At 43.4% G+C, this 144,179-nt stretch overlaps 2 protein-coding genes across 2 annotated transcripts; one reads left to right on the forward strand and one right to left on the reverse strand.

Moving 5' to 3' along the window:
• Window positions 1–1,422: 1,422 nt before the first annotated feature.
• LOC309565652 (5-hydroxytryptamine receptor 3A-like) lies at window positions 1,423–85,123 on the reverse strand (the record flags this gene model as incomplete). The annotated part of the gene is made up of 9 exons (XM_082270605.1): window positions 85,057–85,123; window positions 57,934–58,085; window positions 49,806–49,850; window positions 44,126–44,238; window positions 36,549–36,718; window positions 18,196–18,356; window positions 11,292–11,496; window positions 8,306–8,512; window positions 1,423–1,682 (listed from the first exon to the last, which is right to left on the reverse strand). Exons 1-9 carry the CDS (start codon window positions 85,091–85,093, stop codon window positions 1,423–1,425), a joined length of 1,350 nt encoding a protein of 449 aa, XP_082126731.1. The 5' UTR covers window positions 85,094–85,123.
• A 17,254-nt stretch (window positions 85,124–102,377) lies between these two features.
• HSDL1 (hydroxysteroid dehydrogenase like 1) lies at window positions 102,378–133,539 on the forward strand. Its single transcript, XM_082270606.1, has 5 exons — window positions 102,378–102,506; window positions 116,034–116,267; window positions 122,865–123,307; window positions 131,112–131,339; window positions 133,375–133,539. The coding sequence occupies exons 2-5, from the start codon at window positions 116,048–116,050 to the stop codon at window positions 133,438–133,440; spliced, it is 957 nt and encodes a 318-aa protein (XP_082126732.1). The 5' UTR covers window positions 102,378–102,506; window positions 116,034–116,047; the 3' UTR covers window positions 133,441–133,539.
• The last annotated feature ends 10,640 nt before the right edge of the window (window positions 133,540–144,179 follow it).

Here is a 144,179-nt window from a genome sequence, read left to right on the forward strand (position 1 = left end):
GTGACCACATAGAGGGGTTAATAGTAGCCAAATAGTAATCCAGTGCACAAACTCCAGAGAACTCAGATAGTCAAGGGTAAGTGCATAAAGATATACATTTAAAGTGCAGAGTGCAGCACATGAGGCAATCTCACCTGTTGATGTAATACACTTCTCGCAAGATAGATGAAGTTTCCCTGTCCATGGTCCGGCCTGCAGAGGAAGCCATGTATGGCTTCCTGCCCTGCCGCGGACCTATATGTAGGCCAGTCCCACCAGAAGTGACACAGCCAAAAGCCAGCGGGGGGCTATATTGCGGCCGACAACCAGCTCGGACCGCAAAAAAAGCGGGCATGCGCTGAAAAGATGGCTGCTTGTAAGTCCGCATAGCGGACACTGGGAAAACAAAGGGGAAAGAAAGGTTGGAAAAAACTCACCCTGCCCTGGCTTGGCACCCGAATGTCCACCAGGGAAGGGAAAAGCAGGGGATCCAGTCAAAAGCCGCCATGGGACAAAATTTGCCTTCTGTGTTTTTTTGTGATTTGTCATATTGATGTGGTTAGAAACTCTTTGTAAAACATTGTGCTGAGAGTTTTTGTCCCATGGTGGCTTTTGACTGGATGGCACCGGCACCGGAAGTGACATTCAGAGGCCCTAACCATTCTCTCCAATTTTCTAGTCTATAGGGATGTGGCTGGTATATGGTCAGTAAAGTGAGCCAACAACCTTCACTTTTTTATTTTTACACTCTAACTTTCATTGACACAGTAGACACTGTTCTACAGTGTCAATTTACAAAGAAAGATTTTCTCCATTCAACAACTGTGGGATAGGTGAAGAAGTGGGGCAAAGATGAAGACTTTTTATGGTGTGTGTAGAAGATCTAATGTTTAGAACTAGGAAGTGTAGTTACAAAGGGTCTTTATTTGCATATCTCACCGTTGGGGCTTAAAGATGAACTAAAGGCAAAACTCTTTTTTTTTTTTATTTTGCATAGAGTAAGGGAGCCTATTACCCCTGTTTGATTTGTTTTTTTGCAATCTGTGTCCCTTTGGGGAGATTTACCTTTGCCTCCTGTCCCAAAGTCAAAACAGGAAGTAAGAGGAAATCCCTACAAATTTAGGAAATCCCTTGAGGACTCCCAGGTCACTGGTACTAGTGTACTCATTGAAAGATTTCCCCTCTATTACTTTTCTGGGGACAACCCACAATTTGGGGGTTTTTGTTACTTTCACTTTCAATGTTAATGGTAAACAGGACAAATAAAGAGCGTGAATTTCCCTAATGGGGGCACTGACAGTAACAAAAACTGACAGGGGTTCTGATCCCTCTCCACTCAAAGATTAGTTATACTTTAAATACAGTATTATATAGGGAACTATGTAACCCAAAAGGTTCCAATGTTTTTTTAAACTGGATCCCCTCGATACGCATTCATGTAATTCACTGTGCCCATGCATAGATGAGAACGATAAATACCGCAGTCACCGTAAGGAGATACAAAATGAGAACCAGCCTATCGATGATTTTTGCAACTTGGAACCATTCTAACTTGGCATCTTCTTCAGTCTTAGAGAGGATTAACCTCTTGTGGATATTAAGGATTTCTAACAGCAGTTTCTTCAACAGCTTTACTTCTAGGTTGTCTTTTTCCTGTAAATCCTTCATCCTTTGTACTTCACCAATGGCCTTTGTTTTTAGGTCTGAACCAAAGAACATGGAACATTATTAAACAGTTGCTCAGAATATTAGTAACAAAAATATACTATATACTTTACATTGTACACAGGCGTTATATACGCCACATGCCTGGTTCCAACTACCTTTTGGCCAATAGGGTATATGCGCTCGGGGTGGTAGGTGCATAGCTGGGGCCATGTGTGTTGCCTTATGTCTATACTCTCGGAATGTTCATGTATTTTGATCCTAACTATGTGTATTAATATTTTCTATAGACAATAACGATACATCTATTGAATTCTTTCGCCCCTGAGGAAGCTCTATGTAGCGAAACATGTCGGGCAAAGATTAAGAATGGAGGCACCAATAGCCCCAGAACTATGTAATAGAATTTATCAAACCATTCCTTGAAGTGTCACCAATACTATGTTGGTTATATATATGTTGTCTTTTTTTTTTTTTGTGTATTGTAACGCTCCTGCGTTTTTGTAGTAGGCTGGATTTGCAGCTGCAGAATCTCCACTCAGTAGTCATGTAGAGATGTGTTGAATAACCAGATCCAACTCTCCAGACTCATCACTGTGGGCCTGTCAGCTTCAGCATACAGATATACACACTCAATAAGATGTTCCTGGAGTGATAGGATGTATATGATAGTATGAAGATGATGTGCTGAAGGGACAGGTGTGAACAGTGACAGAGATGGTAAGCACTTGATAGAAATGTTCAGGAGAGTATTAGTTGGTATTAGGTAGAATGCAGATAGGTTAGTAATCGAGTATGGTAACAGGTGGTAAGGACAGCAGATGACAAATACAGGATAGGCTAACCCAGTGCAAGGATAGATGGTAGTAGACTCAAGAGCTAGCAATCTATGTAACAGTGCAGATGATAGAATTAGTATGCATAGATAGTAACAGTCCTTAATGTGCAGAGGTAGATAGTGTAAGTAAGGTTATGGAGGATTGCCCTGTGGGGTACTTATCACTAGTAAGGTTAGTAGTAGAAGGGTCCAGTAGTGAGGGAGTGATCCAGTAGCGAGATACAGGGATCAGTAGCGAGGTTCTGGTCTGTTTCCAAGTAAAAGAGAATAGCTGGAGGTTCCGGTAGCAAGACAAGCTTGTAAGCATGTGGACACACAGGCAGGTTGAACGAACAACGTGAGAGAGAACGCCGGCGGTTGAAATAGCCGCTCTGCGGCGCTCGGCGATGACGTCATCCGTCTTAAAGGTGTATGCGTACCACCTAATTAGAAAGGTGGGACGCATATTTGAAAAGAAAATGGAAAATAAGGGTACCAGAGGTACCAGAATCTTTCAGTACCCCCCCCCTTAAGGCCGGCTCCGGAAGGCCTATAGCACTGGTTTCTCTGGGTATTTTGAGTGAAACCTTCGTATAAGCCTAGGTGCGTGAACATCAGTGGTATCCAACCAGGTGTCGTCTTGGGGTCCATAGTTCTTCCATCTTATGAGATACTGGAGTCTTCCTCTGTGGATACGAGAATCCAAAATCTCCTTAATCTCATATTCTTCTCCGCCTTCAACTTGTACTGGAGGTGGAGGCAAGATGGTAGGCCTTATTTCTTGATTAGGAACATGGGGTTTCAGTAGCGACACATGGAAGATGGGATGGATCTTGAGATCTGCTGGTAAGGTGAGCTGTACTGCAGCTTTTCCAATAAGTTTCTTAATTGGGAAGGGTCCCAGAAATAAAGGTCCAAGCTTTTTGCTAGGGATCTTTAATCTTAAATTTCTTGTCGATAGCCAAACGAGGTCCCCAATAGCATACTGAGGAGAAGGTCTTCTACGTAGGTCGTAGTACCTTTTTTGTTGGCTGTGGGCGTGTGAGATAGTGGTGTTAAGTAAACCCAGAGAGTCCTTTATTTGGGTAAGATAGTCTGAGGCTACTGGGTTACTTGATGGTAGGATGCGTGGTGGAAGAAGTGTGGGATGAAACCCATAGTTCAAGTAGAACGGACTTTGCTTAGTAGTACTGTGGGTTGCATTGTTATAAGCAAATTCCGCCAGAGGGAAAAGGTCCACCCAATCATCCTGTAGGTATGATGTGTAGCAACGCAGATATTGTTCTATACACTGGTTGACTCTTTCAGTCTGTCCGTTGGTCTGAGGGTGGTAGGGAGAAGTGAGCTTTCGCTCAATCCGTAATATTTGACAAAGAGCTTGCCAAAATTTGGAGATGAACTGTGAACCACGGTCGGATAAAAGAGTCTTTGGAATTCCGTGTAACTTGAACACATGTTTCATCAGTAGTTCCGCTGTTTGTTTGGATTAAGGTAGTCTACGGATAGCGATGAAATGTGCCATCTTTGTCAGGTGGTCCACTGACACTAGAATGGTATTAAATCCTTTAGAAGGTGGTAGTTCTACTATAAAGTCTAAGGACACAACTTCCCATGGAACCTGGGGTATTGGTAGACTGCAGAGTAGACCAGATGGTTTTGTAGTGTCAATTTTGGACCTTGCACAGATGTCACATGAAGATACAAATTTTTGTACAGACGTCTTCATATCAGGCCACCAAAACTGCCTAGTAAGCAAATTAAGGGTTTTCGTCATACCCATATGTCCTGCCATGGGCACATCATGTGATAACTCCAAGATCTTGGTGCGCATAGTAGGGGGTATGTAGAGTTTGTCGTTGTAGTAGAGGAAGCCTTCTGCATCAGTACTTAGTTGTGGTGGAGGTGAATCCAATCCTATACTGTGCAAAATCTCTTCCTTCAGGGAACGAACAACCCCAATAATACGTTCATAGGGTATTATAGGAATAGAAGGGATTTCAGCGCAGTTATTTTCGGTTAATCGTGATAGCGCATCCGCTTTTTTATTTTTGTCTGCAGGCGTGTAGGTCACTAAGAAGTTGAATCTTAGGAAGAATAATGACCATCGTACCTGCCGGTGGGAGAGAGTTTTGTTAGTCTGGAGGTATTGAAGGTTTTTATGGTCTGTATATATGAGTATTGGTAACCGGGTACCCTCAAGTAGATGTCGCCAATTCTCCAGTGCCAGTTTTATGGCAAGCAACTCCTTTTCACCCACTGGGTAATTCACCTCTGGGCTGCTTAATGATTTTGAAAAGAAAGCAACTGGGTGGAGTGGTGAAGTATTTGTTGGTCGTTGGGAGAGAACTGCTCCTACTGCCATATTTGACGCATCTACCTCCAGAATATATTGGAGGGATGGGTCTGGATGGCGTAGTATGGGAGCAGAAGTAAAGCTTGATTTTAACAAGCAGAAAGCTCGATTTGCTTCTTCTGACCATTTGAATGGCTTCTTTATACTTGTCAGTTGTGTGAGAGGTCTCACAATGGCAGAAAAGTTCTTGATGAACTTCCTATAGAAGTTTGAAAATCCAAGGAATCGCTGTAATGCCTTACGAGTTGTTGGTATAGGCCAGTCCAGAATACAGGATATCTTGCTCATATCCATCTTAATTCCGGTTTTGGATATGATGTATCCTAGGAATAATATTTCTTCTTTATGAAATAGGCATTTTTTTAATTTCACGTATAGATTGTGTGCGAGTAATCTGGATAACACAAGTCTTAAATGTTTTATATGTTCAGAGAGAGATTGAGAATAGATAAGTATATCGTCCAGATATACTACAACACAGACAACAAGTAAGTCTCTAAAGATGTCGTTTATGAACCTTTGGAAAGCTGCGGGAGCATTACACAACCCGAATGGCATCACAAGATATTCGAATAATCCGTATCTGGTTCTGAATGCTGTTTTCCACTCATCTCCGTCACGGATTCGGATTAAGTTGTATGCCCCTTTCAGGTCTAATTTAGAGAAGTAAGTAGCCCCACGCACTTGTTCAATGAGTTCAGGGATGAGCGGTAAAGGATAGCGATCCTTTATTGTAATCGTATTTAATTGCCTATAATCGATAATAGGCCTAAGACTTGAATCCTTATTGCGGACAAAGAAAAGTCCTGCAGCTGTGGAAGAAGTAGAGGGTCTGATGAACCCCTTTGTCAAATTCTCATCCAAGTATTCCTTGAGATGAGAAAGTTCATCCTGTGAAAGAGGATAAACATGACCGAAATGCAATTTGCTGTTAGGGAGTAGATCGATAGTGCAATCATAATCCCTATGGGGAGGCAACATTTGAGCATTTTTTTCAAGGAATACTTCGGACAGATCCTGATAGCATAGTGGTGCAATCTCATCTGACACCACAGACAGGATCTTTCCATAAGATGGGAGGTTACACGTAATCTCACAATAGTGAGAAGGGAAAGACAAGGTCCGTCTTTTCCAATCTATGATTGGTTGATGTGTGTGTAACCAGGGGAGTCCCAAAATAATAGAAAAATAGGGTGAAGATAGTATATCAAAAGTGGTGGTCTCCATATGAGACTCGTTAGTAGTGACGAGGAGTGCTTGTGTCTGGTTGGTGATTGGACCAGAAGATAGTGGAATACCGTTAATGAAACTAACAGAAACAGGTTTAGGTTTTGAAATAATAGGTATTTTATTTAAGGTAACAAAACGTGTATCGATATAGTTCCCACAAGATCCTGTGTCGATCATAGCCTTGGTAGTAATCCTAGTCTGGTCCCACTGTAATGTTAAATGAACAAAGAGATAAGGGTTAGAAAAGGAAGTCGTTAATCCTCCTAGCAAGACATGTGAACACTCACCCTCTTTTTTGCGGACAAGGGGACAGACGCTTATCAAATGATCCGGGGATGCGCAGTACATGCAGAGGTTTCTGGATCTTCTTCTGGCTCGTTCAGTAGTTGATAAAGGTGGGCGTATGGTTCCTACCTCCATGGGAGTAGGGTTAACGGCCGAAATCCGAGAAGGACTAGACAATGGCATTCCCATTTTCACAGCCTTTCTTTCACGCAGTCGCCTGTCAATGTTGATACTGAGTTGTATTAAGGCATCCAAGGTGCCAGGTAAATCCGCTCGGGCGAGCTCGTCTTTAACAGCTTCTGACAACCCGAGTCTGAATTGAGTTCGCAGAGATGTATCATTCCACCCTGAATCAAGGGTCATTCTTTTGAACTCTTCTACAGGTCTCCTTCCTTGTTTTAAAGCCCTCAATTGAATATCAGCAGTACTCTGCCTGTTGGGGTCATCATATAAACTAGCGAGTTCCGCTAGGAATAAAGAATAGGAGTTGAGAAGCTGATCATTTTTCTCAAAGAGAGAGTCTGCCCAGGCCCGTGGATCACCCGTTAAGTATGAAATAACGGTACAGACTTTAATTTGATCAGTAGGGTATGTACGAGGTTTTAACAAAAAAAAACAATTGACATGCGTTTTTGAATTCACGAAATTTTTTCCGATCACCTGTAAACACTAGAGGAGGGTTTATTTTAGGTTCAGGGGGTTGAGCAGCAGTGAGCCGTGAAAGACGGGTTACCTGCTGTATCAGAGTCTGATTTTCTTCTTTTACTTCAGTAAGAGCAAGCATTAATGCATTTACTTGTTGTGTTAATTGTATCACTTGAGTGGGTAATTCTGCTGAATCCATTTTTTAGGTTCGTTCAATCTGTAACGCTCCTGCGTTTTTGTAGTAGGCTGGATTTGCAGCTGCAGAATCTCCACTCAGTAGTCATGTAGAGATGTGTTGAATAACCAGATCCAACTCTCCAGACTCATCACTGTGGGCCTGTCAGCTTCAGCATACAGATATACACACTCAATAAGATGTTCTTGGAGTGATAGGATGTATATGATAGTATGAAGATGATGTGCTGAAGGGACAGGTGTGAACAGTGACAGAGATGGTAAGCACTTGATATAAATGTTCAGGAGAGTATTAGATGGTATTAGGTAGAATGCACATAGGTTAGTAATCGAGTATGGTAACAGGTGGTAAGGACAGCAGATGACAAATACAGGATAGGCTAACCCAGTGCAAGGATAGATGGTAGTAGACTCAAGAGCTAGCAATCTATGTAACAGTGCAGATGATAGAATTAGTATGCATAGATAGTAACAGTCCTTAATGTGCAGAGGTAGATAGTGTAAGTAAGGTTATGGACTATTCCCCTGTGGGGTACTTATCACTAGTAAGGTTAGTAGTAGAAGGGTCCAGTAGTGAGGGAGTGATCCAGTAGCGAGATACAGGGATCAGTAGCGAGGTTCCGGTCTGTTTCCAAGTAAAAGAGAATAGCTGGAGGCTCCGGGAGCAAGACAAGCTTGTAAGCATGTGGACACACAGGCAGGTTGAACGAACAACGTGAGAGAGAACGCCGGCGGTTGAAATAGCCGCTCTGCGGCGCTCGGCGATGACGTCATCCGTCTTAAAGATGTATGCGTACCACCTAATTAGAAAGGTGGGACGCATATTTGAAAAGAAAATGGAAAATAAGGGTACCAGAGGTACCAGAATCTTACATGTATATGTTATGTAATGTCAATTTTGAGAACTATGCATGTTCTAATTTTAGAATTTAATAAAATTTGTTAATTTTTTATATACATGTGTTCATACATCTTTGAGTACAATACCAGTAAAAGTCCCCTTTAGCCCAACTCTGTTTCCGACATCCTAATTGGAAGTTGTTATTTTTCTAAATAACTTGGGATGTAGGTATCAAGTAACTTTAATTAATACATTAGAGCACAATCAATTATAAATAATTACATTGTACACAAACCTTTGGTAAGAGTTCCATTTTTGGTCATCTTTTTTGGAGAGGGTACTTTCCTAAAGCACAGTGCTCGTGCCATGTACTTAAGAACAAGAGTTTTCAGCCATGGAGAAACATGTTGGGGGCTGACAGAATGGTACAACACATACGAAGAAAAAATAGTTCCAATAATACTAAGAACCATCATTGCCATACATACACAGCAGAAAATACCTATACAAAACAGAAGAGCAAACTGTTAGGTTAAAGCTATATGTTTTAATAGGAAAATCTGCATGGACTACAATGAATACAGTATATTAATAATTACTTCCAACAAATGCAACAGACAAGTGATATATATCAATTTAGCAGGTTTAGCAAATGTTTCTGCTCATAATCAGTTTATTAGGCTTCATACCATTAGTGGTGTACTTATCAAGAACTGAATGTGACATTCGCCAAACATTCAATGCAGATGAATTCTCCTTGTGCATGTGTTTTAGGTTACAATGATTGATTTGCCTTGAGGCTCAGCTCACATATATGTGAATCAGGTGCGTTTTGAACCGCATCTGATTCACATGACATGTGAACCGGACCGGCTTGCAATTGGGGCCGGTTCACATATGTCCACAGCAGCCACAGTATGTTTTTAAAGAGTCCTGTGAGATTTTAGGTCTGGTTCAGGTGGGAATTCAAGTAAAATGTCGCACCTGAATCACACCTAAACCGGTGAACAAAACTGCACCAGATTCCTTTTAAAGGAGTTGCAAAGTCAAATGTTTTTTTATCTTAATGCATATGCATTTAGATAAAAAGCCTTCTGTGTGCAGCAGTCTTCCCAGCACCCCCTAATACTTACCTGGGCCCCATCTCTATCCAGCCATGTCCACGAGTCCCTCGGTTGTCCGGGACTTTCCTTCTTGATTGGCTGAGACACAGCCTCAGCTCCATTGGCTCCTGCAGGTGTCAATCAAAGTTAGTTAGCCAATCAGGAGGGGCAGGGCCGAATGGCAGCTCCGTGTCTAAATGGACACACTGAGCTGCAGCTTGGATCGGGTGCCCCATAGCAAGCTGCTTGATGTGGGGGCACTCAACAGGAAGGAAGGGCCAGGAGAGCCGAAGAGGGACCCGAGAAGAGGAGGATCCAGGCTGCTCTGTGCAAAACCAACTGCACAGAGCAGGTAAATATAACATGTTTGTGTAGCAGGTTTTCCAGGCATTGAGCCTGAGGTGGGTCTACCATTGTTACCAGTTACCTCTCCAGCCCATGTGAGCTGTGGCCCCAGGTGTAAGAACTGAGTCAATGACAATTCCGGCATCTTTGGTTTGTTGTTTTTATTGTATTTAAGGGATGGGAGAAGGGAATGAGTGGGATACTCCTTTGGCTCAACTAGGTACAAATTTGGGACTCTTCTAACAAAAATGCTTGTTAGCGCTGTCTTAACGCCAGCCGATGCTAGCCAACGCTTCCTGGCGCTTGAATAGACTTTAATGCTGAAAACTGTGCTGGAACCTCAACTTTAGTCGAGAAGATCCAGGACTGAAGAATACTTGATTTCTGACACTGCTTTGCTTAAAAGTCACTAAACAGCTCCCTCAGCCTTACCCTAGCTTGAGGTAGCTCCACGTAAATTACTGTGCTGCTGCAACTCTCAACTGATGCACTCTCACTATGCACTGACTCTTCAGGGCCCAAACTGCAGGCGCCCCCTTTATCACTTCAGGGTCCTCTGACTAGGTACCCCCTCTAACTTCAGGGTCCTCAACCTAGGTACCCCCTTTACAGCTAGCTGACACTTGGATCCTGGAACCTTCTCCGGAGTGGTCTCCCACTGACACTAGGCAGACCCCCAGGGACAATCCTCAGTACACATGACCTGTGTAGGCTTTCCTAGCACTGGACCCCTCTTTCTCTTTGCTGGTTCTCAGCACACCGGATCCCCTTCAGCTCAACTCAGCACCCTCTGGATTCTCAGGCAGCACCCAGAGACATCCGCTTTCTCTAACAGGAGGAGAGACAGCCGTTCTCTCCCTCCTGGGACTCTGCTCCCGCCAAAGACGCTGAGTCATGCACTCCCCTTAAACTTATACCCACTCCCAGAATCCTCTGCGGTAGAATCTGTCTTCTGGTGTAGTTACAAGCCTGAATGTGTCCCTGATTGGGTTTCCTTCACTGCCCTATGAGAAGCCTCTCACAGAGCCAGTGGGGAGACTCCCCTCTCAGCAGACACACCTGGAAGCCATGACACCCTGACCAAAAATAAATCATGGCCCTGCTGTTAGGCAGACAAGGCCCACTATGCATTTACCTAGCACCTACCTGTAGGGTGCTACATTTGTTATTTTAAAAAAAAAATACTTTACAATCACTTTAAGCTCTTAGGCTGGGTTCACACATATTCGCCCATGGGTTCATGCCTGAGGTCTGGTGCTTCCCTGTTCACCGGTTCAGGTGCTAATCAGGTCAGAATTTTTGCCTGAAATCGCACCTGAATCGGACCAGAAGACACACAGGACCTGAACACGTGTGAACCGGCTCCATTGTAAGACAGTCATACTCGCATGTAAAGCGAATTAGGATGCGGGGATACCCACATCCAATTTCGCATATGTGTGAACCCAGCCTTAGAACTGGTGCCTGCTGGCCCTTTAAGGCTTTAGAATGCCAGGAGGCGGGGTTTATGGGCACGTGACCATCAATCACAGCAGTCACATGACCGGAAAGCTCCTGATCATAAGCAGTGAACAGGAGCTTTCAGTTAGCTGCCGGTAACTGTGTCTGAAGTGCGCTCTAGGCACAGATCTATCAGCTCTATTGCACGGAAATATGTCCCAGCTAGGCGCCAAGGCTCAGCCACCGACAGGCCGCATGTTTGCGTGTGCTCGGCGCAAAGGGGTTAACAACTGAATGCAAACCACAGACAGACATGTGTGAACTTAGCCTAAGTGTTTGATGAGTGAAAAAGACCCCTTGGTGTAATATGAAGATCGATAAATGTCTACATACCTAACATAGGTTGGCTACCAGAAGCGGGTAACATATTGTTAAGGATCAGCAGGAGCACGGAGAACCCCAGAACAACATTGATTTTGAACACAAGTCTTTCCTCATACTCCTGAATGAACATACTGCAGATGTCTAAGATAACTAGGAAGCAGGCTGGGATGATGAGATTGATTATGTAGATGACAGGGGCTCTTTTTATTGTAACCTTGAAAAAAAAGTAAAGATATGAGAGTCTCAAGCAGACACCCTTACAATTATATATCCAGCTAGCATTATATTGTACAGTATATCTAAAGGCTAATGTAAAATAACAAAGGTCTTATCAAGGGATAAATCATATTGAACACTTACTGTATTTTCTCCAAACATTTGTAGTTCCATTTATTCCCATTTTGTAAATGTAATTTAAGTTTTAATATCTTGTTTTAATTCAAATAAAATATACAAATACTTAAGTATATATAATTGGTAAAAAGGCGCTGGTGATCTTTTATAGTGCTAAATATAAGTAATTAAAGTGTAAAATTATTTTTATAAAATTCCAATACAAAACATCAATAGTGCATATATAACCAATGTATATAATTGGTAAAGTGCAAGTGCTATCCTTTACTTGTGCAAAAAAAATATATATATTGCAAAATAGATTATCAAAGTGCTTGCTAGTGCATCCACATAATAAATTATATACCATATAATGTATATCATTAAATTATGTCAACAATAAATTATTTGTGCCCACTATTACAGTGCTCAAAAAAGTGGTTAAAGTGCTTATAGTATTTTAATAGTCCAAGACAATTCATGCAGAAAAGATGCTGCATAAATTTAATTGCTTGGATCTATGGTGCTCCAGGTGGTGGGGTGTATCACTCGTTGCCTCTTACCAGATTGAAGTAGGTCGCAAGGACCCCCAACGCCTGTGATCCCTTTGTTTAGGTTTGATCCACCTAAACCGGCGAACATTGCGAACCGGCGAACATTGCGAACCGCCATAGACTTCAATAGGCAGGCGAATTTTAAAACCCACAGGGACTCTTTCTGGCCACAATAGTGATGGAAAAGTTGTTTCAAGGGGACTAACACCTGGACTGTGGCATGCCGGAGGGGGATCCATGGCAAAACTCCCATGGAAAATTACGTAGTTGACGCAGAGTCGGGTTTTAATCCATAAAGGGCATAAATCACCTAACATTCCTAAATTGTTTGGAATAACGTGCTTTAAAACATCCAGTGTGTGTATACGATCAGGTATGATGTTGTATCGATCAGGTAGTGTAAGGGTTACGCCCTCTTCACAGTGACAGACCAAACTCCCCGTTTAACGCACCGCAAACATCCGCAAACAGACCACAACCGACCAAAATGGGACATGAACTGGGCTTTAAGGGTTAGGGTTAGGTTTAGTGTTAGGGGATAGGGTTAGGGTTATGGTGAGATACTTAGGGTTAGAGTTAGTAACCCTACCCCTATGCCTCTAACCCTCTAACCCTAAGCACTAAAAATAACCCTAACCCTAGCCCTAACCCTAACCCTAGCCCTAACCCTAATGCTATTTTTTTTTCTGGTTCTGGACATGCTACAGAGCTGAAACTTCACAGGTACATTTTTTAGACCCCTCCAGACACCGAATCACACAAAAAAAGTTCTTAAAAATTGTCATTTTTGATAGAGAGCCAATTATTGGAAAAATTAGAAAAAAAATAAAAATAAAAAAAATCATTGGATTTAGTGTCTGGGGGGTCTAAAAAGTGTACCTGTGAAGTTTCAGCTCTGTAGCATGTCCAGAACCAGAAAAAAAGTACGAATTAGGGTTAGGGCTAGGGTTAAGTTTAAGGTTAGAGGGTTAGGATTAGGGTTAGGGTTAGGTTTAGGGTTAGGGCTATTTTATGGCTAGGCTTAGAGGGTTAGGGTTAAGGTTAGAGGGTTAGGGTTATGGTTAGAGGGTTAGGGTTAGGTTTAGTGTTAGGGGATAGGGTTAGGGTTACGGTGAGATACTTGGGGTTAGAGTTAGTAACCCTACCCCTCTAACCCTAAGCACTAAAAATAACCCTAACCTTAGCCCTGACCCTAACCCTAGCCCTAACCCTAACCCTAACCCTAACCCTAATTCTATTTTCTTTTTCTGGTTCTGGACATGCTACAGAGCTGAAACTTCACAGGTACACTTTTTAGACCCACCAGACACAAAATCACACAAAAAAAAGTTCTTAAAAATTGTCATTTTTGATAGAGAGCCAATTATTGGAAAAATTAGAAAAAAAAAATAAAAATAAAAAAAAATAAAAAAAATCTTTGGATTTAGTGTCTGGGGGGCCTAAAAAGTGTACCTGTGAAGTTTCAGCTCTGTAGCATGCCCAGAACCAGAAAAAAATTATGAATTAGGGTTAGTGCTAGGGTTACGTTTAAGGTTAGAGGGTTAGGGTTAGGTTTAGGGTTAGGGCTATTTTTATGGCTAGGCTTAGAGGGTTAGGGTTAAGGTTAGAGGGTTAGGGTTATGGTTAGAGGGTTAGGGTTAGGTTTAGTGTTAGGGGATAGGGTTAGGGTTACGGTGAGATACTTGGGGTTAGAGTTAGTAACCCTACCCCTACCCCTCTAACCCTAACCCTCTAACCCTAAGCACTAAAAATTACCCTAACCTTAGCCCTGACCCTAACCCTAACCCTAGCCCTAACCCTAATTCTATTTTTTTTCTGGTTCTGGACATGCTACAGAGCTTAAACTTCACAGGTACACTTTTTAGACCCCCCAGACACCAAATCACACAAAAGTGTACCTGTGAAGTTTCAGCTCTGTAGCATGTCCAGAACCAGAAAAAAAGATAATTTTTCAGTAGAGCAGGGATGGTGGGAACCCCTTTTACACCTATATGATCTTTTTTTTCTGGTTTTGGGCATGCTACAGAGCTGAAACTTCACAGGTACACTTTTTAGACCCCCCCCCCCCCGACACTAATCCCAAAAAAAGTCATGCCTGCCTCCAAAAATGCCTGATAAATATATAGAAAAAAGTTCGGGACATTCTCTATTTATATTTGCCAAAATGATTGCATTACCATGTTCTGTGTACTGTAGGAGACTGGATATATGGAATGCAGGGTCCTGGGTTTAGTAACACAATTCTAAGATGTGATGGCTGCATTCGTTTTCCTTTTGGGCTCACTTTCCTTTACTTTCATCTGATGATCCAACCAGTAAGTCTGTTGTTTTTCAACAAGTGAGCTCTTCTGCAAATGTAGCGGTTAGAGTGTTGAGACAAACCATTTACCACTGACAGGGGTGCTTACAATGATCAGCTTTTATTTACCCCAAAAGAAAAAAAATGTTGCTGTAACTGCTTGTGTAACTTCAGTGTGAGCTGGAGTTTGGCTTCAGTTTGTTAGTGAATCTGGCCCTGGCTGGTGGAAAAGAGTTAATGTGTGTGTGCTGCTGTTCCCAGCCTACCTACTGATGATATAAATACAGGGGAGGGCTCGGTTCGGCATGGTCTGTCAACTTATGGGACAGGACATACTGTGATCTGTGTGGAGGAGGAATGCTGTGCCTTGCAGTCCGTCGGATGCATCGGAGATCCGGAGATCAACCAGCATCTGGAGAACGACGATATGGACGATTACCTTTCTGAGGTATTCCTGGGCAGCCAGCTAGGAATAGATAGGGTTCTTCTTATCCAATGTTCATAATGGACTGCACTGATTAAAGACTCTTAAAGCGGAGTTCCACCCTGAAAAAAACATTTTTAGATAAAAATACCCCTGGGACAGTCAGGGCTAGTGCATTTAAGCAACGATAGCCTCTGAACTGTCCCCTGTTTCACTTACCTTTTAGAAGAAATATTTACCTTGAAAATGTCTTGTCCAGCGCTGCCATCTCAGGTGTGGGCAGCTGAAGCTGGAGCATCCTCTTCGGTGTCCTCTTTGGTGACGTCAGAATGCCCTGCACCGGCACTGTTTGTTACTTCCGGTGCAGGTACGTCATCCCTGGACACCTTCTGGGCATGCCCAGAAGCTGTTTAGCAGGGAATGACACGCCTGCCCCGGAAGTGACAAGCAGGGCCGGTGCAGGCGCATTGACTCCTGGGAGCAATGACGCTCATCTCCCAGGAGTTAATGCAAGCAGGAAGTGACGGCGCGGGCCGCGGCCGCAGAGGGAGGAAGAGGAAGGAAGGTAAGTATATTTTCTTTAAAAACAAGGTAAGTAAATTCAAAAAAATATAAATTATCCAATTCTTTTTCAGGTACATTAAAGCAAGCGGATGGTGAAAAGTTGATTTAAGGCCGGAACTCCGCTTTAAGTAAAGTAGTGCCAACTGTCCAGAGCCAGGTCTGAAGTTTTTCAAGGGGTGCATGTTGGTCCTGGCGTATTAAAAGAATTCTGGTCAGTAAGGCACATGTGGGGTATAAAGTTCAACTGTTACCAAAGGTCTACTTGGCAAATCAAGGAAGAGGAGCAATAAAGTTGCTATGAGTAACCAAGTGTTAGAACAAGTTACAGTGCAGCCAGTTGTGAGGCGTAGTACCTGAATGAGGTGATGAGTTCTCTGGTAGCAAGGGGGTCAGTGATCCAGCTCCCTCCCCAGCGGGCAGTCTCCCGTAGCAACAGGAGCCAAACCCACATTATGTAAAAACGGTGCCTGGCCACAAGGTATGGGAGAGCAAAGGAGTTAAGTGGGAGCATGCATCAGGTGTTCAGTGGGAATCCATTTTGTTGCTGGGAGTGAGGTGACAGAGGTACACTGGACTGGTGGAGAGGGCACAGGCTCAGCGGTGTCCATCCTAAATTCAACATACAACAGTGTCAGGGTGCCAGGAAACCAGACCACACGGGGATGCAGGTAAAATAAAGCAGTTTATTGGAGCAAACAACAATAAACAGACAGCAAGAGTTAGGAAGTGGGAGCAGAAACAAGCCGGGGTCAAGTCCAGAAGCGGGTAGTCACCCAAGCCGGGGTTGAGTCCAGAAGCAGTTAGTCTGCCGATGCCGGGTTGTCTGCCGATGCCGGGTCGAGAGCCAGGACAGTTGTCACCCAAGCCAGGTCACACGGATAAACACGGAGAACAGAAGACAGCTAGCAGAGATGCACCTTGGAGCACAAACACAAGGGCAAGGACTGCAACCCATTAGGTGATAGATATAGTCAGGTGTGCAGCATCATCATTGTGCGACGCCCAGGCAGAAGGCAAGTGATGATGCAATCAGAGTTTATAAGAGGCAGGAGTCTGCACATGTCCAAGATGGCTGCCAACAGGAGGGCAAGGTAAGACCTTGACAGTACCGTCCCCTCAACGGCCCCTCCTCCACCGAGCAAAAACCGGTTTCTGAAGAAAGCAAGCAAGGGCGGGAGCATAAACATCAGCGGAGGGAACCCAGGAGCGATCTTCAGGACCATAACCCTTCCAGTGCACCAGGTATTGAACCTGACCTCAGAACAGATGAGAATCCAAGATTCTGCTAACCTCATACTCATCATGATTTCCCACAGGGATGGGATGAGGGCAAGGAAGTGAAGAAGTATAGCGATTGCAAACCAGTGGTTTCAAAAGTGACACGTGAAAGACATTGGAGATACGCATGCCAGGAGGAAGACCAAGGGCGTAGGCCAACGGGTTCACCTTATGGAGGATGCGAAAAGGTCCAACAAAATGGAGTGCCAGTTTTGGAGTAGGCACCCTGAGGTTGAGAATACAAGTCGACAACCACACCCTCTCCCTGACCTGGTATGAAGGAGCAGATAAATGTCTCCGGTCTGCCTGGAGCTTCTGGCACTGTGCAGAGACCCGTAAAGACTCTTGAATCTGCACCCAAGAGGAACGGAGGGCATGAAGATGATCATCCACAGCTGGGATGTCCTGTGGCGAAAAAGACTCAGGGAACACACCAGGTTGGAACCAATAATTGGCCATGAATGGAGATATTCCGGAAGATGAGTTTATGGCAAACTCCGCCTAGGGTAGCAGATCAACCCAATTGTCCTGATGGTCAGAGATATAGCAGCGGAGAAATTGCTCCAGAGCTTGGTTGCAACACTCAGCGGCATCATTGAACTGCGAATGGTAGGCCGAGGAGAAAGAGAGTCGAATACTCAACTGGGAGCAGGCATCAATGAGTGTGTTCGTGGTGAAAGGTACCCCCACATGCAGGGTGAGTGGCCCCGCCCACAACTCCCGGCCTCCCTCATGTGAATGAGTATGGGGTACATAATAGTCCTACTCATTCTCCAAAAAAAAAAAAAAAAAGAAAGAGTAGGGTTAATAAATACAGGAGTCAGTTTATAACAAGTCCTTTATACAAAAAATAAAAAAAAGTTGTCTTGCAGTTTAGTCCAACGTCACCCACCATGAACGCCAGCCACCACCCCGAAAAAAAGAAAAAAAAAAGGTCTGCACTCAACACTGGTAACCGTCGAATGGGAGCTCTGCTGCCTCCTACGGCTAAATAAATGAAGGGGCGGGGCCACCCAATGATGTCACGTGACCCCACCACCTTGTGACGTCATTGACCAGGGCATGCCAGGGGTTTGCCCACACCTCCTGAAGGCGGCAATATAAAAACAGGTCCAATACTTACTAATAGTCCTGTGTCTCTTAATAAACAATAAAGAAATGTACTTTAATGTCCATAGCCTGGGAATAGGTGCATTTCAAATCTATATTTTTGGATCAAACATAGACAACAGTAGTTTAGGGGACAGCGACTATCCTATCTGTAAACCCCTCTGTATATACAGCATTCCAGTTGGATATATGGATGATGGAAACACATGATGCAAAAAGATGAAGAATAGGAAAGCTCAAGTTGCATGAAATGAGCCTAGACCAGTCAGGTCTCAGATGCTCTGTCTGCGCTTTGCACACACAATACGAGCTTATCATTTTATACTGTACAACTTTTGCTCTATTATTTACCTTATAAATGACTACAGTGTACTTGTTTTTCAGGAAGCCATAGGTGTCATTCTGTACTGTGATATTCAAAAGGTTCCAGTCTCCTTTACTAGCAAACACTTCCTGCGAATTTTTTAACACTCTGTATGAATCCGACAAAGCCACCATAACAAGTTCATCAACTGGAGGAAAAGAAAGTGAATATGAGAAAAAGAATAACCCAAGGTGTTTAAAATAAGAAAGAAAAAACATATATACATTGGGTAAAATAAGTATTGGACACGTCACCATTTTTCTAGGTAAATATAATTCTAAAGGTGTTATTGACATTAAATTTTCACCACACCCTGGTAACAACCCATGCAACCCATACATGAAAAAAAAAAAAAAGTTCAGAAATGTAGTTATGTGTAATAAAATGGAATGACACAGGGAAGAAGTATTGAACACATGAAGAAAGGAAGGTGCAAAAAGGCATGGAAAGCCAAGACACCAGCTGAAATCTATCAGTAATTAGAAAGCAATTCTGCCCCTTGTCACAGTGCAAATTAATATCAGCTGGTCTCAACAGTTGGCCTATAAAATGGTGTCTCATTACCACGGTGTCACACAAGAAACATCTCATGATGGGTAAAAGCAAAGACTTCTCTCAAGACCTTTGCAACCCTATTGTTGCAAACCATACTGATGGCATTGGTTACAAAAGGATTTCTAAACTTAGGAATGTTCCAGTGAGCACGACCAGAGGCTCCTCATGAGATTTCTGACAGAGGAGTGAAAAGAATTATCAGAAGAGTTGTCCAAGAGCCGAGGAGCACTTGTGGAGAGATTCAGAAATACAGTAAAACCTTGGATTGCGAGCATAATTCGTTCCGGAAGCATGCTTGTAATCCAAAGCACTCTTATATCAAAGCAAATTTCCCCATAAGAAATAATGGAAACTCAGATGATTCGTTCCACAACCATTTATTCATAAGTCCTTCAGTTTATAGTCCATATAAAAAGATTATAGCATTGCGATAGGTTATATAACCATAAAATGTCCATCCACAAATAGCCCCTTCCACAAGGGGATTAGAAGCAAAATCCAGTAGGAGCTACAGAGTATCAAAGAGAAGAGAGGCGCCTCTAAGTGTAGCAATATGGTTCCATTTAATGAAGGTACAACATTTAGCAACTCACATGGTTAATGAATAAAACAGGCACATCTAAGTATGCAGGCATCCGGGGTAAAGCTGTCCACATGGACTATCTTCTGCACCCCACGGCTGCCAGTCTATAAACCTGACCGGGAAGACCACCCTGCAGTAAAGGGATATGAAAGCGAGGGGCAGCATGGAAGGGATGACGTAGATGGCGGTGCGGAGGATGGTCTATGTGGACAGCTTTAGCCTGGATGCCTGCATACTTAGATGTGCCTGTTCCAATCATCAACCATGTGAGTTGCTAAATGTTGTACCTTCATTAAACTTAACCATATTGCTACACTTAGAGGCGCCTCTCTTCTCTTTTATACTCAGCTGTGACTTGAGGCTACTTGTATATCAAGACATCGCTTGTAAACCAAGTCAAAATTTATTTGAAAATTTTGCTTGTCTTGCAAAGCGCTCTTAAACCAAGTTACTCTCAAACCAAGGTTTTACTGTACCTGGAATTATCCGGTACAATTGTTTCAAAGAAAACAATAAATAATGCACTCTACGCCAGGGCCTGTATGCACGCTCACCACGCAAGACTACATTGCTGAAGAAAAAGCATGTTGAAGCTCGTTTAAAGTTTGCTGCACAACATTTAGACAAGCCTGTGAAATACTGGGAGAAAATAGTCTGGTCAGATGAGACCAAAATTAAACTCTTAAAGCCCCGTACACACGCACCAATTGTTGGCCGTAAATTTTCGGCCAACGTCCGATCAGCCGATTGTCGGCTTGTTAGTATGATGCTTCTGAAAACCGACTGCGACTTTTCGGCCGAACAAAATCTGGTGTGCATGCTATAAAATTTTTGTTGGCCGTCAACAGAACGACTGATTGTTCCTCAGTCAGTACAGATTTCGGCCGACAAAAATCAGATGAGCAAGACTGGGCATGCTCAGAGAAGAAAAAACACACGGAAAGTCAACCAACACATGACATCACTTCTGAAGTTGGTTGTTGTTGGCCGAAAAAATTTGTGTGCAGTCTAGAGCACATTTCAACCAACACAACAACACTGGACAAGGCTTAAGATGCCATAAACCACACCATGTATGGAGGTTAAGTGGAACTGCACATCACTACAAAAACACCATACCAACAGTAAAGTTTGGAGGTGGGAACATCATGGTGTGGGGCTGTTTTTCAGCATACTGTACTGGCAAACTTCATATCATTGAAGGAAGAATGAGTAGAAAAATGTACATTCTTGATAAAAATCCATCTACCAGGATGATGAAGATGCAACATGGATGGACATTTCAGCAAGACAATGAATCCAAACACAAAGCCAAGGAAACTCCTAGGCCCCTTTCACACTCGTGCGACTTGTCCTGTGACTTGGGACTGCAAAGTCGCATAAGTCATACTCCATTGTTTCCAATGAATACCGTTCATATCTGTGGGACTTCAAGTCGCAACGACTTTAACCACTTACTGCCCGCCCACCTTCAAATGATGGCGGAGCGGTGCAGCTATTTTTCTGGGATGCCGTCATATGACGGCGCACCAGAATGGCCTCTCTCACGCGCCCGTTCTATGACATGGCTCTTTACCCATGTGATCGGCTGTGTCCAATCACAGCTGGTCACATGTAAATGAGGAAGTGCCGTTTATTGGCTCTCCTTGCCTCACACTCTCAGAGTGTGTGGAGGAGAGCCGATCAGCGGCTCTTCCTCAAAGGTGAGACTAGGACAGGTAATCAGGGCACTGATCATCAGTGCCCTGATTACAGAAAAGTGAAAAACAGTGCCAATCAGTGCCCACAATCAGTGCCCACAGTGCCCACCATCAGCGCCCACAAACAGTGCCCATAGTGCTGCCAGTCAGTGCCCATCACTGCCTGCTCATCTGCTCATCTGTGCTGCCTAGCAGTGTCCATCATGACCGTCCGTCAGTGCCCATCAGTGCCGCCCGTCAGTGCCACCTCTCAGTGCCCATCAGTGCCGCCTATCAGTGCTCATCAGTGCCGCCTATCAGTGCAGCATATTGGTACCTCCTCATCAGTGCCCATAAGTGCCACCTCATCAGTGCACATAAGTGCCACCTCATCAGTGCCTATCAGTGCCCATCAGTGCCGCATCATCAGCGCACATCAGTGAAGGAGAAAAATTGTTTATTTTCAAAATTTACTGACAGAAAATAAGAGAAAATCTATGGAGAAAGAACTAAAGATCAGAGTTCATAGAAGAGGTCCACGGAACCTTCAAGATTTCAAGACTGCTTGTGTGGAAGTATGGTCCAATATCACATCTGAGCAATGCATACGACTAGTTTCTTCATACAGGAGGCATCTTGAAGTCATTACCAACAAAGGATTTTGTAGGAAGTATTAAATAAATTTCAGTTAGCGTGCTCAAAACTTTTTTCCTGTGTTATTCCATTTTATTACACATACATTTCTGAACTTGTTTGTTTTGGTTTCTTTGTATGTTTGGATTACATAGGTTGTTGCTGACATATGGTAAAATTTTCATTTCAATGGCACCTTTAGAAATGTATTTACCTAGAAAAATAGTGATGTTTTCAATACTTATTTTACCCACTGTATATATACTCACACACTGTATATTTCTACTATACTTTACTATGAGCAGAAAAAGATTAACTTCGGTGGGATTCCTTAAGTCCCATAAAGTTTTATTCTCTGCGGCCCTGACAAAGAGCTTTTTATTAGCTATAAATAATTATGACAAACACATTTTCTTAACCACTAGACCCCTCCACTACACTTCCATGTATGCGGTGGGACGGGAGCCCCGAGCAAAGTCACGGAAGGCGGCGGGAGGGGGGGGGAGCGTCCCCTCCTGCTCACCCGGGTAATGATCGAGCGGCTCCCGAGTCGCATCGGTCGTTACCGACGGAAAGCCGACGGTTGACACTAAACCATGGTACCGGGATGGTGTCTCTAGCTAGAGGCATCATCCCGGTATACTACCGCAAAGTCTGCCGACGTAAATATACGTTAGTATGCGGTAAGTGGTTAAATCCAAAAGGTAATTTCTCTCCACTTTCTTTATCATTTAGCTACTTCTCAAACCCTTTGGAGTCCACTAAGGGTGGACTGACCCATCGTGTACTTGTCTACTGCCCGAGGGCCCGGGGCCAGTAAGGGGCCCCATGAGAAGCTCTTCAACACATGCAGGAAGCCGCTGTAATAAGACCTCTCACATCACCCTGCTCCCCGCCATCCCCTCCTTCTCTCCCATCCTTCCCAGGTGCTTGTAAATGACAATACCTGGGACGGACGAGAAGAGAGGAGGGGTCGGCGGGAGCAGCGCGCCGTGAGAGGTCTTGGTATTACAGGCAAATCGAGTGAGAGTGAGACTGTGTACTTTGTTTACAGAAGTCTAGAGATGCAGTGCTTGGGATCCTCCAGAGTCTAGCGGATCCCAGTGCTTGGACACAATATACCAGGAAACTGATGCAAACATATACTCTGCTTTGTGCCCCGTAATATGCCCTGCCATGTGCCCTACTGTGTGCCCCATGTCCTCTACTATGTGCCTCATGCCCTGCTGTGTACCCTCTGATGTGCCCTGAGCCCCATGATGTGCCCTACTGTGTGCCCGGTGCCCCATGATGTACTCTACTACAGTATCTCACAAAAGTGAGTACACCCCTCACATTTTTGTAAATATTTTATTATATCTTTTCATGTGACAACACTGAAAAATGACACTTTGCTACAATGTAAAGTAGTGAGTGTACAGCTTGTATAACTATGTAAATTTGCTGTCCCCTCAAAATAACTCAGCACACAGCCATTAATGTCTAAACCGCTGGCAACAAAAGTGAGTACACCCCTAAGTGAACATGTCCAAATGGAGCCCAATTAGGCATTTTCCCTCCCCGGTGTCATGTGACTCGTTATTATTACAAGGTCTCAGGTGTGAATGGAGAGCAGGTGTGTTAAATTTGGTGTTATCGCTCTCACTCTCCCATACTGGTCACTGGAAGTTCAACATGGCACCTCATGGCAAACAAACTCTCTGAGGATCTGAAAAAAAGAATTGTTGCTCTACATAAAGATGGCCTAGGCTATAAGAAAAGTGCCAAGACCCTGAAACTGAGCTGCAGCAGAGTGGCCAAGACCATACAGCGGTTTAACAGGACAGGTTCTACTCAGAACAGGCCTAGCCATGGTCGACCAAAGAGGTTGAGTGCATATGCTCATATCCAGAGGTTGTCTTTGGGAAATAGACGTATGAGTGCTGCCAGCATTTCTACAGAGGTTGAAGGGGTGGGGGGTCATTCTGTCAGTGCGCAGACCATACGCCGCATACTGCATCAAATTGGTCTGCATGGCTGTCGTCCCCGAAGGAAGCCTCCTCCCCCCAGAAGGAAGCCTCCTCTAAAGATGATGCACAAGAAAGCCCGCAAACAGTTTGCTGAAGACAAGCAGACGAAGGACATGGATTACGGGAACCATGTCCTGTGGTCTGATGAGACCAAGATAAACTTATTTGGTTCAAATGGTGTCAAGCATGTGTGGCAGGAGCCAGGTGAGGAGTACAAAGACAAGTGTGTCTTGCCTACAGTCAAGTATGGAGGTGGGAGTGTCATGGTCTGGTGCTGCAACCGGCACTGGGGAGCTACAATTTATGGAGTGAACCATGAAGGCCAACATGTACTGTGACATACTGGAGCAGAGCATGATCTCCTCCCTTTGAAGATTGGGCCGCAGGGCAGTATTCCAAGCATGATAACAACCCCAAACACACCTCCAAGACGACCACTGCCTTGCTAAATAATCTGAGGGTAAAGATGATGGACTTGCCAAGCATGTTTCTAGACCTAAACTCTATTGAGCATCTGTGGGGCATCCTCAAAAGGAAGGTGGAGGAGCGCATCATGGAGGGTGGAAGAGGACTCCAGTGACAACCTGTGAAGCTCTGGTGAACTCCATGCCCAAGAGGGTTAAGGCAGTGGTGGAAAATAATGGTGGCCACATAAAATGTTGACACTTTGGGTCCAATTTGGACATTTCCACTTAGGGGTGTACTCACTTTTGTTGCCAGCGGTTTAGAAATGAATGGCTTTGTGTTGGGTTATTTTGAAGGGACAGCAAATTTACACTGTTATACAAGCTGTACACTCACTACTTTACATTGTAGCAAAGTGTAATTTCTTCAGTGTTGTCACATGAAAAGATATAATAAAATATTTACAAAAATGTTAGGGGTTTACTCACTTTTGTGAGATATTGTATATGCCCTGTGACGTGCCCTACTGTGTGCAACCTAAAGTGCCCTACTGTGAGCCCCATGCCCTGCTGTGTACCCTCTGATGTGCCCTGTGCCCCATGATGTGCCCTACTGTGTGCCCTGTGCCCCATGATGTGCCCTACTGTGGGCCCCATGAAGTGCTCTACTGTGAGCCCCATGACCTGCTGTTTACTTGATGTGCCCTGTGCCCAATAAAGTGCCCTACTCTTTGCCTTGCTGTGTGCCCCATGCCCTGTGATGTGCCCCATGTCCTGCTGTGTATCCCCTGATATGTCCTATGCCCCCTGATGTGCCCTACTGTGTTCACTGGGATGTGCCCTACTGTGTGCCCCATGAAGTGCCCTACTGTGAGCCCCATGCCCTCCTATGTACTTTTTGATGTGCCCTGTGCCCCATGATGTGCCCTACTCTTTGCCTTGCTGTGTGCCCCATGATGTGCCCTACTGTGTGCCCCATACCCTGTGATGTGCCCCATGCTCTGCTGTGTACCCCTGATATGTCCTGTGCCCCATGATGTGTCCTATGTGCCCTGTGCCCTGTTACCTGCTGCGTGCCATGAGATGTGCCCTACTGTGTGCCCTATGTCACATGACGTGCCCGATGATGTGCCCTACTCTGTGCCCCATGCCCTGTGATGTGCCCTACTGTGTGCCCTGCTGTGTACCCTGCACATCCCTGTGATGTGCCTTACTGTATGCCCCATGAATTACCCTGTGCCCCGCTGTGTACCCTGTGATCCTAGTGCTTGGACACAATATGCCAGGAAACTGCTGCAGCAATGTACTCTGTTTTGTGCCCTGTGATATGCTCTGCTATTTGCCCTACTGTGTGCCCCATGCCCCTTGATGTGCCGTACTGTGTGCCCCATGATGTGCCCTACTGTGTGCCCCATGATGTGCCCTACTGTGTGCTACATGCCCTGTGATGTGCCCTGTGCCCTGCTGTGTACACTTTGATGTGCCCTGTGCCCTATGATGTGCCCTACTGTGTGCCCCATGCCCTGTAAAGTGCCCCGGGCACTGCTGTGTTCCCCCTGATGTGCCCTGTGCCCCATGATGTGCCATACTGTGTGGCCCTGCTGTGTGCCCCATGATGTGCCCCATGATGTGCCCTGTGCCCTACTGTGTGCCCCATGATGTGCCCTACTGTGTGTCATGTGATGTGACCTGTGACCTGCTATGTGCCCTGTGATGTGCCCTGCTGTGTGCCCCGTGATGTGCCCTACTGTGTGCCCCATGCCCTGTGATGTGCCCCATGCCCTGCTGTGTACCCTCTGATGTGCTCTGTGCCCCATGATGAGCCTTACTCTGTGCCCTGCTGTGTGCCCTGTGATGTTCCCTACAGTGTGCCCTGTGCCCTGGGATGTGCCCCGTGCCCTACTGTGTATCCCTAATATGCCCTGTGCCCCACGATGTGCCCTGTGATGTGCCCTACCTGGTGCCCTGCAATGTACCATGTGCCCTACTGTGGGCCCCATGATGTGCCCTGCTGTTTTCCCTACTGTGTGCCCCATGCCCTGTGATGTGTCCCGTACCCTGCTGTGTACCCCCTGATGTGCCCTGCTGTGTGCCCTGTAATGTGTCCTACTGTGTGCCATGTAATGTTCCCTACTGTGTGCCCTGTGATGTGCCTCATGATGTGCCCTGCTGTGTGCCCCATGTCCTGTGATGTGCCCTGCTGTGTGCCCCATGCCTTGTGAGGTGCCCTGCTGTGTACCCCCTGATGTGCCTTACTGTATGACCTATGATGTGCCGTGCCCCACTGCCAAGTGATGCACCGTACTGTGTGCCCTGTGCCCTGCTGTGAGCCCTGTGATGCACCATTCTGTGCTCAATAATGTGTTCTGCTGTGTACACAATAATAAGCTCTGCTGTGTGCCCTGAAATATGCCCTGCTGTGTCCCATAATGTGCACTACTGCCCCCATGTAATATGCCCTGGCCTGCTGTTTCCTTCGATGTGCCCTCCTGTGTGCCCCATAATGTGCCCTACTCTGTGGCCCATAATGTGTCCTGCTCCCCCCCATGTAATATGCCCTGCTGCGTGCCATAATGTGCCATTTTTCCCCATGTAATATGCACTGATGTGCCCCATAATGTGCCCTGTTCCCCCTCACCTGTAATGTGTTCTCCTGTGCCCTATTATGTGCCCTCATGCTCTCTTGTAATATGCCCTGCTATGTCCCATAATGTGCCTTCCTGCCCCATGTAATGTTCCCTGCTGTGCCCCATAATGTGCCCTGCTGCCCCCTATATAATGTGTCCTACTGTGGGCCATAAAGGGCCCTGCTTCCCCCTCCATGTAATGTGTCCTACTGTGCCCCATAATGTGCCCTGCTTCCCCCCATGTAATGTTCACTGCTGTGCTACCCCTCTGTAATGTGTCCTGGTTTCCCCCATAAAGTGCCCTTCTGCTCCCCATGTAGTGTGCCCTCCAAACCCCCTGTTCTCTGACCTGCTGACTCCTACACTTTGTTATGCTTTCCCCTGTGCTCCACCCTGCTGTCCCTGTACTGTGCCCGCCTGACCCCTCTTTCCCCCGCTCTGCCCTGCTATCCCCTGTGCACTGCTTATCTCAAGTTTGATCAAGGGGAGACCGGGGGGCTGAAATAATGAGAGGGATGGGGTGAGGAGATAATGGGGGAACACCAGGGGGAGGGAAGATAATGGGGGACACTGGGGGGATATCTCCTATACCTGGCTGCACTGAGAGGAAATTTCTGACATTCAGTGAATTGTGTACTGATAATGAGAATTGTTACTTTTCTTGTAAAGTTTCTTCTCTGTGTCTCCTCCTCACATAGAGCTCTCAGAAAATGTATTCTCCTGCTTTGTGTGGGATAAATATTATAGGTAGAGAACCAAAACCGATAACTGAGTGAAAATAACTCTATGTCCAGTGTTCACTGTCTTTCATTTCATTAGGATAATTTGGTTTATCATTTTGCTATTGGTTTGGAAATTTGAATATAGTTTTTCAGATTGAAGAGACTCAGATATGTTTTATTTTGTGCTCTTTTAAAATCTGCAATTTAAATTAAAATTTTCCCAAATATTTATTTTTGTTCCTAATTTTCTCTAAATTGTGTTCAGATTTTTAATACTGTATCCTTTGGATCACTCTGGAGATTTCTTTTGGTACATTTTTAAAATGTACCATGGTTGCAATATAATGTACGTTTATTTTTCTTTATTTTCTTAAGGTATTAAACATTTATGTTGAACATAGAGTAGGGAAATTTTGTGACAAAAGCATGTAATATGGGCAGTGGAACATGTAGGTGAGTGGGGACACAGGGGGCCCCATAAGTTGTCAGTACGCCCCTGGAGTCCACCATCTGGAATTCATCCATCTTCCCTCTAAAATGGCATCCACTTCCCTTATACAGTATGTACTGGAGGTGTACAACCGAGTGGATCTTCTGTGTGGCCTCGATAAATGGCATACTTTCAAGCAGCAGGGGTTAAAGAGGTAGAATTCTGTATGGGACATTTACTTGTACATGTACAATCTAATTTTTAGTCTCTTCTAGCTCTACCAACTATGTAGTGCAAGGGCATTCCTCACTGGATATGAACTAACGCAATTGTTAGGTAGGCCCTCACATTTGTGCTATTAAATATAAAGAAAATTGTTTTTTTTTCCTGTTTTATTTCAAAGCCATTTTTTTGTTTTTTCTGGAAAACTAAAAAAAAAAAAGAAGTGTGGAATTTGTTTGTTTACAATGATAAACAATATATACTGCTCAAACAAATTAAAGGAACACTTGAACACACAGATCTCAAAGTGGAAAAATATCATGCTGAATATCTATACTGATATGGACTGGGTAAATTGTTAGGAACGAAAGGATGCCACATCGTTTAATGGAAATGATAATTATCAACCTACAGAGGGCTGAATTCAATGACACCTCGAAAATCAAAGTGAAAAAAAAAATGATGTAGCAGGCTAGTCCATTTTGCTGAAATTTCATTGCATCGATGCAAAATGGTACTAAGTAGTTTGTATTAGGAATCGACCGATATCGGTTTTTCGTTGCCGATATGGATACCAATATTTTGCTCATCGCATATCGGTATCGGCCGATATGGGCCGATATTTTGTACATTTAAAGTTTTGAAAAATAAAGACAATTTTTGACACAAATCTGGTACTGAACATGTTAATTTTTGTTTAATGCTTAATGGCTGGCGCTTGCTGGCACCCTGTGGTGGTTGGCTGGCTGGCACCCTGTGGTGGGTGGCTGGCTGTCTGGCACCCTGTGGTGGGTGGCTAGCTTGCTGGCACCCTGTGGTGGATGGCTGGTTGTCTGGTACCCTTTGGTGGGTGGCTGGCTGTCTGGCATGCTGTAGTGGCTGTCTGGCTGTCTGTCTGGCACCCTGTGGTGGCTGGCTGGCTGTCTTGCACCCTGTGGTGGCTGGCTGGCTGGCACCCTGTGGTGGGTGGCTGGCTTGCTGGCACCCTGTGGTGGGTGGCTGGCTGTCCGGCACCCTGTGGTGGTGGGTGGCTGGCTGGCACCCTTTGGTGGTGGGTGGCTGGCTGGCAGGCACCCTGTGGTGGTGGGTGGCTGGCTGGCTGGCACCCTGTGGTGGGTGGGTGGCTGGCACAGGGGATATGGGTGGCTGGCTGGTACAGGGCCTGTGAATCGCTGGCTGGTACAGTGCCTGTGGCTGGCTAGTACAGGGCCTGTGGTGGCTGGCTGTCTGGCACTCTGTGGTGGGTGGCTGGCTGTCTGGCACCCTGTGGTGGGTGGCTGGCTGGCACCCTGTGGTGGGTGGCTGGTTGGCACAGGGGATCTGGGTGGCTGGCTGGTACAGGGCCTGTGGGTGGCTGGCTGGCTTGTACAGTGCCTCTGGCTGGCTGGTACAGGACCTGTGGGTGGCTGGTTGGCTCGCTGGTACAGTGCCTGTGGGAGTGCGTGGCTGGCTGGCACCGGGCTGCTGTGGATGGGTGTATGGCTGTAATACACTCCTGCGAGACTAGTCCCGACTCCAGACGAGGCTGTCCAAGGTGAGGGAGGCGGCCTAAGAAGGCAGAATGACGTCACGAAAATATCAGCAATATCGGTAACTTCCGGGCCCGTGACCGATATATTGGGGAAAGTGCATATCGGCCCTCAATATATCGGCCTTGCCAATAATCAGTCGAATCCTAGTTTGTATGGTCTTGACATAGTTGTATGCATGCCTGACAATGTCGGGGAATGCTCATTTTGAGGCGACGGATGGTGTCCTGGGGTATTTTTTCCCAGATTTGGACCAGGGCATCACTGAGCTCCTGAACAGACTGTGGTGCAACCTGGTGGCATCAGATGGAACAAAACATAATGTCCCAGAGGTGTTCTGTTGGATTTAGGTCAGGCGAATGTGGGGGTTATTCCTTCATCCTCCAGGAACTGGTTGCATACTCTTGCCACATGATGATGGGCATTGTCGTGGAACAGGAGGAACCCAGGACCTAGTGCACCAGCGTAGGGTCCGACAATGGGTCCAAAGATTTCATCCCAATACCTAATGGCAGTCAGGGTGCCATTGTCTAGCCTGTAGAGGTCTGTGCGTCCCTCCATGGATATGCCTCCCCAGACCATCACTGACCCGCCACCAAACCAGTCATGCTGAACAATGTTACAGGCAGCATAACATTCTCCACAGCTTCTCCAGACCTTTTCACGTCTGTCACATGTGCTCAGGGTGAACCTGCATTCATCTGTGAAAAGCACAGGGCGCCAGTGGCGGACCTGCCAATTCTGGTGTTCAATGGCAAATACCAATCAAGGTTCACGTGCCAGGCAGTGAGCACAGGGCCCACTAGAGGATGTTGGGCACTCAAGCCACCCTCATGAAGTCTGTTTCTGATTGTTTGGTCAGAGACATTCACACCAGTGGCCTGCTGGAGGTCATTTTGTAGGGCTCCGGCAGTGCTCATCCTGTTCCTCCTTGCACAAAGGAGCAGATACCGGTCCTGCTGATAGGTTAAGGACCTTCTATGGCACTGTCCAGCTCTCCTAGAGTAACTGCCTGTCTCCAGGAATCTCCTTCATGCTCTTGAGACTGTGCTGGGAGACATAGCAAACCTTCTGGCAATGGCACGTATTGATGTGCCATCCTAGAGGAGATGGAATGCCTGTGCTACCTCTATAGGGTCCAGGTATGGCCTCATGCTACCAGTAATGACACTGACCCTAGCCAAATGCAAAACTAGTGAAAAATATTCAGAAAAGATGAGTAGGGGAAAATCTTTCAGTGGCCTCCACCTGTAAAACCATTCTGTTTTGAAGGTAGTCTCATTGTTGCCCATCTAGGGCCCCTGTTGTTAATTTCATTAACATCAAAGCAGCTGAAACTGATTAACAACCCCCTCTGCTATTTACCTGGCCAGATCAATATCACAGGAGTTTAATTGACTTGATGCTCTACTCTGATTAAAAAGTGTTTCTTTATTTTTTTGAGCAGTGTATCTGTGAAGGATGCCCTTCTATGTCTGTTCGCATGTTTCCTCTCCCTGCTTAAAAGACTATATTGAGTATTCGTTCATATGTCTGTGACAAATTCCCCTCTTTTGAGTTTGCCACGAGTACTTGGAGAGGACTACTTGCCAGCCTCTTACCATGTGATTATGGTCAGATGTTGAAACACTTGTTTTTCCCCTGCTGTTGAATCTGTACATATGTGATCTGAGCGCCATTCAGTAATAATGTGCGCTCAGATCTAAGCTATCTGAGGATATGTTCAATGTACCTGTTTTATGCAATAGCTGCATAGTTATATCGTTTCATGTATTTTGCTGTCTTTTGCTACCATGTGGCTAATGGAGTCTTGCCTCTGTCCTTGGGAGAAAGTGGATCTCAGTGGTCTCCAGGACAAAAGACTGTGTAGAACCGGTTTTGGGCAGACAAGCCATGAGTACAGCCAGGCCAAAGAGACTTTTACTAACTTTTGAACCCCTGGTCTGATTCATGCCATTTTTTTAATATGTTGTTCATCTGAATGGATTGATTGTGAATATGTATTTGTATAAAGATTGGATGTATATTTTTAAAGTTACAGCATGTGGGTAAACTGCATTTTTCCTGCCTGTGATAATTATGTTAACCATTGTTATACCATAATTATATCACAGACAGAGGGGAGGATTTTATGTGGATTGTAACCTTTGTGTTATTGGTTAATGTGTATTTGTTGTGGGTGTCTCCCTTGCATGGGAGCAGGGCATAAAATAAATTGTATTTTTTAATGCCTGTTGTTGCTTCCAGTAAAGTCTTGTTCCAGCATTCAGCTTTGGCTCATGTGTGGAATTATTCAGCGATACCAGCGATTTCTTTTTTGCCGAATTGGGGATTCTTAAACTATTGGGGATTTAGGAATTACAAGGCGGTGAGATACAGTCATACCGTCACAGTATCTATGACATAGTATTCAGACTATATAACACGAAGACCTTAATGAAAGATTTCTGAGACTTAATGTAAAGTCTTAAATTATTGCTAGTTCCCTCAGCTAAAGACAAGAAAATCCTGGAATACAGTTCAAATAACACTGAACTGCTCAGCGCAGTTCTCAAACAAGAGAAATATGCATTTCTGCCACTAGTGGGCACTGCAGGGAAAGGCTCCAGTTTAGTTTGCTTATGGGCTCCTACAGTTGGGTTATTGGTATTACACAGTAGGTGATAGTTTCTGTCCTCTCAGGCCTTATTTGACAGGTAAGAGGGTAAATTTGTCTGTCAAATTAGTTCATTCTTTTTAATCTTTAAATGATTCCTATTAATGTTCTCTACCATCACAGCAACATGTTTACCTATAGTTTGATCAGTAAATTATTTTTTCTTTTTCTCCTTTTAGTACTTTTTTACTTTGTCAGTAAAATGTTGAGACCAACATCTTGAGTTTGTAAACATTTCCACGGTGCAATGCTGAAATTTGCAAATGTTGTGAGAAGAAATATTATTTTCCACATATACTTGCTACAAGTATGAGAAAACACATCATTCATGACAGAGGTGCCCTAAAGACATAATAAATTAGACATGTGCATGACATAAAAATTTGTTTTGTTTATATTCGTAAATCTAGTTATTTTGTTTAGTTAAATTTGGTTGATTCATTCAATTCGTATTCCAGATTCGTATTCAGAATTTGTATTCGGATTTTGTTTTATGTCTTTTTGGAATTTTCTTCAAATTTACAGATTTTCTTTCAATTCGAAACATTCGAATCGATACATTTTGAAACGGTCCATTTGAAAACTTTTTTTAGAGAGATTTGAATGTGGCAAAGTGAACAAACGAAAGCAAAATCTTCATTAAATGATTACAAAGACACTTTAAATCATCTTTGGCTTAACAAAAACAGCATTATTTTGAAATGGTACTCTAATAACACACAGAGTCTTTGATTTCAGAAATATGTTTACAGTTCGAATCCAACTGGAATTTTATGTAAAATTAGATTCGAATTTCAATTCAAATGATATCCGGACGAATTTCCTTTTTATTATTCGGAGCATTCGGTAAACTTTGTTTATACTGCAGTTTGGGTATTCGGATATATCCGAATAACAAAAAAATAAATAAATAAAAATAAAGAATAAAAAAAAAAAGCATTGTCAATAACTGAAAATGCATATTGGCAGGAAGCTTTTACATTAATATAGGGGAAGGGGAGGGGGTTACCTGTTCTCATGTATAGGTCAGATGTTCTTAACATATACAGTCCTTGTTATTCCATTTGTAATAAAAAATACAATTTTAAATAGCAAATTTAGTTTATTTACTGAATAAGCTTAAATTTTATTTCAATCATAATACTTTTATATACCCTGCATTTCACATTCCCAATGTAACAAAATTACTTTCAATTCGTAAAACTACTCCACACTGAATCTTTTTCAGTTTTTCCAAAAATTTCCATTTTTTTCCAGGAGAAAACAGGGGGAAAAAAAACGTTTTTGCGCCAGGACTTCAAAATTTCCTGATATTTTACATCTCTGACCGAGACTATAAAATAGCATTCTGATATGTATGGCCAGCTACAAAGATTCCCTTCCTTCCAAAACTAAAATGTAAATCTTTCTTCCATACTTGTTCTTCAGTAATGGGATTTATTAAAAATAAATTATTCAACTAATTAATATGACATTATTTACAAAAGCCTTCCTGACATAGCTTCAGTATGTATTAATAACACAGTTTTACCTTTAATACCATAAATAATAATAATACATTGCATAGCCCTTAGGCAATTACCACCATAGAAAAGTATTTTGCTGAATATACAGTCAGATCCATAAATATTGGGACATTGACACAATTCTAATTTTTTTGGCTCTATATACCACCACAATGGATTTGAAATAAAACAAACAAGATGTGCTTTATCTGCAGACTTTCAGCTTTAATTTGAGGGTATTTACATCCAAATGAGGTGAAAGGTGTAGGAATTACAACAGTTTGTATATGTGCCTCCCACTTTTTAAGGGACCAAATGTAATGGGACGATTGGCTGCTCAGCTGTTCTATGGCCAGGTGTGTGTTATTCCCTCATTATCCCATTTGCAAGGAGCAGAAAAAAGGTCCAGAGTTAATTTCAAGTGTCCTATTTGCATTTGGAATCTGTTGCTGTCAAATCTCAATATGAGATCCAAAGAGCTGTCACTATCAGTGAAGAAAGTCATCATTAGGCTGAAAAAACAAAAGAAACCCATCAGAGAGATAGCAAAAAACATTAGGTGTGGCCAAATTAACTGTTTGGAACATCCTTAAAAAGAAAGAATGCACCGATGAGCTCAGCAACACCAAAAGACCCGAAAGACCGCGGAAAACAACTGTGGTGGGTGACGAAGAATTATTTCCCTGGTGAAGAAAACACCCTTCACAACAGTTGGCCACATCAAGAACACTCTCCAGGAGGTAGACGTATGTGTGTCAAAGTCAACAATCAAGAGAAGACTTCACCAGAGTGAATACAAAGGGTTCACCACAAGATGTAAACCATTGGTGAGCCTCAAAAACAGGAAGGCCAGATTAGAGTTTGCCAAACAACATCTAAAAAAGCCTTCACAGTTCTGGAACAACATCCTATGGACAGATGAGAACAAAGATCAACTTGTACCAGAGTGATGGGAAGAGAAGAGTATGGAGAAGGAAAGGAAGTGCTCATGATCCAAAGCATAGCACCTCATCAGTGAAGCATGGTGGTGGTAGTGTTGTAGCGGTCAGAGGAGTAGGGGACCGCAATGCAGAATTCAGGTACGGTACAGCAGACAGAGAGGCTGAAGCAGATACCGGCTTTATTAACCAACAGAGTATAATGGCCGGAGAAAGATGTTAACAGTAATAACAGATTACATTGGTTTACAGCAAAGTTAACTGCAACGTGATACTTAAAATGGCGTTCCCGCCAACGCACACACAGAGATACAGGCTACTCTGCTATATGATCCTATCTGATTCCCGCTAACCGGGACACGTTGCTGCAACGCTCTGTCTACAGAAACCTGCTCTATGCCCTACCACAGGTTAGCACCGGTGCACACTCACAGTTCTGTAGGTACAGCTGCTTTATCTCAGTCTCTGTGATGGTGGATGCAGTCAGGTCTCTGGATCTGTCCCTTGCTGTCTGTAGCTGCAGTCTCTTATGCACTGGTCTGGGTTTCTTTGCAGGTAGTTTATCTTGTTCTGTCACTTGGTGGTCACTGCAGTCTGGCCCCTTGCTCTGTAATTTGCTTCAGGTGCTCTGAGATGTTCTCTCCTCTCTTTCTCTGGTTCTCAGCTACTGTCCGTTGTATCACAGTTCAGTTCTGTCTCCTCTGGCAAGATCCTGTTGTTCTGTCCCAGGATTATACAGTCTATATCACTCTCAAGGCCACAGCATCCAGTACCTTTCCTCAGCTCAGCACAGCCATAGAGACCGAACACCACACACTTCCTGGAACTTCCTGCTTCCTCCCTTCACCTAAAGCAACAACAGTGACCTCTTGTGGCTGGAAGATGCATGACAGTCTGTGGGAATTTCTCAATAGAACTACAGTGTAGTGAAGTTAGTCATTCAAGGGGCTGACCCCCTACAGTGTCATGGCGTGGGCATGTATGGCTGCCAATGTAACTGGTTCTCTTGTATTTATTGATGATGTGACTGCTGACAAAAGCAGCAGGATGAATTCTGAAGTGTTCTGGGCAATATTATCTGCTCATATTCAGCCAAATGCTTCAGAACTAATTGGAAGGCGCTTCACAGTGCAGATGGACAATGACCTGAAGCATACTGCGAAAGCAACCAAAGAGTTTTTTTAAGGGAAAGAAGTTGAATGTTATGCAATGACCAAGTCAATCACCTGACCTGAATCCGATTGAGCATGCATTTCACTTGCTGAAGACAAAACTGAAAGAAAAATGCCCCAAAAACAAGCAGGAACTGAAGACAGTTGCAGAAGAGGCCAGGCAGAGCATCACCAGGGATGAAACCCAAGGCCTGGTGATGTCTATGCGTTCCAGACTTCAGGCTGTAACTGAATGCAAAGGATTTGCAACCACATATTAAAAAGTGAAAGTTTGATTTATGATTGTTAATCTGTCCCATTACTTTTGGTCCCTTAAAAAGTGGGAGGCACATATACAAACTGTTGTGATTCCTACACCGTTCACCTGATTTGGATGTAAATACCCTCAAATTAAAGCTGAAAGTCTGCAGTTAAAGCACATATTGTTTGTTTCATTTCAAATCCATTGCGGTGGTGTATAGAGCCAAAAAGATTAGAATTGTGTCAATGTCCCAATATTTATGGACCTGACTGTAGTTTTTTCTGACTAAAAAATACCTGAGCAGAGATTAAATTTTGTGAGAAATGCATTCAAATCAATCATTAGTTCCAGATAAAGTGATGTAGATCTCCACTGATAACATAACTACAATAAAGCACACAGCATGGCACTGTTCTTGAAATGTTTCCTACATACCTGAGTAGAGATATGATCTAAAGGTCAGCGTACAGGTCTGAATGTCAAAAGGGAACTTAAACAAATCCATATTGCAGGTACTGATGACTCTTAAAGGGAAAAAACTGCTTATGGTTCCATTATTGTCCAGGTTGAAATATGAAATTATTGGAGTCTTCTCACTTTTAGTCCTATATGATACAACATAGGATCAGTTAGTTGGGTTATCACTGGTTTTTTTATTCCATGAATTTTGCCACAAAGTCAACCATTCTAAAGCAGAGCTGTGTCTGTACATGTACCCATACTCAATAAGATGATCACCTCCTAATCATTATTAAATGGTTGGAATGGGCAACTATGCTCAGGTCTATAGGTAGTTAGTTACTGATGGTAGCAGACATCCTCATGTATCTGATCTTGGGGAAAACTGGTCATACAGATAACATCTTGTGGATATTTGCCGATTGACATTGTTAGGAATGCCCTTATTTTTAGGTCTCATGGACATGGCAATTTAGGGAGCAGGCATGATCTTTATGTTCACTGGGTCGTCTTTAGGCTGGCAGATCTATAGACATGCATGCTCGACTGATCTAATTTGTTTATGCTTTTTAGATGACACGTATGAGCTGTCTGGTTAACCAAGTTAGAAACTATAACTGATTTTTGCAAAAGGAATAATCCTTAGTTCCCTCAAGATCTGCTGGTTTGGGTTTCTGGAAATTCCCATAAACAAGATCATTACCTGATCTAGCTGAAAGCAACCACACTGGAAGACTGTCACTTTGTCTAGCAGTGTACTTGGCATTGACACTCCCAGGTGATTTTTCAAAGTACATGTATGTAAACATATCGCACATTAATGATTAATAACCATTTTGGCATTAGAATATGAAGCAAGAAAAAAATAATTTACATTTCGACCATAAGGATTTTCCTCAGTTCAAACCATTGAAGCTTAAAATGCAATGTTTAGTTTAGGTGCTTTGACTTTGGAAAATTCCCTTTTATTGCCAGTATTGATGGCCTCTAAAGAGATCCCGTTGCCAACTCAAAAAATTGCCTATAAAAGCAAGAATCAAGTACTTTCCTTTCTACAAACTATTTTTGTTAACTTGCTACCATGTTTGATTGATCAGTTCCTTAGCACATCTCCCTCTCTTCTGCAATGTCATACTCTTCTCTTCTGGGAGTGTTTAACCGCTTCATACCCAGCCACTGTATATATAAATATATTTTTATATATATATATATATATATATATATATATATATATATATATATATATATATATATAGCCGGGCATTGTATTGGGAGGATGTAATAAAAGGTTCTCCCAGAAGCACGGCCGTGGGGGCGCACATCGGCATGATCTATGACTGCAGTGTCTAACAGACACAGCAGATCATAGATCAGGCTACCAAGCTGCTGTGATTTTCCCTGGTACCATGTGACTGCTGTGATCAATCATAGCGATCACAAGAACAGTAAAAAAACAATGGCTGTCATTCATGACAATGCATTTTAGAAAAACTTGTGGTAAAACTGGCATTTTCAAAAGGCTTACTACACCTTTGAGAAAATACCTTGGAGTGTTTGCTTTCCAAAACGGGGTCATATTATGGGTGTATCCACTGTCCTGGTGCTCCAAGGCCTCCATAAATGTGATAGGTAGTCATGAAATTAGATGTGTATTTTGTGTCCCTGGAATGCTTGAAGGTGATACTTGGACTTTGGGACCCTCTCTGCATTTATTTAGCCTGTAAGAAAAAGTCTCCCAAATGTTGTATCCCTATACTTGGGAGGGTAAGCAAAATGTGTTTTGGGGTATAATTCTAAGTATGTCCATGCTGTGTGTAAAAAATAACTTGTTAAAATGGCAGCTCTGTGAAAAAAACACATTTTATTTAATTTCTTCCTTTTTCAAACAATTGTGACAACAAAATTACAACTTCGAAAAAAACTCAACATGACTGTTATTAAATACCTTGGACTGTCTACTTTCCAAAAAGGATTCATTTAGGGGGTATTTTTACTGTCCTGGCATTTTAGATTTTAGAGCCTCAAGAAATGAAAGGCAGTCAGTACATGAGTTTTTAGACTGTATAATTTTCACACAGTCTTAATAATTTACACTGATTTGGGTTATTTTTACCAAAGAAATGTAGCAGAATACATTCTGGCCTAAATTTATGAAGAAAGGTTATATTCTTTTCAAAAATGTATAACAAAAACTAAGAAAAATGTTTGTTTTTTCCAAAATTTTCAGTATTTTATCTTTTATATAGCAAAAAATAAAAAAAGACTAGTGGTGATTAAATACCACCAATAGAAAGCTCTATCTGTTTAAAAAAAATATATAATTTGGGTACAATGCTGCATGCCTGAGTAATTGCCATTCAAATTGCTGAAAACTGAAAAATGGCCTGGGCAGGAAGGGGGTGAAAATGTCGGGTCTTGAAGTAATTGAGGTTAATTACCGTTTGTGCTGACCTAACTCCTCTGCCCTTCACCACCTTACATACCCTTTTATGTAGCAGCCAGGGAGGAAAAAAGGTAAAAAATATTATAAGTGATAGTTCTAAAGGGCCATACACACTAAGATTTTCTGAAGACTTTTTCCTTCAGATTTACCTTTTCTATGTAGTGCAAGGGCCTGCCAGATTGCATACAAATTGAAAGTCTTTAGGTTTGACCTCATGTTATATGGTTTTGGTAAATCTAAAGGAAAAAGTCTTCAGAAAATCTTATGTATGTGTATGGCCCATAAGTCTGCTTGGGCAGCTGCTTTCACATGCAAGATGATGGTGCCCTGCAGCAGTCTCAGGGCTTTTGAATGTCTACACAAGGGAGGCTTTTGCAGTTAAAAAACATACCTATATTATGTTAAATGCAAATATAATCTTATGTTGAATGGTCTGGCAACAGGGTGTGTAAGTAATATGGGGCTGCCACAGTACACTCGTCTATGGCAAGGAATCAGGAGAATCCAATAACTGGTTCTATGTAATTGGAAGTTTTAGATGACCCTTGAATACAGCACAGGAAAACATGCAGAGCCATTTGCCTCAAAATATGTTGGCTGAGTGAATTAACCACTTTACCTCCGCCCACAGTAATATTACTGCGGCAGAGTGGCTCGTTATCGTCTGACGACGTAGTACTACTTCGTCAGACACTCCCCCTTCTGGGCTGCGCTTGCGCGCCGCCGGAGGCTCGCTCCCGCTGTTTTCGGTCACAGCGGGAGTCGGGCCAGGGGAAGAGCAGCGGCGATCGCCACCGCTCATCCCCGATCGTCGGGGATGTAGTGTGGAGATCCGCCCTCCCAAGTGACAGGGAGTGACAGATCGGAGTGTTCAGCATAGCTGGACATCCGATCTGTCCCTGGCTCACTCAGTCACCTCCCCCTCCACACGTCAGTAAGCACCAGGCATACATTAACCCCTCCCTCTCCAATAAAATTAACCCCTTCCCTGCCAGTGTCATTTTTACAGTAACAGTGCATATTTATAGCACTGATTACTGCAGTAATGTCACTGGTACCCCCAAAAGTGTCAAAAATGTCAGTCAAGGGTCCGATCTGTCCGCCGCAATGTCGCAGTACCGCAAAAAAAATCGCAGATCGCCGCCATTACGTGTTAAAAAAAAACACACCAAAAATGACAGAAATCTTTCCCTTTGTTAGTAAACGCAATAACTTTTGCGCAAACCAATCAAAATACGCTTATTTGGGTACGGTGTCGCAGTACCGCAAAAAAAATCGCAGATCGCCGCCATTACGTGTTAAAAAAAAACACACCAAAAATGACAGAAATCTTTCCCTTTGTTAGTAAACGCAATAACTTTTGCGCAAACCAATCAAAATACGCTTATTTGGGTACGGTGTCGCAATTGTCAGTTAAAGTCGCACAGCGCCGAATCGCAAAAAGTGGCCTGGACGTAAGACAGCAAAATCCTCCGGTGGTAAAGTGGTTAAAGTCCAACTATTCAGATAAAACAGCAACCAAAGAAACTCGTTATACACTCACCAGCCACTTTATTATGTACACCTGTTCAAGTGCTTGGTAACACAAATTGCTAATCAGCCAAGCACATGGCAGCAACTCAATGCATTTAGGCATCCAGACATCGTAAAGATGACTTTCTAAAGTTCAAGCCGAGCTTTAGAATGGGGAAGAAAGGGGTTTTTATTGACTTTGAATGTGACACGGTTGTTGGTGCCAGATGGGTTGGTCTGAGTGTTTAAAAAACAGCTGATCTCCTAGGATTTTCACACACACCCATCTCTTGGGTTTACAGAGAATGGTCTGGAAAAGATAAAATATCCAGTGAGCAGAAGTTGTGTGGATGAAAATGGCTTATGGATGTCAAAGGTCAGAGGAGAATGGGCAGACTGATTTGAGATGATAGAAAGGCAACAGTAACTCAAATAACCACACCTTACAACCAAGGTATTAAAAACACCATCTCTAAATGCACAACACATTGAACCTTGAAGCAGATGGGCTTCAGCAGCAGAAGCCCACACCGGGTGCCACTCCTGTCAGCTATGAACAGGAAACTAAAGCTATAATTCGCACAGGCTCACCAAAATTGGACAATAGAAGATTGGAAAAACATTGCATGGTCTGATGAGTCTAGATTTCAGCTGCGACATTCAGATGGTAGGGTCAGGTTGGTGTAAACAACATGAAAGCTTGGATGCATTCTGCCTTGTATCAATGGTTTAAGTTGGTGGTGTAATGGTGTCGGGGATATTTTCTTGGCACACTTTGGGCCTCTTAGTACCAATTGAGCATCGTTTAAAAGCCACGGCCTACCTGAGTATTGTTGCTGACCATGTGCATCCCTTTATGACTACAGTGTACCCAACTTCTGATGGCTCTTTCCAGCAGGATGATGCACCATGTCACAAAGCTCAAATCATCTCACCACTGGTTTCTTGAACATGGCAATCCGTTCACTGTACTCTAATGGCCTCCACAGTCACCAGATCTCAATCCAATAGAGCACCTTTGGGATGTGGTGGAATGGGAAATTCGCATTATGGATGTGCAGCTGACAAAACTGCAGCACCTGTATGATGCTATCATGTCAATATGGACCAAAATATCTGTTTCCAACACCTTGCTGAATCTATGCCATGAAGAATTAAGGCAGTTCTGAAGACAAAAGAGGGTCCAACCTGGTACTAGCAAGGTGTACCTAATAAAGTTGCCGGTGAGTGTATGTAAATGGTTCCATTTTGTGCAGCTGGTACTACATGTCTGAAATACCACTCAATCCTATGGATTATTGGGATGGTATGTAGTTTTCTGCAATATAACTAATTCCTTCACTACAAGAAAATTGGAGGAAAAATTGAAAAGAGATTTCGTTAACAGTGCTACGTGAAAAATGATTTGCTTGTTCAAGGGCCTTTTCCCTTCACAGAAAGGAATGGCATGTGCTATGTGGTTCTGTGTGTTTTTAATGCACGCCACTTTTACATTGCCAGGGCTCCATCACGTTCTCTCTCTATTATGTAAAAGAAGCAAACGCAAGCACAAAAATACTCATTAAAATATGATAATAATGCGAATTAACCTGGGAATATTCACCTACAATAAATGTTTAGCACACAACAAAAATAAATGTATGCACAGAAGTTACAAAACAGCTAAGGAAGGTTTAATTCAGATGTACATTGTTTGATTTATTTAGAAATAAAAGCTGCCTGGTCATTGGTATATCTACTGTTATGTCTCGTACACACGCAACGATTGTTGGCTGTGAATTTTCGGCCAACGTCTGATCGGCCGATTTTCGGCTTGTTAGTATGATGCTTCCGTCAACCGACTGCGACTTTTCGGCCGAATAAAATCTGGTGTGCATGCTATAAAATTTTTGTTGGCCGTCACCACAACGGCCGATTGTTCGTCAGTCAGTACAGATTTCGGCAGACAAAAATCTGATGAGCAAGACTGGGCATGCTCAGAGAAGAAAAAACACACGGAAAGTAAACCATCACATGACATCACTTCTGAAGTTGGTTTTTGTTGGCCAACAAAAGTCCAGTGCAAGTCTAGAGCACATTTCAACCAACACAACAACACTGGACAAAAGACGGCCGATCGGTCGGCCGATAATCGTTGCGTGTGTACGAGGCATTAGTCTAGAGCCAAACCCAGTATAAGCGAAATGCATTAAGGCTCCACAGATTGATTAATTGACTGATTTATTGATTGATTGATTGATTTTAACATGCAACTTCTGCCTAAGCATTTTTTTTAGTTTTGGACAGAATGGGAAGGGTTAGATCCTCAATAAGGTTTTGTATAGTTAAGGCGATTTACCCTCACTTCCAGTACCAATGACAGCGTAGACTGGTAGAGAAAATCTCCAATGGGGCTGGAGACAGAAATAAAACACTAAGCAGGGTTCTAGCTTTCTCCTTATCTAATACAAAGAGAGTTTTTATTACTGCCTGTGTCCATGTTGGAGTAGAGAAAATCAGGGGAAGTCCTCTTAATGGGTTCACAAAGATACACTACATTACCAAAAGTTTTGGGATGCCTGCCTTTACACGAACATGAACTTAATGACATCCAAGTCTTAGTCCGTAGGGTTCAATATTCAGATGGCTCACCCTTTGTAGCTATAACAGCTTCAACTCTTCTGGGAAGGCTGTCAACAAATATTAGGAGTGTGTCTATGGAATGTTTGACTATTCTTCAAGAAGCGCATTTGTGAGGGCAGACACTGATGTGGACGAGAAGGCCTGGCTCGCAGTCTCCGCTCTAATTCAACCCAAAGGTGGTCTATCAGGTTGTGGTCAGGACTCTGCGCAGGCCAGCCAAGTTCCTTCACCCAAAATTAGCTCATCCATGTCGTTATGGATCTTCTTTGTGCACTGGTCCAAATAACTTGGCAGAGGGGGGATTAGGGTGTGGGGTTGTTTTTCAGGGGTTGGGCTTGGCCCTTTAGTTCCAGTGAAGGGAACTCTGAAAACATCAGCCTACCAAGACATTTTGGACAATTTCATGCTCCCAACTTTGTGGGAACAGTTTGGGGATGTCCCCTTCCAGTTCCAACATGACTGCGCACCAGTGCGCAACAAGGTCCATAAAGACATGGATGAGCGAGTTTGGGGTGGAGGAACTTGACAGGCCTGCACAGAGTCCTGACCTCAACCCGATAGAACACCTTTGGGATGAATTAGTGTGGAGACTGCAAGCCAGGCCTTCTTATCCACATCAGTGCCTGACCTCACAAATGCGCTTCTGGAAGAATGGTAACATATTCCCATAGACACACTCCTAAACCTTGTGGACAGCCTTCCCAGAAGAGTTGAAGCTGTTATAGCTGCAAAGGGTGGGCCAACTCAACATTCAACCCTACGGACTAAGACTGGGATGCCATTAAAGTTAATTGGCATGTAAAGGCAGGCATCCTAATCCTTTAGTTAATATAGGGTAAGTAAAACCTGACAAACATTCTACCCCTTCCCCACTCCTTCTGAAGCTAAACCTTGGATAAAGATATGCTTTAATTGGCACACACTGGGTCAATGTCAGTTTATTTCAAAAGATTTTTTATAAAGCTGTTTTACTTACATTTCATAAACATAAAGATCTGGCTTCCAAAAAAAACTGCTGCTGGGAAGAAAAATATTCGTAATTCCACAAAAATTATCAGAGTCCCAGGAGATAAGCTCATTGCTCCAAGACTGCAGTAAAAACACAGAGAAGGTTAAAGCGTTCACTTGAAAAAAAAAAAAAAAAAGATACAAGGAAACGGACAACTGTTAAAATAGCTGTACATCTATAATAACCAAACAATCAATTCAGCCAAGCGCTCACTCCGAAGGGGAAGACCGGTGTGCTGCTCTCCTCAGGCGGTGAACTCCAACTGGGATACATAAGGAAAGAGAAGGAGGCGCAACACCTAGTGCATTACCCGTGGTCACCGTATAAAATGTTTTATTAAAATGCCAAATGCATACTCACAGCCAGGAAAAAAGTAAAATCGCATTAAAAGATTCCACCACACATGGAATGGAACACGTCCTGTAATGAGACCGCTAACGCGTTTCGGGAGTCAAGCTCCCTTCATCAGAGCTGGTCATATCAACAGCAAACCCAAATATATACTGATATCAGTATAACTGTTTAAACTGATATCAGTATATATTTGGGTTTGCTGTTGATATATCGAGTTTACTAACAAAGGGAAAGATTTTTGTCATTTTTGGTGGGATTTTGGAACGCGTAATGGCGGCGATCTGCGAAATTTTTTTGCGGTACTGCGACATTGCGGCGGACAGATCGGACCCTTGACTGACATTTTTTACACTTTTGGGGTTACCAGTGAGATTACTGCAGTAATCAGTGTTATACATATGCACTGTTACTGCAAAAATGACACTGGCAGGGAAAGGGTTAACTGTATTGGAGAGGGAGGGGTTAAGTGTGTCCTAGGGGCGTGATTCTAACTGTAAAGGGACATGGCTATTGGTGTAAAAACAGAGATCAACGGTCCTACATAGTAGAACCGTCTGATCATCATTTTTACACCAGGGAGAATGACAGGCGGCTTGTTTACATTAGCCGCCTGACTTTCTCCCTTCACCGGAGCGATCGTGAGTGAGTGCAAGTCAGTGCGTGTGACCGGCGGACCCGATCATCCGCCGGTCACACGCACTGACTTGTCAGTGAACGAGCCGGGGCGGGCACGCGCCCGCCCGCAATTGGCTCACAAGTCAGTGACAGGCGAGTGACGTACCCTTACGTCACTCTGCCTGGCCGGGGCTGACCGCCGCAGTATATAGTCGTGCGGCGGTCGGCAACTGGTTAACAAGTAAGGGTAATGGCCTTCATGGAGTGAAATAACAGCAGCACCAAGAGTGTGTGTTCGGCCACTGTGGGGGAAACATTTTCGTCAAGCCCAGTAGGCAGACACGTAAGGAGGGAGGAAATGCGCTTCCCAAGACCAGAAGAATAAGATGGACAACCGCCTCCCAATATTGAGTGATCATTTTGAGTGATAGTAGGACAAGTCCAAAATATGTGGGGGAAGTCCCCCAACTGGTGAGAGCATTTCCAACAACTTTGAAGGGTATTCAGATGAATTTTGTAAGCTCTGGATGGGGTGAAATTGGCTCTGTGCACTCTGTTAAGTTGTTATTTTGTCTGTGTCCCCTCCGGAGGGCTTCACCTCTCTATTTGCACTGGTGACCATTATCACCAAATCAGAAAACAAGTGGAAAACCATCATTTTAAGGTTGTTTCTGAACAAGAGGTAAGGAGCAACCTTCCAATGGGGACACATTTTCTGGTGACAAATGTCTGCAAAGGGAATTACCAATGGTACACAGAAAACAAAAAATTACCTGACAGGGTTTCTAAAACATCCTTACTCCATCCAAAAAAAAAAAAAAGGTTTTGACTATATAAAACTTTAACAGTTTTCATATGAAGCATATTAGCTTAAAGCTGAACCCCAGAGAAAAAGAGAAAAAAAAAAAAACACCAATGTGGGTGAGTGTCCATTAAAAATTAATTAGATGTACTTTTGCATATTTTTAAAACTTTGCATTTGGCACATCCCTAAAAAATCCACTAAATTAGGAGGGGTGTTTTCTTCAGTTTACATAACTCCAAAAAAAAGAACCATTAACTCCTCTCATACCCAGTGATTGGAATGACCTGCATACATGTATCAATCCCTATTATATAAATAGCTGAGAGTAGCAATGTGCTTAGCAAACCGCTACGGGAAATCAATTATTCTTATGTAGCACTCTCCTAGCTAGGTGCTAGGATGTTATAGGTAATTTTAGTTATTTTGGAGCTTTGCTATAGTCAGTGGAGCTGGGTTTGATTGATTTGGTCTGTTCTGGGCTCTACAGCTGCAGGTTTGCCTGTCTCTACCTGTCTTTCCAGAAAGTGCTGAAACATAGTGGGTGGAGGAGGTAGAGCCTGAGATGATCATGTATACAGCCTTAGCCAATTGCTGGTTGAGAGAGTGACCAGCAGGGGGCTGAGAGGTGTACATAAAGTCTGGAGCATGGACTAGTAGGGTCCTTTGCCTGCTGGAGAGTGACCCAGCCTGGAAGTGCTGTTAAACCTTCCAAGGCCTTTGAGGGTCTCCCAGGCGCTCTGAGTGGTTCTGGCTCAGGAGAGTGCTAAAGGATCATCCACAAGTCACAGGAAAAGCTGAGGCATCATCCAGGGAGGATCTGGTCGGGAAGCTCAGGGTGCAGTGTCAGCTGACACTGGAAGGAGGCATCCAAGTGGCCAGTAACACAGTAAGTAGGCCTGAGAGAAATCCTGAAAAAGACACTTGCCATTGTGCCCCTTTTTATTGGAGGGACTGTTCCAGACCTGCTGCCAGGGTTGTTTCCACTGTGGGATTCCCCCTGTGCTGAATTGTTCCCATTTTTCTACATAGAAGACTATTCTATAAAAGTTAACTGTTTGCTTAGATAGTATCCTCGACCAAGTTTGTTAGGTCTGGGTATTCTAAGGCCCACCCTAATCCCTATCTGTCAGGTAACCACCAACAGTTTGGCCAATCAGCGCATTCGCGCATTGGCGCGAATGCGCATGCGCTGCCAACTCTGGGCAAACTCAGTAAGGAATATGTGTGCGCCAATGCGCACGCGCGCGCGCCATGCGTAATGGCGCTTGGCGCCAAACGGCCTATTTAAGGTCAGCAGCTACAGTCACTAGCTGCTGGATGATCTTCAGCTTCCCGTGTTCCCCTGTGCCTTGTTTGCTTACTGATCTTTGACTTCCTGTTGCCGACCCGGATTGCTTGACCTTGACTCCTCTTGAAACCTCTGGCTCCTGACCTTTTGGCGTGTTCCTGGACTTTCTCCTGCCTTCTCCAGTGCCTGACCCGGCTTGGCTCCTGACTTCGCTGTATCAGTATTCTGTGGGCTACCCAGCTTACCTCTGCTCCTGGAGCACGCCTGCCTGGCTTGCCAATTGCTCCAGATCCGTCTTGGACCTTATTACTCTTTGGCTCCAGCTTCTATCTGGCCATCCCAGCCGGCAACCCGTGCTAATTCGGGCACAGCACTCCCTGTCCCACTTCCAGGGGTGCTCTGCACCTAGCCGCAAGGGGAGCCCTCTCTACACTCCACCTTCAGATCAGGTACGTGACACTATCCCAGTTCTACAAACAATAGAAAACACAAAAAAAACGCTTTCTGCCTGCTCACTATGTGAAAGACTATACTTAGTAAGAAGCCGCATGTTGGATCTCCAAATTTACATCACATTCCATTGTGTAGATCCCGTAAACGACACTCATTCAAGCAGAAAACAACTCTTCCACCTTTGTGTTTTTGTACTTTTAAAAGCAACTAGAGTAATCACCTAATTATGCTAAATGTTGAACCTTCATTAAATGTAACCATATTGCTACACTTAGATGCGCCTCTCATCTCTCTTATATTCTGTAGCTCTGCTAGATTTTGCTTCTAATCCCCTTGGGAAGGCTGCATATTGTGGATGGACATTTTATGGTTACACAACCTATCACATTGCTATAATCTTTGTATATAGACTATAAACTGAAGGACTTGTGGAACGAATCATCTGAGTTTCCATTATTTCTTATGGGGAAATTTGCTTTGATATAAGAGTGCTTTGGATTACAAGCATGTTTCCAGAACAAATTATGCTCGCAATCCAAGGTTTTACTGTATATCCAAAAAACCTTCAAAATTTGGTCACCTTGGATAGACCATCACCTAGCATGGATTCCCAATTCCTACTCTTATAAGCACTTCCCTGTAGGATTCATGTCCCCAGGGCCGCTGATAGGGGGGGACCTCTTGTAGGGGGCCCGAGCACACGGGGGGCCCACACAGAGAGGGGGATTAGTGATGGACAACAAATACAGAAATCTTCCTCCAGCACCTGAATCTGATCTGTCCCTCTCCCTGCTATTATCTGTTGAGAAAGAGTTTTCCCTCACCAATCCCCCTCCCAGCACTTATCTCTGCTCAGGAGTTTATTTGTAAATTGTAACTTTGTTTCTCTCTCTGTGTTTCTCTGATCACTGAGCTCCAACTGCCCAGCCTGTATATTTTTCTCATCTCATCTTCTTTTTTATTTAACATAGTTTTTTTTTTTTTTAGATTTAGCAGGAATTATGCGAGTTATGTTATATTTGTGTCTGCTAATAGTGATTTTGTTGTAATTTTAGCTAAATATATCTTTAATATTTTCTTGGGGGGCGCCCTGCCAGGTAGTCTGTACGGGGCCCCACGATTTCTAACAGCAGCCTTGCATGTCCCACCTACCCTATTCCATCCCTTCTGCCCATCCTTATTGCTCTACTTGCTCCCTACCCCCTTCTACTTCTTCTCTCTTCTTCCAACCCATTCCTCCCTTCCTTACCTGTCTTCTCCCCTCTTACTCTCCCTACTTTGTCTCACCACTTGAATTTCTTCCCTCCGAAGACCCACAGTGCTTCTTGCTCCTTCTCCCAACACCACCGATCAATGGCAGTTTTCATTTCTCCTCAAATACATTCAACAATCATCGGGTCACTCATTCCTCCACAACCAATATCCACAACGTATAACAACAAATGCATGCCATCATCTGCACCTCTAATACTCCCCTAAAATCTCTTTCAACCCCCCCACACACACCAAATAACAGTTATTGAGAAAGAAAACAAACAGACATTTCAAAATGAAGTGTCTTTTGTTGAATAATCAACAAATTAGACTAAATTGAAGCAATGTATTTGCTTTCATTTATGAATGTTCTGAATTTTATACATGTTGATAAGTTTTACTTTAAGCAATTATTCTCATCTCACTCCAAAAATGTTATAAATGTATACACTATGCTTATCTTTTCATTACAGTCAGAGTTGGGAAACGTGTTAAATGATTTGAACCAGTGCTTTAAGTGGCCAAAAGAGGTGCCGGTACTCTAGCCTATAAATGTTGTCGTCGTCCCCCACCCCACATCAGGGTCCCCACAGAGCACCCCCCCTGGCCTGGGACTCCGGAGCAGGGGGACTCACTGGTGGTGACTGCTCTGGCTCTGGAGTGGGAAATATTCTTGGGGGGGGGGCAATTGAGGACGCAGATGTCAAAAATGAGCATACTGGTACACTAAGGCGCACGGAGAGGTGGCGGTATGCTCAAGAGCCATATTTGGAAGTGGCGGTACTGAGTACCGATGCATACCGGCCCACTTAAAGCACTGATTTGAACCATTTTACAGTTGAAGGTTTGATAGAAAACAAAAAGGATTAGTGGCTTACCATACTGAACCATATGTATGTGATGATAGTCTGTTGATTCATATTCTGTAGAAAATCAGTGAAGATCATTAGAATGATGCAAAAATAATAGCATAAACAATATTTTACCTGAATTTAGGCATTCACATTACAATACATCTGGTATTTCTATATTTAAAACCCCCAGCTGTCCTGATCAGATTATTGTGTTAACACCTGTCTATTTATAATTACTCCAGATGCAGTAATTGAAGCACCTTATGTGCTTTTCACAAACCCATTTGATATATTTTGTGTGATTTGCTCTATTTGTCATTAATTAAGTAATATAATATGGACTGTGATTATATGTACTAGTTCTGCATTATTTTGCCTAACCATGTTATACCTTGTGATTGCAAAAAATTGTATTTACTTTTATCTTTCTGTAACTCTTGATTCGTTTTAAAAATAAAAAAAGAATAGATCTGTCTGTATAGACTCGTACCCAACCCATAACCCGAATCCCATAGACTCATACCATACTTATATGTCATAGACTCATACAATACTTTTAATTTATAGACTCATACCTAACCCAGCTGGGTAATGAGCCCTCTCTATCGGCAAATAGGCTATTCACTTTGAAAGGAAAGTTTCCCCAGAGCTTAGTGAAATGTGGTAAAATTACATTTTATTTTACTAAGACTTGATGGTTTTAGTCTTCTCAGTATAGTTTGTGAGTGCATTTCTGCTCCTTTTATTTAAAGTTGTTGTAAACACCCCTGTACTGTTTGTACCTATTGGTAAGCCTATAATAAGACTTTATATACATACACTGGTGGAGCCTTTCCCCTTGAACCCAAGGACCCTGGACCATATGACCGTGTGACTATACAAGCATGTGAGACTGCTGCAAACCCCAGCAGTCACTTGGATTTGGTAAGAGTCAGTGTGTGTCATTTTCCTGGCGGTGGATCCATCTTCCCTTTTTCACAGTATATGTTTTGCTTCACTGGAGATTTTTGGACTTTGATCTGAGCGCTGCCATTTTTGTTTGATTTGTATAATAAGGCATACCTATAGGGGCTGTAAAGATCTCCTAAACTTACCTCGTTTAGGAGATATTTATGTAGCACCCTCCTAGGTAGGTGCTAGTGAGAGAGTATAGTTTTTGGCTCTGTCTGCCGATCAGAGGAGCAGCAGGCAAATCTATATTGCTTTCTGCCTACCAGAGAACAGGATCTGTGAGTTAGGTCTGCTCTCAGTGTGCTCAGTGTGTGATTCATTGGGTCCAGATAGTGTTTCACACTGGTCCAATAGGGAGGCATGTTGCACAGTGGGGGGAAACCTGACCGATGGGTACACAGGCTTTGAGAACAGTCCCAGTGATTGGCAGAAATTGATTGATTGGCTCGGTGCATTATTGGATTTTGTATAAAAGCCAGAAGCACATGTGCTGCAGGGTCTTTGGCTGGTGAGCAGAGTCATGGAGGGAGGGTGGCGGCTGCCTCCTCCTCTGTAGTGGTGGCACGTGGTCACAGGCAGTTGGCCTGGGGACCAGAGGAAGGAACTGAGCCCAAAGGTCCAGGAGAACTGACTGGAGGAGTAGAGACACTGGAGACCCTTGAAAAACAGTATCGTGAGTACATGGGATCGTGTCTAGGGGCCTGACCTGAGGGGGATAACCCCGGTGTAGGATAGTCAGAAGGCGGGTGTCAGTCTGTGGAGTGAAAGGGGATACTAGGAGGGTATCCTGAAGATAATCTATCCTATCAAGTTATCTGAACAGAGACCTAATCTAAAATCCACCTAGTGGCAGGGTGAATCAGCAGCCTGGCTGCATCGCAAGAAGTCCTAAACCATTGTGAATAGTTTGATCTGGAGTATTCCACTCTTCCCTTCTCCCAATTAAATAAAACAGCAAAAAAAACAACTACATCTCCTAGACTGTTCATTGACTGAGCCAAGGAGTAAAGTGTTAAATTGTACATGCTGCAGTAGCTAATGGTAACCCAGGGGGACCTGAAGGTGAAGAATTCAGCAGTCCTCAAGGGGGCAGTGCTACATAGACATTGCATGCAGCCAATGATGTCAGTGGCGCATGCACTCTAAAGGAACGGCCACCCATTCTGTTTCTTCAGAGCCATGTGCCGTAACCGGCGGCTCCCACACGCATGCACGGGAATGACATTACGCGACTTTGGCCAGTAGCACAGACCCCCAAAGGAAGACGGGCAAAGATGGATGCGGCCTTTAGCAGGGTGTCGCGGGCTTCGTTTGCAAGTAAGTGTCAGCTAGTTGCATACTAGCACATTATGCATTTACTTAGCAGGTAAGCAAAAAGAAAAACATTTTCTAGACTTTACTTCCTCTTTAACAACTCTCATCACCTACTACACTACGCTAATTTGTGTGGCTCTCCCCATTTTACCCTAAATCATGTGTCTGACAAGGACACAAGGCAAGGGGCCAAACTCTGGTGCCTCTGAGACTGTACAGTAATATGTAGACTTCCTGCACAACTGCGGTAACAGGAAAGTAGAGGGAAACTTTGAAAAATTTAGGTTTTTAGAACAATGTCCATTTGGTTGCATACAATAAAAATTTAGTCCTTTTTAACCACTTAAGCCCCGGAAGATTTTACCCCCATTCCGACCAGGGGGTATTTTGCGATTCGGCACTGCGTGACTTTAACGGAGAATTGCGCGGTCGTGCGACGCTGTACCTAAACGAATTTGGCGTCCTTTTTTTCCCACAAACAGAGCTTTCTTTTGGCGGTATTTGATCACCTGTGCGATTTTTTGATCACGCGCTATAAACAAAAAAAGAGCGTCCATTTTGCAAAAATAGCAATATTTTTCCCTTTTTTTTATATGAAATTCCCCCAAAAAAAAATGTAAAAATGAAAATTTTTTAAAATTTTCGGCCAATTTGTTTTATGCTAATTATGTTTGGTAAAAAAAATCGCAAAAAGCGTATTTTGATTGGTTTGCGCAAAAGTTATTGCGTTTACTAACTAAGGGAAAGATTTTTGTCATTTTTGTTGTTTTTTTTTTTAACGCGTAATGGCGGCGATCTGCGATTTTTTTTGCGGTACTGCGACATTGCGGCGGACAGATCGGACCCTTGACTGACATTTTTGACACTTTTGGGGTTACCAGTGACATTTCTACAGTAATCAGTGCTATACATATGCACTGTTACTGTAAAAATACACTGGTAGTGAAGGGGTTAACTTTATTTGAGAGGGAGGGGCTGTGTGTGTCCCTAGGGGCATGATTCTAACTGTGATTGGCTGGGGCTTCAGCTGTATGCAGAGTGATCAACGGATCTACATAGTAGATCCATGTGATCAGCTCTCATACAGCGAGGAGAATGACAGGCAGCTTGTTTACACAAGCTGCCTGACTTTCTCCCTCTCCCCCGCCGATCGCAGAGTGGCCGGCGGACATCGGGTCCGCCGGTCACACGCGCGGGGGGGTCCATGACCACTCGGGAGCGGGAGCGCGCCTCCGGGGGCGCGCGCTCGCTCCCTAGACCCTCACAAGCTAGTGACGTAGCCCTACGTCACTTTGCCTGTGAGGGGCTGACCGCCGACGTAGATAGTCGTGCGGCGGTCGGCAAGTGGTTAAAACAGATCAAGTTTCAACACTAAATTTTTATAAAGGTTTCCTTTCGTTCTTGATATTGATTTTCACCCCATTACACTCACGTTGATTCTGTCCAGTGACCTCCTTGAAAACGAAAACTACCTTATCACGGCATGTACCTAATATTTTCACTGCATATTACTGTACCATGTTTCTTTTGCCTTTAATAAAAACCATTTAAAAAGAAAAGAAAACTAAAACTACCACCATAGAGCTGTAATAAAAAAACAAACACTCACAATATAGTTGGAACCCACATGAATACACAGGTCAATAAGTGCTTGGTGTGTGTACTCCAGCTTCCTTCCTTTATAGCTTCCTGGTGACCCAAAAGAGGGTGCCCTGGTTCTAGTAAATTCTGTTGAGTTTTCTTCAAGGGCCCAAAATTTGCTGGCCAATATTTTATTACTTTTCCATCATTCACTGGCCAGTGTGACAAAACATGGACTGTTATAGCAAGTTTGGACTGTCTTTATAAACTGTTGCTAGGTAAATGCAGTTCAGTTCTGTTAATCACTGTTATTCAGCATACTGCAGGTGTTTAACAGAGACGGTCCAATTGATTTTTTGTATAGTTACACTTGCTAATCCTTTCACAAAACAATTCAATGGCTCCTCTGGGGGATAGCGCTACAAGGATATCACTGAGCATAAGCAACATGAGTGTACCAGGGTGAAAAAGCAATATCAAGATTATATGGAAACCAGTAATAAGATTTGAATATGTTAGTGGGTGGATGTTCCAAACAAGCCTGATATTGCACCACACCCTCGCTAACCAGTTCCTTACCGGGCCATAGTAAAATGACGATGGCAGGAACATTTAATCGGGGGTAAATCGATCCTCATCCCCGATCGCTGCGCTGTGCGCCCCCCGCACATCTTCCAAAGTGAGCAGCCGAGCCTCACTTTGGAAGATGTTATATGGGAGACACCGTAGAGTGGATTGAAATCTGCTGCAATTGTTTGATATCTAAAAGGCTCCTGTGTGCTAGTTGCACATTGAGATCTGCTGCAATTGTTTGATATTTAGAACGCCCCTGTGTGCTATGTGCACAGTATCTATCTATGCCGATTCTGCTCAAATGATCCTTTGACCAGCTTAAGATGAACAGACCCTGGACTTAGCTGTCTCTTGTGATACACCAGATGCCTTTTTTTCTGACATTTACATCTCTATTGGAGTGTCTCCCATATGGTCTTCCTTATTTAGAAATCGACATGCTGTAAGACAATGGGTTATATATATAATAACCATTTGTATATCCGTTCTGCCGAGAGGATATATTCCTTCTAGTAAATTTGATGCATGAAAGCATTTCCCATAATCTCCAGAAGAAGCTGTCTTTATACAATGAAACATGTTGAGACAAATATGGAAAATTGCTTATTGTATGTTGAAGTTTACAGTACAGTATATATTATTATGTATGCTTTTTAAATTAATACTAATAAAGTATATATTTTTTATTAAATTGTGTTAATTTGCACCTTAAAAACCCAATACTGCTCAATGCTGCTCTCCGTTCAGTATTAAGATTTATTATTGGACCTTGTTGAACAAGATTCATTGCTGGAATTAAATGTTTTTAGACTGGTATGTTTTATAACGTGCTACAGTTTTATTGTATGTTGTAATCGAAATGAATTACTATATCTGAAAGTAAGCAGCTATACATGATTGTTTTCTGAGATAGTATGACCTTTCTGTTTATTGTATTGTACCATCTGATTCCATATATATTTTTGTGACTTCATTTGGTCTTTGCCACCAGAGACTGCTGAATAATACAAGAGAGTGTAAAGTAAGAGAGGGTTGTGCAGTCAAACCTTCCAGTAGCCTGATTCATCTAACTTGTTTAGCCTGATTTCAGCTACATAATGTACCTTTACTGCTGCTGAACTCTAAATCTTTTATCTTATTACCATTCAGTAGCAAATTGCCCGAGAACAAATTGTTGTGGCTTTAAATTCAGCACTCAGCGGGGCTTTTTTTCAGCTGGAACTTGGTGGAACTCAGTTCCACCACCTCTGGCTCAGACTCTATCCTTCCTGCTCATCACTATCACTTGGCTTCTGGGTTTACAAGGGACAGCTTGTCTTCTAATCCCACAGATCTGATCTCCTGAGCAGCTCCCACTGAGTGCAGGATGGGGACAAGGGAGATGCAGGTGCCATGCGGATGCTGTAACCCCCACTGGATGATCTCCCTGCAACCGAGTGAGTCTGAGCCCAGTGGTGTGTTTAGGTTTTGTGCTGCCCTAGGCCTGACTAAACTTGTGCACCCCCTAATTTAAATATGACCCACTCCTTCCTGTAAAGGCCACACCCCTTTCTGTTTCTGTCACTGTAAACCACAGACCACAACCACAGTGTATCAGTGCCCATCAGCGTAGCCTCATCAGTTCACATAAGTTCAGCCTTATCAGTGCCGCCTCATTACTGCCTACTGCCATCAGGCTAGTTGTATTAAGTGTGGTTGGCGGCCTGCGGTCTGTGTGAATGTCCTCACCCAAAGGCAGGTAGCAGTGCGAGTGCTTTATGTGGGTGCCAGGCTTATTTGCCTCCGGAACCCTGCCCTCTGGCCCAATTCGTCCCATAAGACTGGCACTATACTAAAAGTGTAGCGCAAGCCGGCGGGGATGCTTTTCGTGTGGGAGCAGGGAGGAGGCTGTTTTTTGTGCGGGGTGCAGTTTTTTTGCTGCCCCCCTGCAAAGTGCCGCCCTAGGTCTGGGCCTTGTTGGCCTAGGCCAAGATACAGCACTGTCTGAGCCATCTACAGTGTGCTGGGAGGTACTAGAGCTGGCTTGTGGCTTCAGTTTATTACAGCAATAAAAGTAAGACATGTGGAAGATGATGCAGCATTAAAGGAGTGGGAAGAAGATGGGGGCAGTGGTGAAAGAGAGATGTAGATGGAGGATGCAGAGGTAAGCAGCTGTGGAACTCTGCACTCTGTATGCAGCACACTCCTAGACTCTGCACTATGTACGTAGCGCACCCCCAAATTCTGCAATTTGTGTGTAATCCCCCCACAAACCCTTGCACTGTTAGTGAAATTTGACCACACCCACTATTTGATAAGTTTTGGAGGCTGTGTGTGAGGGGAGGGGTTTTTTTTTTGGGGGGGGGGGTCGTGGTTGAGTTCCTGCACCTATTGAGGTGAGTTCCTGCGCCTATTTTCTGAGAAATAAGCCCTGGCACTCAGTATACACTAATAAAACTAACAATAAGTTTAATGATAACGTATATTCTTAAAGATATGTGAACAATACATCAAATTAATATTAAAACACATTGCATGTTGTCATTTTACATGACGCCCATTATATTATACTGCACTTATTTGTAACCAGCATCAATGTTCACAAATGTTATGTTAAAGAGGTTTGACTTGCATGCTGACACTTTAATGTCAATGCGTTTTGTGGACAGTGTCCAGTGCTTCAGGATGGAAAATCAAGTCTCCATTTTTATTATTATTATTCAAACAACCATCTCACATTGAAGGTTTCACCCACGCTACCATTCTCTGGGCTCAATTGCTTCATGGCAGATTGCACAGCATTTATTTTACAGAATTAATAACATAAATAAGCAGGTCTGGATTTCATCTACAGCTCCTACACTGCTCCATTATACACCATTCCACAAAAAAATAGTGGGGTTTATTTTACAGACCTATTCTCTATAGAAAGAGGATGGGCAGATTTTAGCCCAAGCTGTATGCTAATAGTTCAAAGTCAGTTTAAGGCCATAGAACATATTAGCAGCCTATCATTAGCAGCTAGTAAGATTTTTTGACAGCTAAGGATAGGATGCAGTATAGCGTCAGGGACCTGTATCAGTAGTAGTCATCTTTCTGGCCTCTAATATTATATGGGTGGTGGAACATACAGTACCAATCGCTAACATTGAGCATAGCAGTCATTAGTGCTGCAGGACCAGGCCAGATCCATTGTGGTATGCCCACAGATCCAGGTATGTAAATGAGTAATATATCAAAAATCATATGTGACAGTTTGTTTCACCTTAATTCACAGGTTACCCATATCGCAATCCTATGGCACTGAAGCATTCTAGGCCTTAAAATGTAACAAAAGGCAAAACCTTTTTTTTTTGAGGGAGGGTTATAACCCCTCTCAGTATTTTGCTATCTGTGTCCCACTGGGGAGATTCACAACAAAACAAGACATTCAGAGAAAATCCCTCCAAAGTGAGGGAATCTCAATGTCATGGCCAGAACTAGTGATCCCATTGAAAGATTTCCCCTCTATCCCTTTTATGGTGTCAACCCAAAATGTGGGATTATCTTTTACTTTCATTTTTAATGACAATGGTATACAGGTCAGATAAAGAGGGTAAATCTCACTAATGGGGGCACAGGCAGCAATAATAAAACTGACAGGTGTTCTCCACTTTGTCCAACACTAAGAAAAAAAAAAAAAAGTTGTGCCTTTAGTTATACTTTAAATTTACTTATAATAAGATACTCCTAAAAATTACAAAAGTGATCTTACCAGATCGACGACAGTATACAAGAGAAAGTCCAGATACACTGTACATACATTTTTCCAGTTGCTAACTGGACGTTCATCGTGCGGTAAACTTGACAGGTTTAGAGACCTTTCCAGGTTAAAAAAACTGCAGTCAGTGTCACAATTGATGTTACCTGAATAAAAAATAAGAGCAAAGGCCTATTCAATTCACAGCCTATGAACTTAGCACTGGTAGAATATATGATGATTAATTTGGTTAATTTCCTTATTCCACATTGAATTCCAGGGGTATTGAATTACATTTCAATTAGATCTGGTCAATAACATTTTCATAGCATTACAATAATATGTATTATATATTATAATATTGTATTATAAATATGTAAGAGACACACAGGAGCGAGCTGCGGATAGACCTCCAGTGGCGGACACATAATATACAACTAACAAGGACAATGGCATTGCTGTGCATATACCAGAAGCAGGAAATGGCATATCAACCCCTACATTTGCTAGCCCAGTGAAACCCAAACTGAGGAGGGATTCCTCTTCATCATGCCTGTAGGAGATGCCAGACGAGGTAGGCAGTCTAGATAGCACTATACACTCTGCCCCATCCTAGAAGCCAGACCCTTATTTCCCTACTTCTGGCCAACCCATCCCAGATACAGTTCTTAAAGAGATGCTGATTTCCCTCAGGAGCTCTTTACATTCTGATCTACTGGCTTGCCCTAACCAACATAAAGCAGAAATACTAGACCTAGGAGAGAGAGAGTTGACCATGTTGAAACAGCATTATCTGATTTCACAGAAAACTACAATACCCTAGTTGACGCCCATACTGCCCAAGAAGAAGAAATCACCTGGATTAAAGCCAAACTGGTGGACCTTAAGGACAGATCTCGCCGAAACAAGTTGAAAATCAGAGGCATACCTGAATCGGTCCAGCCCCCACATCTCCCCCGATATGTCAGGGATCTTATCAGTCTTACTAACTCTTACACCAGCAGACCTGACGATCAATTGAATTCATTGATTGGCCAAACCGACATTCCTCCCAGCAAAAATCCCAAGAGACGTCATTCTACGGATATACTTCTTTCAAGTCAAGGAACATCTGCTGGAAGCTTTTAGACATCCCTCCCAACTTCCAGAACAAGCAACACACCTGCATTTTCTTCCAGAGCTCTCAGGAACCACAACGTTCCTTACAAGTGGAGATACCCCGGCAAACTAGAAATAACCCACCAGGGATCAGTCTCCCGGGTCAACTCTTTAGAAGAAGGCCTCAATTTGCTGCACAGATAGGAAATCATCCCAGCCACACCTTCGGCACAGCAATGACCACCGGTCCCCTCTAAGCAAACTCCAGAATGGCACACTGTCAGAAACAAATGGAACACCTGAGAATCAACTAGATGGCATCCAACCACTTTTTTCATTAGCTCCCGGTGAACAAGGCGTGTTGAGGTTGCACTCCTTACCCTGCATTGTTCAACAGCATTAGCTGTAGTTCTCCCTCCTTATATCCAAGGAGGAATTGTTTTTTACGTTTCACTGTTCTTGTATTCTTTTGTATTTTTTGTTTTCACAATGATACATTCTGTGTTACCTCCTGACCTACATGGGATATTAGGTACGCCTTCATCTCTTCATTCAAGTGCTCATCCACTCTTATTGCTTATTACATGGAATGGATACCCAACCCCACACTGTCTTCCAACATAAGGATCCATCTCCTACCTATCACTTTACTACATGTCCAGGTACAATTCCAGGATCTGGTACTCAGCTTATCTTGTTTTAACTCCCAGTCCTGGGATTAAAAATTCTATCACTGAATGTTAATGGGTTAAATCATCCTGCCAAGAGAAACTCCATGTGGAAAGAAGCCCTACAACATGGAGCAGACCTTCTGTTCATCCAAGAAACTCACTTTGCCTCCAACACCATGCCCAAATGCTTCCACAAATCATTTCCACATATCTATTTTGCTTCAACTACAGCGAAAAAAAGAGGAGTGCTACTGGCTGTTAAGAACTCACTTTCCTTCAACCTTAAAGAAATCCCTTCTGCACCCTCAGGGCCCATACATCATTCTTCACTGCTATATTAATTCCCACCCATACACCTTGGGGAATGTGTATGCCCCTAATGCTCACCAACTCCGATTCCTCAAGAGACTATTCAAGAAAGTTGGAACTATCCAACACGGCAGCCTCACCTTTGGGGGCGACTTCAACGCGGTTCCTAACTCTTTGTTGGACACTTCTACTTCAGGTAAAAGATTACGCCCTGAATTAAGCAACCCCTCCATATAATCAATGTACACGACGTATGGAGATGACGAAAGGGGCTACTCCTTCTTTTCTTCGAGACATATGTCATACTCCAGAATTGACTTTTTCCTAGTAGATAAATGGACTTTGCAGCAGACATCCTTCTCCTCAATATCTGATATCACCTGGTCTGACCACGCTGCCATATCCATAACTATTGAGGAAAAGGATTCCTGCCCTAGAGTTTCTGTATGGCAATGTAATAATAGGATTATACAAAACCCAGCTAGCCGACAACACCTCTCCAGACATATAGAAGAATTCTTTCAACTCAACACTCCCTCTGTCACAAACGCTTTCTCACTCTGGAATGCCCATAAGGGTTATATAAGGGGGCTCATTATTCAACTATCAGCCCAAGCTGAAAAGAAATGTAATAAGGACTAGGGATGATCGAACGGTTCGGGTCCACCATCGGTTCGGCCCGAACATTGGGTGTTCGAGGTTCGGCCGAATTTAGAACTTTTTGCCCAAAAAGTTCGGAATTCGGCAACCAGAACCGCCCAAAATGCAATGCTTCAGGAAATGGGCTTTAAAAGCCCGTGATTGGACCAGAACCATTAGCAAAAGCCAATTGAGGGGGCAGAAGAATGCTAGGAATGTGATTGGAGTGACTAGGGGGTCCCTAGACCAATCATTAGTGAATACGCCCCCCAGTATATAAGATCGCCCCCGCCATATTCCCAGCATTGTTATAATGGACATGGAAGAGAGTGGAAGCAGTTCTGTTAATTTTACTTTAAAAGTGTCATTTAGCTATTTTTAGTGTGAGGAAAGGGATATCTAGTGTAGTTAGAGTGCTCCTTTACACTTAAGTTAGCTTCAAAAATTTAGTTTCTGTAGGGAAAGTGTTAAGTGTCAGGGGACCGTAGTGTAGTGTAGGGTTAACTGACAGTGACTGCTATGGCAGGGTGACAAAACCCTTCCATAGCAGGGTGACCGCTATAGAGAAATGATCATTTCTCTGCTTCGGGACAGGAATGTGGCTTCTCACCAGCAAGCATTTTTTAATGCTGCAGGGGCTGCCACTGCCAGTGCTTTTTTGAGGACATGTTTGATGTCAGACATGACATCTGAATATGTGTATAGGGGGTATATATAGACATATATGTCTGAATATATACCCCTAGACATATATAGGTGTGATAGTAGCAGAAATAAATGCTTGCGCTAATGAAATCATTTACAGTAATATATTTCTGCTACTATCACACCTATATATGTCTAGGGGTATATATTCAGACATATATGCCTATATATACCCCCTATACACATGTTCAGATGTTTTGCCTGCCTCAAAAGAACCCCAAAAAATGCCAAAAAAACGCTAGTGTCAAAAAAAAAAATGCCCAGGTGTGTTTTTGCTGGCATTTTTTGGGGGGTTTTGGAGGCAGGCAAAACATCAGAACTTGTGCACAGTACCACTATACACAAGTTCAGATGTTTTGCCTGCCTCAAAAGAACCCCAAAAAATGCCAAAAAAAACGCTAGCGTTAAAAAAAAAATGCCCAGGTGTGTTTTTGCTGGCATTTTTTGGGGGGTTTTGGAGGCAGGCAAAACATCAGAACTTGTGCACAGTACCACTATACACAAGTTCAGATGTTTTGCCTGCCTCAAAAGAACCCCAAAAAATGCCAAAAAAAACGCTAGCGTCAAAAAAAAAATGCCCAGGTGTGTTTTTGCTGGCATTTTTTGGGGGGTTTTGGAGGCAGGCAAAACATCAGAACTTGTGCACAGTACCACTATACACAAGTTCAGATGTTTTTCCTGACTGCAAAGAACCCAAAAAAATGCCTGCTATTAAACCGGCAAGGTGTTACAGCAGAGAAGCCATATTCCTGTGCTTAAAGTTTTCTAATACAAACGATCTTTTTTTTTATGGTTCTGGACATGCTACAGAGCTGAAACTTCACAGGTACACCTTTTAGACCCCCCAGACACAAAATCACACAAAAAAAAGTTCTTAGAAATTGTCATTTTTGATAAAAAAGCCAATTATTGAAAAATTAAAAAAAAAAAAAAAAAAAAAAAGAGATTTTTTGATTTTTTTACTTTGGATTTAGTATCTGGGGGGTCTAAAAAGTGTACATGTGAAGTTTCAGCTCTGTAGCATGTCCAGAACCCCCCAAAAATGAGCATTTTCTTATAATTTTTATTAGAACAGGAATACGGCTTCTCTACGGCGCTTTTTCTTGCATTTATCGGGCATTTTTGGAGGCAGGCATGACTTTTTTTGGATTTAGTGTCTGGGGGGTCTAAAAAGTGTACCTGTGAAGTTTCAGCTCTGTAGCATGTCCAGAACCAGAAAAAAAGATAATTTTTCAGTAGAGCAGGGATGGTGGGACCCCTCTTTTACACTTATATGATCTTTTTTTGGGGTTCTGGACATGCTACAGAGCTGAAACTTCACAGGTACACCTTTTAGACCCCCCAGACACAAAATCACACAAAAAAAGTTCTTAAAAATTGTCATTTTTGATAAAAAAGCCAATTATTGAAAAATTAAAAAAAAAAAAAAAAAAAGAGATTTTTTGATTTTTTTTAAAAATATATTACTGTAAATGATTTCATTAGCGCAAGCATTTATTTCTGCTACTATCACACCTATATATGTCTAGGGGTATATATTCAGACATATATGTCTATATATCCCCCCTATACACATGTTCAGATGTTTTGCCTGCCTCAAAAGAACCCCAAAAAATGCCAAAAAAAAACGCTAGCGTCAAAAAAAAAAATGCCCAGGTGTGTTTTTGCTGGCATTTTTTGGGGAATTTTGGAGGCAGGCAAAACATCAGAACTTGTGCACAGTACTACTATACACAAGTTCAGATGTTTTTCCTGACTGCAAAGAACCCAAAAAAATGCCTGCTATTAAACCGGCAAGGTGTTACAGCAGAGAAGCCATATTCCTGTGCTTAAAGTTTTCTAATACAAACGATCTTTTTTTTCTGGTTCTGGACATGCTACAGACCTGAAACTTCACATGCACACCTTTTAGACCCCCCAGATACTAAATCCAAAGTAAAAATCAAAAAATCTCTTTTTTTTTTTTTTTTTTTTTTTTTTTTTTAATTTTTCAATAATTGGCTTTTTTATCAAAAATGACAATTTTTAAGAACTTTTTTTGTGTGATTTTGTGTCTGGGGGGTCTAAAAGGTGTACCTGTGAAGTTTCAGCTCTGTAGCATGTCCAGAACCAGAAAAAAAGATCATATAGGTGTTAAAGTTAAAGGAGGCTCCCGAACCACATCCCTGTTCTACTGAAAAATTATCTTTTTTTTTTTCATGGTTCTGGACATGCTACAGAGCTGAAACTTCACGTGCACACCTTTTAGACCCCCCAGATACTAAATCCAAAGTAAAAATCAAAAAAATCTCTTTTTTTTTTTTTTTTTTAATTTTTCAATAATTGGCTTTTTTATCAAAAATGACAATTTTTAAGAACTTTTTTTTGTGTGATTAATAGTCCCTGGGGCATGACCCAGAACCCTAGGCACTTTTTAGGGGCATTTATTGGGTTTTAGGGCTTAAAAATGGTGTTTTTTGATTACAGAAGTTCGGGTCCCATTGATTTCAATGGGGTTCTGAAATCCGAACCGAACTTTCGTGAAGTTCGGGTGTTCTGGTCGAACCGAACTTTTCAAAAGTTCGATCATCCCTAATAAGGACCTCAATGGGCTGCTAGAAGCCACTCATGTACTTGAAACCCAAAACAAACTTTCCCCCTCCAATTCCATATCATTAAATTTAACTAGCCTACGACACAAACTCCGCTCACTATTGTGTTCTCAACATGACCAATACATGAGAAGCCTAAAGATTCACCACTATGCCCATGATAATAGTTACATAGTTACATAGTAGGTGAGGTTAAATAAAGACAATAGTCCATCCAGATCAACCTGTGTAGGTGTGTGTGGCTGTAATCATCTCACATAGCCCTAATGTCCTGATCCTTGAGATGTACATCTAAGAGTCTTTTGAAAGCCACCATACTTCCCGCAGAAACCACCTCTTGTGGTAGAGAATTCCACAGTCTTGTAGCCCTAACAGTAAAGAACCCCCCCCACGTTGCCTGAGGTTAAAACGCTTCTCCTCTAATCGCATTGTATGCCCTCTTGTCCACATGCAATCCCTTTGACTGAACAGCTAAGATCCCCATTGAGATATTTATAAATTGCTATCATGTCCCCCCTCAGGCGTCTCTTCTCCAGGGAGAATAAATCCAGTGATTGCAGCCGCTATGTATTCATCCAATCGGTGTTAAGATGTATTTATCCAATCGGTGTTAAGAGATATATAATGAATGCTGGGGTAGTGCTTCCCGTGGGCAGTCCTAACTCATTCCGGCATAGACACATCCTATTTTTATGTTATTAATGATGGTTGTTTAATTTTAGCAATAAATTAACCTCGAATCCATAATATATCTATTAGCATCATGCGAGATTAGTCCGGCATTGAAAAGTTTGAGAACGCCAGTATTTCGACTCTCAGTGTCATGGACATCCCTTGCAGACACCGGAAACACTTCCTCACCTAGGCATAAAAGGGCGGCAGTGATGACGCGGGCTCCCCTCCTATCTCAGTTGATGGCCAATCGGGAGGAAACGCGTCATCGAGGAGGCGCCGCGTCATCACTCACATCGTAAAACGGCGGTCCGCACTGCAGGTGGCCGCTGTCATCTGCATCCCGCATAGGGTGACTGTAAGCGTGTATTCTCAGCATGCATGTAAGTGCAATTTTTTACCTACAATAAATGTTTTAAAAGATAATGCACTATTTGCGGTCCCTCTTCTTTCCCCATTCACACTGAGGACAAGAACAGCGATAACCCACCAGAGATCCATCCATTACCACATCCAGCAAAGGAGAGGAGTGTCTGTTTGTTCACAGCTCTACTTATACATTTATCTGGTAAGAGGCTTACCACTTCCACCCCACCTAGGAGGTGTTAGTGGCTATACTCCTCTGGTTTTCCTTTGGTGTGTGATCTCTGGAGCGGAGCTATACATTTATATGCCCTTAATATTCATCTTTCTGGTAAGAAGGTATGCTGGTGGTGGGTCACTGAACTTTATTCACGTTGTTTCTACTTGTCCAGCTCAGCGGTTTCATCACAAGAATTTTTGATTTGGACTTTATTTGTGCATTATTTGGGACTGTCTTTGTCACGATATCCACTCGTGTGGTCACTCACTGGTGTATTTATTGTTAATATTGTTGATTAATTCCAGTTTGTATTAAGCCTTTCCTTTATATATGTTACAAGCACATTTGGTTGGTTTTATTCCAGACCCCTCTTTCATGTTTTGAATTATACATAATCTCATTTGAAATTTCCCCTTCTCCATTTTGGATACCCCCAAGGGTTCCCCTCATAACGTGTATTGTGTTTTTATGTTTTTAGTCCCCAAGTGCAAAACCTTACACTTCTCCACATTAAACCTCATTTGCCATGTCATTGCCCACTCCGTTACTTTGTCCAGGTCATTCTGTAGGATATCTGCTTCATGCTGTGCAGTTATTGCCCTGGCCAATTTTGTGTCATCTTCAAAAACTGATAACAAACTACTGATCCCGTCCTCAATGCTGTTTATGAATAAATTGAACAAGGTTGGTCCCAGGACTGAGCCCTGGGGCACCCCGCTTACTACCTCAGACCAGTCTGAGTATGCGCTGTTTATTACCACCCTTTGGACACGCCCTTTTAGCCAGTTCCATATCCAAGAGCAAACCCTGCTGTCGATACCTGCAGACCTTATTTTATAAATTAAGCGCTTGTGGGGAACTGTATCAAACGCCTTAGCGAAGTCCAAATACACCACATCTACTGGTCTGCCCCTATCTAGCTCACAGCTCGCCTCCTCGTAGAATGTTAAGAGATTGGTTTGACAAGAACGCCCATTTGTAAACCCGTGCTGATTGCTGCTGATGATGTTGTTGTCTTTAGAAAACTCTACGATATAGTCCCTTATCATCCCCTCCAGAAGTTTACATACTATTGATGTCAAACTGACAGGCCTATAATTTCCAGGGATATGCCTCTGCCCCTTTTTGAATATCGGAATCACGTTAGCCTTCCTCCAATCCCCTGGTACATCTCCTGTCCTAATACTGTCAGCAAAGATCAGGAACAGTGGTCTAGATATAACCTTACTGAGTTCCTTGAGTACTCTCGGATGTACACCATCCGGGCCTGGTGATTTGTTTGTGTTAAGTTTATCCAGCCTTTCCCTGATTTCACCCTCTGTTAGCCATAGTGGCAAGTCCTATGTATTACTACTAACCATATAGTCATGGTCAGTGTACCCCTCCTTTTCCTGTGTAAAGACTGACGGGAAAAAAGCATTCAGCACGGTTGCTTTTTCGGTGTCCTCTGTAACCATCCTCCCATCACTGTTAGTTATGTGTGCAAAATGCTCTGCCCTAGTTTTTTTGCTGTTGATATATTTAAAGAATTTCTTTGGGTTTTTTTTACTATCCTCCGCTATTTGTCTCTCAAAGTTGATTTTAGCCACCTTGATTACATGTTTACTTTTCTTATTTGCCTCCTTGTATTGCTTGAAAGCCGATACTGTGCCCTCTCATTTATATTTCTTGAAGGCCAATTTTTTTTCCCTAATACGTTTTTTAACGCTACAGTTTAGCCAGCCAGGTTTGGCTTTGTCTCTTCTAAATGTATTTCCCATAGGAATGCACTGCAAGATGCATTTGTTTAATATGTTCCTAAAGCATTCCCATTTTTCCTCTGTGGTCAGTGCTCCCAGGGTTTGGTCCCAATTTACCCTTTCCATCAAAGAGTACAATTTTGGAAAGTTTGCCCTTCTGAAGTTTAGGGTTCTTATGTTCCCCACTTGCCTTGTTATATTGTTATTTACACTAAAAGTGATCATCCTGTGATCGCTAGAGCCCAGGTAGTCCTGGACTCCTACCTCCGAGATTAGGTCTGGGTCATTCGTGATCAATAGATCCAGGACTGCGTTTTCTCTAGTCGGAGAATCCACCAACTGTGACATGTAATTATCAGGTTTCCGTGAATAGACGGGCATTCTGTGAGTGTGCAGTCCCCTCATCCCAGTCAATGTCGGGATAATTAAAGTCCCCCAATATGATGACTGATTCCAATTTTGCCACTTTACCCATTAGTGCTAAAAATTCCAGCTCTACCTCCTCCTCTTGTTTAGGTGGCCTATAGCAAACCCCCACAATTACTTTTCCCTTTTCTCCTTCCCTATGGAGTTCTACCCACACAGATTCTAAATCCATGCTCATCCCATCCATAATGTCACTCCTCTCTATCACCTTTACATTGTTCTTGACATAGAGACATACCCCTCCCCCTCTTTTTCCTACCCTGTCCTTCCGGTACACCGAATACCCTTGGATATTGACCAGCCAGTCATGTGAGGGGTCGAACCAAGTCTCTGTTATTCCCACAAGGTCTATGTCATCCTCATGTACTAACATTTCCAATTCATCCATTTTATTAGCTAGGCTCCTGGCATTAGCATATACCCCTCTTAGTTTTACGGAAGTTAAACGTGATTGGTGGTTATGTTTATTCCTGTTTGGTCTGAGGTTTTCCCGCACAGACCTGCCAATTGACGTTGTGGACCTACTGTCGCTGCTGACCCTACAGCTGCCTTCAGTCCTTTGCTCCCTCCTGACTGACTCTACTTCTGAGCCCTCCCCCCGTCTCCTGGTTTAAAAGCCCCTCCAACTTGGTGGCCATCTTTCTCCCCAAAAGAGCTGTACCGTCCCCATTAAGGTGCAGCCCATCCTTACTAAAGAGCCGGTAGCCGACTGAGAAGTCAGCTCAGTTCTCCAGGAACCCAAACCCCTCCTTCCTACACCAATTCCTAAGCCACTTGTTAAGTTCCCTAATCTCCTTCTGCCTCTCTTGTGTGGCTCGAGGTAATAGAGCTGGCAAACTATTAGCAAATAGACTCAAAGTCCGCAACACAAAGACTAGGATACCCTATATTATTCACCCCTTCACAAAAAATAAATTCACCAACCCCCAAGACATAGCGAACGTCTTTTCTGATTACTATGGAACCCTCTACAATGTGAAAGAGGATGCTTCCACTCCCCAACCTTCCATTGCTTCTATAAACGACTTTCTCAGTAATCTTAAAATACCAACTTCATCCTCCACCCAACTTAGTGAACTTAATAAACCTTTCACTACCGACGAAATTATCCGTGTAATTTGATCTACCCCAGACAAGGCACCTGGCCCGGATGAGCTGTTGAATAAATACTTTAAATGCTTTGCAGAGATTCTTGCCCCATAACTTACAAAAGTATTCGAGGAAGCAGCATCCAAAGCACCATTCCCTGAGGAGATGCTGTCGGCTAACATTATTACCCTGCCCAAGCTAAGCAAATCCCCAGATGTTCCTGATAACTTTTGGCCAATTTCACTCCTGAACTCTAATATAAAAATATACGCGAAATTACTCACTTTACATCTTCATAATATTCTCCCATCTCTGATACAGCCAGACCAGCATGGCTTTGTAAGGGGTAGACAAACATCTGAGGCTACCAGACGCATTTTAAACATTGTCCAATTTGCAGAAAAATCACAGACGCCTTCTCTGCTTCTTTCCATTGAGGCAGAGAAGGCGTTTGACTGAGTACACTGGGGATACATTAACCAAGTACTACAAAAATTTGGATTCTCTGGTCCAATACTATCAGCTATATTAGCCCTGTACTCTTCTCCCTCAGCGAGGGTACTTTCATCTAGCCTCCTCTCCAAGCCCTTTAAAATATCTAATAGGACAAGACAAGGATGCCTCTTATCTCTGTCAATATTCAACTTAGTTATCGAACCCCTAGCTGAAGCAATTAGATTACACACAAACATATCAGGCTTCTGTTTAACAGACATGTAATAAACATATAATAAACCTCTTCGCAGATGATATCATTCTATCTTTAACTAATCCTTCTATGTCTTTACCACATGCCCATCAACTATTGTCTTCATTCAGTAAAATCTCTTATTATAAAGTGAATTTTTCTAAATCAGTGATACTATATCTTGGCCTACCCCAACACTCCTACCCCAACACTCTGACGACCTCCCATACTCAGACAAGGGCCTTCCCTACCTAGGCATTACTGTAACTTTCCCATCAACAAGGCTCAATGAAGCTAACTATAAACCTCTTATCCAGAAACTAAAAGGTGTTCAGATCTAGTGGTTAGAGTGGGTATTGCCAACATCCCCGTCGTAAAACTGTAAAAGAATCCCCTAGAGTGTGGGACTTTTAAGGCAATAACCAATCCTTGAGTAATTGTCGTAAAACATATAAGTAATTTTATTAATGTTATACAAAATATGAAAAAATGCAAATCAAAAGAAGAAAAAACATTAAAATGCGTGTGGCTATGAATTACATCACGGTACCGCCAGAGGAATTCTTTCCATCACACATCCAGAGGACCACTAAATCAGTTACCCCAGCTATACTCCAAGTACTATATACCATTAAGATTGTGACATACCTGCACATGCTATATGACCCCCCATTTGGGACCGATCACAGGGATCCTCATGGGAACCATTGGTGGAGGGCGGTTAACTTTGCCATGAAATGACGGCTTGTCACCTTTACAGCTCTCTCTTCATTGAGTTGTGGCAACCTATTTCTCTTTTTTCTTTTGATTGAGCCATATTATCTGGCCTTGCCAAGGTTATAGCAGTCCTTTTGGATGCATAACAATTCTTGTTTTGCTTTTAAAATAGTGGCTAAATACATCTCATGGATTGGCACTAGTGTCTGAGATATACCTCCATTTGACCTCTGAAAAAGGGCAAAGTCCGAAACGCATCAGTTCATCATTTGGAATTCTCGGCCACTCCATGTTCAAGTGATGTAATTTATAGCCACACACATTTTAATGTTTTTTCTTCTTTTGATTTGCATTTTTTCATATTTTGTATAACATTAATAAAATTACTTATATGTTTTACGACAATTACTCAAGGATTGGTTATTGCCTTAAAAGTCCCACACTCTAGGGGATTCTTTTCCAGCCTTATCCAGAAACTGACTAGCGAACTCCAGAACTTCTCTAAGTGTGATACCTCTTGGGCAGGCAGAATAGCAACCTTTAAAATAATGATTCTTCAACAAATACTATATGTCTTTAGGTATCTACCTATCCCTATTCATGTGCAATACTTAAGATCATTGTCTTCCATAATGAAAAAATTAATCTGGCAAAATAAGAGAGCGCGCTGTATACACACACACCTCATTAAAAACCAAAAAGTAGATGTAGCTGGATTTGTAGATATCCAAGACTACTGGATAGCCTTACAACTCACTCAATTAAAGCAATGGTTTACCACCTCCCCTGACAACCTACGGGTAGGTATTGAAACAACTTTACCCAATAGCACAGACCTTAAAGACGCATTACTAGCTGATAACTGGGAGCGGTCTAACATTTCCATCCTCCCTGATACAATCAGGGCAACCTTTATAGCATGGAGATCCCTAACTAGAATAGAAATATCCAAACCATCTGACACCCCAGTTTTTACTCCTCTTTCCTCCCTAGAATATCTCATCCTACATCTCTCAATGAGGGGTTGGCAGGCTGCAGGTATCAAGTACATGAAGGATTGATATATACTCAAACCCAACTCAAATCTATGCAAAATCACAACATACTATCAAAGGACTTCCTTACTTATATACGTCTATCATCATTTCTAAAACGTAATTCAAGACCCTCTATACGGGTGGATCCCAAAGCCTGGCAATACCTCACAAATTCTTCACCAACCCCTAAGGGTATCTCCATCTTCTACTCCCTCTTAAGCAACAAAAATACTTTCTCCAAAACTGCTCCTATGTTGAAGTGGGAATCTGACTTGCAAAAAACCGATTCTGAAACTCAATGGCAAAAAGCTATAAAAATCTCCCATAAGGTTACACATTGTATTAACCTTATGGGAGATCACCAGACTTTGGAGATCAGACTTAGTTCCAAATGTTAAAATAATCTTTGTATACGAACGTGACCTGGCCATAAGATCCTATACCCACCATATATTTTCTAAAGCATGGAGTTATTGGATCCATACTTATCCCTCATGACACATATTATATTGTAACCTACTGTAATGTTATCCACTTAACTGACTAATTATGTACCCTTAATGTACCCTTAATTTGAACACTTGATAAAAATTGTATATCTATGCCTCACCGGTGTCCCATTTATTCAAGACTGTTTTAAAAATGTTCAATGTTGTTCATTTTGTATCATTCCAAAAATATTGATTAAAAAAAAAAAAAATGACAAGACATTTAAAACCAAATTCCAACTAACAGACTTCCTTTCCCAGACCTGTCGTCTATATAGATATATATATGCATATCCACTGATCTTGAAAAATATTTTTGATGTAGAAAGGACAGTTAACTGTCAAATGGCTTGTACTGTATATATGATTTGGATGGAAGTTCATTCCTGAAGGCTCATGGCTTCCTGAGTTGTTTCTTGGATGCGGGACATGTTCACAAGAGTACAGCATATATTAACTCCTTATAAAGTCATGCATCAAAGAGGGAAACAGACCGACTTCATAATGACACTTATGATAGTGCTCCTTATTATTTATGTACTGACATGTCACACCGTAGTCGCATCCCAAGTTGCTGTGAAAAAGGATATGGGCCATTCACACCTGTGGTCTAGAGGAGATTTTTTTAAACATTTGAATGTCCTGTTGATTATGTGCAGTGTAAAGTGGTCTACCTCCCTCGCACAGGGTGTATATCACAAAGACACAGTCCCAGGATATGTGAAGACATCCAGCATTAGCAGAGTATATCCTGCAGAAGGACAACTTTCAATGATGCATATATATAATATGTTGTGCATACAAGCTTCGTAGCAAAACATAAGTCCTCTGTTAGAGCAGTATATTTTTCTCTGTGGCCTATAGCACATTTCAGTCCTTCATGCCCATATCATGATATCAGAGACACTCAGCAATTAATCCATAATGACAATTTAGAGAAGTACTTATCATTTAAAGTCCCCCTTTCATTGCCGTTTTTCTAAATGAGCCTCCATTTCTTTGTGTATATCTCTCTTGTTCATCCTGAAAATACAGCCATAAGTTTCGCAGGGTGTCCTGGCTGCTTTAGAGGCTGACACACTGACAATCTGTTCTCTATTTATGTATCGCATTTCCTGTCCAAAATGGGTGAAAACTGTCCTATTGCGCATGCGCGATACGCCGTGATGCATGGCGTTGCGATTGGCAAACCGCGCATGTGAGATAAGCCATAGAGCCACAGCGTTATGTTACAAACTTTGAATACAGCGCCGTCCTCCTATTTGTAATCGCCCCCGTTCATTATAACTCTTGGCGGCGGAGACAACAGCAGAGAGGAGCTGGAGGGGAGATAACCATACAAAAATATCACCCCGTTCCACTATATAGATGTATTATTTTTTTTTATAAATAACATATTGTCATTTAATCATTTTAAAATTACTAACTAATTACTAAATCCAGAGCCTCTTCTGCTTGAAAAAGCCTTAGACACAATTATTGCACATCCCTATTGTCAGTTAAATCAAAGATGGAGACATAAGCATAAATTCAATTGAAAAATGCACACACATTAAACCTCTTCACTTGAGAGCGAAGCAGGGGGAAAGGGAAAAAAAAAAAAAAAAGGCGGAGGCCACATTGTAGGGGCACGGGGAGCTGGATGGTCCATTGTGGAAGGCAGGTTAGAATCTCTAAACACCATGGCTATATTTTATAAGATTACAGAATAAGAGTTTGCACTGTTGATATGTGGTATTTATATTATTTATATTATCCCTTAATTAGACTCTATGGGGGCTATGAGCATCACAGGACCGGCTGGGATATGAGGAGTTTGAGGCCTTGGACAGATTAAGCCCAGCATCGTCCTATTAAAGGTATAGTGGGTAGTAATTAATTGTGGTTTAAATGGGGGCCTGCTAACCTATATAGTTATGCAATCCCCTTTGTCTGCACTCACCTTATACCTACCCCCTTGGGATTGTCTCTTTATATGTATCCTCACCTACTTTTATCTATGGCATTAAGGCATCACATGGGGAGATAGATATAAATACACATATGTTCATATATGTTGTTACAGCTTCCATGAATTGTTTGCGAGACATTCAAAGCCTCCAGCGGACATCTTAGCTCCCCCTATGCGTAGTTATTTTTTGAGTACGAGTGATTATAGATCATGATAGGAAGATCTCTTAGTTTTACTCTAGGCTTAATATAGTTTTGGCCTTATGTTCATTTATTGTTTACTTATATAGGATCTCTGTGCTTTCTATACTCCTCTCTGTGGGAGACTCGGCGTATGGGGGGGTTCCCCCCCTTCCCCCCCCCCCCCCCCCGTGGCTGGCATGTCAGATCATTCAAACAGATGTTCTACGTTCAATTGCTAGAAGGCTACATCCTTTCAAGTGGTATGAAGCCATTTCATTTGGGGAGCTTATGCTGTGGATGGGTGATGTATCCACATCAATTTTCTGTACTTTTGGTATTTTTTGTACAATTTAGTGTTTTAGCATTTTTTTTGTCTTGGTGTTGTTTGTATGGGATTATGGAACTTGCTAGTATGTATGTATACATTTCCTTTGTCTAGAAGCTTCAATGTACTGCACGTTTTCCTGAAGAAGCCAGTATGGGGAAACTTGTCGAAACAAAAGCGTGGAAACTTTCAAAATAACTTCTGAATGTTACACAGTCTGTATAGTGATACTTGACAAGCCAATTATTTTATAACTGTTTATTTGTTCAATAAACCCTTCAATTTTTAGTGGAGTTCTAAAGTTATTCAGCATCAAGTTGCACCCTAAAAGTCCCACATCTCCAGTTTTGTTGTTTCTAGCACAGGGATGTTGGTGCCATATTTGTCAAATAGGAGTCTAATTCTGGTTTTGCTCACATAACCACAAGAACTGTTATGGGTGTTGTCAATGTTTACATATTATTCATACCGTTTAAATATAGATTCTTTTTTTTCTAACAGGAGTTTCCATCATATTTCATCTTGTCAGTAAAAAAAAAAAAAAATGTGCTCTGTAATTTTTTCATGTTTTGTCACAAAAAAAAGTTTTAGGGGGCTGGCAACACTACTAGGGCCTTGTGAGCGAACTATTTGCCCATTGCTGATACTTCCAGGAGGGACTGAGCCACTGAGAGGAGGACAACAAGTGTACCCAATCCATACCGCACCCGTAATGCACTCTATAGCGCACTTATTCCAAACCTAGACTGCACCTGTACTAACTCTATACTGCATTATACCGAACCTTTACCACAGCTGAACCACATCTATTTGGCACCTGTGCCAATACTGTACCTACTGTATACTGCATGCAGGTTAACCGAGGCAGTTGTTAAGTGCAAAGATGCTCTTAAAGGGCCAAAAGATAGCCAACAGAAGAACATGTTTAAAGAACTGCCCCTCCCATAATAATAATAATTTACAAGCCCCCTTTTTTTCCCTGCCCCTTTCTCTATAAACCCCCTTTTCTTTTGGACAGTGCCCAGTCGGTCTAGGACTAGCATGACCCCCTGAGGTGGCCTTGGTATGGTTCATGCTGATCTGGATGCCAAATGTCATCTTATGCCTAGTCCCTACTGTTAATCATTTTGTTTGCTAAATTGTGTTTTTACCATTGTTAATCCATATTGTGCTTGCCTAGATACTGATCATATTGGGTGACAATATATTAGGTTTGCCTTTACTACCTGGTTCGGTGCCTGTTTTCTTTGATTTAGCAATACTAATAGATACTAAGGGGTGTATTTAGGGAGCTGAAGAAAGTTTTTAATAGGGATGGGCTCTGTGTTACATTTGACTCAAACATCAGCTGTTCGTGTGTTCACAGAACACACAAACAAATGGAGTGCTCCGTGGGAAGTTCGCCCGCCGGTGAGCACCCCATAATGCACTGCTCTGTTGCAGTGCATTAATTGCTGATGATTGGCCAAAGTATGCACCTGACCTGTATGCTTTGGCCTATGAAAGCACAATGTCCTGTCAGAGCCATGATTGGCTAAAGGCAGGGTGCCTTTAGCCAATCATGGCTCAGGGGCTATGTCGACGCCCCACACAATATAATGCTGCCACTTATACGGCAGCCATGTATAGTGTGTGACAATAGAGATTAGGCAGGTAGTTAGTGGATAGTGTGTTGAGTTAGTTTAGTGCAGTCAGTGTAGTGTACAGGCATACTCCACTTTTAAAATGTATACATGTGTTGTAGTCCTGGGTCCCCTCTCGGCGCTCCCCACGTTTTGGTGTATTTGGTGTATATGGTGCTTATAGTTAATAAGCAGTGCCATGTGAAGCTGACCAATATTTCCCATAGACGGCAATGTTAAACACTGGGAGTAGTGCCATGCCAACCTGACCAATATCCCATAGATGCCAATGAGCACTGAAAGCTGAAAATTGGTCTAGGCAGGAAGGGTGTAAAAGCCCTGTATTTAAGTGGTTAAGGGGAACCTTTTGACAGAATTAAAAAAAATGGCATGGGGTCCCCCCCCAAAATCTATACAAAGCCCTTTGGGTATGGTACAAATTTTAAGGGGAACTCCACACCAAAATAAAAAAAAAAAATAGGCGTGGGGTCTCCACCAAAATCCATACCAGACCCTTATCTGAGCATTAATTTTTTCTGATATTTTTACATTTTCACTTAGGGGTGTACTCACTTTTGTTGCCAGCGGTTTAGACATTAATGGCTGTGTGTTGAGTTATTTTGAGGGGAAAGCAAATTTACACTGTTATACAAGCTGTACACTCACTACTTTACATTGTAGCAAAGTGTCATTTCTTCTGTGTTGTCACATGAAAAGATAGAATAAAATATTTACAAAAATGTGAGGGGTGTACTAAATTTTGTGAAATACTGTAACTATTTGATGGGCACCTTAATGACCACAACCAGGGCCGGCCTTAGGTGTTCAGGCGCCCTGTGCGAGCTAATCCTGTGGCGCCCCCCCCCCCCCCCCGCGCGCGCGCATTTTCTTGCACGTTTTTTGCACTTTGACTTTTCTTTTTTATGATCACTAATTAATAACTTAGCCCCCCTTACATCAGAGACCCCCCACACAAAGCCCCCCTTAATTTAGAGGCCCCCTACATCAGAGAGCCCCCCCCACACAGAGCCCCCCCCCCTCACATCAGAGACCCCCCACACAAAGCCCCCCTCACTTCAGAGACCCCTCCACACAAAGCCCTCCTCACATCAGAGACCCCACACAGAAAGCCCCACTTACATCAGAGACCCCCCACACACATCAGAGACCCCCTCACATCAGAGACCCCCACACAAAGCCCCCCTAAGATCAGAGACCCCCTACACACACAAAGCCCCCCTCACATCAGAGACCCCCACACAAAGCCCCCTTACATCAGAGACCCCACACACAAAGCCCCCTTACATCAGAGACCCCACACACAAAGCCCCCTTACATCAGAGACCCCACACACAAAGCCCCCTTACATCAGAGACCCCACACATCAGAGACCCCCCACACAAAGCCCCCCTAACATCAGAGACCCCCTACACACACAAAGCCCCCCCACACACACAAAGCCCCCCTTACATCACAGACCCCCCTCACACAGAGCTCCCCACAAAAAGCCCCCCCTTACATTTTTTAAAGGAAAGAGTCCTCACTTACCTTCCGCTCTCTGCAGCTTTTTTTTTTTCTTTAAACTTCCCGCCCACACATCCCCGGGAGTGTGGGCGGGGCGGGAGGAGGAGAAGGGGCGGGGCGAGGAGGAGCTGACGATCTCTCCTCTGGCGTCAGTGCAGGGAGGGAGGAGAGATCGTCAGCGTGGAAGGATCGGAGCGGAGGCTGAGCTGTGTGAGAGATACACAGCTTGCCTCACTGCATCAGTAGGGTGACCGAGGCACAGCGGGAGGTAAGCAGTGGCCGCGGCCTGTGTTAACCCTGTCCAGGCCGCGGTCGCCGCTCACCTCCCGCTGTGCGGCCTGAATCACCTGGTCTTCTGCGAGCTGTGATGGCCGCACGGCGCCCTTGTTGCCCATGGCGCCGTGTGGTCGCACGGCTCGCACACCCCAAAGGCCGGCCCTGACCACAACATACAGGGGTATACGATGTACTGTTAACTGAAAACACACACAGTCATCTAAGGTTGAACTGGATGGACTGGTGTCTTTTTTTCAATCTCACTATGTAACTATGTAATAGCACACTGAAGACTGTTACATTTGATTTGTTCTAGAATAGATGTGTATGCTACAGTTCAGTTTTAAAGTCTTAACCACTTCAGATCTGGAAAATAAACCCCCCTTCATGACCAGGCCATTTTTTGGGATACAGCACTGCGTCACTTTAACTGATAATTGCCAGGTCCTGCAAAACTGTCCCCAATTAAAATTAATGTAATTTTTCCCCACAGAGCTTTCTTATGGTAGTATTTGATCACCTCTGCGCTAATTAAACGCCTGACAATTTTGAAAAAAAAAAAAAAAGCCTGACAATTTTGATAAAAAATAAAAATGTTTTTACTTTCTGCTTTAAAACAACAACTTGGGAAACAGTGACCATAGGTCAATAAGTTTCAGTATTAATTACAGTAATAGGAAGCAGAGGGGTAATATAAGGACACTGAATTTCAAAAGAGCCAATTTCCCTAAACTGCGCTTGCTGCTAGAAAATATCAATTGGGATAGAACCCTGGGAACAAAGAACACGGAGGAAAAATGGGAGTGCTTCAAGAGTATACTAAACAGGGGGATTGACCAGTGCATTCCAAAGGGAAATAAATTTAAAAGAGCAAAAATAAACCCTGGATGGCTAAACTCCAACATAAAAATGCATGTTAGTGCTAAGGAAAAGGCCTTCAAAAAATACAAGACTGAGGGGTCATTGGCAGCATTTAAGCACTACAAAGAGTGTAATAAGAAATGTAAAGACGAAATCAGGGCGGCTAAAATAGAACACGAGAGACATATAGCGGAGGAGAGCAAAAAGAACCCCAAGAAGTTCTTTAAGTATATAAACAGTAAGAAAGCGAGGCCAGAACACATTGGCCCCATAAAAGATGATAAAGGAAATATGGCCACTGAGGACAGAGAAAAGGCGGAAGTGTTAAATCATTTCTTCTCTTCAGTCTTCACAAAAGAATCGGGGGGCTACACGAACCCAGCTTGTAAGGCCGAACTAAATAATACACCTCAGGAAGTGCCGCCATGGCTAACAGAAGATAGACTTAGAGCTAAACTAGAGAAACTTAACATAAATAAATCCCCGGGACCGGATGGCTTGCACCCGAGGGTTCTTAATGAGCTCAGCCAGGTGATTGCCAGACCATTATTCTTGATCTTTAAGGATAGTTTACAGACGGGTATGGTGCCAGCTGATTGGAAAAAAGCCAACGTGGTACCAATATTTAAGAAGGGGCCGAGATATATCCCGGGTAACTATAGGCCGGTCAGCCTAACATCTGTAGTCTGCAAAATTTTGGAGGGGATGTTAAGGGACCACATACAAGACTTTAGTAATGAAAACGGTATTATAAGTAGTAATCAGCATGGATTCATGAAAAATCGTTCGTGCCAAACCAATCTATTAACCTTCTACGATGAAGTGAGCAGCCACCTAGATAAAGGTAAGCCTGTGGATGTGGTGTATCTGGACTTTGCAAAGGCCTTTGACACCGTTCCCCACAAACGATTACTGTACAAACTAAGGAAGGTAGGTATGGATCAGAAGGTGAGTACCTGGATAGAGAACTGGCTCCAGGGGAGAGTACAGAGGGTGGTGATTAATGGGGAGTACTCGGATTGGGCGGGTGTGGAAAGTGGGGTCCCCCAGGGTTCTGTCCTGGGACCAATCCTGTTTAATTTGTTCATAAATGATCTAGAGGAGGGGATATCTAGCACAATCTCAGTATTTGCAGATGATACTAAACTAGGCATGCCAATATCTTCTATGCAGGATGTGGAAACCTTGCAAGCAGACCTGAACAAAATAACGGGGTGGGCAACTACATGGCAGATGAGGTTTAATGTTGATAAATGTAAAGTAATGCACTTGGGGGCCAGAAACCAGAAAGCAAGCTACTCACTAGGGGGGGAACCTCTGGGTGAGTCTAGGATGGAAAAGGACTTGGGGGTACTGGTAGACAACAAGCTTGGCAGTGGCATGCAATGCCAAGCCGCCGCAAGCAAAGCCAACAGAATACTGGGATGTATAAAAAAGGGGATTCACTCCAGAAATAAAGAGATTATTCTCCCACTCTACAAGACTCTGGTCCGGCCACATCTGGAGTATGCTGTCCAGTTCTGGGCACCGGTCCTCAGGAAGGATGTGCTGGAACTGGAGAAAGTCCAGAGAAGGGCAACAAAAATAATTAGGGGAATGGAGGACATCAGCTATGAGGAAAGACTACAAGCCCTGAACCTTTTCTCTCTGGAGAAAAGACGATTGAGGGGGGATATGATATCAATGTACAAATACTGTACTGGTGACCCGAGCATAAGGAACAAACTATTCAGAGAAAGGAGATACAATTAGGCTCCATGTACACGGGACGCTGGAAATGGACGTTTAGGAGCAGTTGGGCGTTTTTTTCAGAAGTCTCTGAACGCAGCTCCATGTTATCTTATCTGTCCATGTACACATGGTAGTTTACAGTCATTTGCAGGCAGTTGCGTTCAGGGACTTTTTTTAGAACGCAATTATATTGCGTTCGAACGTGTGTTTCCCGACGTTTCAAACGCAGAAACACAGCCGAACGTGACTAAACGTGACTGAACGTGATGAACCTACGTTCAGCCACGTTATACGTTTTTTTTCTTCCATTCAAAATCAATGGTTCCCTATGGGAGCCTATTGATTTGAATGGAAGGCGCACCGCAAGTCGGATCCGACTTGCGGCGCGACCTGCACTGTGAGAATCTTGAGGGGGAACTCCACGCCAAAAATGGGAAAAAAAACTGCGTGGGGTTCCCCCCCAGGTTCCAAACCAGGCCCTTCGGGTCCGGCATGGAATTTGAGGGTAGCCCCACGCCGTGGGGTCCCCCCCAAAATCCATACCAGACCCTTATCCGAGCATGCAGCCCAGCAGGCCAGGAAAGGGGAGGGGACGAGCGAGCGGCCCCACCCCCCCTGGACCACACCAGGCCACATGCCCTCAACATGGGGGGGTGTTGGTGCTTTGGGGCAGGGGGAGCTCTGCACCCCCCACCTCAAAGCACCCTGCCCCCATGTTGATGAGGACAAGGGCCTCATCCCCACAACCCTGGCCGGTGGTTGTGGGGGTCTGCGGGCAGGGGGCTGATCGGAATCTGGAAGCCACCTTTAACAAGGGGGCCCCCCAGATCCCGGACCCCCTCCCTGTGTGAATGGGTATTGGGGTACACTGTACCCCTACCCATTCACCCCATAAAAGATAGTGTATGCAAATAATGACAGGAGACGTTTTGGAAAGTTTATTAAAAATCTTCATCCGGCTCTTCGGGGTCTTCTCCTCTCCGGGGGTCTTCTGCTCTTTTGCTGTCCGCCCTTCTGCTGTCCTCTCTTCTTGTCTTCTCCTCTCCGGGGGTCTTCTGCTGTCTTCTCTCCGTGGGGTCTCCTGCTCTTTTGCTGTCCGCCCTTCTGATGTCCTCTCTTCTTGTCTTCTCCTCTCCGGTCTTCTGCTCTTGTGCTGTCGGCCGTCGGCTCTCCTTCTTCCTCCGGTCCTCCTCCGACGACGTCTCCAGCGATTATGCCGGCCTCTGGTCTCTGCAGCTTATTATATAGCCATTAGGGGCGTGGCCGCCAAATGACGTCATCGGGAGACCACGCCCCTTGTGTCACATGTGACGTCACATGTGACACAAGGGGCGTGGTCTCCCGATTACGTCATTTGGCGGCCACGCCCCTAATGGCTATATAATAAGCTGCAGAGACCAGAGGCCGGCATAATCGCTGGAGACGTCGTCGGAGGAGGACCGGAGGAAGAAGGAGAGCCGACAGCCGACAGCACAAGAGCAGAAGACCGGAGAGGAGAAGACAAGAAGAGAGGACATCAGAAGGGCGGACAGCAAAAGAGCAGGAGACCCCACGGAGAGAAGACAGCAGAAGACCCCCGGAGAGGAGAAGACAAGAAGAGAGGACAGCAGAAGGGCGGACAGCAAAAGAGCAGAAGACCCCCGGAGAGGAGAAGACCCCGAAGAGCCGGATGAAGATTTTTAATAAACTTTCCAAAACGTCTCCTGTCATTATTTACATACACTATCTTTTATGGGGTGAATGGGTAGGGGTACAGTGTACCCCAATACCCATTCACACAGGGAGGGGGTCTGGGATCTGGGGGGCCCCCTTGTTAAAGGTGGCTTCCAGATTCCGATCAGCCCCCTGCCCGCAGACCCCCACAACCACCGGCCAGGGTTGTGGGGATGAGGCCCTTGTCCTCATCAACATGGGGGCAGGGTGCTTTGAGGTGGGGGGTGCAGAGCTCCCCCTGCCCCAAAGCACCAACACCCCCCCATGTTGAGGGCATGTGGCCTGGTGTGGTCCAGGGGGGGTGGGGCCGCTCGCTCGTCCCCTCCCCTTTCCTGGCCTGCCGGGCTGCATGCTCGGATAAGGGTCTGGTATGGATTTTGGGGGGGACCCCACGGCGTGGGGCTACCCTCAAATTCCATGCCGGACCCGAAGGGCCTGGTTTGGAACCTGGGGGGGAACCCCACGCAGTTTTTTTTCCCATTTTTGGCGTGGAGTTCCCCCTCAAGATTCTCACAGTGCAGGTCGCGCCGCAAGTCGGATCCGACTTGCGGTGCGCCTTCCATTCAAATCAATAGGCTCCCATAGGGAGCCATTGATTTTGAATGGAGGCAGAAAAACGCTGCTAAAAGCAACGTGGCCAAACGTGCAATAACGCAAATGGAAAAAGCTACTGAAAGCACGTTTAACAGCTGCTTTTTCCCGGCGTCAGAAATAGCTTTGCAAGACGTTGTTTCTAACGTCCCGTGTACATGAAGCCTAAGACACGTGGCCACTCACTAAAACTAGAGAAAAGGCGGTTTAACCTTAAAGTGCGTAAGGGGTTCTTCACTGTAAGAACGGTAAGGATGTGGAATTCTCTTCCACAAGCAGTCGTATCAGCAGGGAGCATTGATAGTTTCAAAAAACTATTAGATGGACACCTTAAAGACCACAACATACAGGGGTATACAATGTACGGTTAAAAGCAAACACACACACGCATCATAGGTTGAACTGGATGGACTGATGTCTTTTTTCAACCTCACTAACTATGTAACTATGTAACTATGTAAAAACATATCCAAAAAAAATGTAAAAAATCAAACTTCATCAATTTAGGCCAATATGTATTCTGCTACATACTGTATTTTTGGTAAAAACAAAATCCCAATAAGCATATATTGATTGGTTTACACAAAAGTTATAGCGTCTACAAACTATGGGATATATTTATGGAATTTTTATTTATTTATTTATTAATTTATTTACTAGTAATGCAGCAGACAAATCAGATGCTAACTGACATTTTTTTGGAAACCAGTGACACTAATAGAGTGACCAGTGCTAGAAATATGTACTGTCACTGTACTAATGACACTGGCTGGTAGGGGGTTAACATCAGGGGCAATCAAAGGGTTAACTGTGTGACTAGCCTGTGTTTTTGTACAGTGTGGGAGGTGTTTTTACTAGAGAAAGGCATGGATCCATGTCCCTGCTTTGCAGGAACACAGGCTTTATGCCTTCCCTACTGACAGAACAGCAATCTGCCTTGTTTTCATAGGCAGATTGCCGTTGTGCATCAGTACCGAATGATCGGCGGGTGCTGACAGACATCGAGTCTGTGATACCCGCTAATCGGCTGTGTATAATCACAGCAGGAGCGAGCCACCAGCAGAGCACATTCGCACCTGTTACCCGGAAGTGTAGGACTACATAGCTATATGTGATCCTGCGCACAGCGGCCACCCTGTAGCAGTATATCTGCTATAGGACGGTCAGTAGGGGGTTAGTTTGTCCAAAGATGTAAGACAGATCGTCCCTATATGTGCAAATACTATTGCTTTCTTGGTCTGGCTCCCCCTCCTTTCTCCCTCCCCTTAACCTTCTTAGTGGTATTCCCGAGCGTGGCTCGGGGTTAAACTTCAGAGCCAAAAGCGGTAACCCCGAGCCACACTCGGGGTACCGCCAGAAGCATCGCTGGATCCTGTAAGCAGGGTTACTTACCTTGTCACCGGGATCCAGCGATGTATCCTGGCGGTGTCTAGCGGCGGATCTTCCTCCCGATCCTCTCCGTGCCCCGCCTTCCGTCTCCTGCGACGTGACGTTCGCAGGGGGGTGGAACCGGCAGCAAATTCAAATGTAAAACACACCAAACACACTGATACAGTTCAAAATAAAAAAAAAAATCACATTAGTTTGCCCACCAGTGCCCTTTCCTGCAGTTTTACTATATATATATATAATATATATATGTGTGTATATATATATATATATATATATATATATATATATATATATATATGTATATATATATATATATATATATATATATATATATATATATATATATATATATATATATATAATGTATACAGTTGGTTTGGGCTGCTCATTCACAAGAATTACATGCAAAATAATGGTACCGCTTTCAGCACCTAAAATACGAAAGAATCATACCGCCAGGGAGGTTAATTAAGTTTCTCAGTAAGGGTCACTCCAGAAGCTGCTAAGGGTTCCTTGGGCAATGAGCAACTTCTGCCTCTCAAATAAGCAACTATTGGCAACAATGATCTTTTTGGTTGTCTGTAATGGGAGATTCTTCCCAATGACCATCACACTAAAGTACTGTAAGCTATAGATATAGTAAATATCACCAGGGGGTCCCTAAAACCAGAAAATTATTTCAAAGGTTCCTCCTTGTTAAAAAAAAAAAATTTAAAAGGGTCAGACTAGTGGTTCTGTTTAGGGAGAACCTGGCAAAAAAAAAAAACGTCAGATGTAAGACAGATTGACCAACTATTCTATTCTAGTTCACCCAAATGTAATACTTTACATTTTTATATAGTTAGTGCTGGATGAAATAACCCATTGGCTTCTGCCTAGGACCCCAGTGATGAAATCTGCCAGCCTGCCAGTTGAATGGACCCCTACCAAAGACATTATAATGCCATATATATGTAAGTCTCACATCTCTTTCTGTTAGCTGTGCAATTAAAAATATATTGAAATAGAGCGGACTGCAGGAGTTTTTAATACCCATGCAAAAGCATCAATTAATGGAACTGAGATGCCAGGTGCAGAAACTAATCTAAAGCTGGGTAGACACTAGTAGAATTTCCGAAAATTCCCAGGAAAATTCATACAAAAAATTCTCAGTGCATTTGAATGTCTTTAAAAAGCAGTTCAAGATTTCATTTGCTTTTAACATTACAAGTCACATACACTGTTAGAAATCCGTACATTCCAAAATAAATTCTCCATCCCAACTTTTCTCATCATTGCGGTAAAAAATAAATGTCAATTTGGCCCCACTAATGATTACAAAAACAAACGAACATTCTTACAACATTATTACAACAAAAAAATCAAACAAAACTTTAAGCATATACCGAGCTTAAGAAATTTGATAGTGATACAAAACTCCAGCATCCACCCAAAGCTAAAACGCTGGTTCTGATTGAACAGATCATGAAAAATCTGAAATTCATACATAGTGATAAATAATAAAACACAGCAACCTACCGAGCAAGATGACTGCAAACAAGATATATAAAGACATGTTGAACGTTACTAGTTAATGGCGTTTCAGATGTTCCTTTGTATTTCTGCGTGCCTGTGGGAGGGACTAGAGATTTCATGAGAGAGACGTTTATAATGCAGATAAACCGGTTTATAATACCTGGTCACTGGTCCAGTCTATTTTTCTATTTGAGGACAGGTTAATGAGGTCACATAAATGAGAATTCTTTCCCTATTGGTTATGAATTTTGCATAGTAGGATGTTACAACTAAAAGGCACTTTTTCTAGCAAAAATGTGTTTTTCATAACGGAATTTACCACTTACAAGCTGTAGTTCTAGCATCATAAATAGCTGCACAGTCTTAGTGATTTTGTCATAAACATTTGCCTATATTTCCCCATATAGAGTTATGTATGATCATCCGAAGGACTGCTCTTCAATCCTGAATTCAGAAGGCACATTCAGACCGTTGGAGCATGTTTCCACATGTATTTTAGAATGTAGTATTTTGCGCGTTAACATTTATTGTTCTACAGCAGCCTATTCATTTTTAATGGGCGCCAAATGTATGACAACACACGTCACATGTATTGCGCTACAGCAGCCTATTCATTTTGAAAGGGCTCCAAATGTATGACAACACGACGATGTCAGATTGTGAAGAAAAGCATTGGGTTGAGTGGCATGCTGACGTCACCATGTTATCATGATCATGGAAGGACGTGCGAGCATGCCCCCTGGGAACCATGCAGTATGTTGCATGGTTCCCAAGGGAGACCATACCTGTAACTGTTCATCCCTCTTTGAGGAATAAAATAATAATAATAATAAAAGGTCCTGGTTGGGTTTAAGCCAAAAGTGACTTCTCATCTAAGGGGTCCAGTTTATCTGGTAAGCAGACATCCTCGATTTAGTGGAGGTTACATCACTATTTTGGTGGCAGAGGGTGCAATTACCACGTGGAAGAATTTCTGTTGGATTTTTCTTCATTTGATAATTTGGCATTGATGTTATACCACTGCTCTAGGACTTTCTCTCCTTTAGTTAAATTTACACAGTTTTATATTGTTTTAATACACAATTGTTTGTTGGCTGACTGTGTATTTTTTGCATAGCGTAACTTCTTTTTTAGTATGAAAACACACATTCGTTGGACATAGAAACTGAAACAAAAACACCAGTTTGGGGTGAGCAGACATTGAAAAATACATGGTGTCAAATAGGTCTAATAGACGTGCACTTTTATTTTTACAACACAGCGCACTATAGAGGGTTCTCATCTGTACATGGCACTGCACTGCTTAGGTGTGTTGAGGACCATTCAAAATGAATGACACCCCAACAAGCTCTACTGAAAATTTCACAAAACATTACCACAACAAAATAGCGAGAATAGACCCTGAGGCCCCTTTCACACATGCTGTCCGTTTTTCATCCAATCCTTGACAGATGAAAAACGGACATCAATGTATCTCTATGTAAAAACGGATGACAACGGATGATCATCAGTTAACATCCGTTTTCATCCGCTTCCGTCAATGTCCGTTTTTTTGAACGGATGAATGCCCTATTTTTCATCCGTCAAAAAAACGGATCGGACGAAAAACGGATGACAACGGATGAAAACGGATGACAACGGATGAAAAACGGATGACAACGGATGAAAATGGATGACAACGGATGAAAAACGGATGACAATGGATGAAAAACGGATGACAACGGATAACAACTAACGAAAAACGGATGAAAAACGGATAACAACTGATGAAAAACGCATGACAACTGACGAAAAACGGATGAAAAACGGATACATTTTGACGTGACTGAACTGATGAACTTAACGGTCCGTATGTGTGAAAGGGGCCTTAGGGTCTATTCTCGCTATTTTGTTGTGGTAATGTTCTGTGCAATTTGCAGTAGAGCTTGTTGGGGTGTCATTCATTTTGAATGGTCCTCAACACACCTAAGCAGTGCAGTGCCATGTACAGATGAGAACCCTCTGGCACTTTTTTTTTTTTATTTTCACGGAGCGGATGACACTTGTGTCATCCGCCCCGTATGTCCGCATATCATCCCATCCGTTTGCGGATGATATGCAGACATAATGTAAGTCTATGGGCATTGCGGATGTCAGCGGATGACACCGCTGACATCCGATGTTGCTTCCTTTCTGTTTTTTGAATGGAGGAAAAATAGGGTTCTGTTCCGTTCCAAAAAAACAGAACAGAACTGAAAGGAAGAAAATTGGATGTCAGCGGATGGTATTCCGCTGACATCAGCAATGCCATTGACTTACATTATGTCCGTAAATCATCTGCAAAAAATAGGATGATTTGCGGAAATACGGAGCACCCGTGTGAAAGGGCCCTAAGGGAGAATTATCTTTTTTCTTTATACCATTAGCATGTCATATTCTGCTGCTGGCTATAGTTAACCATCTTCCTAATAATTAAATGCTGTTTGACACAAGTGAATTTTTAAACATACAAAGGTAGCTGCAGACACTGGGCTGCCCATACACAGATCTGTTTTTTTTAATCAGAAAAAGATTTTATTCAAACAATAAAAGAAAAAGAACAGAAAACATATCAGTAGTATAAACACAAAGTTTCCAAGACGGCATACACAATAGCCAAAAACATTTGTGAATAGCATCACATATCTCATGTACAAAAACCCCACAACACTTGTGCATAAAGGAAAAGAAAAAAGTATCTCTGTTGTCACCTTAAAAATAGTTGAAGCACTTATAGTGTCATTTAAACAATAGTAAACCCATTTCTGGAAAGCGTTTAAGTATATTAATTATCCTGGACCGATTAGTAATCTATCCAACACCAACTCCAGTGGGCTCAGACCTGATATGTCCAGCCATGGGCCCCACAAGCTATCAAACCTGTGGAGTCTGCCCCTGTGCTGGTAGATATACTTCTCCAGTCTCAGAGTTTCTCCCATACATTGTAACCATTCTTTATGGGAAGGGGGATTAGTGGAATTCCAGTGTCTGAGCAGAACTCTACAGGCCTGGAAGAGAGCCCTAGCAACTGCTTCTCTCGTATGGGCCTGTAGCAGGAGGTTATCCAAGATGCCCAAAAGGCAAGGCCTAGGGTCTATTGTTAGGGAAATTTGGAACACCCTATTTATAATCCCCACCACCTCCATCCAATAATGATGTCATTTCGGGCATCTCCAGAGTAAATTAATTAAGACCCCATTGTCCCTAAGGCATTTACCACACGTAGAGGAATCCAATGTATCCATTTTTTGCAGCATGACAGGGGTGAAATGAGCTCTTAGAAGTATGTACAATTGGATGACTCTCTGAGACACATTAAGCAAGCATTTAGGTACTGCCTGTAAGGTCTCTTCCCACTGATCTTCAATCAAAGGGCCTACATCCCTTTCTCAGCATTCGTGTACCTTCAAAGAGAATGAAGTTAGATAGTCATTTAACAACATTGTATAACATCGGGGTATGAATCCCTTAGTAGAGACAGTTTCAGTCATCATATTAAACACTGGGATTGGGGACTGACGCCACTCCATCGCTGAGCCCTGTGCCATGACCGCATGTTAAAGCTGAAGATAATAAAAAAGCATGGACCTGGGGAGGAAGAATTTCATGCTTAGCTCATCAAAGGAGCACAATGAACCGTTGTTCCGTGAAAAAAAACTACCCGTGAAAATTTCATACCCTCGTCACTTCCGGTGCACCTACGTCAGTGAACAGCTGAGGCGCTTACTAGTGCACATGCTTGGAGGGTATGAAATGTTCACGGTAGTGTGTTATAACGTTACAACGCATTAAAACATCTCCGCTGCAACATGAGTCATCTTCGCTCCTACCCCTGTCACTTCCCTGATGTCGGCTACTAAATGTAAAAGCGGATCACGGAGCCGAGATATCCGTGATTTATATTTCATACACCCGCTGCCGCTTTTACATTTACTAGCCGAGATCAGGGAAGTGACAGTGGTAGGAGCGGAGATGACTCATGTTGCGGCCGAGCTGTTTTAATGTAACCGCCGCAACAGCTCATGCCGTGTAAAGTTACACACACTACCGTCAAAATGTCATACCCTCAGAGCATGCGCACTTGTCATCTCCTCAGCTGTTCAATTACGTCACCGGGGCTGTGAGCATGCGCACTGCTACGCTGCTCAGCTGTTCCTGACAGGGAGTGACGTGGGTATGGATTTCTCACAGGGTAGGTTTTTCTAACGTTACACCGTTATTAGAAATATGAGGAAGGTGAGGTATTCCCCACTGATTCCATCTCGCAGCCTGCTGAATTTTAGCTAGTTCAGTGTAGTTACTGTTACTCCATATTGGGCTGTAGCCTGTAAAACCAGTTACTTGCTGGAGGGGTTTAGTCTTGCTCCAAACTTTATGAATAAGACTAGGAGTGGGTAATAAGTGATTAGATTTAGCGAAGGCTCCAGCTTCCAAGCCCGTAGGTAGGTCAAGCACCAAAAATACGTAAAGAGGAGTCTATATTAAGTGAAGGGGGAAATAGCAGCAGACCCCAAACCCGAACATAAGTGTTGCAGCTGTGAGGCCAGGTAGTACATGCAGGGGTTGGGCATGGCCAGCCCTCCAGCATCCTTGGGTCTCTGGAGATGTTTAAGCCTCACTCTGGGTACCTTATTGTGCCACAGTAGCTGCCTAAAAATAGAGTTTATGTCCTGAAAAATACTCAAAGGTATGACTACTGGAGTGTTATGCAAAAGGTACAGCAACTGGGGCAAAAAAATTATTTTTACCAAGTTCACCTTTCCTGCCAAGGACAGCCATAGCCTATTCCAGATTTAAATTTTGTGTTGGAAGCAGCCAAGTAATGGGATAATATTCAGGCAGCAGAAGTCCACCAGCTGGGGGGTAACCTGAACTCCTCGATACCTGAAGGAGGTAACACCTGGGACTGGACATGTTGGTGTAATGACGTGAGGAATCACTCTCCAATAGCATCAATGCGGATTTGTCCCAACACAGATCTGTATTTAATTTAATGCAATGAAAATTTGAATCAGACTGAGTGTATGTGAACAATCAGGATACGTTCACACCAGATGCAGGGAGACTGCATTGGGTAGCTGTTCCAACGCAGTCCCACTGCATGGCAAGGCAAAGTCTCCCAGTTCACACTGCTGCATTGTGGTGGTGAGGTGTGCGGGCATGGTGCACTGAAAAAAATACTGCATACGGGACTTTTTCCTGGCACCAACATGGCAGCATACACGTGGTAGTATTCCCACCCGCATGTTCCTGCGGCCATATTAGGAGCCCTGCACCCTGCCAGTCTGCTGGTCTCACTGACCCAGACAGTGTTTTCCATTATCCTCATTTTAGAAGATGATTATATTCTTTTTGTATACTTTTTACTTGGTATTGATTGATAGCGGGGATTTTCATCCCTGCTAAAAACTTTCATTAGCAGCTGCATTTTCATCCTTCTTCTTGGTCTATTCATTATTATCATTTCCCTGCAGCTCATTGTTCATTACCTGGGGCTTTCAGGACTGGATTATCTGTTTTCCCTATAATATTTGACCAGTGCTATGATCCAATAGCGCCACCTGTATATGGGCCCGAATAAGGACGTTTCACAAATGAATTATATACAATTTCACATGGAGTTCTTTTAACAATCTAGCCAAACAACTTCCCTATACAGGTACACCTTTCTGTTACTTATAATTTATCCATTTATTCATTTATTACATTCTTTATTTTCACAATATCATCATTATGATATATATTTTCTCCTACCCATATTTCTTCCTACCCCTTTTCCCCCCTCCCTCCTTCCCCCCCTTCTTTTCCCTCCCCTTTTCCACCCTCCCCTCCTCCCCCTTCCACCACCCCTCCCCTCCCCCCCCCTTCCCCACCCCCTCATATTTACAATTTCTTTACCAATGTATTTACCAACTTTATATTTACCTGCACATGTACTCCAATGGGACCTGTGTTGGAGACATTTGTTGGAGACCTGTGTTGGAGACATTTTTTCAGGCCATCTCCTCATCTCCATTTTCAACGTTCTCTTCTTATCCATCTCCTTTGGATCCTTCTTCCATCTTGATTTGGTCATCTTTTCAGGGTACGTTGTTTAACTTAACATGATTTTTTTGTGTTATACTTTTTTGTGATATACATTTTTGTCTCTCGGATGTAATGCATCTTTAAGATATTTTTACTGTTATATATATTTTTTGTATTACCTGTTGTATCTTCTATTGCAGAAATAAATGGATATATATATATATACTGAACTCCATTGCTCACACCCCTGATGAAGGGTATTCCCGCAACGCGTAGGGTGTCCGGTGCCCATTGGAAATCTATGCTCCGTCATATTTTTGTCCTATCATGACAAGTTTTTACAACTTTATATTGTGATATATGTGTTGTGATATATGTATTTATCTCTATTATTATGTTGATTTTATGTTTATCCATTAAAATTATGTTTTAATTTACAATTGTGGTGTTATTTCGGCCCTCAAAGTCCCAGATGGGCACTGATAGGTGGCATTAATGAGCACTGATAGGCAACACTGATGGGCACTGCAAGGCAGCATTGATAGGGTTGTGTAAACAATGTACTGACATTCTTGCCAGTTAACGGCTCTAATTTCCTCACACAGACACAGCATGGGAGCCAAAAACAGCAGATAACTGGCAAGTTTCTTTACATGTGATCAACTAAACACATGGTAAAGGGCCGCTGTGATTGGCTCTTTACCGTAATCTGTGATCAGCTGTGTCACAGAGCGTGCTGAATGTGCGCCCCAGGGGCAAGCAAGAGGTAGGGTTCTGAGCAGTCCATCGACACCCTTCCAGAACTGTAACCCTGGAGCTCGGATGGAAGGGGGAGGGTCAGGGGGGCCCTTTACGGATTCTTGCATCGGGAGCCCTGAAGGTTCTAGTTACGCCTCTCGCCTACTTCTGCCCACAGGACCAGTGCCAAGCTATAAAGAGGTAACGCCCACACAACAACCCACTTTCCTTTAAGATAGGATTTGCTTAAAGTGGTAGTAAACCGCCAGAAATATTTAAAAAAAATAGGGCCCCCCTGCAGGTTTAAGTCATAATGGGCCGCATACTAGCACATTATGACAGACTTACCTGCCCATGGAGCCCTCCAGCGCAGTGCTGTTGTGGCTCCCCGCTGCTTCCATCTTCACCTGGTCTTTCTTCCGGGTTCGCAAACTCTGGCTCTATGAATGGTCAGGGCCGCAATTACATAATTCCCTCGCATGAGCTTCGGCTCTAGAACAAAGCTCTGCCTTCCCTTCAGAGCACATGCACCAGTGAGGTCACCGGCTGCATGCTGTGTGAATAGCTTCTAAAAAGAGATGGGCTCAGGAATGTTCAGGATCCTAGTCCAAATCCACCTGCATTTGGAAAGGGTCCTGTGCGTCTTTGGCTCTGAATCAGGTGTGAATTCAGGCAGAAATTCGGACCTGATTCGGTGAACTGGGACACACTGGACCTCTGCTGTGAACCGCGGCCGCAGCATGTCTGAACCTAGCCTTCCTGGCGCCAATCCATGGCAGCATACTAAACACACCCAGTTTGTTTCTAGCCATGCACTGGGTGTGGGCGGTTACTCTTTATAGCTTTGTACTGGTCCCGTGGGTGGTAGTAAGCAGGGATACTACCACATGTATGCTGCCATAGATTGCCATCAGGAAAGCAAATTTACAGTAAGCTTTTGATAAAAAATGCGCGGCCAACATTTGAACTTTATGAGATGTTTTTGTGAGGCCCCATTCACACCTGTGCATTCCAGGAATGCATTATTCTCAAGGTGCCTTTATTTATTAATGGTACCCCAAACGTGACTAGGAAATGCACATTTTGTCACGTCAAAACATGCAGTTAAAAAAATGTGCAAAGCTCACAGCCCAAAAAGGTGCGCAAGCTTCTTTTGGTGAGTTTGTTGTTTTAAGTGAATGAGCTGTCCTATGCCGACCTGTAGCAAAATGTGGTAGCGTGACTCACAAGTGTGAATTGGGCCTAAGCTGATCTGAATCAATTTCCATAAAACCTAAAACATTAAAAATAGGCTTCTAAACCGCTCATATACAGGGTGGATGAAATTATATGATTTTTTTTTTTTAAATAAAAAAAAAAATCAGATTATTTATTTTTTTATATAAAAAGGAGTTCCCCCCCCCCCCCACACAAAAAGTCAGCAGCTACAAATACTGTAGCTGCTGACTTTTAATATAAGGGCTTACCTATACAGGGTTCCCTGATTTTCGGATCGGCTCTTGGGTGCTGCTGTGGCCATTCAAGGTAAGGGAAACCGGCAGTGAAGCCTTTCGCTCGGTTCCCTTTTGTGCATACGCTTTCTACTTGGCCCGGTGGCGTAGGAAGGAGGAGGGGGGCCGAACTTCCGATAGACGGCGCCGCGGTGCTGTCTCCCAGAAGTGAAGAAGGGTACCTGTCAAAAACAGGTACCTGTTCCCCCCCCTGAAAGGTGCCAAATATCACACCAGATGGAGGGAGGAAGCATATAAATGGCAGTTCCACTTTTTGGTTTAAATCTGATTTTTTGGATTAAATTGGATTTTTTTTATTTCTTATAAAATGTATTTAAATAAAATGCTTTTGGAGTTAAAATCTATCTAAATATAGTTTTCTATTTAAGATACAATAATAATTTAGTTTATTCAACATGAAATGGAGCTTAGTTATGTAGCATGAGGCTGTATATTTGTAATATTTACATTTTTGGTAAACTCATTTAATAAATCCAAACTCTGCAAGCTGAGATAACATGCATTGCTTTGATGCATTCACACAATTTCACACTAACTACCAGCAAGAATTAGTTCCTACAATAAAAGAGCACCTGTCATTTCAGATCCATCATGGCAGCGCCTGTTAGTGTCACTGCTAGTGATGGACGAACATCGGCCAGGACGGTTCACGAACGTTATCCGCAAACTTTCTCAAATGTTCGCGAACCGCAAGTTCACGGCGGGCCCCATTTACTTTAATGGCAGGCAAACTTTAAAAACCTTCAGGTCATATTTGCAGCCACAAAATACTTACTAGCTGTGCACAAATAGTCCCACAACATGGACACTGTCATAACAGAAGTATTGCTATTGGAAAAGTTGCCCTGAAACATTTTTTTTTTCTAAATCAGCCAGAACTAACAGCAGCTGGTAAATACATGTCAAAAACATATAGGGTCCAGTCACATATCTGTAAAATGGGTCCACATTCATTCCACAATTTGGCGTAACGTTTACAGACCCATTGATTTTCAATTCCAGTCTGAAAAATTAGGCATTCACAGGATAAAGACGTAAGTCTTGGCCAGTACAGGCCCCAAAAATTAGCCCACATGCGTTTACCTGACAGCAAAGAACATTGTATTCTGTGGCTGGAGGTACATTAGGCATTCACAGGATACAGAAGTAAGTGTCGCCCATTCCAGGCCCCAAAAATTAGCCCACATTAGTTTACCTGACAGCAAAGAACGTTGTATTCTGTGGCTGAAGGTACATTAGGCATTCACAGGATAAATAAGTAAGTGTCGCCCATTCCAGGCCCCAAAAATTAGCCCACATGCGTTTACCTGACAGCTAAGAACGTTGTATTCTGTGGCTGAAGATACACAAGGCATTCACAGGATAAATAAGCAAGTGTCGCCCATTCCAGGCCCCATAAACTAGCCCACATGCGTTTACCTGACAGCAAAGAACATTGTATTCTATGGCTAAATGTACATTAGGCATTCACAGGATAAATAAGTAAGTTTCGCCCATTCCAGGCAGTGGTGGGATTCAGCCGGTTCGCACCGGTTCCATAGAACCGGTTGCTAACTTTCTGCAAGTTCGCAGAACCGGCTGAATCCCTCTGCGCGTCTGAGGACAATTGAATGTCCCGCGCTCGGGCAGACGTGGCGCCACGGCCCGCCCATTCTGTGACAATAGCGAATGAGAATTCGCTATTGTCACATGATCCTCCTCCTGGCCAATCAGGGAGCGGGTCCTCCCGCTTCCTGATTGGCCGAAAGGCAAACACCGTGCCGTTGGACGAGAAGGAGGCTCCGCGGGAGGACTCGGAGACGCGGGGAGCCGACTGCGAGACCGTCCGTGAGGTAAGTGCATGGGTCTCGCGGGGGGGGGATCGCTGGCACTCTGCAATTGGGGGCAATGTTGTGGCTGGCGCTCTGCAATTGGGGGCAATGTTGTGGCTGGCGCTCTGCAATTGGGGGCAATGTTGTGGCTGGCGTTCTGCAGTTGGGGGCAATGTTGTGGCTGGCGCTCTGCAATTGGGGGCAATGTTGTGGCTGGCGCTCTGCAATTGGGGGCAATGTTGTGGCTGGCGCTCTGCAATTGGGGGCAATGTTGTGGCTGGCGCTCTGCAATTGGGGGCAATGTTGTGGCTGGCGCTCTGCAATTGGGGGCAATGTTGTGGCTGGCGCTCTGCAATTGGGGGCAATGTTGTGGCTGGCACTCTGCAATTGGGGGCAATGTTGTGGCTGGCACTGTGCTATTGGGGGCAATGTTGTGGCTGGCACTCTGCAATTGGGGGCAATGTTGTGGCTGGCACTGTGCAATTGGGGGCAATGTTGTGGCTGGCACTCTGCAATTGGGGGCAATGTTGTGGCTGGCACTCTGCAATTGGGGGCAATGTTGTGGCTGGCACTCTGCAATTGGGGGCAATGTTGTGGCTGGCACTCTGCAATTGGGGGCAATGTTGTGGCTGGCACTCTGCAATTGGGGGCAATGTTGTGGCTGGTGCTCTGCAATTGGGGGCAATGCTGTGGCTGGCACTCTGCAATTGGGGGCAATGTTGTGGCTGGCACTCTGCAATCATTGGGGGCAATGCTGTGGCTGGCACTCTGCAATCATTAGGGGCAATGCTGTGGCTGGCACTCTGCAATCATTGGGGGCAATGCTGTGGCTGGCACTTTGCAATCATTGGGGGCAATGCTGTGGCTGGCACTCTGCAATCATTAGTGGCAATGTTGTGGCTGGCACTCTGCAATCATTGGGGGCAATGCTGTGGCTGGCACTTTGCAATCATTGGGGGCAATGCTGTGGCTGGCACTTTGCAATCATTAGGGGCAATGTTGTGGCTGGCACTCTGCAATCATTAGGGGCAATGTTGTGGCTGGCACTCTGCAATCATTGGGGGCAATGCTGTGGCTGGCACTCTGCAATCATTGGGGGCAATGCTGTGGCTGGCACTCTGCAATCATTGGGGGCAATGCTGTGGCTGGCACTCTGCAATCATTGGGGGCAATGCTGTGGTCACTGTGCATTGAAAGGGGGGCACGCTGGTCTCTCTGCATTGAAAGGGGGGCACGCTGGTCACTGTGCATTGAAAGGGGGGCACGCAGCGCTGGTCACTGTGCATTGAAAGGGGGGCACGCAGCGCTGGTCACTGTGCATTGAAAGGGGGCATGCTGGTCACTGTGCATTGAAAGGGGGCACGCTGGTCTCTCTGCATTGAAAGGGGGGCACGCTGGTCACTGTGCATTGAAAGGGGGCACGCTGGTCTCTCTGCACTGAAAGGGGGGCACGCTGGTCACTGTGCATTAAAGGGGGCATGTACACTGGTCACTGTGCATTGAAAGGGGGCACGCTGGTCACTGTGCATTGAAAGGGGGCACGCTGGTCAATGTGCATTGAAAGGGGGCACGCTGGTCACTGTGCATTGAAAGGGGGCACGCTGGTCATTCTGCTGGGAAAGTCGGAACTGGTTACTAAAATTTTTGAATCCCACCACTGATTCCAGGCCCCAAAAATTAGCCCTCATGCGTTTACCTGACAGCTAAGAATGTTGTATTCTGTGCCTGAAGGTACATTAGGCATTCACAGGATACAGAAGTAAGTGTCGCCCGGCCATTACAGGCCCCAAAAATTAGCCCACATGTGTTTACCTGATAGCTAAGAATGTTGTATTCTGTGGCTGGAGGTACATTAGGCATTGACAGGATAAATAATTGTTGGCCATGAAAGGCCCCAAAAATTAGGCATTCAATGGACATAAAATGCCTTTTATGACGCTGTATTTACCGAAGACAAGGACCATGAATTGTTGTGGGTGGATGGCGGTCTGGCGGATATTTGTGGCCTGTCATGAGGAATTTGAATCAAACGTGGTCTACTGGTCACATGTGTTGAATTCCTCTGAGATCCATGCCTCATTCATTTTTATAAAAGTGAGGTAGTCAACACTGTCATGAGCTAGGCGAGTGCGCTTATCGGTCACAATCCCCCCTGCTGCACTGAACGTCCTCTCAGACAGGACACTGGACAGGGGGCAAGCCAACAGTTCCATTGCAAATTGTGCAAGCTCTGGCCAGAGGTCAAGCCTGCCCACCTAGTAGTCCAGGGGTTCATCACTCCTCAGAGCGTCCACATCGGCTGTTAACCGGATGTAGTCGGACACCTATCAGTCTAGGCATTCCTTGATGCTGGATCCGGAGCACAGCTGTCAATGGGTCGGCTGAAAGAATGATCTCATATCTGAAGTGACCAACACATCTTCAAAACGCCCTCTTCTTGCAGGCGCTGTTGGATTGGTACCCGCAACTGTTTCTCTGGGAGTGGAAATTCCACTACCAGCGCACGCAAAAGCAGAATGCAGCATTTCTCGAAGCAAGGCCTGGAAGTGCTGCATTCAGACCGCCCTCTGTGATGGTGGTAACATTTCCGCCATTTTTTGTTTGTACCGGGGGTCTAAGTACGTTGCCACCCAGTACTGGTCCTTGCCCTTTATGCTTTTTATATGGGGGTCCCCCTTAAAACACTGGAGCATGAAGGCCCCCATTTGCACTAAACTGGAAGCGGTGTAGTGGCCTGGCTCCTGCTCATCATCCAGGATAATGTCGTCCTCGTTCTCCTCCCCCCATCCACGGACAACACCAGGGATCCCAGAAAGGTTTAAAGCATGCTCTTCTTGCTCCTCCTCATCCGCCCTGGCACCATCCTCCTCTGACTCCTCTTCAGACTCCTGTTGTTGACTTGTCTCAGATGGAGTAGCACCCCCTGGGAATTCATCTAACATTGCAACTTCCTCATCTTCCTGCTCCTGCTCCTCGACGGCTTGATCAATGACACAACACAATGCACGCACCAGAAAGAAGGCGTAAGGTACGATGTCACTGATGGCGCCCTGGCCGCGACTGACCAATTTGGTGATCTCATCAAATGGCTGCAGAAGTCTGCATACGTTGCCCATGAGCAGCCACTGGCGCGGTGAAAAAAACCCAAGCCCCCCAGAACCTGTCCTGCCGCAGAGTTCGTACAGGTAGTTGTTGACTGCACGTTTCTGCTGGAGCAGCCTATCAAGCATATACAAGGTTGAGTTCCATCGCGTTGGGCAGTCACAAATAAGACACCTAACGGGCAGGTTGTGTCGCCACTGAATGTCAGCAAGGCGAGCCATGGCTGTGTTAGATCTTCTGCAATGGGCCGACATTTTCCTGGCCTGCCGCAAGACGTCCTGGACCCCAGGGTATTTGACAATGAATCGCTGCACGACCAAGTTCAGGACGTGTGCCATGCATGGCACGTGTGTAATTTTGCCCTGTTTCAGTGCGCTCAGCAGATAGGCACCGTTGTCGCACACCACTTTACCAACTGCCAAATTGAGCGGTGTGTCTGCCTGTGAACGCAAACCTGAAAGGACTGCAGGACCAGTGTGGCTCTTGGCTTCCAGGCACAACTGACGCAGCACAGCATGGCAACGTCTCACCTGGCATGTGGAATAGGTTCTGGGGATCTTGGGCGGCGCAGTGGAAGAGACAGTAGCAGCGGAAAAGGAGTAGTCAGCCGAGGAGGAGAGGGAGGATGGAGTAGGAGGAGGAGAAGAAGAGGCAGGCCTGCATACAATCCGTGGCGGTAAAACCAAATCTACATGGGTGCCACGGGTTACATGCTTGACAGCCGTCAGAAGGTTCACCCAGTGGGCAGTAAAAGTTAGATACCTTCCCTACCAGTGTTTGCTAGACCAGCTGTGTCTGTGGTCAGATGTATCTTGGCACTGACACTGTGTGCCAGAGATACATTCACTTGCCGCTGAACATGGCCATATAGCTCTGGAATGCCCTTCTGCAAGAAATATTTCCTTCCTGGGACCTTCCATTGTGGTGTTCCAATGGCCACTAATTTCCGAAAGGCCTCCGAGTCCACCAGTTGATATGGCAGTAGTTGGCGGGCTATCAGTTCTGACAAGCCAGCAGTCAACCGTTGGGCAAGAGGGTTATCCGCCGTCATCATTTTTTTACGCTTCAACATTTGGGCCACGGAAGCCTGCCTTTTTCCAGAACAACGTTAGGGCGGCATGATGGAAGGTGGAGTGGAGGACAATTATGAGGAGAGAGGAGAAGGAGAAGAGGCTGGACGATGAGAGCCTGGAGTGTGGCTTTGTGGGTTCTGACGGCGTTGCTCCCACTGGGCTCAGTGATGGGAGTCCAGGTGCCTTCTTAAGGCGGTTGTCCCTAGGTGAGTGTTGGGCTTACCGCGACTTATGCGTTGACTGCAAAGGCTGCAGATGGCAACACTATTAAAAAAAGCCCACACTGCAGAGCCATGTGTCGGCGTCCTGGGAGCGCCAGATGTGACTGTACGTGGTTGATGGCTCGCTCCTGATTCATTAGCAATCTGCTGCTTTGTCCCTCCTGTGCAATGTAAGTTCCACCTGCTTCTCCTCCGTATCTGCTGGTCCATCTCTCCCTCTGAACCCCCCTCCTCTTCCTCTCTTGTGGGTGCCCACGTGACGTCCATAGAAACGTCATCATCGACGTCCCCTTCCCCACCACTAACATTCGAGATCTCGGAGTAGGCAGCAACACATCAGATCCCATCCGATCCGATGGATGGATGGAAAATAGTCGGATCGGATGGCAGCGGCTGTCAGCCGACATGTCTCAGCTGACATCCGCTGCCCCATAGAGATGCATGGGGCATCCATTCAGATCCGCCTGAAAAACTGACAGGCGGATCTGAACGGTCCGCATGTGTGAAAGGGGTCTAAGGTACTCAATTGGTTTAGTTACCACTTTAATCAGCCACAGAACCTGTGTAATTAACCACTTCTGGACCGTAAGGATTTGCCACCTTAATGACCAGACCATTTTTTGCGATTCGTCACTGCGTTACTTTAAGAGACAAATGCGCGGTCGTGCGACACTGTACCTAAATAAAATTGATTTAAACAAGAAAAAAGCAACAATTATGAAAATATTTTCACTTTCTGCTTTTTGTATTCTGCTATATATTTTTGGTAAAAAAAAAACCCAATAAACGTATTTCGATTGGTTTGCGCAAAAGTTATCACGTCTACAAACTAGGGGAAAGATTTATGTCATTTTTATTTATTTATTTTTAGTTATGGTGGCGATGTGCAATTTTTAGTGGGACTGCGGCATTGCTGCGGACAGATTGAACCCCTAACTCATATTTTTGACACTTTTCGGGGGACCAGTAACATTTCTACAGTAATCAGTGCTAAAAATATGCACTGTTACTATAATAAGGACACTGGCAGGGAAGGGGTTAACCCAGGGGCGATCAAAGGGTTAAGTGTGAGCCTAGGGGAAGTGTTTTCTAACTGTATGGGCGAGGGACTTGTGAAATGATCACAGAGACCAGTGTTCCAATATAGAAGGATCACAGGCGCTCTGTGATCATTTTAGAGAGAACGGTCTGCTGTGTTTACAACAGCTGACCATTCTTCTCTCTCAGTGGGGAGCGATCGCTGGTGCCCGGCAGCAATCGGTGCCACCAGTCCCATGGATTGGCATCCCCGCTGCCTAGTATGCGCTGGCGCGCGCCACCCGGGGCGCTGCCGCGGATCGTCGTACAGGTACAGTGATTCTCGCAGCCGAGCCAGTCTGCCGCTGTATGAATGAGGCGGGCGGGCAGTCGGCAAATGGTTAATGTGTGTCCTAGTTTAAAGGAAAGAGGTGGTAACCCTAGCTTTTGGACAGAGATGACAGTTGCTCTTTAAAAATTATGATTTAACCAGTTGACGACCGCCCTCTTCAGATGAACTACGGCAGGCAGCTGCTCCCAGGCAAATCGCCGTACATGTACAGCGCTCGCTCTCTGGAGTCTAGGGGGCGAGCGCATTCCAGCAGGGAGGCCGATGCGTGTGTCAGGTGGCTCCGATTGCCGCCTGACACCCGCGATTGTTCCCCGCCGAGAGAGAAGGACGGTCGGCTGTTGTAAACACAGCCGACCGTCCTTCTCTCTGGGATGATCACAGAGCTCATGTGATCCTGCTATATAGAATCACATGTCTCTATGGTCATCTCAGAAGCCACGCCCCCCCCCCCACAGTTAGAATCACTCCCCTAGGCTAACATTTAACCCCTTGATCACCCACAGGGTTAACTCCTTCCCTGCCAATGGCATTATTACAGCAACAATGCATATTTTTAGCACTGATTACTGTAGTAATGTCACTGGTCCACCCAAAAGTGTCTAAAATGTCAGTTAGGGGTCCGATCTGTCGGCCGCAATGTCGCAGTCGCGCAAAAAATCGCAGATCACCGCCATTACTAGTAAAAAAAAAAAAACAATTAAAATGGCATAAATCTTTCCTGTAGTTAGTAGACGCGATAACTTTTGCGCAAACCAATCAAAATATGCTTATTGCGATTTTTTTACCAAAAATATGTAGCAAAAAACAAATTGGCCTAAGATGTTAAAAAATTTTGATTTTTTAATTTTTTGGGGGGGAATGTCCTATAGCAGAATGTGAAAAACATTGTTTTTTTTTTTCAAAATTGTCGCCTTTATGTTTATAGCGCAAAAAATAAAAAACGCGCAGGTGATCAAATACCACTAAAAGAAAGCTCTATTTGTGGGGAAAAAAGTACTTACATTTTGTTTGGGTACAGTGCCGCATGACCGAGCGATTGTCCGTTAAAATACCGCAGTGCTAAATCGCAATATAGGGCCTGGTCAGGAAGGGGGGCAAACCCTTCCGGTCTTAAGTTGGGCAAATAAAGCCTTGTTACTAGTGATTTAAATAATTATTTTAATCAAATCCACCCTGCTCATCTACCAAACGAAAGCATGCAAAAAACTAAAGACGCCTGAAAATGGCTGTGAATGCACCCTGCAGACACCATGCTGTACACGCTTTTGCAGCCTGCTAGAAGAGGCAGGTCCTGTCAGCTGTGTAAACGACTACCAAATATAGACTGTGTATATAGAGGAAAAAAAATCCGTCACTAGCAGTTATTGTATAAATATCTTTAGTATATTTGCAACCATTCTGTGGAGAAAATGGATGCATAGAGCTCTTACTACAGTTTGACCCGCGACAACATTTATGGATCTGCCAGGACCTGTAGCCCAGCCTGAGCCGCCCTGGAGACACTGTAGAGCAGCCTGGCATTGTCTGTAACCGGCTCCTTCCTGGATCCTGGAGGGGAGAGACTGTCCCAGCTGTGTGCACAGGTCAGGGAGGCTTCATCATCAGTGTCTGATCTTCTCCATCACCTCCTACTGTCCTGGCATATGACCCCCTAGGCCTAGCTATACTCTATACCTCTGGTAATGTTGGGCTTCTCTCTTTATTCAATGCAGGTTATTATAGTTCAGGAAAATATTGTATTGCCCAGCAGGCTGGGACTTTTACATTGAATACCTTCATAATACATGAAAGGTATAACCCCTGTCAGGATTTTTTTGCCATCTGTGTCCCAATGGGGAGATTTTTCTGTCCCATAGCCAAAACAGGGGGTCAGAGAGAATCCCTCGTTGTCACCAGAACTAGTGTCCCCATTGGAAGATTTCCCCTCCATTCCTTTTCTAGAAACAACCCAAAATTTGAGATTTTCTTTTACTTTTATTCTTGATCATAACGGTAAACGGGACAAACAAAGAGGGCGAATCTCCCTAACGGGGACACCGACACTAATAAAACCTGACAGAGCTATATGATTCAGGGTAAAATGAAAATCACAATTTTTTTGCTTAGAATAAAGATCACGATTCTCGGAATAACATCATCTTTTACATTATACAAAAAAAATTGGACTAACTTTACTGTTTAATTTTTTTTCCTTATTAACTGAAGTGTATATTTTTCCAAAAAATTGCTTTTGCAAGACCACTGCGCAAATACAGTGTGACCTAAATAATTGCAACGACCGCTTTATATTCTCTGGGGTCTCTGCTAAAAAAATTATATATAATGTTTGGAGGTTCTAAGTAATTTTCTAGCAAAAAATACTGATTTTACTTTTAAACAACAAGTGTCAGAAAAAGACTTTAGCCCCGTACACACGTAGCGATTGTCGGCAGAACGATCGGCCGTCTTTTGTCCGGTGCTGTCCTGTCGGTTGCAAAGTGCAAAAGACTGCACACGAATTTTGTCGGCCAACAACAGCCGACTGCAGAAGTGATGTCATGTGATGGTTAACTTTCCGTGTGTTTTTTATTCTCTGAGCATGCCCAGTCTTGCTCATCTGCTGTTTGTCGGCCGAATTCTGTACTGACTGAGGAACAATCGGCCGTTCTGGTGACGGCCAACAAAAATTTTAATGCCTGCACACCAGATTCTGTTCGGCTGAAAAGTCGCAGTCGGTTGTCGGAAGCATCATACTAACAAGCCGACAATCGGACGTTGGGCGAATATTTACGGCCGACAATCGCTACGTGTGTACGGGGCTTTAGTCTTTAACCACTTCTGGACTGGAAGGATTTACCAGGCCATTTTTTTTGTGATACAGCACTGATTAACTTTGACAATTGCACGACCGTGCGACGTTGTACCCTAATAAAATTGATGTCCTTTTTTTTCCCACAAACAGAGCTTTCTTTTGGTAGTATTTGATCACCTGTGCGATTTTTATTTTTTGCACTATATTGGACCCACGTATTGGCTTCCCCTGTGGCAAATGGGTGCACGCCCCCACGAAGCGACATACAGGTACGTTGTTTTGCGGGACAGAGCCGCCTTGCCGCAGTATATGTACTTAAAGAGGTTGTAAACTCACTTTTTTTTTTTTGTTCACCCTGCAAGAGAAAGACATAATGAGCTAGTATGCATCGCATACTAGCTCATTATGAAATACTTACCTTAGAACGAGCCCCCGCCGTGCCGCCCGCTTACCTGTATGACGGGCGACATGTCCAGTCGCCCGTCTTCCGGGATCGCGGCATCCGGCCATCTGATTGGCCGGAGCCACGGTGACATCACTCCCGCGCACGGCACGGAACTCTGAAGGAACAGCACGAGCGGCCGTTCCTTCAGAGCGCATGCGCCAGTGATGTCACTGGCTGCATGTAAGGTAAATATCTCCTAAACGGTACATGTTTAGGAGATATTTACAGTACCTATAGGTAAGTCTTATTATAAGCTTACCTATAGGTACAAGTTGTAGAGGAGGGTTTACTTCCTCTTTAATAGAAATAGTAAAAATCGGCACAAACTAATAATTGAACTCAAAATTAATAAACACTCTACACAATAAAAACGTGATCTTAAATATAGTGTTGAATGTAAGGTGCAATCAGTGGAGCGGCTGCTATCACTAAGTATGTTTCACTGCATACCAAATATAAAAAAACGGATCCACAAGAGTGCAGCGACACTTGAATGAATACATATACAGTAAAACCTTGGTTTGAGAGTAACTTGGTTTGAGAGCGCTTTGCAAGACAAGCAAATTTTTTAAATACATTTTCACTTGATATACAAGCGATGTCTTGATATACAAGTAGCGTCATGTATAAAAAAGAAGAGAGGAGCCTCTAAAGTGTAGCAATATGGTTACATTTAATGAAGGTTCAATATTTAGCAACTCACATGGTTGATGAATAAAACAGACACATCTAGGTATGCAGGCATCTGGGGTAAAGCTGTCCACATAGACCATCCTCCGCACCGCCATCTTCATCATCCCTTCCCCGCTGCACTCCACGAGTGATTCAAAGCCTCGCTTTCAGATCACTCTACTGCAGGCTATTCTTCCCGGTCAGGATTGCAGACTGACAGTGGTGAGAGCCGGTGGTTCAGAAGATGGTCTATGTGGACAGCTTTACCCCGGATGCCTGCAAACTTAGGTGTGCCTATTTTAATCATCAACCATGTGAGTTGCTAAATGTTGAACCTTCATTAAATGTAACCATATTGCTAGACTCTCATCTCTCTTATATTCTGTAGCTGTGCTAGATTTTGCTTCTAATCCCCTTGGGAAGGCTGCATATTGTGGATGGACATTTTATGGTTACACAACCTATCACATTGCTATAATCTTTGTATATAGGACTATAAACTGAAGGACTTGTGGAACGAATCATCTGAGTTTCCATTATTTCTAATGGGGAAATTCGCTTTGATATAAGAGTGCTTTGGATTACAAGCATGTTTCCAGAACGAATTATGCTCGCAATCCAAGGTTTTACTGTATATTATAAATAAATTTCATAAGCATAAGTAAATCTAAGTAAAATAAATAAATAAATAAATAATATTTCATTCATCTAAAGGGGAGGATAACCGCGCTAACTAGGTAATGAGCTGCAGCTTCAGGCGAGACAACACAAAACAGAGATAAAGGGAAAAAAAGCTGCGCGAGTACAACTTGATAAAGAACCACATAAAGTTGGGGGTCCTTGAAAAAAACCCTTGAGGAAAAACTCCACTAATAACAGAAAATGTACAACAATATGAATCAAAAAACAGTAAGCTGGATATCAACCATAGCAATGTATACTCAGCATAAATGTAGATTGTAGAACAGAAACATAATAATCATGACAGTTCATGTAATGTTCCCAAAGTCCCAGAGTTTTCAGGATGAGTGAAGTGAGGAGAAGATCCAGTCAGGCTATTCACCACGGTGCTGCACACAGGAGACATGCATATCTCCTTACCAGATAGCTAAGCCAAACAAGCATAGACTGATGTTATCCTCACAGGACTGCTCAGGGGGATCAGGACACCAAGCCTCCAACTACACTCAGTCAAACCATCAGACAGTAATGACAGGATCGATCCAAGATGTAACAGGTAAGGCCATACGAAAGAAAGAAACGAGATAGTGTAATACCATCAAGCTTTATTCCAAATAGCGTCACTGACGTGCTGACGTCACTACGCTGCCCCGCGGAACGGGCTACATCAGAGCCGACCAGCTTATGTTTTTTTATGCGATTTTTCCTTTTAAAGACTGTAAGTGTTATTTTAACTATTTGGAATAAAGCTTGCTGTTATTAGTGGAGTTTTTCCTCAAGGGTTTTTTTCAAGGACCCCCAACTTTATGTGGTTCTTTATCAAGTTGTACTCGCGCGGCTTTTTTTTCCCAATATTTCATTCATATTGAATAAATACAAATAGGGGAAAAAAGTATTTTAAAGTGAATAAATATTGAAAACGTCTTTCAAAAAGAACAAATATATAAATATAAAAGTCCTGTGCTATAGGAGTGTGCAAAATGACCAGAAATATCACAAAATAGAAAAGTGCCAGTGCTTGAAAGTGAATCTTCTGAGGTGCAATCCTTCACCAATAAAAAGTGGCTGCTCACCTCCTGTTCTGAGCCCTGTGTTATCAGTGGGTCAGAAATAGCTGATCCCAAAGAGGGATATATTCCTAAGGGCTCTTTCACACAGTCCGCCTCCATAGACGGATCCGTGCTGCTCAGCAGGGGATCGTAAACACAGATCCCCGCACTGTGTGAGCGAAGAGGGAGGTTTCAGAGCCCCATGCATCTCTATGGGGTAATCGGATGAGAGCGGACCGCCTGTCCACTCTCATCCGATCCGATTTCCTGGACGGATAGAAAATAGGGTTTCCATCCGTCCGGATTTCACGGACAGGATCGGATGCGGATGGCAGCGGGTGTCAGTGAACATGTCTCCGCTGACATCCGCTGCCCCATAGGGATGCATGGAGCATCCGATTAGATCCGCCTAAAAAACTGACAGGCGGATCTGATCGGAGCGCTCGTGTGAAAGAGCCCTAAGGATGATGACTGGCCAATGATCCTTCTATCTCCAATCTTGTATCCCCTTAGCTATGTCTCCAGTATAAGACAAAAAACAGGACAGATCTAGTGCTCTCCGTGTAACAAAATGTATTGGAAAACAAATTGCAAAGTAACAGACTCACATTAACCTCCCTGGCAGTCTGATTATGTCAGGATTTCTGTTTTACATTTTAAAACACACCTTTCCCTGTGATTCCCCCACCGTCCTCCCGCTGTGTGCTCGGCAGATGCCGGCACTTGTCTTCCGGTTCCCTTCCCTGCGAGTGTTGCGACGCAGGGGGGTGGAATCGGCAGCAATTTAAAAAAAGGTAAATACACAAATGACATGATACAAAGCTGTGATCCTAATGGATTACACTGTATCATGTCATTTCACCACAGGATTGCACCTGTGGACTTTTCCAGTGCCCTGCCTATGCTTTTCCAGTTCTTTGTGCCTGGAAAATTGAGAACGACCATGGCGTCCAAAAAGCGTTCTTTTTGCACAATAGCTCTTTTAGACAAACTGGAAAACAGCGAAACTGAGTTACTTGAAGAACTGAGCGATAGCGATTCCTGGGAAAATTTGTCATCAGTTACGGAAAGTGACGACAGCGACGATTCTGATGTCTCTTTCTGGCACATAGCACCTTTGCAAATTCTGAAGAATCATTTGATAAACTTCCCAAATTCCACAAGCGATGTGCCAGAAAGAGACATCAGAATCGTCACTGTCATCACTTTCCGTACCTGATGACGAATTTTCCCACGAATCGCTTTCGCTCAGTTCTTCAAGTAACTCAGTTTCGCTGTCGCTGTTTTCCAGTTTGTCTAAAAGCGCTTTTGCGCAAAAAGAACGCTTTTTGGACGCCATTGTCGTTCAAAGTTTTTCCAGGCACAAAGCACTGGAAAAGCACAGGCATGGCACTGGAAAAGTCACCAGGTGAAATCCTGTTTTGAAATGGCATGATACAGTGAAATCCGTTAGGATCACAGCTTTGTATCATGTCATTTGCGTATTTATACTTTTTTGAATTTGCCGCCGGTTCCACCCCCCTGCATCGCAACGCTCGCAGGGAGGGGAACCGGAAGGCAAGTGCTGGCAATCGGCCGTGCACAGAGCGGGGAGAGACTGTGAGGATGCCGGGGAGGATGGCGGCGGATCACAGGGAAGGTGAGTAACATTCTGGGGTAATCCCGAGTGTGGCTTTTGGTACTGAAAGTTAATCCCGAGAAAGTTAATCCACTCGGGAATACCGCCAGGGGGTTAAAAGGCACATAAAGGCTGTGTGAGCCAGACGACCTCAATTAGAATCCTCCGATCTCTCATCAGTATAATCAGTGGGGAGACATCCGACAGCAGGCTCCTCCCGCTATATGCATATCGTCATTAACTTGACTTTGTCAGTAGTGACGAAGTCAAGTTAATGATGATACACGTATAGGGGAAGGAACCTGCTGTCGGATGTCTCCCCGCTAGGGGCTATAAGGGGCTTTCAAAGTGTCGCCTATGGAAAATATAGGGTATTGACATGTTTAAGGTTTGACATGTTGGATATCTTTTTACTCTGTGCAACCTCGGATTTTATATTTTACCAAAAAAAATCGGGTAATTTATTGTGTTTTTGTGCCCCCTAAAGTTACTTTTAATTAATTTTTTTGCTGAAATTTTGCGGTAATATCGTGTGATATAAAAATTGGAACTACCACTATTTTATTTCAGAAATTATATAATGTTTGGAGGTTTATTGTAATCTCCAGGTCTAAAATTATTTTTAAACGTGTACAAAAAAGGCTCTTGCTGTGAAAGGGTTAAAGGATAAATTCACCTCCGGGGACATGTTACATGTTCCACCGTAAGATTTGTTAAAAAAAAAAAAAAAAAAAAAAAAACGGGCTCCTAACTTTTTTTTTTTTTTTTTTTTTTTTTTTTTTTTTTTAGTTGGTTTCTAGATTCAAAGCAAATTTGTCAAGCCCTGTTTTAATGTATTTTAACATGTTTATTACTCTGAAGCACTCTGGCTTTTAACTCCTCTCCATCAATAAGAGTTTATCTTCATGGATCTGGCTGCAGGAAAAACGGCCATTTGACTGAACGCTGTAGGCTATTGCACTTTGCACTGCGTCATTAAAACTGAACTCCAGGTAAGCGGCTAAATACTTGAAATACCTACAATATATGGGAGGTGTTTACCTGCCCAAGGAATTCTAGTCAGCCAGTTTTGTGATCCAGACACCCCTGCCAGAGAATACAACTTCCATAGCAGCACAGATTGTTCAAGTACACAAGCCTAAGGTTACTGGCTTGGATTATAGACCTGCATGCTCAGACATAATGAAAGTGTTGGTGCAAGTATAAGGCAAGGGAATGGGCATTTGGATGGTTCTGTGGTTTGGGGGCTATAGTGTATTAGGATCAGCGATCAGACCAATCAGGTCTGCCTGTCCGTTTTTCAGGTGGACCTGAACGGGCCACCCATTCTCCACTACGGGGAGGCGGATGTACACACGCCTGGCTTCCGATCCAATAAGATCTGCTGAAAACAGACGGATGGCGATACATTCACCATCCATCCAGCGGGTTGGATCGAATGAAAACGGACAGGCTGTCTGTTTTCATCTGATCTCCCCATAGAGGAGAGGGGGACTCTGACAGGTTTGTCTCTGCACAGAGAGTGGAGACCTATCATCCACCTGCTTAGCGGGGATCAACGGAACGTCAAAACGGATCCGCCCCGTATGAAAGGGGCCTAAAGGAATTAAATTCTCTAAACTTTAAAACAATTTATGTGCTATACCAATCCTTACTTCCAGTGACTGTTCAGCTTTCATTGAGTCTCATTGCTGAAAAATGCCTCAGATGTGAGATTTTGTTTAGGGCTCATTTATAACGCTATATATCCACTATACACTGCAAAGTTACTTCATATTGTGACCGACATTTTACAGCCCATTCATAAAATGTGGGTTGTGTTGTGGAGCCTGCAGTGTCTTGGAGATTTAATTTATAGGAACTCCACTACCCCTCTGTGTCTGTAGTTGCTCTTGTGCAAAAACTTCCCAGTTAATCTGGTAGAAATATGGGCCATTTATAGCCAACATTACTCTCTTATACCATATATGCAGAAAATAAACTGCTATGAGGACTGGAGTACTTTATATTTGGACTTGGTATTCAGTGTGAACCAGGGGTAAACACTTTAGTTGTAGAAGATTTTACGCCCATTCATGACCAGGGCATTTTTTGCTATTTGGCACGGCGCTACTTTAACCACTTCTGGACCGGACCTTTTTCTGACACTTGTTGTATACAAGTTAAAATCATTTTTTTTTGCTAGAAAGTTACTTAGAACCCCCAAATATTATATATATTCTTTTTAGCAGAGACCCTGGAGAATAAAATGGAAATCATTGCAATATTTTTTATCACACCGTATTTGTGCAGTGGTCTTACAAACGCAATTTTGTTGGAAAAAATTCACTTTTTTTTATTTAAAATAAGAAAACAGTAAAGTTAGCCCAGTTTGTTTTTTATAATGTGAAAGATAATGTTAGGGCGAGTAAATAGATACCCAACATATCATGCTTCAAAACTGCGCAGGCTCGTGGAATGGCGACAAACATCGGTACTTGAAAAATCCCCATAGGCGACACTTTAAAAATGTCTTCAGGTTACCAGTTCAGAGTTATAGAGGAGATCAAATTATTGCGCTCCCTCTAACGATCACGGCGATACCTCACATGTGCGGTTTGAACACTGTTTACATATGTGGGCGAAATTTGCGTTCGCTTCTGCCTGCAAGCTAACGGGGATGGGGCTTTTTTATTTCTCCCAATTATCTTTTATTTTTTACAGTTTTTTTTTCTCTTATTTTGATCATTTTTATTCGTATTACAAGGAATGTAAACATCCCTTGTAATAGAAATAAGCATGACAGGACCTCTTTAATGTGAGATCTGGGGTCAAAAAGACCTCAGATATCACATCTACATTAAAAAAGAAAAAAAAAAAAGTCATTCTTTTCATGATGAACAAAAATTAGCTCTTTAAATCCCTTGTTAGGAAGCCATTTATGACGTCGCTCCTGTCCTCCAAGGGCAAAGAGTCGAGTAGGGGCCATCTTGCCCTCACTCGACTTCCTGCCTGAGAGGAGAGCGGACCGGATCTTTTTCCCCGCTACCACCGTCCATAAGGGTGATTCCCGTGGCAAATCTGCTGGGACCACCCTTATGTTAAAGCAGACCGCCCACCATTTAAAAAAATACTGTGGTTATGGCAGCTATCTGCTGCCATAACCCTGGTATTTAACGTCAGAGTACAAACGTAAATACACAGTGGGCGGTCCGTAAGTGGTTAACTGGTAATTGTATGCATTTGGTACTGGTCATGCAACTCTGTACCCAAAACCGAAATGTTTATTATTTTTTTTTTCACACAAATAGAGCTTTCTTTTGGTGGTATTTGATTACCACTGGGTTGTTTATTTTTAGAAATATAAACAAAAAAAGACTGAAAATTTGGAAAATAAAAAATATTTTTTTCTTTCTGCTACAAAACATATCCAATAAAAAAAATGTAATCAAATTTCTTCATAAATTTTGACCAAAATGTATTCTGCTACATGTCTTTCGATTAAAAGAAAATCTCTAAGTGTATATTGATTGATTATATACTACTAATGGCAGTGATCAGCGACTTAAAATGGGACTGCAGGGTAGTGGTGTTACTTTATATTGGTTTTAATTTAAGAAATTTGCTGTTCTCACCTTTAGGGTCCTTTCACACAGGCTTTCCGCCTGGCGGACTCCGTTTTGCTCAGCGGAGATCGATCCGCCAATCCCCGCTGAGCAGTTGGATGACAGCTCCATCTCCACTCTGTGTTCAGAGACATACCTGTCAGATCCCCGCTCCCCTACATAGTATCATCCGATACTATCCAATCCGATCCTCCAGACGGATTGAAAATAGGGTTTCCATCCGTCTTGATTTCATGGACAGGATCAGATCAGAGAGTTGCAAACAAAAACAAAGAAAGGGCGCACCGGCCTTGCGCATTATCCTCAATAAAGCTTTATTAAAATCAAATAAAATATATATCTACTCACAAACATAGGTTGTAAGCCAGCATATCGGATTCAAATGACAAAGTCCATCAGATTGCAGTCCACAGTCATATTAGTTTAGCGCCTAACGCGTTTCAAGGCTACGCCTCTTCATCAGAGCCAAAAGACCCTACCTGTTTATATAGCAAAAGTGATTCATGTTAGGCTTATGAAATTAGGGTGTGGCTCCTCCCTCATGGGTGTGATCTCATCCAAATTTAGCCTTGGCCACACTCACACCTTATACACCTTTTCATCTACTTATACATACTGGTTTAGACCACATTAAACATACATTCTTACACTGCCAATAGACTGTAGAAAATAGGAGCAGTATACATATGATGAACCATATACTCATATGCTGATTGTCCGCGTATTGCATAACAAACACTTGGAATAATTTTAGAACCTGCCAGTGTCATTATTACAATAACAGTGCATATTTCTAGCACTGATTACTGTGGTAATGTCACTGGTCCCCCCAAAAGTGTCAAAAATGTCAGTTAGGGGTTTTATCTGTCCGCCGCAATGTCACAGTTCCGCTAAAAATCGCAGATTGCCACCATTACTGGTAAAAAAAAATAACAATAAAAATGACATAAATCTTTCCCATAGTTAGTAGACGCGATAACTTTTGCGCAAACCAATCAAAATACACTTATTGCGATTTTTTTTTTTTACTAAAAACGTAGCAGAAAACAAATTGGCCTAAAATGTTAAATTTTGATTTTTAAATTTTTTTGGGGAATGTTATATAGCAGAAAGTGAAAAATATAAAAAAAATATTATTTTTTTTTTTTCAGAATTGTCGCTCTTTTTTTTGTTTATAGCGCAAAAAATAGAAATCACACAGGTGATCAAATACCACCAAAAGAAAGCTCTATTTGTGGGGGGAAAAAAGGACATCAACTTACCTCCTACACAGGCTATCCCCCCTTCAATCCATCATGAACGCTGCTGCCAGACTCATCCACCTTACCAATCGCTCAGTGTCCGCTACTCCTCTCTGTCAAGCCCTCCACTGGCTTCCACTCACCCAACAAATTAAATTCAAATTACTAACAACATCTTACAAAGCCATCCACAATTTAGCCCCCAGCTACATCACTAACCTAGTCTGAAAATACCAACCTAATCGCTCTCTTCATTCCTCTCAAAACCTCCTGCTCTCTAGCTCCCTCATCCCCTCCCATGCTAGCCTCCAGGACTTTACCAGAGCCTCACCAATCCTATGGAACTCCTTACCCTTATCTGTCCGATTATCTCCTACTCTATTAGCTTTTAGACGATCTCTGAAAACCCTCCTCTTCAGAGAAGCCTACTCTACCCACACCTGACAACTGTACCTCCCTTTTTCTCCATCAGCTCATCCCCCACAGCTATTGTCTTTTGTTTCCCTTGACCCCCCCCCCCCCCCCTAGATTGTAAGCTCTAATGAGCAGGGCCCTCTAATTCCTCTTGTATTGAATTGTAATGTAACTGTATTGTCTTGTCAGAATATTTATACTGCTCTGAATATAACAGTGTCTATGTCAATAAGCAAAGATCTGTGAGGTAGGAGAATCTCAACTTATTTCCACAAATCAATATGTAGCAAATTCTTTTTAATTGATTAATTTCTTTTTAAAAGCATATACCAATCTTAGTGAGTACAGTCTACAGTATGGAATATATATAAAATATTTATTCACAAGACATGTATTCACAATAAATGATCAAACTGGAAATGACACAAAAAGATAACTTTACAAAAAATACAAACTTAAAACAATCAATGCAATGTGATATTTAGCTCAATACTGAAAGTGAAAATGAAACAAGATTACCTTTTCTCCAGGTATAGCATAAACCATAGGTAAATATTCTATATAATCAGACCACAATTGTCTGCGAATTGCACATCCGATAGTCACTCCACTGCAGATGGAGTGAGAATAAGCTATGCAAAATGGAAGACTAAAATCGCAAATAATGCACTAAATCTGATATTAATAAAAATGTATAAAAACAAAAATCCGCTTTTTAGAGAAAAATCTACTATGGTTTATACGGCTGGGATTGTAATCTCATTACCCTTTAATATGCAATATAAAACATATAAGGAAGGAAATAAACAATATTGAATAAAATCAAACAGCAAGGAATATTTACCACACTTAAGATGGCTGCTAGCTTCAAATGGTCATTACCAGAGTCCTAAGATGGATGCCTTCCCAAGATGGTGACCAGTGAGGGGGGAGTTTCGTTTGGCGTCCCTCAAAGTTTCAGATAAATGATGGAGCAAAATGGAGTATGTTCAGTTGAGTATATGTATGGATGTGAGTAGTGTGTGTTGCAAGTGTAAGGGGTGTTGTCAGTATGTGAAATGATGTCCTATTACATCTGGGTTCTCCTTTTTATATGGTATTGAACAAAGAACTATTCAAATTACCATAAGTTAAACCCAGAGGGAGGAACATCATCCCCATTGGTTGGGATATTCTATCCATTAACTGGTGAGGTCATAGTCACGCCTCTCCTAATAACCCAATATTTTGTATAATAAAATTAAAGGATGATTCCTATATATTCAAGAGTAATCATAAAAGCAACATATAAACTTGTCCATACTCTCAGTACTTACATAAATGACCATCTAATCTCCATCATGTACCCTGGCAAGTAATGCCATTTCAATAATTATATTTTTTAATACAATATATTTTTTTATATTGGAAAATCTCATTTACCCCAAGACTGAATTTAGTAGTATCTCCAAAGGTGGCAGTATTGTACTGTTCATTAGATTCAGCATATAAAATAATTAGACCACAATTATTATCTGATGACCTTTGACCTGTCTGACCAGTGAAAAGCCATTCATTATTTGAATTCTGCCATTACTGTCAGACATAGTGTCTGGCTTGTAGGATTTATATTACCTTAAAAACTTAAACACAAACTTGCATAAAGTGAGGTAATTAGTTTAGCCTTGTTTAAGGAAGATTACTATGTGTAAAAATATAAACCCAAAATGTGATATAACATTCCTAAATATATATGTATACATATACGTATAATTATTACTCATATTTCTTTACATACGATATAACGTATCTTTAAAAATATATAGTTTAGATGAACCTAATAGAATACACTGGGCTATTGTCCATTGTTAAATACTTACAGACAGACTAGCACTACCATTATGTCTTATCTGATGAGATGTCCATGTACCACTTATTTATACCAAAAGAAAACAGAAATATCTGCTGAAATTATAAGAACCTATTGTAAGAGAAATTTTGTTTAACAAGTACATATGAACTTTCACCTCCAAACAAGATGGAAGCTGCACTGTTCAAAATCTATATGCATAAGATGGAATATACATGGCTTTTTTTAAATCCATATTTTTTCTATTATTTCCTCATATTGTAAAGCGCTGTGCAAATTGTCGGCGCTATATAAATCCTGTATAATAACAATCAATTTTATTTGGGTACAGCGTCGCACGACCATGCAATTGCCTGTTTAAAATAACGCAGTGCCGAATCGCAAAATATGGCCTGGTCATTAAGGGGGAAAATCTTCCGCTCCAGAAGTGGTTGAATTAAAAAAAAAAAATCTTTCGGTTTTCCGCCAAGTGCATCCTGAATTTTCGGTTTCAGCACTGGAATTTTCATTTCGGTACACCGCTAGCAGCAATATCATACATGAGTTTTGAGTTTTATACTGCTTTCATTTTTTTGCTCTCCACTTGTTTCACGGTCCCCAAGTAAGTGGAGCACAATAGACATTTGTAAGGAACATTGCTGTGCTCTGTAAATAAGCTGTGCTCTTATGTAAAGCAGCATTGTGGCTGCAGTGCAGCTTTTATTAATGGACTTTTCTGTTTTACTATATCTTTTTCTTGTTTCAGGTTGTTGGGTCTTAATGGCAGCTGTAGACAGCTTTCATCTTTTGTATCGGGAGGTGGCAAGGTCGTGTCACAACCACTTTGAGTTTCTGGCAGTGGTGGGAGCGCTGTACACAGCAAGGAAGGGTGTCAGTATTTTGTATGAGTTCTACAGTGTGGTCAGGCTACATGTCACTCCACATATCTTCAGAAGGAGAGACCTGCTCAAGCAGTATGGAGAATGGGCAGTTGTCACTGGTAAGTAAGCCACACAACAACATATTTCTAAAGCGTTAATGTTAATTTTTTTTTTTTTTTATGTTTAGATATTTTATTGAGCAACACACAGACCATCACATACATATTATCATCCATCATAAGTAAAGATTTAGATATTGAAATACAGAAACAAGCACTGTTACCAGTTTGGGTCAAAACACTATGCTTTTTATGCATCTAATATTCAAAGAAGTGTAGATACTGTAATCCAATCAATGTGAGCCGGTATCCCTTGATGCATGATTTTACAGTACAACCTTTCAAAGAACAATATTCATTTTTCTATTGGAAAGATCCTATCATTTTTTTCACCAGGAGGGGAAGTATGATAAAAATCTCCCAAACGGATAACAAAAAATCTCAATTCACTCTTGTCAACACAAAAAGAAAATGTTGGTTGGAGTTATCCTATAACCCTCTTATTGCTAAGCATGTATTATATACAGTATCTCACAAAAGTGAATAAATATTTTATTATATCTTTCATGTGACAACGCTGAAGAAATGACACTTTGCTACAATGTAAAGTATTGAGTGGCCAGCGTGTATAACAGTGTAAATTTGCTGTCCCCTCAAAATAACCCAACACACTGCCATTAATGTCTAAACCGCTGGAAACAAAAGTGAGTACACCCCTAAGTGAAAATGTCCAAATTGGACCCAAATAGCCATTTTCCCTCCCCGTTGTCATGTGACTCGTTAGTGTTACATGGTCTTAGATGTGAATGGAGAGCAGGTGGGTTAAATTTGGTGTTATCGTTCTCACTCTCTCATACTAGTCACTGAAAGTTCAACATGGCACCTCATGGCAAAGAACTCTCTGAGGATCTGACAAACAGAATTTGTGCTCTACATAAAGATGGCCTAGGCTAGAAGAAGATTACCAAGACCCTGAAACTGAGCTGCAGCACAGTGGCAAAGACCATACAGTGGTTTAACAGGACAGGTTCCACTCAGAAGAGGCCTCGCCATGGTCGACCAAAGAAGTTGAGTGCAGGTGCTCAGCGTCATATCTAGAGGTTGTCTTTGGGAAATGGAGGTATGAGTGCTGCCAGCATTGCTGCAGAGGTTGAAGGGGGGGGGGTCAGCCTGTCAGTGCTCAGACCCTACGCCGCACATTGCATCAAATTGGTCTGCATGGCTGTCCTCCCAGAAAGAAGCCTGTTCTGAAGATGATGCACAAGAAAGCCCGCAAACAGTTTGCTGAAGACAAGCAGACTAAGGACATGGATTACGGGAACAATATCCTGTGATCTGAATGAGACCAAGATAATCACTTATTTGGTTCAGATGGTGTCAAGCGTGTGTGGCAGCAACCAGGTGAGGAGTACAAAGACAAGTGTGTCTTACCTACAGTCAAGCATGGTGGTGGGAATGTCATGGTCTGGGACTCCATGAGTGCTGCCAGCACTGGGAAGCTACAGTTCATTGAGGGAACCATGAATGCCATACTGAAGCAGAGCATGATCCCCTACTTTCGGAGACTGGGCCGCAGGGCAGTATTCCAATATAACGACCCCAAACACACCTCCAAGATGACTACTGCCTTGTTAAAGAAGCTGAGGGTAAAGGTGATAGATTGGCCAAGCATGTCTCCAGACCTAAACCCTATTGAGCATCTGTGGGGCATCCTCAAACGGAAGGTGGAGGAGCGCAAGTTCTCTAACATCCACCAGCTCTGTGATGTCAATATGGAGGAGTGGAAGAGGACTCCAGTGGCAACCTGTGAAGCTCTGGTGAACTCCATGCCCAAGAGGATTAAGGCAGTGCTGGGAAATAATGGTGGACACACAAAATATTGACACTTTATGCCCAATTTGGGTGTACTCACTTTTGTTGACAGCGGTTTAGACATTAATGGCTGTGTGTTGAGTTATTTTGCCAGGACAGCAAATTTACACTGTTATACAAGCTGTACACTCACACTGTTACATGAAAAAAATAAAATATTTACAAAGGGGTGTACTCACTTTTGTGAGATACTGTATATAAGCCTTTTTAAACCAGGGTGCCTTGAGGTTTCTTCAGGGGTGCCTTAGCAAATTGCCTAAAAATTGCCCAAAAGTCGTATACAAGTCGGCCAGTGGATAAAGGCTGCCTATTTAGTTACACAGGGTCACAAGTTTTCATTGTGCACCGTTACAACCTTTTAGCTATCAGCATCCTAATGACTAATGGCATTATCAGTTGATAAGGAGGATGTCAGTTGCCTGCATAGCATCCTTGTTTGCCCCTCCCCTGCCCCTCTCCATCAGCATTGGGGTCACATTAGCTGAGTGATGGAGAAAAACTGAGGGAGAAGAGAAACATTGGAATACTAGTCAGTACCAGTTTGCAAAAGTATATTTTGCTTTGGAAGAATAAATCACCTCTAATGTTGGGTGTCCTACTTGGACTTGTGGATGTTGCTGCATTATGTAAAACTTTTAGAATAGCTTTTACATTTTAGAATGGGCTGCCTCAGGACTGTCCATAATTTATAAAGGGTGCCTTGACTTAAAAAAGGTTGAGAAATCCTGACATATACGCTGACGTATGTAAGCATTATAGTAGTTAAAGGGTTAGGCCAGCAACAGACGGAGCAATTTTGTTTCTCGTAACTACGAGTTGCAGGAAAGAACAGTACTTGATTCCCCCATCAACACATTCAATGTAAATGGGGGAATCTCTCCTGTGGAGCCATTGTGTTCCAGCAGGGACGGCTTCCCCCGCTGGTAGGAGAACACAGTTATTACTGCTAGTGGCTATAATAGCCGCAAGCAGTAATCACATGAAGAATCCAACAGGCTGGTTGTACCCAAGTTGTTGGATTGATGGGTGAACTGGCCAAGATTGAAACCGTCTATGGCCGGCTTTAGATTAAACAAATTGCTACTTTCGTTTTTAATTCAATCAGTTGTCTCTTCAATGTACAACTGCCCAATCACATTTTCAGAAATGGAAATGTGGGCATCACAAACCTCCCCCCATTCCCCGCATTCCATGATAAGGGTATGCTGGTGTCCTCCCTCCATTTGCCAGCGTTATTGCTGGCTCATGTGTTCAAAGAGACACTTAGGTGGATTTACTAAAGGCAAATGGACTCTGCAAGTGCAGTTGTTCCAGAACTTAGCAAATGAGGTGAAGCTTCACTTTGCAAAGAATATCCAATCACATGCCAGGAAATTTAATGAAAAACAGCATCTTTGCTTGCACATAAATGGATGATGGAAGTCAGCAGAGCTTCCCCTTATTTGCTAAGGCACGGTGGGTATCAGTGGGTTGGGGAGTGCCCTTTGCAAAGACACAGTCACTTTGTCCTGAATGGTATGAAAAAGTACAGCTGTCCTTTTTATATGATTTTTAAACTAATATGACCTCACTTTATAACTAGCTGGGTTTTCAATAAAGCAGGTCAAAGAGCAGTAGGTGATGACACACAGCAACCAATCAGAACCTGCTTTTGGCTGACTATGGTAAAATCTAATTGACGCCAGGGAGGCATGCCAATTACACTCACTGGCCACTTTATTAGGTACACCTGTTCAATTGCTTGGTTACACAAATTATCAGGCAATCACGTGGTAGCAACTCAATGCATTTAGGCATCTAGACGTGGTGAAGACGACTTATTGAGGTTCAAACCGAACATCAGAATGGGGAAGAAAGGGGATTTAAGTGACTTTGAACGTGGCATGGTTGTTGGTACCAGACGGACTGGTCTGAGCATTTCAAAAACTGCTGATCTACTGGGATTTTCACGCACAACCATCTCCAGGGTTTTACAGAAAATGGTCAGAAAAAGAAAAAATATCCAGTGAGCGGCAGTTGTGTGGATGACAAATGCCTTGTTTAGGTCAGAGGAGAATGGGCAGACTTGTTTGAGATAATAGAAAGACAACTGTAACTCAAATAACCACTCATTACAACCATGGGATGCAGAATACCATCTCTGAACGCACAACACATCGAACCTTGAAGCAGATGGGCTACAGCATTGGGAGACCACATCGGGTGTCACTCCTGTCCACTAAGAACCGGAAACTGAGGCTACAATTCCCACAGACTCACAAAATTGGACATTAGAAGATTGGAAAAACGTTGCCTGGTCTGATGCGTCTTAATTTCAGCTGCAACATTCAGATGGTAGGGTCAGAATTTGGTGTAAACAACCTGAAAGCCTGGATCCATCCTGCCTTGTATCAACAGGTCAGGCTGGTGGTGGTGTAATGGTGTGGGGGATATTTTCTTGGCACACTTTGGGCCCCTTAGTACCAATTGAGCATTGTTTAAATGCCACTGCCTACCTGAGTATAATTGCTGACCATGTCCATCCCTTTATGACTACAGTGTACCCAACTTCTGATGGCTTCTTCCAGCAGGATAATGGGCCATGTTCAAAGCTCAAATCATCTCAAACTGGTTTCTTGAACATGACAATGAGGTCACTGTACTCCAATGGCCTCCACAGTCACCAGATCTCATCCAATAAAGCACCTTTGGGATGTGGTGGAACAGAAGATTCGCATCATGAATGTGCAGATGAATTTGCAGCAACTGCCTGATGCTATTATGTCAATATGGACCAAAATCTCTGAGGAATGTTTCCAACACCTTGTTGAATCTATGCCATGAAGAAACAAGGCAGTTCTGAAGGCAAATAGGAAGTCCAAACCAACACTAGCAATATGTACCTAATAATAATAATAATAATAATATAATAAAAAATAAGTGGCCGGTGAGTGTATGTCATCTGCACATTGAAAATTGCTCAGTTTTTATTAACCACTTGCTGACCAGCCTCCATCAATATACCGGGGCAGGTTGGCAGGTTCCCGCTAATCGCCGTACCTGTACGGCGGGAGCAATCCTGAGGGCATGAGTGCGCCACCAGAGGCGCGAACGCCCCCATTTGCCAGCGGGGAAGCTGATTCACAGGGCCGGCGGCTGCGATTGCCGCCGGGCTCCCGATATGGCTCCCCGTGGAGAGACTACGGCGGTCTGCTGTTGTAAACACAGCAGACAGTTGTTCTCTCAGGAATCAATACAGAGCTCCTGTGTTCCTGCTATTTAAAACACAGACATTGTCACTTTGCTCTGTGTTGATTCCATAAGCCCATCCACCTCACAGTTAGAAAACAACCCCTAAGTTGACATTTAACCCTTTGATCGCCCCTGGGTTAACCCCCTTCCCTGCCAGTATTATTATTACAGTAACAGTGTACAGTATATATTTAGCACTGATTACTGTGGTAATGTCACTGGTCCCCCCCCCAATAGTGTAAAAAATGTCAGATAGGGGTCTGATCTGTCTGCTGCATTGTTGCAGTCCCGCTAAAAATCGCTGATCGCCGCCATTACTCTTTCCCCTAGTTTGTAGACGTGATAACTTTTGCACAAACCAATCAAAATTCACTTATTAAGATTTTTTTTTTTTTTTTATCAAAAATATGTAGCAGAATACCAATTGGCCTAAAATGATGAGAAAAATTTAGATTTTTAATTTTTTTTTTTTATTGGAAATGTTATTTGGCAGAAAGTGAAAAATATTGGATTTTTTTTCTTTTTTTTTTTTTCAGAATTGTAACTCTTTTTTTTTTGTTTATAGCGCAAAAAATAAAAATCGCACAGGTGATCAAATACCAACCAAAAGTAAGCCCTATTTGTGGGGGGAAAAAAAGGACTTCAATTGTATTTGGATACAGCGTCACACGACCGCGCAATTGTCAGTTAAAGTAACACAGTGCCGTATCGCCAGAAATGGCCTGGTCATTAAGGGAGAAAATCTTCTGGTCCAGAAGTTCAGTCCCAAATAATATGCAAGCAACTTGTGATCTTAAAATGGCATTATCTGTTTTGGTCATGAACAAGGTCCTAGAGAGACTTTTTTGCTTTATTTCAATCTGTCTGATATAAACCCCGGCCACTCTGTCTATACACAGATTTTTTTCTTCAACTAGACTGCTGGTTACAGACTGCTTTTCTTCAGTATCAGTTTAGATTCAGTACAGTGTTAGTCTTTACATAAGGCTTATGCCCCGTACACACGTTCCGATAATCGTACGATAAAACTCGCTTTCGACTTGATCGCACGATAATCTGATCGTTAGTGCACAGCTTTCGACAGCCGATCACGACAGTTGGTCCAACAAAATCCGAAGGGACAAACAGGAAAACTTCTGTCGTACGATAGCCCCGTGAACGACAATCGTTTCATCAGTACACTATGCATCCGCTAAAAATCGATCGACAAAGACCACGCATGATCAGAAACACTAAAATAGCACGGAAAAAGCCTGGCTGCCATTGTTTTTGTTTTGTACCATCTGATACGTAGCTAAGCAACCAGGAAGCTTTTCCTGAATCATATGACAAAAATCATACCGTTTGTACGCATTGTTGAATTCTATGTTAGTATCATGCAACATAATGTGAACGATAAGTCGTCCGATTATCTGAACGTGTGTACGGGGCTTTAGAGCACACAAAAGTCGTGTATCAGTTGATTTCAGGCTGCTAAATGAAATAGTGTAATTGGTTGCTTAGTGTAATACTCTGTTGTTTCATTGATAAATATGATCAGATATTTCTGTACAGGAGCTACTGATATCATTGGAAAGGCATATGCAGAAGAGCTGGCGAGTCGTGGTTTGAATATTATCCTGATCTGCAGTAATAGAGAAGAGCTGCACAATGTCTCAGAGGCCATAGCTGGGACTTACGGCGTTACCACCAGTATCATTCATGCCGATTTCAGCAAGGGACGTGAAGCATATGCTTCCATCGTGCAGAATCTGAGAGATCTGGATGTGGGAATTTTGGTTAACAATGCCAGGGTGCCGTATGAATATCCACAATGTATTATGGAGATTCCAGAGGACAAAGTTTGGGAGATAATCAATGTCAATGTTGCTGCAGCTGTCATGATGGTGCGTATAGTGGTCCCTGGAATGGCACAGAGGAAAAGAGGAGCCATTGTCAATGTGTCCCCTGGAACTGGATACCAACACAGCGCTATTACTCAGATAGCTGCATCCAAGGTAAAGTACCTGAAGTAAAGTAAGCTATAAGGGGCCTAGATTTTCTTTTTTACTTCCATTGTACTGTGCTAAAAGCAGGGTTCTCTTGTTATTATCTTGCTGCAGGAGAGTGCTTTTTCCTCATTCATTGATTATAAAATTTGTTCTAACCTAGGTTGACTATTGCCAATATGTAAGCCAAATGTTTTTTGAACATTTTGCCATTTTTGGTGTCCTTATGATTCTCTTTGTCTCCTAGGCACACTGGGGAGAATTAACAAAGATTTGTGCAACCACAAACTTGTACAACCCTTCTGAACTTAAAAAAATGTAGCAGATGCTGCTCCTAATTATTAAAAGTAACACAAGCCCCTTTGTTAATTAGGGGCAATTCGTTCTCTGTTCTTCCATGTCTGTGACAGGCAGCACAGAGAATAGGGAGCTGGAGCTGCATGCTTCGATCTCTCTGCCAGTCAGTGCCCCCTGCTCAGCTCAGTGCATGGGAAAGGAGGAGGGTTGTTCACTCCTGCAGGTTCTGCTTGTGTAGTGTAATCCCTGCACAAGCAGAAAGAGAGATGTAAGCTGTCTGTCTATTGATGGCTCACAACCCACATGACAGGTCAGACCTGGCAGGAATATGTTGCTTTTCTATATGTAAAACTTCCATGTTCCCTCTGTTTAAATAGGGGCAGACCTGTGCTAGTTTCTAATTCACCCTGGTGCAGCTAGTCCTAAAAAAGATCTATCTGCTTAGTTATTGTGGCGCCCGCCACTCCTGACAGTTTCCTGCACCTTTATAATGGCGCAGGAAGTTTGGTTCATTCTCTGGATTAAACAAATTGTCTTTCCTACTTACTGACGTTATACACTGTGGTAGAGTAGCTACAGTATCTCACAAAAGTGGGTAGACCCCTCACATTTTTGTAAATATTTTATTATATCTTTTCAAGTGATAACACTGAAGAAATTACACTTTGTTACAATGTAAAGTAGTGAGTGTACAGCTTGTATAACAGTGTAAATTTTCTGTACCCTCAAAATAACTCAACACAGCCATTAATGTCTAAACCGCTGGCAACAAAAGTGAATACACACCCCTAAGTTAAAATGTCCAAATTGGGCCCAGTAAGCCATTTTCCCTCCCTGATGTCATGTGACCCGTTAGTGTTACAAGGTCTCAGGTGTGAATGGGGAGCAGGTGTGTTAAGTTTGTTGTTATCACTCCTAAGCCCCGTACACACGTACCGATCGTCGGGCGAACGATCGGCCGTCTTTTGTCCAGGGCTGTCGTGTTTGCTGAAAACTGCAAAAGACTGCACACGAATTTTGTCGGCCAACATCAGCTGACTGCAGAAGTGATGTCATGTGATGGTTAACTTTCCTTGTCTTTTTTCTTTTCTGAGCATGCCCAGTCTTGCAAATCTGCTGTCTGTCGGCCGAAATCTGTACTGACTGGCGAACAATCGGCCGTTCTGGTGTTGGCCAACAAATATTTTAAAGTCTGCACGACACATTCTGTTCGGCCGAAAATGCGCTGTCGGCTGTCGGAAGCATCATACTAACAAGCCTACAATCGGCTGAACGGTCGTCGGCCGAATATTTACGGCCGACAATCGGTACGTGTGTACGGGGCATTACTCTCTCATACTGGTCACTGGAAGTTCAACATGGCACCTCATGGCAAAGAACTGAGGATCTGAAAAAAATAATTGTTGCTTTACGTAAAAATCGCTTAGGCTATAAGAAGATTGCCAAGACCCTGAAATTGAGCTGCAGTGCGGTGGCCAAGACCATACAGCCGTTTAACAGAACAGGTTCCACTCAGAACAGGCCTCGCCATGGTCTACCAAAGAAGTTGAGTGCACGTGCTTAGCGTTTATATCCAGAGGTTGTCTTTGGGAAATAGACATGTGAGTGCTGCCAGCATTGTTACAGAGGTTGAAGGGGGTGGGGTGTCAGCCTGTCAGTGCTCAGACCATATGCCGCACACTGCATCAAATTGGTCAACATGGCTGTCATCCCAGAAGGAACCCTCTTCTAAAGATGATGCACAAGAAAGCCTGCAAACAGTTTGCTGAAGACAAGAAGACTAAGGACATGGATTACTGGAACCATATCCTGTGGACTGATGAGACCAAGATAAACTTATTTGGTTCAGATGGTGCTAAGCATGTGTGGCGGCAACCAGGTGAGGAGTACAAAGGCAAGTGTGTCTTGCCTACAGTCAAGCATGGTCGTGGGAGTGTCATGGTCTGGGGCTGCCTGAGTGCTGCAGGCACTGGGGAGCTACAGTTCATTGAGGGAACCATGAATGGCAACATGTACTGTGACATACTAAAGCAGAGCATGATCCCCTCCCTTCGGAGACTGGGCCACAGGGCAGTATTCCAACATAACGACCCCAAACACCCCTCCAAGACGACCACTGCCTTTCTAAAGAAGCTGAAAGGTGATGGACTAGCCAAGCATGTCTCCAGACCTTAACCCTATTGAGCATCTGTGGGGCATCCTCAAACGGAACGTGGAGGAGCGTAAGGTCTCTAACATCCACCAGCTCTGTGATGTCATCATGGAGGAGTGGAAGAGAACTCCAGTGGCAACCTGTGAAGCTCTGGTGAACTTCTTGCCCAAGAGGGTTAAAGCAGTGCTGGAAAATAATGGTGGCCACACAAAATATTGACACTTTGGGCCCAATATGGACATTTTCACTTAGGGGTGTACTCACCAGCGGTTTAGACATAAATGGCTGTGTATTGAGTTATTTTGAGGAGACAGTAAATTTATACTTTTATACAAGCTGTACACTCACTACTTTACATTGTATCAAAGTGTCAATTCTTGAAAAGATATTATAAAATATTTACAAAAATGTCAGGGGTGTACTCACTTTTGAGAGATACTGAATTTACAGCCACTGTGACACCTTAAAATTAAAGGGCTGGGCCTTTGTTTTAATGTGTGGAGCTTTTTTTGCACCTCAAATCCAGCTCATACATATCACATGTTTTTAGTAGGTGCACCACAAATCTGCACAAATATATTTATTTTTGTTGCATATACAATAATACCCAAAACGCTCTTTTTTGGTAGCTGTTTGCACAGAAAAACTTTGGTCTAGCAGTGAGCAGCATGATCCGATTTTTGGATTTCATTGCAGGTGCTTTGACCAGACAAAAGTATGGGATCTGCAAGTGAAGATGGGATTGCGGGACCAGATCCCTCATAGCAGAAGAGGAGTTTTGTTTTGCTCCTAAATATTTTTTGCTCCTAGCTGTATACAAATTTAGCTTCCTGAATCCTTGTAGAACTTCTATCCTGTAAAGCAGGGATGTCCAGCTCAATTTAATAAGCATTATGGTTGTCCTTAAAGGGCCAGTTGTATCTTCCCACATTACATCAGATGTCAAGAGCCCCCCTCCTTTAGAATTTAAGAGCCCCCAACCCTCCCTTACATCACAGTGTACCCTCCTTACCTTGTGCTGAGGCTAGGAAGAAGCTGGGGGCCAATCTGGGAGACAGAAAGTGCAGGGTCTGGAGGAGGGCTGGAGTCAGCTGCTGAATGCTGAGACTAGGGGAGGAGGAGACAAGGGAGCTGCTGCTGCTGCACAAAGTGGCGCAGGATCTGAAGGAGTAGCGCTATCTTTCTCTCTGCTGTCGATTGCTGAGATGAGGGGGGGGGGGGCAAAGAGACGAGCCTCTCCATTACTGAACAGCTGCAGGAGAGGTGTGAGGGCAGCATGATATGGCCTGGCAGGCCCAATTTGGCCCACAGGCCTTGTGTTTGAACATTGCTGTAAAGTGTCCAATCCATTAGTACAGTGTTGGGTTCTAGGTGTTACCCAGCTTGATGGAGTGTAGTAAGAATCAGAGAAGACCAGGGCCATATACGCTGCACACTGCAGTTTATTCTGAGGTTCTTATCAAAAGTACCAGTGCTTAAGTAGTTCCCCACCTGGGGACCCTTTTTATGTACATAAGCTTTTGATTTATTGGACTCAAAAAAGTCCGCAATGTTTTTCTTATCTGGCCATTTTGTGAGAGTGTGTGTGCTGATTTGGAAGCAGTAATCTAACTGTTTCTATGGGCAGGTAAGTGTGGGTGGACAAAAAGAGGAAGAAGAGGTAAAGCTTTAAATATACAGATGAAAGACATACAATATAAGGTGGTTCTTTTACCTGGCCGTGGATTTGTGTTTTTGCCCATCCAGGTCTGAAATGAACATAGCATGGCCCTGTCTGGCAGGGCTGAAGACTCAAATTTTCTTGCATACACTTGTGTACTTACAGGTTTTGTCCCTGCCCCAGCCAGTGACCTGACAGTAAAAGGAGAAAACTGGTGATATCATCTTGGCCACACAGCTGTCTCCTCCTATCTGCATGCTTCTTTTTAGCAGTGTTGCCAAATGTCAGTATTTTTACTGGCAGCCTGTAACAAAACAGGCACTTTTCTCCTGCCAGTGACAGGAAAAGGTTAGCAGGGAAAAAATATGTCTGATGCTTCGCTCAGAACTGCGCGTGTACAGTTCCGGCCAGGAGCTGACCAAGACCACCCGAGTGCCTTCTACAGTGTGTTCGGGCTGCGCCAGCAGGGGTATGGGTCTGGCGGAGGCAGTGCCCCTGAGCGTGTCACTTGATGTCATGGTGCAGGGGAGCCAAGCCTGCCCATTCATATTTCTTGCCCTCTTGAGTCCTGTCCCTGAGCTATTTACTATATCGAAAATTAAACAAGAAATAAGATTTTTGCCTTAATATCTACCTTAAATCACATTGCTAATTGCCTTATTGTATTGGTTTGTAGCCTAAATACTGTCATTTGCACTTAAAACTGTAATTTTGTAACTTTTAGAAATGCCAGTAAAAACTTGGCTGTGCCAGTAAAAATTTGTCAGTAAATTTCAATCTGGTAGGTTGGCAGCACTGCTTATTAGCACATGGGCACTGTGGTACAATTGACTTAACTAGCTGCTTGTGCTGCTTCGCCCTCTCCCAATCTGAGCTTTGCTTTACATTGCATTGCAGGAAGCTGAATTGGAAATTCAAATTTCAGTTACTTACAATTGTTGCATAAAAAATGTACAAATAATTAAGCCTAGGTGGACGCACTTTGCTCCGCCCACCAGGACTTAGTCATAGAGACCTATGAGGAAGCCTCCCCTGGTGGGTGGGCCAAATGTTTCAGAGGGTGTGGCCTGCGAGGGGAAAGCTGTCTGTGCAGCTTTTTCAGTACACAATGCATCTATCACTGGAGGATGAGTGAATATACATGCCAGCACCCCTATTCCTAGCGGCACTCCAGTCCAATTACAGGTTACAGTGCATACATTGAAGTGATTATATCATATACCAATCAAATACACGTCACACTTTTGTGATCTTGTGCTCGCATAAATTAACAAATAAACACACAAAATCAAAATATAAATACAAAATTTTTAATAGTGAAGTTTGTGACAAATTAATAGGACTTCCACAATCCTCCTTCAAATCCCCAAAATATCCCAACACAGTGCTCAGCGTTTTCTTAAAAAAGATTAAAGACTCACCAGAATATATTGACCCTTAACAACAAAGTGGGTCATGTAGCACTTTCCCCAAAAGGACTCGCTTTGTTAGAAGGGATCAATAAATTCTGGTGAGCCTTTAATCCTTTTCAAGGAAACACTGAGCACTGTGGTGGAATGTTTTGGGGAATTGAAGGAGGATTGTGCACTAATGAATGTGTGTGTGTATAATTTATTTTATATATGTTAATTTTTGTGAGCGCTGTATCACAGAAGTGTCACATGTATTTGATGGGTATATTATATAACCACTTCGATGCATGATTCAGTGTTCAAGCTAGTATATACAGTATATATGGTTATTTTGAAAGCACAGAGATATGTATTCCTAATAGCAGCTGGCTAAGCTATAGTATTTTAGAGTTTGTTTGGGAAGTGTTTATAGTGTTTTTTTTTATTATTTTATAATCCATTCACATTGGCTACTTATTGGTACTGTAACCTAATTTTTATAAAACTGTTCCTTACTGTGGTTTTCTGTTTCCTTGTAACATCCTCTGTGAGCTCCTGAACCTCCTTATAATTTTTTAAGACCGGTAGAGCTTTCTTTTAGTGGTATTTAATCATCACTGGGTTTTTTTTTTTTGCTAATCTAACAAAAAAAAGACCAAAAATTTTAAAAGAAAACCTTTTTCTTAGTTTCTGTTATAAAATTTTTCAATTAAGTAATTTTTCTTCCTTACTAATGTGCACTGATGAGGCGGCTTTGGTGATCAGTGCTCTGATTATCAGCGTAAACAATGTGCAGACACAGCGTGGGAGGAAAGGACTGCCGATAACCTGCATGTCTGTTTGCATTGTGATCAGCTGTGATTGGACACAGCTGATCACAGAGCACGCCCGATACACACCACAGGAGGCACACACAGTTCATAGACACCCTCCCGGAACTGAACTGGAAGAAGTGCGCTGTAGCTGTTTTTCGGCTATAGCGCAGTCAAGAAATGGTTAAAGCCCAATTAAACGTTCTATTTAACCGCTTCTGGACCGCCCCATGTACATATACTGCAGCAGGGCAGTTCTTTAGCATGTACCTGAACGTCTTTATTATTTCCGGGTCTGGGACGCACATGCCATGCGGAAGCCAATCAGCTGGTCCGGCGGACCCAAAGTTTGCCGACACCCGGCGATCTAACCCGAGAGAGGCAGAACGGCGGTCTGCCTATGTAAACAAGGCAGATCGCCGTTCTGTCAGAAGGGAAGATAGAGATTTTGTGTTTCTGGTAATCAGGAACACGGATCTCTGTCTTCCCCCAGTCAAAGCATCCCCCACACAGTAAGCAAGCACTCACCCCTGATGTTAACACCTTTCCTGCCAGTGTCATTAGTACAGTGACACTTAATGTCAGATTTGTCCCACTAAAAAAATGTAAAAATTCCATAAATATATACCATAGTATGTAGATAACAAATAACTTGTGTGCAAACCAATCAATATACTCTTATAGGGATTGTTTTTAACAAAAACATGTAGTAGAATACATATTGGCATCAATTTATGAAGAAATTTTATTTTTTTAATTTTTTTTATTGGGTACCGGTATGTTTTATAGCAGAAAGTAAAAAAAAAAAATATATATATATATATATATATTTTTTTTTTTTTTTTTCAAAATTGTCGGTCTTTTTTTATTTAAGAACGCTCAAAATAAAAACCTCAGAGGTGATCAAATATTACCAAAAGAAAGCTCTATTTGTGGGGAAAAAAGGACATCAATTTTTTTTGGGTACAGTGTCGCAAGACCGTGCAATTTTCAGTTAAAGTAACGCAGTGCCATATCGCAAAAGATGGCCTGGTCAAGAAGGGGGGTAACCCTTCTGGAGCTGAAGTGGTTAAATCAACTAAATGCATTCCAGATGCATAGAAACAAAAGGTGTGCTAGTTTTCATTTAATTTTCAGTGGAAATCAGTCATTCGCCTGAGTAGAAAAGCCCATACCCTGCCTGCATGATGCATAGAAGGACTCTTGTTCTGTGTGTAAAAGCAGTGGTCTTTCTGCAGAGGTCCAACACATTCCTAACTGACTCAGACCTATAGTTCTGCAATCTGAAAAGTTTATGCTTTCTGCTAATTTAGGCAAGGTTCAGTTTGGTGTTTAAAGTTTCTCTATTATTGTTGCTAAAACTATAATTTATGCACAGTTTTGTACAAACTGTAACAAAAGTAAAAAGTAACTTCTTCTTTTCCATGTACAAAATCAAGAGCCAAGTACAGTATCTGCAACTGTCTACAATTCATAATTTTTCATTTTCAAATTTATTCAGGCTTATTTGGACAAATTCAGCAGACAGCTGCAATGTGAGCTTCGGTCCAGTGGGATATTTGTACAGTTGTTAACTCCTCTGTGTGTGGGAGACAAACATGAGCCTTCTGCTGGGATTTTGCATTATCTGCCAGCTTTTGTTCCATCATCTGATGTTTATGCACGACATGCTGTAAGAACATTGGGGATCTCTTCCAGGACCACTGGATACTGGGCCCACTCCTTGCAGGTAACATATACCAAATTGCATGCCAAGGATGTTTATGTTGATATACCATAGTTAATATTGAAAAGCAACACTTAGCTAAAGTGTAGAGGGCCAGTGGCAGATTTGCATAGCAGTCAAAAGCAGTCTGTATTGCTGGCATCGTACAACAGGTAACCAGGTATACTCATGGGCTTTCTGCCCTCTTCAGATTGGAGGGGGGGGGTCTCGAAAACTAGACAACAAAGAGCAAAAAGGGCGCACCCATTGCCTCAGGTACCGTTTTTATTATAAGGAATACACAAATAATTACACTCACAAACTAAGCTTAATCATAGGCTCACATACAATCGTTAGGAAACCATCCTCAGTACTGAACTTGAACAGCATTAGCATATAGGTGAACCTGAGCAACACCCTATGGTAGAAACAAGAGCTAACTCGTTTTGAAGTATATACCCTCTTCCTCAGAGCTCCTGAGGAAAAGGGTATATCCCTTGAAACATGTTAGTTCTTATATTGAGGCTGCTTTCCTATCTGTTCTATATGAGCTTATGATTCTGCTTGGTTTGAAGATACAATTCTTTGTGTATTCCTTTTGATAATTGGTACCTGAGGTAATGCATGAAGCCGGTTTTCTCTTTTTTGCACTTTGATGACTACACCATAGTCATTAAAAAAAAAAAAAAAAAAAAAATCCAGAAAGTGAGCACCTATATTGCCCTCTTTCTGGCTTCCTTGATCTTTAGCAGAGAGGCAAAGAATCTCATGCTGCCCTATAGCAGTTAGTACCCACAAGTGTTCACACTTTTCTGTTGCCATAGTGGCGTATAGTGTTTTAGCAGTACGTGTCCATACAGGCAGTGTGCTAGGATAGTGATCAGCTCAAAACTGCCTGTACGTCTGTCACTGGGGTGATCTCCCTTCCCCCTTGCACCAGAATCGGTAGAAGGCGAGGCGCTCAAACCGTAAAGGATAAGTTCACTTTAATAAATAAATAAATAAATGCACATTTTTTTTTTTTTTGCATGTAAAAAAGCATTTTTTTTTTTTTTTTTTTTTGAGCCTGTAAAGCATTGCAGGTCTCCTGCAGATCTTTCTGTGCATCTGTCTGCCCATTTGTCCTCTACAAACAAGCAGATACACTGCCAGGAAGAATAAACGAACTACCATGGCGCTTCACAGTGCTGTAGTAGTTTACTGAGAACTACAAGCCGACGGCCACAAAGGATGTCGGGGCTTGTAGTTCATTCACACACAGAGCTGTGTGAATAAATGACGCAGCCATGTGGGCAGAGCTCAGAACGGCTACGCTGATTTCAAAAAGTGACAGCTAGTACTGGGAACTTCTCACCATACTGCAGTCACAGGTAGTGCAGTGATCATGTTGCAAGTTACACCCTAAAAATGGGTGGAATGTGTACCAAGCTCCCAAAAATAAACTTCTCCTTTTAATAGAAATTAGGCAAAATAACACCTTGTACATGTGGACTGATCCCACTGCAGGACAAAATGAATGTTTATCTGGATGCAGGAACCAAAAGCCTTAAGGTGGTTCTTATAATACAAGCCACCACTGCATCGACATCCATGACCCCAGCTGCCATCACTGCTGTGATGCGTTTGACCTCCACCACATCCACTGAACCGATGCACTCAACTCCCCTTGCTGCTAATGAACCAATGACCCCACTCTCACGCCTCTGTACTGCCACCCTCACCCCATCCAGCGGCCACTGCACTACAACCATGCCTCTGCCCAACTTACTTATTCACCACTACTTCACCAACACTTATGACCCTGCCTGTCGCAACTACACTGATGCATCCTTCACTTGCCACCATTTCACCAAAGCACACTAGTTCACCAACTTGCACTACCACATTCGCCACAACTGCACTGACATACACTTCTTTATTCTGTTCGAAGAATACCAACAAGTTAGCAAGCAAAACATAATTGCATTTCATATTTTAAAGTGCTTTGTTGTAAAGTAAAGAAAAAAAAAAACCCCTGAAGATTGTCTGTGTGATTTTGTGATTGCATTTGTCTCTACAGCTTCTTGCATTCCAATGGGTACCTGGCTGGATGTGCACATCAATAGGAAGAGTTCTTCTGCACTGAAGACAGAAAGCAGCTTTATTACTGAACCATTTGTTGTTTTTACTAGCACTAGTGACTTTAAAACTTGAGTTGTAGGCTGTTTTTGTTTAGTCTGTAATACAAATCAAGTTGATTATGTAATTATGTTACTATACTGTATATTTTATAGTTGGCAGTATTCTGAATGTATTATTTGCTATTTTTGAATAGTGTAAGACTCCGTTCACACTGCGGCGACCTGTCAGGCGACCTGGTCGCCTGACAGGTCGCCTGCCATAGAGTAGCTGTGGACCCGTTCTAATAGGAGCGACACAAGTCGCTCCGACTTAGAAAAAGGGTCCGGAGCTTCTTTGGGGCGACCTGGAGCGACCTGCATTGACTTCAATGATATGAAGTCCGTGCCGGCCGCTCCGAGGTCGCGGTGCGAGCTGCGCACCGCGACCTGTGAGGTCGCCCCGGCAAGTAGCGTCGCCCCAGTGTGAAAGGGGTCTAACAGTGAGTGTGTACACTGGGGGCAGATGTGTTATTTATAGTACTTGGCTTTTGAACTCCTCCAGGGCACTGCTGTTTAACAACCACCCCAAATAAGCTACAATATTGGCACAGCCAACAGTTGGATGTGGCACTGGATAGGATGCTCTTACTAGAAAGCATCAGTGGTAGGAGGTCACTTTTGGAATGTCCTGTGCATTACCTACTGGGAGTGTTTGAGGGTGGTTTTATTTCTTGTTTCAAAACCCATGACCAGTGGGAAATAAGCTAATGAGGCATTTTTAACAAAATCTTAAATATATTATGCATATTATACACAATATGTCTATTTGCCCCTAAACCCTAGCCAATGTGCCTTAACATCAGTTGTGTGACTCCCTCTGTCATATGACAGTGCTCAAACCAAGGGATTGGTTGCCACACCCAAGCTCTGTCACTTTGGAGGAGGTCACATGTTCACCATACCCTGAAGCACCAGGCACTTTCACCATCTGTGATGGAGACAGGAGCATCAAGTGAGCGTTGGCAAGATGGGTATAGGTGGGTTGGAAAGGGGTTCTTTACAAATACACTGACACTTTGCCCTGCATTGGCAAAGTGACAGTGGGGTTGATTTACTAAAACTGGAGAGTGCAAAATCTGGTGACACTATGCATGGTAGCCAATCAGCTTCTAACTTTGGCTTGTTCAATTAAGCTTTGCCAAAAAAACTTGGATGCTGGTTGGTTTCTATGCAGAGCTTCACCAGGTTTTGCACTCTCCAGTTTTAGTAAATCAACCACTGTGTCTCTTCAAGTCCTCAAACAAAAATAGATATAACTGTGTCTCCTACGCTATCTGGATAGTTAGATGTTAGGATTCCGTTTTTGCTGTAGGTGTGGCAAGAAGAAGACATAAGAGGAGATCTTCCAAGCCTTTTATGTTTCTGGTGATTGCATACATATTCAATCGCAACACTTTCCAAGTAAATTTATATTTTTATTGGGTGCCTTGTGCACCCCATACACTTTATGGTTATCTGCAAATGATGAGTTATTTGCATAGTGTGTTGAAGGCTTGGCAGCACCACTCCGCTATACACCAGCCATGGGTGCAGACCAGTTCTGGGGCTCACCCAGTTCCAGATTTTCAAGTTATCATACAACTAAAGCTGCACCCCATGTACCCTGACATACAAAAAAACGTTATAATTCCAAGTGGCATATACACCCCACCAATATAAATAAAGAATTAGTACAGCACTATCATATCTGTCAAAATGGTGATCTATATGCACAAAATTTGCTAAACATTTGAAAGCATATGTATAAACATATATTAACTGTTTCAAAGTGTAACTAAATCACAACACACTCCAAGTGAAATAAAAAAAAAAATATTCATATATACAATGTGTCTATCAGAAAATAGACTGACATCCAAAAAAGTCCAAAAAAACAATAAAAATCTCCAATAACAATCGATCAGTCCCAAACAAACAAATAATCTTGCCGCCTCTGTGTGTGATAATCAAAAGAAAAGGGGCTCAAAGAAATCCACCACTGGTATTCACTAGCAGCTCACCTCCAGCTTTGACTCCTGTTTTACCAGGGAGTCAAATAGTGCTGTTCCCCTTTGGGCATAATCAAGCTCAGTGTGGATGGATGGATGGCCCTGGATCTATCAGGATCCCGCTTTTTCTTTATTCAGGTGCTTGCATGATAATAGGTCATATAAAACAAAAGCAAAGTATCTAGTGCTCGCTGTAAAAATGAATTTATTATACCACACAATAAAATAAGCTCACTCACATTGAGCAGCACTATGCGCCATGCCAGCTGTAAACCGCATGAGATACAATCCTCTGGCTCACAGCCGTCAGTATAGTAATGGACGTGGGTGGTTCAGATGTCAGCTCCTGCCTCCAGAAGCGTATCGTCTTCAGTAGACTCCTTCAGTGGGGTCCACTATTCTGAAAAGAGATGATAGCGCTGTACTAATTCTATATTTATATTGTTGTCAGTGAATTGAAAACACTTGTTGAGTACTGGCAGCAATCAATTTTTTCACTTATTTTTAGTTAGATTTATTTAATTGTGCGAATTAAAATATATCGCGACATACACGGACTTCATATAATTGAAGTCAATGCAAGTCGCCTCCAGGTCGCCCCAAAGTAGTACAGGACCCTTTTTCTAAGTCGGAGCGACTTGTGTCGCTCCTATTAGAACGGGTCCTGTGCTAATCAATGGCAGGCGACCCACCACGACTTGTCAGGCGACCAAGTCGCACTAGTGTGAATGGGGTCTTAAGCTGTGCATAGACAAAAAATGGTGGCTGGATGTGATGGGATGATCCTTCCACTGACCAGCTGACATTTTAAACAATCTGCATCAATGTTCATGCCATAACTGCAGTTATATATGCACAGTACAGACCAGCCCCTGCAATCTGTCTGTCAAAAAATAACAACCTAAGTGTTCCCCAGACACAAATGATGCTTATTTGTTTCTCTGATATCTCTAACAATATATGGTCACGTCAAGCCATAGGGCCTGTGTTTTTCGCACTTTACATGTTTTGTCATTAACTAGAAACACATAATTCCTGTTCTGTATTGTTTTTTTGTGTGAGTAAACCAGTATTTGTAATATTTTTTTTCTCCTTCTTGTGTTTTTGGGCTGTGGTGCACAGATCAGAGGTAGCTAATGATCGGGTTTCTTCATATACATACACCTGACATCACATGAGGCAGTCCTGTGTCAGAGCAACAGGAGAAGAGGGCACTGGCAATGCAGTGCCACAGGGGTTGCAAGTATTTCGGTAGGCTCTACAGCAGGGGTCTTCAAATGACGGCCCTCCAGTTGTTCAGGAACTACAATTCCCATCATGCCTAGTCATGTCTGTGAATGTCAGAGTTTTACAATGTCTCATGGGATGTGTAGTTCCGCAACAGCTGGAGGGCCATAGTTTGAGGATCACTTCCACTTCCATATGACTATAATCCTTCCACTTTATAAAACTCTGGTCCGACCGCATCTGGAGTATTCTGTCCAGTTCTGGTCGCCAGTCCTCAGGAGGGATGTGTTGGAGCTGGAGAGAGTCCAGAGAAGGGCAACAAAACTGATTAGGGGATTGGAGGACCTTAATTATGAAGAGCGTCTGCAATCGCTCGATTTATTCTCCCTGGAGAAGAGACGCCTGAGGGGGGACATGCTAGCAATTTATAAATATCTCAATGGGGATCTCAGCTTAGAAAAAAAGCTGTTCAGTCGAAGGGATTGCATGAGGACAAGAGGGCATACAATGCGATTAGAGGAGAAGCGTTTTAACCTCAGGCAACGTGGGGGTTCTTTTACTGTTAGGGCTACAAGATTGTGGAATTCTCTACCACAAGAGGTGGTCTCTGCGGGAAGTATGGTGGCTTTCAAAAGACTCTTAGACTTACATCTCGAGGATCAGGACATTCAGGGCTATGTGAGATGATTACAGCCACACACACCTACACAGGTTGAACTGGATGGACTATTGTCTTTATTCAACCTCAACTACTATGTAACTATGTAACTGCTCTACAGTATGCCTCTTCCATTTGAAAGTCAGGCCTAATAAACTAGTAAAAGTCCACTAAAAGTAGTGTAAGTTCAATTCAATGCAGAGTAAACCTAGGAGAAAAATAAGTAATAAGGAAATACTTTCAAGTGAATTTAGTCTTTCAGTACAGAGCAATGCCAGAAACATATGGGATTTTTACTAAAGCCCAATTAAACTTTAAGTCCAGCTGCGAAAAATAAAGTGAAGGTGCAGCAAATGTCATGGTAACAGCTCAATGTCTTGTCTCTATTTTACGTAACTCAGAGAAAAGTCCTTGCCATGTAGTATGCTGCAGAAAATAACATCTGCACACTGTGAGAGGGAAACCCCCGAAAAATGTATATTCATAGGTGTAAAGGAGTAATTTTTTTCGATGGTAAACTGACATCCATTCAGTAGAAGTTGTTTTTTGATAATGAAGACAAATTACTGGGGCAGAATTCTGCAGAACAACATGTCCAAATCAGAAATCGCCAAAAAGTATGGCTTACCGCCTGAGAACATGAGTCTCGCACCACCATAATTTTCAGGCCAAAAATTTCAACCAGGGCTATTTAACTTTTTAGTGAATAAACTCAGGATTCACTTAGAAAAAAAACATCTAAGGAGGAAATTGCTTCACCTTTATGGTACAAGAAAAAAGGTAGATTATATCTGTGATGCTTCAAGCGACTAGTTCACATTTAAAGCTATATAGCCTAGAGGCTGATGGTTTACATTTGGATTTGATTGGACTTTCCTAATAGGAAGAAATCTTTCTCTCAAGGAAGCCTTTATGGTCCCTCAGGGAATCTGGTGAGAAGAAAGTCAAAATGTGCTTGACAACAATATCAGAAAAGAAAAATTGGGATTTTTGACTTACCATAAAATCCATTTATCTGATGTTCATTGATGGACACAGCTCCTGATATTCTTAACCATTGGGTTATACTGCCCCCTACAGGAGTAGGACACTAGGCAGAAAAAAAGTCTGGCTATGCCTATGGGCAATCCCAGGGGGTATACTCCCTCTCTCTTCTATAGGTACTCAGTTTTGTTACAAGCAGTGTCAGAAGAATACACCTCCAGTGAGGGGTGGGTGCTGTGTTTGTAATTGAACATCAGAGAAATGGATTTTACGGTAAGTCAAAAATCCCATTTTCTCTTTCATTCATTGACAGACACAGCTCCTGATATTCTTATCCATTGGGACGTCCCAAAGCAGTGTTAAACATGAGGGGTGGGAACAGCAAAAAAAATTCCCAAGGCTGAACAGTAGCCAACCACGCAACAGGAGCTCAACCAATAGCTGGAGCCCACCTGATAAAACAATATACCCTCAAAGAGAATCAGGTCCTCTCAACAGCAGCCTGCAAAACTTTGCGGCCAAAAGAAGCAGCCACAGATGCCAACAAGTTCACTTTATAAAACTTTGTGAAAGTGTGCACCGACGACCAGGTGGCTAAATTGCAAACCTACATTACTGACGCCTGATGACGAAAGACCCAGGAGGCACTAAGCGCCCTAGTAGAGTGCGCCTTAACAGGGAAAGGAGGAATATGAGCCTTAATGGAATAGGCCTGAATCACTGTCTGTCTGATCCATCTGGAAATGGTCCCAGAGGAAGCGGGCAACCCTTTCCGAGGCCCATCCGTAAGCACAAATAGCGAGTCTGACTTCCTGAAAGACTCCGTAGCTACCAAGTACACCCTAATTGCCCGGACCACATCCAAGGCATGCTAAGCAATTTCTTTTGGATGTTTAGGCCTCAGACACACAGGGAAGGCAACACAATATCTTCAAACGAAAATCAGAGACAACCTTTGGAAGGAATGACAGACAGGGATGAAGAACCACCTTATCTCTGTGAATCACCAGGTAAGCTGAATGACAGGATAACGTCGCCAGTTCTGACACCCTGCGCGCAGAGGTGATAGCCACAAAAAAAACACCTTCTGGGACAGCATAAGCAGGGGAATCTCCCGAAGATTCTCAAAGGGAGGCTTCTGGAGGGCCGAAAGCACCAAATTGGAAGTCCCAAGGTGGCAACGGAGACTGTACTGGAGGAACCAAATGTCAGACACCCTGAAGAAAGGTATGCACCAGGAAGTGTGTGGCCAAAGGTCAATGGTATACGGCTGCCAAAGCCGACACCTGACCTTGATGGTATTCAAGGCCAATATCTGTTCAACCCCCCGTTGAAGAAAGGTCAAAATCGGAGCCACCGAGAAGGAGCGAGGATTAACCCCAAGAGACTCACACCACGCAATGTATGTCTTCTGCGTACTATGGTAGATCTTCCTAGAAGTCAATTTCCTAGCTTTTAACAGTGTAGGAATCACTGACTCAGATAAACCTCTATCCTTCAGCACCTAGCATTCAACAGCCAAGTCGTCAAAGCCAGCAACTGTAAAGCAGAATGGAAGATCAGTCCTTGGGACAGCAGATCCTCCCTGAGAGGAAGCTTCCAAGTAACGTCGGCGATCAGCTGCACCAGATCGGTGTACCAACCCGGCGAGACCAGCCTTGAGCCACTAAGTTGGCCTGGAATCCCTTCTGCCTTGATCCTGCGTAGAAGTCTTGGCAGAAGCTTGAGGGAAGGGAAGGCCTAAATAAGATGATACTGACCCCACAGGGCCACTAGCGCGTCTGTGGCATCCGCCAGAGGAGCCCGTGACCAATCCACAAACCTCTGCACCTTTCTGTTGAGCCGAGACGCAAACACACCCACTTCGGGGATGCCCCACTGGAAACACAACTTATAAAACACCTCTGGATGAAAGGACCACTCCCCATGGTCCAATGCCTGCCGAATTAGTTAATCCGCCTTCCAGTTTTCCACCCTGGGAATCTGTACGGTGGAAAGGGCTGGTACGAACCGTTCTGCCCACCTTAGAAAGCCGGCTACCTCCAGAGCTGCCAAAATACTTTTTGTGCCCCCTTGGTGATTGACATAAGCCGGGCCGTGGCATTGTCCATTTAAATGCGCACTAGACATCTCTGAACACGATCCGTCCAATGGTCCAGGCACAGTCTGATCACTCTGAGTTCCAAGACATTGATCTGTAGTCTGGACTCTTCCAGTGACCAGATCGCCTGAACAGAATGCTTGCAGACGACACCTCCCAAAACCAGAAAGGCTGGCATCCGTGGTGACCACTGTCCAATACATGGGGATGAAGGATTTGCCCAGCCGAAGTGCCGGAGAACAAAGCCACCATATCAGGGACTCCGTTCCCAGATTCAGCCAGATCCGATTGTCCAGAGACTGCGGAGTCTTGTCCCATTTTGCCAGAATCTCCCTTTGGAGGGACCTCGTATAGAACTGTGCAAATGGAACCGCCTCAAAGGTAGACGCCATCAGGCCCAGCACCCGCATGCAAGTCCTGTGGGATGACCATCTGCTGGACAGCAGGAGACGAATTGCAGCCTGCAATTTCTGGAGTTTGTCCAGAGGAAGGAGCACTTTGGCTAGGGCCGAGCCCAGAGTCAGTCCCAGATAGTCCAGCTTTGTGGAAAGAACCAGCGCAAACTTCTGAAAATTCAGAATCTAGCCGAACACCTGCAGAGTTCGTATTCTGATCTCCATGTTTTCCACCAGAGCAATAGGAGACTCCCCTCGCAGAAGGAGATTGTCCAAGTAGCCCAGAACCGCTATCCTCCGTTGGCGTAACAAAGCTAGCACCGGGGCTAACACTTTTGTGAACACCCGAGGAGTGGAGGCAAGACCAAAGGGTAACACCACAAACTGATAATGCTCCTCTGCCACGGCAAAGCAGAGAAAGCGCTGGTGACTGGCACATATTGGAATGTGAAGGTAGGCATCCTTGATGTCAATAGAAGCAAGGAAATCCCCCTAACGCAAGGATGCTACCACCATGTGAATGGACGGCATTCTTAAACCCGCACAAAGCAGTTCAGCGCTTTGAGGTCCAGGATTGGAGGCACTTTGCCTTCCTTTCTAAGGACTGTAAACAGGTTTGAGTAAAAACCCTGAAAACGTTCCGAAGTCGGAACCGGGATGATCACCCCTTGAAGCAAAAGTTCGTGTACCACCCAAAACAGACCCTGTAAGTGGTCCGGGGACAGGCGCAAGTTGGAAGGAAAGAACCTTGCTGGGGGACAACAGTAAAACTAGATCTTTTAGTCGGACCGAATGTCTTTGTGGACCCACTCTGTTTGCCAGACCAGGTTCGTTTGGATCTTCCTCAGGAGGCCCTGAATGGCTTTGAGCCTTTGTCAGTCGACCCTGAGAGACGAAAAAAACTTCTTAAGAGCCGAGAAGGAAGGCCCAAGTCTACGATGAGGTTCCTTGCCCTTAGTAGCCTGAAGAAGAAAGGTACTCTTCCCCTCCCCCCCTTTGGGACCTTTTATGATGTCATCCAGGGTAGCTCCAAACAGGCGATCTCCTTGAAAGGAAAGATCAGTCAAGGCCTTTTTAGAAGTTTGGTCTGCAGACCAGCATTTGAGCCAAAAGACATGCTGAAAGACCACTGCCGAAACAGCCGCACCAATAGAGGAGCTGCATCCCAAGAGGCATCACAGATGAACTGCAGCCCCTGGACCAGCTGGTCCACTAGCTCAGCAAAGTCAGGGGGGAGCTGCTCTCTCTCCAGGCGACAGCGTAAAAGCTTAGCCCACTCGGTCAGAGTTTGCGACACCAGGGCAATGGTGAATACCGGCCTCAGTGCCGAACCAGCCAGAGTGTACATATTGCGGGCCACAGCCTCCGCCTTCCTGTCAGCCGGATCCTTAAATGCCGGAGACTCTTCCGCATCATGGTTGCCTTGTTCAATCTGGAAACCCGAGGGTCCACCACCGGTGGAACAGTCCACTTTTTAATAAGGGACTCCTCATAGGGGTAACGCCTAGTAAAGTGTTTAGGGACCCCAAGGGGACGCTTTGGTCGTCCCCACTCTTTAGCGACACTTCTGTCAAAATAGGCAGGGAAAGGAAACACCTTTACCGCTCATGATAGCTCTTAAATGCTAAAGGGAACCTGCGCTTCCGCTGCAGCTGCCACCTGCATCTTCAAGCTTCCACGCACAGATACAATCAGTGCTTCCACCAGTGACTTTTCGTGCGTGGTTCCAGATATGGAGGAATCATCCTCACTATCAGAAAATTCCGGGCGCATGCTTGCAGAGCCAGCAGGGTGGCCCACGTCTGCGGCAGCTGAATCAGATTAAGGATCTGATGAGGCAGGGGAAGGCGGGGGGCGCTTTCTCTATCATTCATCGACAGACACAGCTCTGCCTAATCATAGACTATAGGGTTATGCTCCTCCCATTGTGGATAGACACTAGTTGGAAAAAAACTTGTCCAAGCCTATAGGGGCTGTCCCAGCAGGCATAACCCCTCAGGCTCTGCTATACTCAGTTTGTCCTGCCTAGTGACAGGGATAGAACCTAGTTCCCTGCTGGGACTTTGGTCTTAGCTGTAACAGGGAAAGTTTTGTGATTTTTTTATTTTCTAGTTAGTTCCTGAGGACCAAGATCCAGAGGAACTACAAGCAACAGCCAGCTGGTATTCGCACTGGATAATCTAGATCCTTAAGGTCTTCCTGCCTGGTCTGCAAGCATGAGCAGGCTATAGTCCAGAACTAGGCCTCGCAGCGAAAGTGCCCCAATTGATGGGGACCAGCCTGCAAGTGGATCATCTTGCCAGGACGCAGATGACCTGGAACGCCCTGAGTCGCAGCCTCCCCTTGGCTAACAGCACCCCCCTCCCGGATGGGGGGTGATCTGTTTTGGAGTGGGGTCCCCCTTGTACCGTGGTATGGTGAGTAAAATGTCCCCCCAAAACTGCTGGTGGGCGCTGGCCCCTCTCTGGAATAGTCAGACCTTAGGGGCTCCCTCGGTTCCCTGGCACCCTGGAAGTCTAATCTGGGGCAAGGGCCTTCCTTTACTGCTCATAAACGTCTTTTTCGTGTCTCCGGGACACAGGAAAGAGGTAAACCATTTAGATCTTTGGAAGGGTCCAAGAAGCCATGGTCCGGTAAGTCCAAGGCTCGTCTGCATGAAGGGGTGCCCTCACCCGAGTCTGGGGTGGGGGGACGTCTTTGATTCTTCCAGGAACCATGGACTTCCTTGATTCAGGACAAATGGATTCACGAAATGATCAGTTTGGGATAAAAAATCGAATTCCGGTCTTGTCCACGAGACAGGTTCTTTCCGTCTAATCTTCTATTGTCCCCAGCCAGATTAAAGGACTTGAGAGGGGTGGTACACGACTTGCTGTCGCAAGGTGTGATTGTGCTGGTTCCAGCTCGGGAACGCTTTCAAGGGTTTTATTCAAACCTATTCACCGTGCCCCAAAAAGAAGGCAAGGTGCGCCCCATCCTAGATCTCAAAGCCCTGAACCGCTTTGTGTGGTTATAGAGGTTTTGGATGGAATCCATCCGTACAGTAGTGGCGTCTCTACATCAGGGATTTCTTGGCCTCCAAAGATATCAAGGACGTATATCTACACATCCCTATCTACGCTGGACACCAGCGGTTTCTTCGCTTTGCGGTAGCAGAGCAGCATTATCAATTTGTGGGGTTACCCTTTGGTCTCGCCTCCGATCCCGGGGTGTCTACCAAGGTTCTGGCTCCAGTGTTAGCATTGCTGCACTGGAGGGGGATTGCGGTACTGGGATACCTGGATTATCTTCTGTTGAGAGCGGACTCTCATTTGGTTCTGTTGGAGAATCAGTATCGGCTGATTTATGCATT

The sequence above is a fragment of the Pelophylax lessonae genome (assembly GCF_965119305.1).
Source record: "Pelophylax lessonae genome assembly, chromosome: 10".
Classification (NCBI taxonomy): domain Eukaryota; kingdom Metazoa; phylum Chordata; class Amphibia; order Anura; family Ranidae; genus Pelophylax; species Pelophylax lessonae.

Bases quoted from the DNA above. Each gene is read 5' to 3' on its own strand.
- HSDL1 (XM_082270606.1), top strand. From the start codon at position 116,048: ATGGCAGCTGTAGACAGCTTTCATCTTTTGTATCGGGAGGTGGCAAGG. The intron at 116,268-122,864 runs GTAAGTAAGCCA...ATTTCTGTACAG, and splicing joins AGAATGGGCAGTTGTCACTG to GAGCTACTGATATCATTGGA. The intron at 123,308-131,111 runs GTAAAGTACCTG...AAATTTATTCAG, and splicing joins CTCAGATAGCTGCATCCAAG to GCTTATTTGGACAAATTCAG.